Below are 143,148 nucleotides of genomic sequence, written 5' to 3' on the forward strand. Positions count from 1 at the left end.
GTCCTTGGAGAAGGGCATCATGCTTGGAAGGGTGGAGGCACAGTACAGGAGAGGAAGACCCCAGATGAGATGGAATTATATAGCAATGGGGGTAGAGGTGTCAGAATTAGTGAAATTGGCTCAGGACAGGGAAGGATTCAGAGTGGCTGTACATAGAGGGTCGCGATAGGTCACAGGTGACTCAATGGCACATAACAAAAACAACAACATACTATATTGGTTGTTTTTTTACTTAGGCCTCTTACTTAGAATCAACAAGACCTCTGAGAGGGCCTTTGTATTTAAAAGTTAGAAGTTATTATATTTTGGAGGAGCACTCTTCTAAGTGGTACAGCACTCTTCCGTCAATATGCTGTACTAAAGTAACCTGGGGTTGCTGTGATGCTGAATCTTGTGCCATTGGCATGTCAAATGCTGTAACAGTTACCCATGGTGGACAGTGTTTGGTGAAGCTCCCAGTTTAAGGTTTGGAAGCAGGAGTGGCATCCACTTCCTAAACAACATGCCTCTGGAAACTCTATGAACTTTGGTAAATGACAGGCTTCGGGTCTTTTGTTCATAGGGTCGCAATGAGTCGTACTCGATTCGATGGCAGTCAACAACAACATAACAACCCTCTGAACAGCCAACTTGAACCCTGCCCTATCCTGTGCCATCTTTATCTCTGACATACTAAAACCCATTGCTGAAATACATAATTAAGCAAATGGAGCGAAATTTTAACTGCCATAAAATGTTCACTGTCCTTTTAAATTTTCTATATGCTTGACATTTTTAATAATAATTTTTTTAAGATAAAGTAAATAAACAGAAAAACCTCACTATTTGCTTTTTCTTCTAAGAGACCACTGAAACCATCTGGTTAGCTTCTGCATTCCTGTTCCCCTTATTTTACCAAAAGAAGTCACTCTTCTTCTGTCATCAGCCCCAAGAGGAGCCCTAGTGTTACTTTACTCCTATTCACCTCCCCCCGCAATAACCTAAGAAATCTGTAATTTACTTTCTGTCTCCATAAATTTGCTTATTATGAACATTTTATATAACTGTATCACACCCAATGTGTGAACTTTTATGTCTGGCTTTTTAGCACACCATTTTCCAGCTTTAATCTTATTGTAACAGGTAGTGGTGATTCAGAATTGATTCCTTTTCATTGCCAAATGATGGTCCATTTTATAGATACATAAAAGTATATTCACTCATCACTTAATGGACATTTGAACTGTCTCCACCTTCAGGCTGTTATAAATAATTGCTGTGAATGTTCTTGTACAAGTTTACATCTGGATGTTATGTTTTTATTTCTCTTGCTTCCACATCTGAAAGTGGAATTTCTGCATTAGATGGTAGTAATTCTGCTTAACTTGTTGAGAAATCGTCAAACTGTTTTCTGTATAGTTGTCCTATTACTTTGCTAATAACAATGTATGAGAGTTCTAATTTTCCATATCCTCAGTAATATTATTGTCAGTCTGTTTTAGTATATCCATCTTGTGAATATAAAATAATGTTTCATTATGGCTTTGATTTCTACCTGCTTAGTGACTAATTTTTTTTCTGTAGTGTGTTGAACATCTTTTTATGTACTATTGACCATCTGTGGATCTGCCTCAGAGAAATTTCAAATTATTTTTCCATTTTTTAATTGAGTTATTCATCTTTCATGGTCTTACTATAAGACTTCTTTATATGTTCTGCACACTAAATCTTTATATGTTATTTTTAAAGACTTTCTCCCATCCTGTGAAGTTTCTGGTTTTGGGTGTTTGGGGTTGGTTTGAATGGGGTTGTTTTGTTTTGTTTTTACTTCCATGATAGTGTCCTTTGGTATACAAAAGTTTTCACTTTGATGAAGTCCAATTTACCTATTCTTTTTTTAGTTCTTTGTACTTTTGGTGTCATAGCTAAGAAACTGTTGCCTAATCCAAGTTCATGTGCTTAGCCAACTGTCCTTGCACCATTTGTTGAAATTCTTTCTCTGTTAAATTGTTTCAGCACCCTTTTCAAAAATCAAGTAACTATTAATGGGTTTGTTTCAGCATTCTCAAGTCTTTCCCACTGAGATCTCAATCAACTCTTACATGTTTAAACCAGCACGTTTCAGGGCTCCAACCTTGATATTTTCAGAGATTGTGGTGGCTGCTCTAGGTCCCTTCGGTTTCCAGTTTTAGTAATTTATTTAGTGGGTTCCTTAGGGTTTTTAATGTACAAGGTCATAATACCAGGAAATAGATATCATTTTGCTTCTTTCTTTACACTTGGATTCTTTAATCTCATATTCTTACCTTGGTAGAATCTCCAGTACAAGCGCAGAAGAGGACATCCTCATTTTGCTTCTGAGATGACTGGGGATGTGTTCAATTGTTCACCATCAAGCAGGGTGTCAGCTGTGGGGGGTTTGCAGATGCCCTTTGTCAGATTGAGGAAGTTCAATTCTATTCCTAGCTTGAGTATTTTTAACACAAAGGGGTGTTGGATTATGTCAGATACCTTTTCTGTAAGTATTGATATGCTCATATGACTTTTGTATTCCATTGACATAGTATATTGCTTATTGATGTTTAGGGTTAAAACAATCTCACACCCCTAGGGTGGTTGTTGTTGTGTACTGTCTAGTTGGAAACAATGCATAGTTGACCCTCCAGTGGGTTTTCAGAAGCAGTTAATGACACAGGAGGAGATAGCCCATCTTTTCCCTCAGAGCAGCTGGTAGATTTGAACCACATGCCTTTGGGTTGACAGCATAGCCCCTACCACTAGGTCACCAGGCAGATCTTAAGAATGTATAATCCTTTTTCATCCTGCTGGGTTCAGTTTGTTAGTATTTGCTGAGGATTTTATATGCATATTCATATGACATATTGACCTGTGGTTTTCTTGTAATGTCTTCATCTAGTTTTGATATCAGGGTCATACTGACCTCACAGAATGAGCTGAGAAGTATTAAAGTTTCTTTTTTACTCAGCTTCTCTTGTTCTTTATGACACCATGAGAAATAGTCAAGGCTTGGGAAGGCTTATCTGGGATTCTCAACTGAACATGTATCTGAATCAACCAGAAGCTTGTTCAGTGCAGATTTAGAGGGTTTGGATCCAAGAGATGCTGACTTAGAAAGTCTGTTACAGGCTTGAGGAAATCTATGTTGATAATGAATACTTCTAAGAGATTCTGAAACGATCCCTCTAATTTCACTTTAAGAAACACTGATGGGGGGAGCTCTGGTGGCCTAGTGGCAAGGAGCTGCAACTACAATCCCACAGGCACACGGTTCGAATCCACCAGATGCTCTGCCGGGAAAAGGAGGAACAATCTCCTCCTGTACCAGTCAGATCTGATTTGACGGTACACACACACACACACACACACACACACACACACACACACACACAAGAAACACTGATGGGGGGAGAGGGGGGAAACAACAACACGTTGATAGAGACTTGTCCAAGCTGACTTGACCAAGCAACCCCAGAAGATGAACCGTTGTATTTGTTGTTATTATTTGCTGTCGAGTTAACTCTAACTCATAACGACCCTATGTACAACAGCTCTGAACCCTGCTCTATCTTGAGCCAACTTTATTGTCTCTGACACACCTACCCCCATTACTCCAGTCACTGAGTCAATCCATTTTATCCTGGGTCTTCTTCTCTTCCGCTGTCCCTCTACCCTTCCAAGCATGATGTCCCTCTCTAAGAACTGGTCTCTCCTTGCAACAGGCCCAGTGTATATCATATGGAGCTTCAAAATCTTTGCCTTCAAGGAGCAGCCTGGTTTCCCCCTCTCTAGAAAAGACCTGTTTGTTCTCTTAGCAGTGCATGGTATGCTCAATACTCTTCTCCAGCACCACAATTCAAAGGCATCAATTCTTCTTCTGTCATCCTTAGTCATTGTACAGGAGAGTATTATTTCTTCACGTAGGAGTCTTCTAGTCTTTAGTTTGCTTGTATCCATCATGTCTACGAGGGACCTAGAAGATATACTATTTCCAAAATTTATTTATCCGCAAAACCTTTTATTTCAGGGGGATTACCTCACAGGGTTGATCTTCCACAGAGCACACTATGGAAACACTGTGCCAGAATTACTCACATATCCCTCTCGACTTTCACAGATCCTTGTTCTTAAACACTCCTCCCTCTAGCCTGCAGCTGCCTTTCTATGTGCCACTGTCAGCGGCCTACTAGGGCCTTGGTCAGGGTAAGATGATTTAAAGATTTGCCTCAGGGATGAAAGTTTAGGAAGTGACCAAAGACTCAGTAATCAAGTGTCTGGAGACTGGATTGACCAGATGTTAGGTGAGGGAGGAGCAATAGTACAGAAGGATTTAGTAATTGCTATGAGTAGGGTCAAGAGCCAAGTTTGGCCTAGGGAAGGTCCCCAAGGCTAGGAGATCTCAGACAGCAAGGTAGTAAGGCTGGGCTCTTTGTCTGTTATTTTCCTCACCTCTGTATCCTCAACCCAACACAATGCATGACACACAGATTTTTTTCAATTACCCATAGAGGATTATTCAGCCTTCCTTTGGATAATGCCAAGTTTATGTACCTTTCTAGTCCTGCATGACCCTATAACCTAGTGCAGAACACAAGGAAGGTTGCTGGATTAATTTCATCCAGAGAGCCTCCTCCACAGTATCTGGGCCACCCTACGTGGTGTTCCTAGCATTGGACATGCTCCCAAATCTGAATTGTAGGGAGGTGGATGCCAGGCAGTTTCTGGAAAAAGTCTTTCCTTTTCCAAATACCCTTTCTCCCCATATCCAGCAGAGCTTGACCTCAAAGTGTACATTTTAAGACTCAAAAAAGTTGGGTTTGGGCCTGATTGGGTTGGCGCTAGATGTTGGTGATTTGTGCAATCACTGAAGCCCGGTTGGGCTTCAGAGACAGAGGCCTTTGGCCTTGACCTTGGAAAAATATCTGAAAGCCAAGAGAAGTTGCTCTGGGATAGCTTCCTGGGCCCACCCTCTAGGCTGGTTCCAGGATATTTTCCTATCCCAGCCCTTTGCACTCCTGTAACTCATTAAAAGTACTTTAAAAGGTCTTTTGTCTCTTCATTGGAATTTCCACTTCTTTATTCCAAGAACTCTAAACTTCTCAAATTAAAAATTGGTGACAAGAAGAGGGTTCCCTTTAAATAACTTGTGTAGAAAATAAAAATTTAAAACTATAACAATGGCTTCACGATGACCTGTTCAAGAGAGGAAATGTTTTCTCTCTCTTAGGCAACATCTAAACTGTAGATAAGCCCTCAGCTGACTGGAGAAGATTCTCTTCTGTGCAATACAAAACTGATCCCCCACGACCTTGTCTTGTCAACACTCCATAAGTTTCTTCTGAGTTGCTTCATAACTTCAAAAGCACAATGATATACCTTCTGGGAATTAAGCTTTACAAATAACTTGCTCCTGCTAAATAAATAAACTTCAGAGAGCAGAGCAAGCTAATGTCCAGGGAACGGATGTGCAGGCTTGAGGACCGCTGGTTCTCAGGGGCTGTAGAGTCAGCACGGCTCTTGAAGGGATCTGTCATTTCACGGCGGGGAACTGAGACCCCATGATCACACAGTGGCAAAGCTGGGGTTAGGGCTGGGTTTCCAGACACCAGATCCTATTTCTCGTTCCTTCCTACAGCTGGGCTCAGCTCCCTTGGTGTGATGCCTTCCCTGCAAGGCAGGCAGACAAGAATCTGACAGCTGCCTGATGGAACACGAAAAGGAATGGGAGTCTACCACCGTCTTCCCTCAGCCCAGCCTCAGCATATTGAGTCACTTGTCTGTGTTGTGCTATGAAAGTCTTTTGCTAGATCAAATGAATTCTATGTGGATGGGGAATCTGACGTCACCCATGGGGTAAGACAGATTCTCACCCTTGGCTACACTCTAAGATTATTGTTTACAGTCCAGATTTACAGGTCACATTCTACACCAATTATATCAGAATCCCGGGAGGGGGGGGGAGGGGGGGCAGCAGTGGAACCAAGACAATAATATTTTTTAAAGCTCTTTGGTGTTATCAACAGAAGGCCAAGTTTGTTCAGGAACCACAGGAATAGGACCACTTAAATGAAACCAGTGTAGGGGTGGGAAGATTTTGGTCATAATTATGACTGTCCATCATTTATGTCAACAAAACTGAATGACTTTGGGCAAGTAATCTAAGTTTTTGGGAGCCTCTGTTTCTTTGTCTGTAAAATGAAGATATTTTAGAACCCATCTCATAGGGTTATTATAAGAATTCAATGAGAGCCCCTTTTCCCTTCTTGGCGGGTGAAGGAGGCCGCAGTGGTGCTGAGTGTGTTTCCTCCCTTCCTCTCCCTCGGGGCGACCTCCCTCAGGGGCTGGGGCCTCTCACACTGTGCGGTCTCTCCGACGCAAGACAGTCCCAGCCCGGATATGGCTCGTGGGCAGCAGAAGAGTCAGTCTCAGCAGAAAAATGCCAAAAAGCAAGCTGGACAAAAGAAGAAACAAGGCCGTAATCAAAAGGCTGCCACCAAAGCTGCATGAATATAAACCTGCACTGTCTGTAGGACACAAATGCCAGACCCTAAGACCTTCAAGGAGCACTTTGAGAGCAAACATCCTAAGACTCCACTTCCTCCAGAATTGGCTGATACTCAAGCATAAGGTTGTTTACAGGTGAATCCATGACACCTTTGACTCTTCTCCTGACTCAGATCTTAGGTAACAAACCGGCAGCTGCTTTTCTAACAAACTGTTGATCAGCAAAAATAAAGGGGCTATAGAAACAACTCATTTTTTAAATTTTTTTAACCATTTCAGTAATTTTATATGTACAGTAATTCAATAGCACAAATCATATTAATTATATGGTCTTGATAAACAGTAATGTTAGAAATTAGTAGAAGGCTCACCAAGTCTATTGCCCCTTTTTTTCTGGTACAAAACCAGGTGACATTTCACAAATGTCTTTGTGGGAATATACCTTGGGTTCTAACCCGGAGAAGGCGAGCAGCTATCCCAGATGACTTCTTAGGGTGCTGGTACAGAGTCCTCGCCCATCTCCGCCCAGCTTGTCTAGTCAGGTTGATTGACCCTGGTCATCCTCAGCCCCGCGCGTCCCCAGGTTAAGTGGGAGCGGGGCATCCACGGAGGATGGATGTCGCTGCACCTGTTGCCACGTGCATACGCGACGCCCTCGGCTGCCCCCACAGCGCACAGTTCCCCGCGGGCGCCCGAGTGGGACCCCTGCCAGCCCAAGTTACCTATCAGAGGGGTTTTGCATTCCGCTTCACTCTCGCCACCTGTGTTTTCCTAGAAAAACTCATTTTTATGCTGTTTTCTTTTGGGCTTCATTGCAAAGACAATTCTGTGTAAATGTACAATTGACTCTAATTGGGAAATCTGAAAAGCAATCCATCCTTATTATAAAATTTTTTTTACAATTTTATTGATGTTCATATTGTGTAAAATACCTCCTTTCATAAATTAGTACTTTGATTTTACATAAAAAAAATCAATGAGAAATATATGTGAGACTTGTGAAAACACCTACTAACTTTTAGCTATCAGAATTTCTCTATTACTTTAAAGTTTGTAAAGCGAGCTTTGGTGGCCTAGTGTGTACAGAGTTGCACTACTAACCCAAGGGCAGGAAGTTCAAATCCACCAAATTCTCTATGGGAGGAAAATGGGCAGTCTCTTCCTTTGCGGTTTATAGTCTCCAAAAGCCGCTGGGAGGGTCAACTTAGAGTCAATTCCAAGTTGATGACAGTGACATTGTGGTTTATAACAATCTTTTCTTGGTGAAAGAAAGATGTGGCAATCTGCCTCTGTAAAGATTTCAGCCCTGGAAACCCCATGGGACAGTTTTACTCTGTCTTCTAAAGTCACTATGAATCAGAATGAGCTAAATGGATACCTATCATCTTGTTTAACTCCTTTGAGAGGGGAATTATTTAGCCCCTCTCCATTTCACAAATGGGTAATCTGAGGTCCCAAGTTTCTGTGGCTTATTCAAGACCCCTTAGGAAATGGCAGAGTGAGGATTTGAACCCTGGGGTCTAGCTAGCTGAGGAGCCTCCATTCCTAACTACTCTGCTGTGATGTACAGCCTGTGATGGAAACAGAAAGGCTGAATGACCCAAGCAGAGTTACCCAACTCAAATTTTATCCCATGACTTCAAACCACTGTATTTGTCCCCTGCCTTGGCTCTATCTGGAGGTCAATTGCTAGCAGCAACTGGGGGTTGGCAGGTGACTCTCAGTATGTTGACAGAAGCAGGACCTGGCCTGCCTGCCTGATCTCCTCTCTTCTCCACTTCCCAGAGCTGACCCATATCTACTTACTCCCTGACTGACTTCCACAGACAACCACATGGATAGTATTCTTCAGTCCATTGACATGACTTGGCTAGTTGCCACAGATTTACCCTTTCCTGCTATCCTGAGGGACATTTGACCCCTCACTTCCATCAGCCTGCACAGAGGGTCCTGGGCTTTCACCCTCACCCAGCCTTGTCCCCAGGAGATTCCCTCTTGTAGCAGTTCACATGTACTCCACCTGTGCTCACACTCCCCAGGCATTCTGTGGAGGGCTTTGTGTCCATTGCTCATTTTTCATCACACCTCTGTGAGTGAGGTTGCTCAAAGGACCACGCCTCAGCTCTGAGTTTGTTCTCAGACTACACGACCAACTGGATGGCCTATTGCCCATCCCACCTCCTCCCCACTCTCATCTGGCAAAGGAGAGTTGGACTGTGGCATCTCAGGCTGCCAGCCCACGTTGTCCATGAGCAATTGGGCTGAGGACATTTGTCATCCAGGCCCAGCTCAGATTCTTAGGAAACCCAAAATAATAAGACACCAAGCCCAACTCAGAGGAGCAGGAAGGTTTTAATCAGGAATAGCACGGAAAAGAACACTTTAACCCAAACCATCCACACCAGATATTAACTCAGTTCTTTCTTCAAGTTCTTCGGAAGGAGTTCCCCGCATAGTTCACACCACTCAGTTTTCGTGTTTAAACAGTTCTCATGACCTGTGGATTGTATTTCATCCCTGACCCGAATCTTCTTTGCTGAGATCTGACACCAGCACCAGCTTTGCACTCTACTTTTGTTTGTGAAGTAACATATATTTGAAGATAGTAAAAGAAATCACTTTCCAATAGAAAATCAAAGATGTGGTTGCCAGGGAGACAGGAGAATGGGAACGGGGTTGGGGGGCAGGGGGGCGGGGGGGGCAGGATGAACAAGTGGCATCCAGGGCTTTTTTCAGGGCAATGAAACTATTCTGTGTGATACTGTGAGGTGGACACATAAAGTTTGTCAAAATCCCTAGGACTGTAGCACACAGAGTGGATCTTAATGTAAACTGTGAACCTGAATTAAGAATGGATCAATTTGGGCTTATCACTTAGAACACATTAACTACACGAATGCAAGACGTTAATAATAAGAGAATCCATGTGCAGGAGGCAGAAAAGGTACATGGGAACACCTTGATCTTTCTGCATAATTTTTTCAGAAACCTAAAACATAGTTTAAGGAATAAACTCTATTTTTTGAAAAAGCAAAGCTGACCCTAGAACTCCAATGTAAGATGGAAGCCACTCTCTCAGATAGATTTCCTCCCTGTGTCTGCACCCAGAAGGTGCCTAATCTATGCTTTCCTAGTGAGGAAACAGCTAGGCAGGAGGAGTAGGAGCTCCAAGAGAAGGGAGGGTGCATCTGCAGAAGTACGAGCCAGGGTCTTGCTCTCCCAGGTGCCAGAGCAGGACACACTAAATCCAGATCCTCAGAGACTCTGGTGAGGTGATGGCAATAAGACTTATGGGACCCCCTAGACTGCCTCTCAGCACACCCCAGCAAGGTGTCACAAAAGGCAGCACACACATTCACTGCTTGGCCAAAACACCTTGGCTTCAGATTTACCAGAGCCAACTGAGCTCAGGATTGACAGATCCAAGGTCTGGCTCTGCTCTGTCTCTCCCAGTCCTTGGACCTTAAGAGAGGGTACCTAACCTCTCTGATGTTTAGAATCCTCCCTGGTCAACATGGGGTAGATGTGAGGACTGCAAGATTGAGATCCATTGAGACAAAGTGGTTCGTAAATGGCATTAACATAAACTGTTGATCATTTACATTCATCATAGCCTTGGATCTGACCCTGAAGCAGGGGGTCCAAGAAGGAAAGATGGGAGAGGAAGGACAAAGAAAAAGTGCAGGGACCTGGGAATATGACCCAATCCCCGGCCTGGGCACTTTGCAACTGCTGGGGTGCCCCTTCCAGGTCCTGAGGGTCACACAGACAAAATACACAAAAAACCCAGCTGCTGTCAAGTCAATCTTGATACATGGGAACCTTATTTGTGTCAGAGTAGAACTCTGTGGCTTAGGGTTTTCAATGGCTGATTTTTTTGGAAGTGGATTGCCAGCTTGCTTGCAAGTGCCTCTGGATAGACTTCCAGACTTCTGGTTAGCAGCCACATGTTAACTGTACACACACACACACACACACACACACACACACACACACACACACACAGAGAGAGACTCTGATCCTCACTTCAGCTAGAGAAAACAATGAGGATGCATTGGAGTCAGGCCCTGAAGCAAACACTTCATAGCATCATCTCAGGACAGCCTCAGGGGTGAGATTCCACGAAGTTCTGTTCCAGGCCGAGCCAAGCCTTCTCCTCTAACATCTCAGCATTAATCTCTTCTGCAGAATAAGAGAGGAATGGGCACATTTATCCACTAAACTCAAGAGGCACCATGCCCCAGGCTGAGAATACTTTTTGAGACCCATCTGAATGTTTAAATTTTAAGATCAAAAGGAAACATGGTTTCAGTCATTACAAATATAATAATTGCCCCAGCCTGACTTATATCAGCATGCCGGTGGCCCAGTGGCTAAGGAGTCGCAATGCCAACCCAAATGCAGGCAGTTCAAATCCACCAACTGCTCCTTAGGAGAAAGATGGGTAATCTCTTCCCATGAGATTTACAGCATCTGAAAACCTACTGCACAGGGTCAGCTATGAGCCAGTTCTGGCTACGTGGCAATGAGTTGGATGTTTGGGGTTGTTCTTTTTTTCTTACATTAATCTTTATACCAATACAATCATACATCATTTTTAAATATAAATATACATACATTTATTCTTTTTTAATGAAGTAGGGGGTCCACAGAAACAAGAACCCTCATGGTTCTGCGCCACACTAAAGAGGAAAGAAAGCAGCTCTTCTCCCTCTCACTAAATCATCCCATCCTCTTGGCCACTGGGGGGTGACCCAGCAAGACTAGGCCAGAACAGGCCCAGCTAATTAAGCCAAATCTCTCGGCAAGACCCAGGCCACTCTGGTTTAGCCCTGCAGAGCCCACCCTACACGATGATCTGTGTTCTGTCTCAGGAGTCACCTACCATACCATCATGCTCATAGCCCAGGGTTGAGAAAGGGTGTGTTTCAATTCCTGGCAGAACCAAGTCTCTCAGGTTTTTTTTTCCAAGTGGAGGAGGTCAGGCTGAAAAGAGAACATGGGACCAGTTATGAGACAAACTGATGGACAGAGGGAAGAGGGCATGGGAGACAGGCCTCGATGGGTCCCTTGACCCCCTTTTCTTCTACCTAGAGGGGCCTTCTCTTCCTGGCTCACCCTCAGGCCCCCAAGGACCTCCATGAAGCCAGGTGTCTTTCCCCACATCCTGGGAATCAACTTGTTCATCTGCAAAATGAAGAGGGAGGGGTTCCTGCAGAGCCCGCCACCTAAAAAGATTTTGCAACTCAACGTGAGATGGGACTTGGCAGGGACTTGAGTTGGAGCGATGGAGAAATCTGGAAAGCAGATAGTGATGATGGTTGCACAACATGATGAATGGAAATAACATCACTCAATTGACCATGTAAAAAGTGTTGAGAAGGCAAATGTTTTGTGACATATACTTTGGGTACAATTCAAAAATATTAAGATGGAAGTAAGAAAATTTTCCTCAATAATAGTCTATTGGCCATAAGTGCAAGGTAAAGATTGTTACAAGGAACAAGAACAGTAACTGCAGTAATGACTTTGGATTACATTGCAACATCGAGAAAACAAAGGCACTTACCACTAAGGATATAAGTAGCATTATAATAGCTGGAGAAAGAATTGAAACTGTCAATGATTTTGTCTTGCTTGGATCCACAATCAACACCCATGGTACTGGCAATCAGGAGCTCTGGAGACATATTGCAATGGTCAAGTCTGCTATCCAAAAGTACTAAAGAGCAATGAAGTCAGTTTGAAGACTAAGGTGTGCCTGATTCAGGCTATGGTCTTTTCAATTACTTGCTATGCATTAGAAAGCAGGACAATGACTAAGAATGACAGAAGAAGGGAGCTCTGGTGGTCTAGTGACAAGAAGCTGCACTACAATCCCAGAGATACGTGGTTTGAATCCACCAGATGCTCTGCTGGAGAAGGAGGGGCAATCTCCTCCTGTATCGGTCAGATCTGATTTGATGGTACACACAAAAAAATAATAAAATAAATAAAAAATTTTTTTAAAAAAAGAATGACAGAAGAATTGATGATGCCTTTGAGTTGTGCTGTTAGAGAATAACACTGAATATTCCATGGACTGACAAAAGAACAAGCAGATATGTCTTAGAAAAGGTGCAGCCAGAGTGTTCCTTGGATGGTGAAGTTTCACCTCACACACTTTGGATGTGTTTCTGGGAGAGGCTATTCCTTAGAAAAGGTTATCATGTTTGGAACTTATATAAAGAGCCAGTTCCTAGCCCTCATTCCCAAAGCCCCCGTGCCACCATTCATATCACAATATTCACTGAGGACCTACTATGTGTCAGGACCATTCTCTCCTCAGGATGTTTATTAAGGTCTTTGACATCGTTCGTAGTCCAGGAAGAGGAACCAGATTATCTGAGTTAAAATTCAAGCTTTACTAGTTGCAAGCTGTTTGGCTTTGGGCAACTTTCATAACTCACCTTTGCTTCAGTCTCCTCCTCTGTAAAACGGGAATGACCTCATAGGATCATCATGAGGGTTAGGGAGTTAACTGATTAATTAATTTCAAGTGTTATCATCACCATCAACCTCTCACCCTTCTTCCCTCCCGGACTTCCTTCTCCATTCCTTTCTTCCACTCACTTAGCCTCCTGCTTCTTCAGGCTTATTCTCCCAGGCCCTCCTCAGATAGGGAGCTAACATCTAAGCCAGGAAGACACAAGGTCATGGTTAAGGTAGGACCCAGGTAGAGAAGGTAATAAATGAGAGAACAGTGTCTCCTCGTCAAAGGGCTTAAAGAAAACCCTCAGCCTTCTTTCCCACAGAGCTCCCTTTGGATCTGAGAAGCTGAGTCCGTGGGCCATGATGTTCACTCATAGCCCAAGACCTTGATCCAGGAATCAAATGTCCAAGAGCCAGAACAAGAGGTTGTTGAGAGACACAGAAACTGCCTTTTCCACTGGGTTACTTTGAGCATGAGCAAGAAATAAACGAAGAGATAGCTTCCCTTCCAAATGAAAGAGAGCCTCGAAAAACTCCCACAAGTTCAAAGACTAGACTTGTGTTCTACCACAGGCTATCCAATGAAGAGGCTTTAGTGCCTGGTACACGTACAGCTAAGGAAACTACGGGGCAGTTCTTCTCTGTCACATGAGATCTTAATGAGTCAGAATCCACTTGATGGTACTCAACAACAAACAAGGGAGTTCTGGTGGGTAAGATGCCAACCCAAAGGCACAGGGTTTGAACTCACCAACTGCTCCCTGGGAGAAAGATGGGCAATCTCCTCCCATGCAATTAACTACCTCTAACTGGTAGGGAAGGGTCAGCTGTGATTTGGTGCCAACTTGATGATACATAACAACTATAACAATGGCAAAACAATCATAGGGCCCAGAAATATTTGTTAGATGAATAAATGACTGTATGTGGAATAGGAAGCAAGACAGAGCAGAGCAGAGATGGAGACAAGAAGAGTAGCTAGCAGCCATATCTGCCACGCTGCACATGGACCAAGATGACAGTCTCCCAAGGCAAACACCAGGAGCCAACTTCCTGTGTGCCCCAAGCACTGTTCTAAATGTTTTACACATGGTGACTCATTACTTCTCATAACAAGCCTTTGTAATGGCTCTACTGTTTTCATTCCCATTGTACAGACAAGGAAACTGAGGTGTAGAGAAATAAGAAGCTATTCCAAGACCACAGAAACCAAGGCAAATGGCCTCAGCGACCGTGTTGAGACCACGTTGTCAGCCACTATGATGCTATCCAGCCTCTCACTTTCATTCTTCCATTGGCTCACGCGCTTAGACGTCACCCAAGTCCTGGGCTCTTCCTCTGTGCTCTACTTCGGTCTCCACAAGCTATCTTGCTAATTTTGTGGTGGTTGTTTATGTTGTCATCTGTCTTTTCAGCAGCTCTTGGGCAAAACCCAATCAATGTGAGCAGTTAGAAGGCAGTTGGTAGTAATTCGGACAAGGGAAGAAATCACAAAGCTAGAGTTGGTAAATGGTTTGGGATTTTGTTTGGAGGGTAAGAGCAAAAAGACTCTCTGATAGTTTGGATGTAGGGGTGAGACTAGTAATTTTAACTGCCTCAAAACAAATGAAATTCTATCATTTGTGCCAAGTGAGTGATATAATGCATATAAAATGACACAACATACACAAAAACATTTGAATGGCACTGAAAAAGAAAGGAAACAAAGAGGGGAAAGAGAGAGAGACAGCAATGGAGCAGCTTAAGACTGAGCCAGCCCTGGACTCACTCCTTTAACTCGGGAGCTTGGTGTCACCCTGCATTTCAGTCGGATTCCAGCTGAAACACTGAGGCAAGCGTTCCTGCTGTGGGTTGCTCTAACAGTCCTGGTTTACACCTGTTGTCTGGGCATGATTTTCAACAGTGAGGCACCACCCAAATCCCCAGCTGTTGAGAAAGCTGCTGGAAGATACCAGGATTGCTTCAGCGAGTAAAAACAAAACAAAACACCAAAACCAAAACAAAACCCAGCCTTACTCAAGGTCATATCTCCTTCCGGAGTCAGTCAGTATCTAAAAAAGGACCCACATGACAATATAAAGACATCTCTGGGATATTGTAGCTAATGTTTAGATGGATCTTAGCTGAAAGCAGAGAATACCAGAGGAATGTCTGTCTGTCTGTGTTTCACTAACTATGCAAAGGTATTTGACTGTGTGGATCACAACAAACTGGTTGACTCTGAGAAGAATGGGAATCCCAGAAGCCTTGATTGTGCTTATGTGAAACCTATACTTGGACCAGGAGATAGTCATCAGAACAGAGCAAGGAAACCCTGCATGATAGGAAAGCTGTCTGCCAGGGATGCATCTTATCTCCATACATATTCAATCTATATGTGGAACAGATCATCCAGCACTCTGAGCTCTGTGAGGAAGAATGTGGCGTCAGGATTGGAGGAAGACTCATCAACAGCCTCTGTTATGTAGATAACACAACTTTGCTTGCTGAAACTGAGAAGGACCTGAGGCATTTGCTGCAGAAGGTCAAGGACTGCAGCCTTCAATATGGATTGAAACTCAACAGATAGTGAAGAGATTGAGATTGCTAACAGATTTAGTTTGCTTGGCTCCACAATCAACATTTTTTGGTGTCAGGAGCCAGAATATCAAAAGACAAATTGCACTGGAAAAGTCTGCTGTCAAGGATCTCTCCAGAGTACTTAAGAGCAACGATGTCAGTCTAGAGATTAAGGTTTCCTTGATCTAAGCTACAGTCTTCACAATTAATTGCTATCTATCAGAAAGCTAGACAATGACTAATGATGACAAAAGAATAATTGATGCCTTTGAGTTGTGATGCTGGAGAAGAGTATTGAACATACATGGACTGCTAAGAACAAACATGTCTATCCTGGAGAGGATGAAACCAGGTTGCTCCTCAGAGGTAAGGATTTTGAAGCTCTGTCTGACATACTTTGGGCATACTGCAAGGAAGGACCAGTCCTTGGACAGGGACATAATGCTTGGAAGGGTGGAGGGACAGTGCAAGCGAAGAAACCCTGGATGCGATTGATTGACTCTGTGACTGGGGTAATGGGAGTAGATGTGTCAGAGACAATCAGGTTGGCTCATAATAGAGCAGGGTTCAGAGCTGTTGTACGTGGGGTCGCTATGAGTCAGAGTTGACTCAATGACACATAACAACAACAGTAACAATAACTGGAGACAGCACTGAAAGCCCACCTCAGCTCTGAGCTTCCTGTGGGCTTGGTTGAGGCCTTCACTGACACTTCACCATAGTCCAGCTTCTCCGTCAGCCCAATCCTGCTAGGTACTTCCTTTCATGGGTGTTGAGCCCTAAAGCACTTTGAGCAAGATTTTCCCTGTACAAATGCAGTAGATTCCAGTGGCTTTCAGGCCAACATGCCCCGTGTGTAGCCCCCACTCAGTCAGAGGGGACCTAGTGGCTATGATGCTCAGCACACTTCAGAGTTCCTGCAAAACTAAGATGAACTAGGAGTAAAGGCCTTCTGATCTACTTCGAAAAATCTGACAGTGAAAAATCGGATCCCAATGATGTGATCACCAACCAGCCATGGAAATTGTGAATGAAGTTGCCATAATTTGAGGATCAACTCAACAGCAGCTAAAAATTGTTTTGTGTACAGGGAGGAAAAAAGACCCCTTAAATTTTTCTGCCACCACCTCAGGAATGTCCTGCTCCCTGTCCTAACTACTCCTTGAGAACTTCATCCTGTTCACACTCCCACTCCATCCTCCTACTGAAACCCATCAGTCCTGTGGTTCGTGTCCAGGCAAGCTCACTGTGCCTTATTCCAAGACAGCAGTTAAGTAAGCAAAATAATGGTCATAGAGTCAGGTGTTCCTTTCCAGTTGATGATCACGTTTTAAAGATGGTCAGAGAGAACTTGACCCCAATGGGATCTGACTGGAAGATTTGTCCCTACTTCTGCATGGCTGAGGTTTTCAGCCCCAGATAGGCTCCTAGAGGAAGCCTGAAGCCAATCTGTGGAATTGGCATTGCCAAAGGAGGTGTCAGGCCAAGCCACTCCTCACTTCCCAGTCTCATCTCCTGTTAGTCAGAAGGGCCTTGGCTGCCGAGGGAAGCTCACACACAAAGCAGAATTCCAGGAACTCCAGTTGAACAGACTCCTGGTTGTTTCCTCAATTCCTTTTTGCTTCTCCTGAAAGGTTTCTGGTGCCAGAGCTCAACCTGTGACCTCACAGGCAGAACCCTGGCCAAGCACCCCTGCGCTGCCTGCCTTGCTCCCTCCCCCACAATCACACTTCTTCCTCCACCCGGCTTCTGAGAATCCTCGAAGGTCACTACTGGAAAGGACCGTATAGATAGCAAAAGAGGAAGCTGAGAGGCTCCAGCTCAGGAGGCCTCCCTCCAACTGTTCTCACCTGCCAGCCTGACGCTCCCATGAGTCCCCAGCTTCCAGAAGCACAGCCTCTAGACACCACGTGACACAGGTGCTGTAACAAGAAACACTGTACTCTTGTAGCCCCTGACCCTTTCTATAGGTGATGCCATAAAGAGATTTCACTGTTCTAGAAAAAAATCCCGGGTTGTAAAGGAAAAAAGGCAGAATGGCTTCTCCATCCGACCCCCAGGAGCACAAGAGATGCAGAATTTTCTAGAAGGATGAGGGCACATTTAGAGAGACAGCTTAACTGAGTGGGTACCAAGGAATGGAAAGCTCCAGTGCAAGTGACTACAGGCAGAAAAGAAATCCACATTGCTTCAGAGAATTTGGGAGGTGGCTTTTCTTAGCCTGTGACTTTCCCTGTAATTACAATGATGCAACAGGAATTTTTAAAAATCTGAAACAATACCACTCTTCCTATTAAAAAAAATTAATTATCTTTAGAAATTGTTATTTGTTATTGGGTTTATAATGTTTTATTATAATCTTTTTTATTTACTTATTTAGTAGTAGTAACTGTACCATCAAGTTGGACCTGACCCATAGCTGACCTACTAGTGGGTTTTCAGAGGCAGTTTTAATGGTACAAAAAGAAATGGCCCCTCTTCCTCCTGCGAACCAGCTAGTGGATTTGATCCTCATGCCTTCAAGATTGCAGTGCACCTCCTTACCACTAGGCCACCAGAGCTCTATTATTTAGTAGTAGTGTTTTGAATTAATAAATGTTTAACATCTTCAGTATCGATACACATTCCAGCAATATATTAGAATATGCTCACTTTGGCTCGGGAGCTAGGGGTACACATTTATTGCCCCTTCAAGCACAGTGATGTAGGGTTGGTATCTTAAGCTCAACGTGGGTAAGAATATTTACACCATCCATCAACAAATGAGTGGATAGGGAAGCTGTAATATATTCATTCACACAATGCAATACTACACAGCACTGAAAAACAAAGAATTCATATTAAACAAAATGGGTGATTCTGGAGGACATCATGCTGAGTGAAATATCTCAGTCACAAAAGGACAAATACTGCATAATGCACTGTTATAAAACAGGACTGAAATGGGAGCTGGGGGGAAACCAAGAAAAGAGGGAATAAATAATGAACACTGCATTTAAATCTATGAGAGAAAGATTTGTCTAAAAGAAATATATGATTAGTTATTATTTGCATGACAACAGTCCAGAATAAGAGGTACATAGCAAAGTGGACTGGGAGGCAGGTGGGTGGGCAACAGGAAATTGTGCAACAATGAAAGAATCTTGTTAAAGAGAAAAGTGAACTGGGGGATAAGGAGGAAAATGTACAACAGTGAATGAATGGAAATCCTAGTTTTCTGTAAACTTTTATTAAAATATCAATAAATTTTAAAAAATCTATACACCATGGAAATTGGTAAGTGTTATACGTAAGGCTTTTTCCTCCCAGATAGCCAGTGTTAAACATTTACTGTCACACTATTTGCTATAATCCATTCATCCCTGTATCCAGCTGCCTTCACAGTAGGTACGGCTCTCCGAGATCACCTGTGTGTGTCAGAGCAAGGCTGTACTCCCTACAATTAATTTATTTTTAAGTAAGATTTGTACTAACTGATTTTCAGAAGTAGAGTGCCAGGCTTTTCTTCCAAAGTGCCTCTGGTAGACTCGAACCTCCAAACTTTCAATTAAGAACTAAGTACATTACCTGTTTACACCATTCCATTCTACCTGAGCCCTTCTAGTCTTTCACTCAAAGGTTCTCTGTCCCTGGGCCTGGGGATACAACCTACTCTCTGAAAGCATTCCCCAGGTAAGGCTAACAAGCAAGCTAGAGGGTCTGACAACCAGCCACCTTTGGCAGAAAGAGCACATTTGTGAAATGCTTCCTGTTTACATTTCCAACCACCAGGCTAATTGTTTGTCTCTAATTGACAAGCTGTGGCTGATTACCATTGGTAGCTATGAGAATCTAGTCAGAAAGTTCTAGCTTTGAGATCTTTTCAAAGATCTACTTCAGATGACTGTTTAATCATATTCCACTTTGAGAAAATTACTGTGCAAGCCTCAGGCAGAATATGAAAATTTGACTAAGGATGTGGCATAAACATTTCTAGTGGGAACTTCTCCAAGTATTTGTTGGCAATGACAAAAAGGCCCAAGGGTATCCGCAAGGAATTCAAGGTAAGGAGATTTGCCCTCACCACTCCCCACAGAGGATGCAAATTATTAACAATTTCTGTTAAAGGGAAAAAAAGATCCAAAACAACTTTTGGTGAGAAGCTCCATGTACTTAAACATAAAAATTACACACACACACACACACACACATATATATAATGAATGATAAACAAATAAACTTCCAAGAAAAAAATATGGAGGTGAGGCCATTTCAATGCCAAAGATGAGTGAGAATAAAAAAAAATAAATATCAAGTACCATGCAAAGAGCTGAGCCTCTTTTCCTTGCTTTGTTTACCTCAGTGATGTAACTTCAGCCATTTTAACATTGTCATCTGATTTTTTTTACATCTGAATCCCTCCTCTATTACTTAATATAACTTGTCTCAATAAGTCAACTCATCTCTTTTTTAACATATTTTTGGTTAGCAGTGCAATTCTCTACAGACTTAAGTTCTTTTGTAAGGAACATTAATATTTTGACCATAGAATTAAAAAAAATATTATTTCCTATATAAAAAATAAATCCAAACATTATTGTTAAACTCTATGACCTGGCAATGGCCCTGAAGGGAAACCAGCAATCTCTGTTATAACGAGATTAGCAAATGCTGGAGAGGTATTAAAGATATGCTAGCCCCAGTGTGAGACTTCCTTCTCATTTAATTAGGATTGAAAGAAAGTGTGACCCATTTCCAGGGGTTTCTTCTATCTCTATTTCTTAGTATAGAAAGGCAGCCAGGATTTGTTCTGTTGTTTTCACTGCTCTATCTGTCCGGAATGTCCAGAGCTGGCCTAGTGCATCAAAAATCAAAGTGCATCTAAATTCCAAAATCAATCTCCACAATAGTCTACGTGTTTCCTATTGCCAAAGCCGCCCTTAAGAGTAGTGAGAGAAGATCTTCACCCTGAAACCTACAGCGTCCCTTTTCAGCAGGAAGTAGCTAAGAGAATATGCCGTCCCCTTTTCCTTATGAATCAGGGTGAAGTCTCTCTCAGGGAGGAGTGATAGGGAATGGTAAAGGACACACTGACAAAGGAGATTAATCAGAACTGGCTTTGACAAGCACTGTGGCAATTGGACAATTAAAACAGACTTTCAAGGGGGGGGAAGAGGGATGAACTGGGGGGGGAGTGCAACAATGAATGAATGAATGGAAGCCCAAAATCTCTGTAAATGTTCATTAAAATTAATAAAATTTTAAAAAGGAAGGAAGGAAAGAAAATCAAAGTCATTGCCATGGAATTGGAACCAATTCATAGCTGACCCTCTAGCAGATTTTCAGAGGCTGTAAAGTACATAAGAAGAAGTTGTCTATCTTTCTACTTTAGAGCAGCTGGTGGATTCAAACCTCCTGTCTTTGGTTTGGCAGTGCAACTCTACCCATTAGGCCACATGAACTCCCTGGTCTGGTGCATGTCGCTGTTGATGTATACTGTCTAGTTGCAACTGACCCATAGCTGACCCCCTGGTGAGTTTTCAGTGCAATACATCACACAGGAGGAGATTGCCCACCCTCCCATGGAGCAGCTGGAGGATTCAAACCACATACCTTTGCACTGGCAGGGCAATTCCTTACCACTAAGCTACCAGAGCTCGCCTGGTCTAGTGTATAATTCTTAATAAACAGTTGCTGAATACATGAATTATTTATACAGAAAGTAAAGTATTTACAAGGGTGTTTATTGCAACAATTCCAGTAATAGGAAATGGTTTGTAATAAGGTAAAAATCCATCAATAAGAGATAGGGTAAATTGGACTATACAAAATAATACGCTCTCTCATTGGCTTCGAGTCAAACCAACTCATAGTTGGCCCTCTGTTGAGTTTCTAAAGCTTTAAATCACATGGGAGGAGACTGACCATCTTTCTCCCACAGAGCTGTTCATAGATTCAAACTGCCTAAGAGCGGAAAGCATCATACCTTCCTGTGCACTACATCACCAGAGCTCCCTGTAACAACATACACTTTTGATAATGTCTCTATAAAGCAGCTCTAGATGTGCTACAAGGTACTCTGGATATACTGCCTATCAGTTATATGAAATAAGCATAGAACAGAGCATATATGAATGGTATTAACTGAGTGTGCAAGTGCATAAAAGATCTCTAGAAAAACACGAGAGACTAGTTAAGAGTGCTTGCTTCAAAGAAATGATCCGGGGGGCAGAGATGGGAGAGGAATAGCTTTTTGAAATTTGGGCAATGTGCGCACATCCTCTCTTCAAGCAATAGTCAAATTTAAAAGATAATTAAAATGAGATTAACTCTCTTGGCATGCAATCCAGTGTTACTTACAACTCTGGGCCATCTACGTGCGTTCTAGGGTATGACTAGAGAAAAACGCTCTGTCCCCCACGGACTGGCATCTGCTCATAATCTCTGAGTTTCAGCATCCGGGCTTTCCCTCCGCCTAATCTGTAGAAGCATCCTATTATCAGAATGAGCATCTTACGTCGGGTAAAACATGCCTTGGTCCTGCCATGCTGGAGGAGTTGATGCTTCCCTGAATGACATGATATTTCTGGCACCCACTCCATTTAATCAAGTCGCTCTGCTCCTTCCACAGCTTCTCCTTGGTGAGATTTACTTTCTCAGAAAACAACTGACCCAGGTTGCCAGTTTGTCTTGCTGTGTGTTTACATGTTACTTAATCCCTGTAAGTATACGTAATTCCTAATAAATATAAGGCTTATTTGATAGTAAGGTTCTTGTCACAATGTGACTTCATCCTGAGACTAGTTTTTGCTGGTGGGATTTCTCAGGTTGGCTAAAGTTCACCAATCTCACTCCAGCAGTCAGTATTGCGTGTTACAGAGTATGGCTTAGAATTACCTCATCATGCAGTCAGAAGTGGGAAGACCCTGGAAGACTGGCGTGCCCGTTCACGTGACAGGCCAACAAGAGACTCCAAAGCCATCTAGCGTTCTCATCTGCCATCATCAGCATGATTTTTTTTCTCTTCATTCTTCTGCTCAAACATTACATCTTCTGATGGATACCTCTCCTTGCACTGAGGGCAAAAGGGAAAAACAAAGGATCTGTACCAGCTAGATCTGCTGTCTTGGGCAAACTTTCAATAAGCCCCCACCCCCAGAGACACCTATGTATATCTCACTGGCCAGATTTGTATCACATGGTTATTAAGCTTCAAAGGAACCTGGAAGACCATTTTTAATGGAACATATCACCACTCTGAACAAAACCAAAGTTCTGATCTTAAAGAATGAACTGAATGCAGAAGAGATTATTTTAAATTAATATTACACCGCCTACTAGTAGACATAGCTTATCTACCCTGGTAGATGACAGGGCAGGGAAGTCGTGTTTCACTATTTTTTTCCCTTTCATACCTTTGGGATAGGAGTTGAAATAGAACAAACATGGAGTGTCAATGGCAATCAAGGGATAAAGAACCAGTTTAAGTAAAGATTAAATGATTGCAATATCATTTAAACAGTAGGGACAAACAGGCTTCAGGGTAGAATCCAATCATTTTCATGACTGTTAACTCAGTTCTCTTTGTAATATACCATTGTGTCATCTTTATTTGATTCCTTATTTGATTCTCGATGGTGGTCATATCAGTCACATAGGGAAGTATTTTTTGGGTCATGTTTGATATATGTTACTGTTCTTTTACCCTCAAGAGTGGGTGTCCTTGAGTGTTTGGCCAAGGGTGGAGGTCTGCTCAAGGGTGTGGCGTTAAAATCCCCTTAGTTGAGGGGATTATTAATTTTCAAATGGATATTCTATAAATGACACAACAACTTGGTGTTGCTGTGATTCTGCACACTTTTCCATAGTCTTGTCAAATACCATAACAGTTAGCCATTATGTACAATGTTTTGATGAGCTTCCAGATTGATTTATCCTGAGAAGCAGGAATGGCATCCACTTCCTAAACTAGATGCCTCTGGAAATTCTAAAAACTCTCTAAACTCTATAAATGTACAGAAATTATGTTAGTTATAGAACAGAGTTAAGGTCTTTTGTGCAAAGCTTACTCTCAGTTGTATTCAACTTAAGATACTTAACCACTGCTAAATGAGACTAGTGCTGTTGTATCTGGAGGAACACTCTTCCACTTTGCACATCACTCTTTGTCAATGTGCTGTATGAAGTAATCTGGGTTTTCTTGGATGCTGAACCTTATGCTATTCGGGTATCAAATGCTGGAATGGTTTCTCAATGTAGACAGTGTTTTGTGGAGCTCCGAGTTGTAAAACAGGTTTGGAAGCAGGAGTGGCATCCACTTCCTAAACCATATGTCCTGGGAACTCTATGAACGAGGAGAAATGATGATAGTTATGGAAAGGCATTAGGTCTTTTGTTGTTCATAGAGTTGTTATGAGTTGTGCACGACTTGACAGCAAACAACAACAACACAACAATTAGTAGGCATAGCTTATCTACCCTGGTAGATGACAGGGCAGGGAAGGTATGTTCCACTTTTTTTTTCCCCTTTCATACCTTTGGCATAGGAGTTAGAATGGACATGTTCTGGGAGAGAGTAAGGAGATAAAGTTAGATGCCTGAGGAACAATTATGCTTCTGAAGCGAAGGACAGCAGGGAGCCACAGCTCTTGATCTGAGGAATTCCATTCAGTATACCTTTACTGAATACCAGTGCATGACATGATGATGAAAAACTGCAACCAAAGTACTTACTGTTTGTTGTAAGAGATCAGACAGACAGACAAACAACAGGGAAAGGTGATATTCAAAAGCAGGGATTTGGGAAATGGCTGTGGTTTGACAGGCAGAAGTGGAGAGTTGCATCTAAGTAGACAGTGTAGCCTGAGGTCTGGGTGCAGACACACGGGGTAATTTGGACAGTGCCAAATGTTACAGTATGGTGCCTGCAGGAACTGTGTGAAAGACTATTGAAAGCGGGAGTTAGGGCTACACTGTGAAAGCACTGAAAGTCAGTTCATGAACTTGTATTTTATCTGTAGACAATGAGGAGTTATTGGAAGTCCTTGAACAAGTTCCTCAGTTACTGAAAGACAGAATTGGGTCTGAGAAAGATAGAAATGGTAAAAGACAGGAAGCAAGAAGAAGTGAGACGTGATGAGGGTGCTGACATAAAAGAGAAGTATGGGGGAGCTTTGGTGGCCTAGTGGCAAGAAGCCACACTGCAATCTCAAAGGTGCAGGAGTTCGAATCCACCAGACCCTCTGTAGGAGAAGGAGGGAAATCTCTTCATGTGCCAGTTGAATCCAATTTGATGGTACACAACAAGAAAAAGAAACTAATTCATTTATAAAAATAAAATAAAAAAAGAGAAGTATGGAAACCCACAAACATTAGGATATTATATACCATATATACGAGATATACTCCATAATGCATGGAGAAGAGATTAAGGTTTTTAACAGTTACAGCTTGTTCAGCTCCACAATCAACACACTTGGCACTAGCAGTCAGGAAATCAAAAGACAAATTGCTTTAGGTAAATCTGCTGTCAGAGACCTTTCGAGTACTAAGAAGCAACGATGCCAGTTTAAAGACTAAGGCACCTGATCCAGGCCATGCTCTTCACAATTACTTGTTATGTATCTGAGTTGGACAAAAACTAAGGATGACAGAAGGATTGATGCCTTTGATTTGTGGTGCTGGAAAAGAGTCTTGAGCATACCATGGACCTCCAAGAAAACAAATGGGTCTGTCTTGGAGAGGGTGAAACCAAGTTTCTCCTTGAAGGCTAGGATTTTGAAGCTCCATCTCACATACTTTGGGTATGTGACCAGGAACGACCAGTCCTTGGAGAAGGATATCATGCTTGGAAGGGTAGAGGGACAGTGCAGGAGAGGAAGACCCCGGACAAGATGGATTGATACAGTAACTAGGGCAAGGGGGTAGGTGTGTCAGAGTTAGTAAGCCTGGCTCAGGACAGGACAGCCTTCAGAGCTGTTGTACATAGGGTCACTATGAGTCTCAGATGACCTGACAGCACATAACAACAACATATTACTATTTTGGATATATACACACTCATTATGATAGGGATATTTCAGAGACAGAATCAGCATGGCTCAGGGTGAGATGAGAGGGGGCAGTGGAGACTTCTGGAGTTGAAGGCAACATTATTAACAGTGGTGAGTGGAGATAGAGTTTGGTGGGCAATGGAGAGCTGGAGGTGCCAGGTGGCTAGAAGGTAGAAATTTTCCAGAGGCTCCTGGAAATTCCAATTGTAGCTCAGGATTGCGGTCAGAGATGAAGATGTTAATTTGGGAGTCTACACTGAGATGGCCAGAGGCACCTCAGACACAGTATATGCAAAGCAGGCACTCCTGTTCCCAGAATCTTGGCTCCTCCTGAGGTTCCCAACAACAGTATGGTTCCCAAACTCAGCAGGAGCAGCCGGACTCACCCTCCTTACCCGCCTCCATTCTCTCCCATCCTGCTTATTTTTTCAGTATCAAATCTCTTGAGGTTAGCTAATCTGTCCCAGCTTCCCATTCCCCGTGCCACTGCCCTAGCCCAGACCTCGTCAACTTTGCCTTTGTTCACCACAAAGTTCCCTATCTGTAGTCTGCACGCCACCATCTCACACGACAGGTAGAGCAAGCTTTCTAAAGGCCTGTTGCAGCAACAGTACTTCCTGGGCATTAAGTTGGCCCTACAAGACCCACCATCATCTAGGCTGTAACCTACAGGACCGCCTGCACCCACAGTCAGTTTCTGTCCTTTGTCTCCATGCCTTTACACAGGTTATTCCTCCTTCCAGAACACTCTTCTGCAGCTCACTCGCCTGGCTTACTGCTAGTGTACCTGGCAGCAGTCACCCAGCACCGCTGCCTCCAGGAAACCTCCTTTGATCTCATCTATGTGTCCTTACCTCACCTAGGACTTCCTTCCCCCACCCCTCAATGCCTTAGGTCACTAGTCCATCTAGGCAGACCTCCTAACCCATTCTTTCTTAGTCACCTGGAACATTGTTGTTATTGTTGATGTGTCAATTCCAACTCACAGTGACCCCAGGAGACAAAGTAAAACTAACCTATAGGATTTTCCAGGCTGGATGGTGAAGCTTCGTCTTGCATACTTTGGGCATGTTGCTAGAAAAGGCTATTCCTTGGAGGAGGACGTCACCCTTGGAAAGGTGAGGCGATGGCAAAGGAGGAAAAAAACCCTCAACCAGATGGACTGACACAGTGACTCCAGCAATACGCTCTAGTGTGTCAGAGATTGGGAGGCTGGCACAGGATAGGACAGAGTTCACATCTGTTGTTCATATGATTTCTCTGAGTCATACTTGACTCAGTAGCACCTAAACAACAACAATCTTTATGAGAACGGATAACCAACTCGTTCTCCTATGGCGACACTGAGCTGAGTGGGTTTGAACTATCAACCTTTTGTTTAGCAGTTATGTTACTAGAGCTCCTTGGTATATAGCAGGTGTTCAATTCAGGTCCACTGACTGATTAAAGGAAGCCAGGAGTGAATAAAAACTCAAGAAAGTGTGGAGAAGTACAAAGTTTAGGGCTGAACCTCAGGGAGCTCCTTAAATTTTAAGAGGAGAAAGAAATGAAGACTTCTGCACAGAACAGTAGAACGACAGTATTGACCCCAAATGGCAGCAGTTTCTGGGAATGTTTTCCCTTCTGCAAGTTCCCTTCACCTTGCAGATCTTAGGAAAAATTTCTCTGACTCGCCAACCGAGTGAGTCTGCTCTTACTCTTTTCCACCCACTACCTGTGCTGGCCTGAGCTGTTAGCCCTCCCATCTGGTCCTCATCTTCTCTGCCCCGCCCTTCACATCAGGCTCCTGGGCATTGAGATATTCTAATGAGAGACAAGAGAGAAACCACAGCCTTTCTCCCCTCCTTGTGCAGCCTGAGTGGCATCTGCAGAAATGACTGTTTCGCCTCCAGTTCTATCTCCTCCGTAGTCTCTTCTTACCAAGGAAAATAGTGAATTCCTAGCTTCCTCACCATTTCCTGCTGACTTTCCCAGTTCTTCCATCACCTGTACAACCAGTCCATTCTAACAGCTCAGAACCGGTCCCACTCTCCTCTTTCATTACCATTGCCAAGACCAGCGCCTTTTCTCCCCTTCATCTGCACAGATCCATGCTCTCCTCTTGGCCAGTAGCTCCTTGGTTTATGGTATCCCCTTTCCATTTCCCCAGGTGGGGCTGGATATAGGGCAGGCACGCATAGCACGACCTGCACCCTAGCAGTGATGATCACAACCAGCTGAGACGGGTGAGTGCTCATTGCTGATTTCCATGGTATCAATATTCCCACCATGTCAGATTTCAAGCATCCAATGTGAGATTACTCACCTCACTCCCTCTCCGGGCTCCCTTACCCCTCCAGAGCCCTCTGGCCTTGTGGCAGCAACAGGACAAATCCAAGTGAGGGAGGGTGACAGCAGCACTACAATTATAGGCTCGGGAAGGTCCCTGATGAGAAGGCAGGTACCAGGGGTAAGGCAAGCAAAACTGCCTTTCCTCCGGGAGCACTGTTCCCCCACCCCACCCCAGCTACCTCTTATCTCAGCTTCACATCTGAGTTCTCAAATATAATTTCAGGATATCCCAGGAATTTGGAGCCTAAGATCCACATAGATGATTCACTAGGCACTTTCTCACTGGCTGGACATTTTAAACTGTGCTGACTAAGGCCATAAAAACCAAAATAAAATTTTCTTTCTTCCAAGGTGAACAAAAAAGGAAAGTATTCCCTCACAGCTGCACAAGATTTACTCACTTTTCCACAGAACTGAAGGGCAATTGGCTCCAGGAAGCCCACTCCCTAAGCAGAGGCTCATATCTGGTTCAAATCCCAAGTCTTCTGTCACAGCATAGACCTCGGGTAGGTTACTTCTGAGCCTCAAGCCTTCTTTTTCCATCTGTGAAATGGAATGACAGTAACAGTAACTCTGTATGTGGTTAGACTACAGGAATTCTCATCCGGGGGAAGGGTAGATTGGGTTGAATTTGGCCCCACAGGAATGTAGCAACATCTGGAGACATTGCGTATGGTCACAGTCTTTCTGGTGTCCACCTAGTGGGTACAAAGCAGGAATGCTATTGTTGTTGTTGTTGTTTAATGCCGTCAAGTCGTAGACGACTCATAGCGACCCTATGAATGAACAGCCTGAGCACTGTTCGTACATAGTTTCCGGAGGCAAGCCATTTTGGAACTGGATGCCGCTCCTGCTTCCAGGGAATGCTATTAGGCATCCTAAAATGCAGAGGCTAGCCACCCTACAATAAAATAATTACTCAACCCAAAATGTTGATGAGTGCCAGGCTGAGAAACCTTGGATTTGAGTAAAGGTTTGTGCTAAAGTCTCTCATCAGGAGCATGTATTTAGCAGTACTCAGTCTGGCAGCCAATAAACACTTAAAAATCAAAGCTGAGGGAGCTCTGGTGGCCTAGTGGCAAGAAGCTGTGCTGCAAACCCGAAGCCGCACAGTTCGAATCCACCAGATGCTCCACTGCAGAAGGAGAGGCAAACTCCTCCTGTGCTAGTTGAATCAGACTCGAAGAGACCCAATTTAAAAAAAAGAAAGAAAGAAAAAAGATTGAGACTGTTATTCAGAGAGTTTTCTTTGAGGATTAACATGCTCTAACCTTCCTTTCTCCCAAATTAAGCTATTGGGTGGGATGTGAAAACCCTGGTTCACTGCTCCAGGTGTGAATCAGCCTGTAAATTAAGATTTCTTTACAGCAGAACTGAGAGGCTGCACCAGTGGTGAGTCACCATTCAGAGTTGGAGCCATCCGAGGCTGTGATGACTTAACTGAAGGAAGCAATTTTACCCTGAAGCTCTCCTTCCACTAGTGCAAGGTAAAGTACTGCAAGACTCAGAGACTCCACGGGGTTCACTCAGTGGGGCTGAGAAAGGCCTGGGAAAGCAGCTGGAAGCCTGCTCTTCCCAAATCTTTTCTTCACTGGCCTGTACAGTTTCATCCTTTCCTGAAGCCTACCTCAAATTACTCCTCCAGAAGGGAAGCTTTAGGTCAAACAGTTCACTCCCTCTCACCAATCACATCAGTATTATTGGACAGACTTCATCTTAGTGGGGTGGGTGAGAGTGTGCAGGGGACCCAGGATGGGAGAAGTGTCAAAGAGATGAGGGCAGTGTGTTCTACAGAGGAAAGGTCAAAAAGAGACAAGGCAAAGCCCAGCCAGGGAGCGTCTGCAGAATCTGGGCCCTGCCCACCTCTTTCCTGAGAAATGGCATGCCCACAGGCAAACAGGTGGCAGGAGAGGCAAGATACGAATCCAAGCCTGCGAATCCAAGCCTCTGACAGGTATCTGTCTGTAACCCACCATCTGGCCAAGCTCCACCTCTGCTTGAGTCATGGAAACACAGAATCAGAGGGTTGGAAGGAACGTGAGGAGCCCAGAGTTGTTCTTACCTACCATCTCCCAGAGCCAGGATTTGCACCAGAGTCTGTCTGGCTCCAAAGCAACTGGCTCAATCAGCCATAACCTCAAATTCTTAAGAGGTAGACAGAAGACATAGAGTAAGTAGTAGAACACAAGACAACAAGGGTGGAGGCTGTAAAGGAATTGCACACTCTGCTCAAAGGCATTGAATTAAAACAACAATAGTAACACCAGGCCAGCCAAACAAACCATCTCACAGGGCTGAGTAAGTAGGTGAGACCCTCAGGTTGTGAGTTTGTGATCTCTGCCTAAATGAATCATCTTCCCTACCCACCGCTCCTCTACAGCCAAGTTCTGGAATTCTGGCAGGCTAGTGGTAAGGAGTTGCATTGGCAACACGAAAGTACCTGGTTCGAATACACCATCTGCTCCTCGGGAGATGGGCAATGTGTCCGTGTGATTTACTGCCTCTGAAAACCCGACTCAATGGCACACAACATTAACAACACATACACACACCCCCAACTGAGATGCTTATTGGACATAGGTCTTCAGGAAAGAGTATGGGGCTGTCTGAAAAGTGATCCGCAGAGAAGGGAGCTGTCCTTTGTTCAAACACTTTCACAAGCAGACTGTTCCTTACTGCCCAAAGCAGCCGCTTTCTTTGATGGAGCTTGGCCACCCCACTACTTGAACTTCTAATAGGGGCAGGGTTCCTATAATACAAGCAAACCTGCTTTCCAAAATTTTTAAAATAAAATTTATAAAAAACATAAGCAGCTGCAGGATCACTGTGGAAACAATGGAGGAGTGGAAGATGAGGAAAAGTTGTTGTTATGTGCCATCGAGTCGCTTGTGACTCATAGCGACCCTATGTACAACAGCCCTAAACCGAGTTCTATCCTGTGCCAATCGCACTGCCTCTGACACACCCATCCCGATTACCCCAGTCACTGAATCAATCCACCTCATAGAGGGTCTTCCCCTTTTGCGCTGTCCCTCCACCCTCCCAAGCATGATGTCCCTCTCCAAGGACCTCTCCCTCCTTACATGTCCAAAGTATGTCAGACGAAGCCTCAGAATCCTTGCCTCCAAAAAGCAGCCTGGTTTAACCTTCTCCAGGATGAATCTGTTTGTTTTCTTGGCAGTCCAGGATACATTCAATACTCTTCTCCAGCACCACAGCTCAAAGGCCTCAATTCTCCTTCTATCCTCCTTAGTCATTGTCTAACTCTCTGATGCATAACAAGTGATTGCAAAGACCACAGCCTGTATCAGACGCACCTTAGTCTCTAGAGTGACACCACTACTCTTCAGTACTCTGAAGAGGTCCCTAATAGCAGACTTTCCCATCGCAATAAGTTTTTTTATTTCCTGGCTACTGGTGCCAAGAGTGTTGACCGTCGAGCCAAGCAGACTAAAGTTGTTAACAATCTCAATCTCTTCACCATCCATCCTGATGCTGCCCATTGGTCCAGTGGTGAGAAACTTTTTCTTCTTGACATTGAGCTTCAATCCATACTGAAGGCTGCAATCTTTGACCCTCTGCAGCAAGCATTTCAGGTACTCCTCAGTTTCAGCAAGCAGGGTTGTGTCATCTGCATAATCGCAGATTGTTAATAGATCTTCCACCAATCCCTATGCCACACTTCTCCTCATAGAGCCCAGCCTCCCGGATAATCTGTTCTGCATATATAGGTTGAAAAGATATGGAGACAGGACACATCCCTGGCGTACGCCCTTCCCAATTTTGAACCATGCAGTGTTTCCTTGCTCTGTTCTGACTCCAAGTATAGGTTTCGCATTAGAACGATCAAGTGTTCTGGGAGGAAAAGTTAGAAGGTTAAAAATATCCACTAATATCTTGGTGGTTTTCAAACTCAGGTCTTTTCTTTGCACTTGTAATATTTAGTCTTCCTGGCTCTGCAAGTTACAGAATCGTTATCAATCGGCACAGCCTCGAGGGCCATGGATTTGGTTTCGAGTCTGGTAACTTGTAGACCCAGCGAGATGCCTCGAGCTGGGTTGGCAGCACGTAGTTTCTCGGGTGGGGAAGGCGTTGCATCACGCCAGCCGCACGCTCTCACTGGGCTTCGGCTTCTACACACAGATCGGCCGGCCCGTGCAGGCCTTAGTTCTCTAAGCTTCTCGATGGCAGGCACTTTGTCCTACTCGCCTCGTCCTCACCGACTATACAGAGCACAGGAAGTGCCCAAAAGAGTGTTTCTACCCCATCACCGGCCGCCTCAACCCCTTCGGCCCGGCACAACAGGGTTAAGAGGAACCATACTCAGGAAAGAGGAGCGCCTCGCAGTAGCCAAGGTAACAAAAAATTTACATTCCCAGAGGTTGGCAGTGCCCACGCATGCGCACGCTTGCCCTTCCTTCCCGTAACCTAGAGAAAAAAATGCAACTGGTAAAGTCTGCCAGAAGCCGAGAGCGCATGTGTGGTTACACCAATCACTTCGGCCGCCTCCGCTTTCTGTCAATCTGTCCGCCCAGCAATCTCTTCTCTATAAACACTGTCCGGAAATGTGCCCTTTTCTGGAAACGGGGCCTAGTTAACCAATCGTTGCTAGAGGGGCGGGCCGGCGGGGGCGGGTCTAGGCTAGCACTGGGGCTATCTCATTGGTTATCGTGAGGACAGGGCGGGGTCAAGGCCGAGACTCGGCCCGAGAAAGCAGGCGCGAAGAAAGGCAAAGTTAGAGCCGCCGGGGGAGGCGTGGCCCCGGGGGGGGGGCCGGGACGGCAGAGAGGGGGCGGGGCTGTGGCCCGGGCCGGGCGGCGGGGAGGCCGGGGGGCGGGGCGACCGTGGGTCGAGTGCCCCGCGGTCGGTGACCGGCGGCGGGAGATCATCGCGGGAGAAGAGGGAGCGACACTCGCTGGCTGGGGAGATCGGCTTTCGGCCGGTAGGTGACTGGGCGGGACCCCGGGGCCCGGCGTGGGGCGCTGAGAAAGCGGCGAGGACCGGTCATCCCTCAGGCCCGTGGCTTCGCCATGGCCCGGCCTTCGGCCGCTCAGAAAGGTGGGGAGCTGCCGACTGGCCCTGCACGACAGGCGCTCCCAGCCAGAGCCACCCGCGCGCGGGCTTTGGGTACTCGTGGTCCTCCGCCGGCGCCTTCTGACACGCGCTTCCCGGGCCACACTCGCACGCCGCGCTCGCGCACGCCTCCAGGCCACGCACCCCCGCGGGCCACACGGGGCCCCCTGCTTCCCCTTCCACCTTGCTCAGGTGCCCCCCACCGCCAGGCTGCCCGGCTTCCCCGGTGTCCTCCACTTCCCCGGTGCCCTCCACTTTCCCGGTGCTCGCCTCGATGCCGGGCGCAAGGTGTCCTATGCAGACATGCCCTCCCCGTGCGCCTTCCCACTTGGCCTGGCCAGTGAAACTCCTGGCTGGTCCTGAGAATTTTGCGGGTCACACGCCCAGGCGCGGAGAAGTAGCTGGGCCTGCCCTCCGCACCCAGAGGACAGTGCTGGCCACCAGGGCTTCCTCCCTCCTCCTCTGGCCTCAGTCCTGCTCAGTAATCCTTCTGCCCCCTCCACTCGTGACTTTCTCATCTACGGCTCAGAGCTAATATTCCCCATCTTGGAAGCTTGTCGTGGTAGCTCTGGCAACTTGCAGTCACGGGGCACCAGGGAGAAAAGAGGACACTTGTACAGTGCAGTGAGTCCCACCTGCCCAGGAGTCTCCCTGTGCTAGGTAACCAAAAGTGTTCCTTTCCTACTTGAGTTTAACTTGCTCTCCAAGAAGGGTCGAATGGAGAAAAGTCCCAACCACATTCAAGTCGTGAAAATTACTTTTGTTAATTGGAAACAAAGAACAGTTGTGACTTGATTAAGGACTCTAGAAGTAAATAAAATTGACTTTTGATGGCACTTTTGCTGAGTTGGGGCCATTGAGCAGCCTGAAAGTTATTCCAGGAAAACGGTTGAAAGCCCCTTGACTAGAACCTTTCTGAAAGATTAGAGGGAGATTAATATCTTAACATTTCTGATGTCTGTATTTCACTTTACTAAGTATCTTCATACCTGTAACTTCATTTTTTTTGTTCTTCCTCTCTGTGGAAAAGAAGATATTACTGTCCTGTGTTGGGTGAGGCACCTGAGGAAGGAGGTGTGTATCTTGCCTCATAGATATGGCTGAGAGGTGGGGGGACTGTACCTTGGATCTTTCAAGTTCCCTCCATGCTTTGCTCCCTGGACCAGAATCCCATTGTAGGACCCAGATGTCAAGGGAAGGAGTACTATTTTTGCTTTTATGGTGAGAAAACATTGAAAAGGGAAATTCTTGTGGCTCATTGGATAAGGAATTGTGTTGCAAACCAAAGGCATTGGATAAGGAATTGTGTTGCAAACCAAAGGCACGGCAGTCTGAATTCATCAGCTGCTCTGTGGGATAATGGGCAGTCTCCTCCCATGAGATTTACAGGCTCTGGATATCCACCGAAGGATCACCCAGGATTTGATTCCAACTACCCAGCAATGAGTTCAGTTTTGTCCTGCTTAGAATATGTTTGGCTTTTCACTTGGTGTTGTTCAAGCCAAGTCAAAGTCACTTTCCTTGGTTCAGTGACACCAGACTTCTAAGTGTTTCAAACACCTTTAGGACATCCTCATTTACCTTGAAGGGTGTGGTGAACTTCTCAGAAGATCTCAAAATAAAAGTCAGAGACGCTGGCTTTAATTTTTAAAAATAAGAACCCATTTGTGAAATCAGAACAGCAGTAAGCTGCCAAGCTTTGGGTCATCTTCTGTTTTCGGATAATAAGGAGGCGTTGTGAAGGGTGGTTTTGCCCCTGGTATAGTCTGCTATACTTTGTAGGAATGGTACCACAGGCAGAGACCCTGCCAGCTGAGCCTTCATCTATTAAACAAAAATGTCTAGCTAGGCCGTTTCATCTCAACAGATGGAAATTTGGTTCCTCATTTTTATACTCTTCGAACACTGACTCTTTTGTATCAGCTTGAAGTGTTTGTTATCATTTAATGCTGAGAAATGGGCTTTCCCTGATTGGTTGTCCATCTCCAAGCAACTGTTGTGGGGTAAGAGAAAGTGGTGTATGTGTGTGAATGATATAACAGTTCATCCCTGGGTCTGGTGAGAGATATGTGAAAAGATCTGTAGAAATGTGGAAAGAGGTGAAACTTTGTCCAGGACTGTTTTCTTCCTTGTTGACACCCTTTTAAGAGTATTCTGTCATCACTTGGGCCTGTGAAGTCACTTCAGTTTCCTATTTTTTTTCCTGTTCCAATGGACACCACGTGGGCCTTCCTAACTGGCCCACCCGCCTCGATGAAGAGCTGACAGATTCACATTGGTTGCCTGGACAAATATTCTTTCTGGAGTGAATATTTAAAAATCTTATCCATGCCCCAATAGAAAGTATAAGCCTCATACTTGGTCAGGCAGCATATTTCTACCAAGGCTCCCAACATCTCAGGGTTGGGGTGTGTGTGTGTGTGTGTGTGTGTGTGTGTGTGTGTGTGTGTGTGTGTGTGTGTTTTCCTGGCAAAAGGTTAAAATGCAACTAAAATTCTGCTTTCATGATTAATAAGTCACTACCGCAGTTGTGTCTGATGCTTCCTGTTTGCCCCATTTTAGTGTTTCAGTTAAACTGGAAACATAGGGGCATGGTGGCACTCTTGAAGGCATCAGTGTAAAATTGACAGGCAGGGAGGAAATCTGTTGGCAGAACTTAAGGGAAATCAGCCCCTGTGGTACCTGAACACTGACTGAAGCCCCTCATAAGGGGAGAGAGGGGGGCCTAGCACCTTCAAGGGGGAGAGTGAACATTTGAAAGGCTGCATGAGTGAAGGCTTTGCAGTTTCTTAGTGATGCTGACTGAAATGTCGAAAGCAATAGATGAGAAATGGAAGGCCAGGCATAGGGCAAGTTGTGTAGGAGAATAACTGAGCTGAGCTGGCAGGATGTTGAAATCTGTGCTATGGGGTCTTCAGTTCAAAACTTGTCTTAGCACCTGAGAAACAATGCTGAGAAAAGCACATTTTCTTTACTAACTTGTACTTTCTTCTTTATAATTCAACTTTAAAGGATCCTCTTCCTTCTTGCTGTTTTACATCCTTTAATTGATTAGCTCCTATTAGAAGTCCCTTGATGTTTTCTGGCATCAAGAGTAACAAACAGTACTTTGGTGCTGTTTTCGCATAGAGCACACTTGAAGAAAGGCAAAGATGGGGAAAGTGAAGCTTGAAAAAGAAGATTAAAGTGTACGAGATTACTCAGAAAAATCAGTGTCACGCCCGGAATCTTAACCCACTTTTCATAATATTTGTTGGTTTTAATTACCATAAAGTCAGCTCCAACTTATGGTGACTTTATGAGTATAGGAGTGCCTGATCTGCGCCATTTACAAGATGAATAGTATGTTTGAATTAATTGTTGTGACTATTCTATTGTTGTGCCAGGCTGTTTCATTGAGAATTTCTCTTATTTTCACTAACTTTTCTGCTCTATAAAACTTGATGTCCTTTTCTAGTCTTGATATCCAGTACACTCCCTTTTTCTACTAACAAACCATGAAAGGATAGGATTTTCTTTGTTTTATTTGTATCCCAAAGCATGTAAATTTTAAATCCAAGATAGCTGTTTTTAGTAATGAACAGAGGTGAAAGATGAGTATCTTATACTTTTAACATAAGCAAACTGGGCAGTTCTGCTTGTGCCCATCTTAGAGATGTGGAAAGTGAGACAGGCCAAGTACTTTTAGCCCAAAGCAAAAAAGCAAGTCCATGGTGTCTTCATAGCAAATTTATTGGTTTAGACTGTCAGGTAAGATAAACCTGGGTCAAGCCCAGAGTCCTCCATTATCTGACTTTACAACCTCAGGCAAATAATTTTACACTCTACGCACTGGATGCCTCATCTGTACACGGAGTCATAGATACTTTATGGTATCATTTTGAGATGAAAATATATGTAATGTGCTGAGCTCAGAGCTTGGCATAAAATCAGCCTCAAAACATAGTGGCTATTGATGTTATTATTATTAGTAGAAATAGCAACAGTAGTAGTTGCCCATTATCACATTGACTTTGTTGTTTTTGTGGACCATCAAGTTGGAACTGACCCATAACTCACCCTCCAGACTGTTTTCAGAGGCAGTTAATCACACAAAAGATTGTTCATCTTTCTCCTACAGGGCGGTTGGTGGATTTGAACCACAAACATTTGAGTTGTCAGCACAACTCCTTACCACTAGGCCACCAGAGCTCCCTGACCACATTGACTAGACCTGTTGTTATCTGTGAGGTGATGTCAAGAAGAATCAGACTGATAGGTCAAAGCCTGGTTTTCTAAGGACACTTGTCCCATCCTCTCCATATCATAGCAACACCTCGATACTACCCCCATCTACACTCCAATTGAGTCTACAAAGGTTCGTTAGCTGGTTAGAGTTGTCATTCTAAACTGTGGGTTCCCCCATGGCCTCTCAGAGGTCATAGTGGATCTTTCTGGAGGCTGCCTTGTGCCTGAATGTGTTGAAGTGGGTCCCACTCTGTGGATGAAGGGAAATATACCGAGTAGAATATAAGTCTGCAAGGGCTTGATCTTCTTCAGGCATTTGGGGGTAAGTCTTTTTGTGGGAGAAGTTTCCCCACTACTCAAGGTATCCCCTGCTCATGCCCTTTCTCTTTTATGAATACATCTTTGCCGACTTCTCTTTGGTGCTGTTTGGAGCCCCTGCTTCTGCTACAGTCAGGGCCTTGCAAGTTTTCCTTTGAAGTACACAAGTTAAAAAAAATAAAGTCTCAGATTTTAAATTCTTTCTTCTCCTTAACACAAAACAAAAAATATAAGGCCCCACCAGACTGACATTCCCTTTAAATAACATTTTCTTTTCTCTTGGGGAAGCTATCTTCATGGCTGAAGAGTCATTTCTAAAGTGAACTTAGTTTTTAGAAAAAATAGATCACCGGATGTTAAGCCTCCCCAGGAGCTTCAGATGAAAATGAAACCTGGCGGCCCAAGTGGCTTCTCGCCCTTGACTTCAGGCCGGGAGGTGACAGGCAGAGTGTATCTGGGCCCAGCTCAGTAACTGGTCGGTCCTCAGACTTCACTTGATAGGTGCCTTAGTCATTTTCCAGCCAGCTTGGTTTAGGACAGCAGAGCATTTTCTCTGGAAGGTGAGTCACCGTGCAGGGGTGTAGGTTACAGGCAGGCTTGGTCCACAGCACAGTTGCAAAGGAAGCCCTGAACAGACCATGTTGTTAGTGAAAGCCCTCTGTCAGGGACCACTCTCACTCCAGCCCATGGACATAAGTAATGGGGATAAGGAAGCAAATAGCAGCCCCCAGGACTTGCAGACTAACCAAGAAGACGTGGACCACCTTGTGGGGGTAGTGCCTGCAGGGCCGGGGCCCAGATCAGCAGTCACTGCACTCCTGAGCCCAGCTACTTAGAAGTGGAAAATGGCCTGCTTCCAGTGACAGTCAGCAAAGAAGCAGGAGGGGAGCTTTGGCCTCGGGGAGCTGGGAAATCCCTTGGCAGAGAGCAGAGAGATAGAAACTGTACTTTGGTATGAAAGACTTAGTGGGGAGCCCTTTTCGACTTGACCTCTCTTTGCCCACCTGAGCTGGAGCCTCTGAAGACTAGGTGAAATTCTGCATTTTAGGAAGCTCTAGAACTGCAAGCCTGCCACCACCTCAGCTGTGCACACTTGGAGGGCCTGAGGTGAACTCAGAGCAAGCAGCAGGGGAGACTCCTGGACCCTTTCTTCTTCCAGTTGTCTATTTGCATGGACCTTCTGAAGCTGACTCTGACTCCTGAAGCTGCATCAAGAATCCTTTAGGCAGGGATTTTGTTCCGAGACTGCACTAGACCAGGACAGTTAAGGCTGGCACTAAGGAGTTGCGTTGCCAAATCGAAGGCATGTGGTTTTAATCCACCAGGTGCTCCATGGGAAAAGGATCACTGGTCCCTTCCATGTGATTTATTGTCTCTGAAAACCTGCTGGAGGGTCAGCCATGAGTCAATTCCTATTTTACGGCACAGAACAGCAATAACAGTACACTTCTTCCCTGCCCTGTGTAACTCTTGTTTACTTCTTGTCACCGACTTGAGGGCTGGTGGGCGGGAACATCTATAAGCAATGTCCAGGATCACCGACAAGGGGAGATTGGCTTTCTTGAAGCTGTGAGAAAGTAGCATTAAGACCTTGCAGGTGATTGTGTTTCCTGCGTCAGCCACAGACTCCACTACCATTGCTCCGTCAGTGACTTCAGTCTGACATGGCTCAGTAACCTTGGGCCTTAACTGCTCTGTCAAAAAAGAACTGTTCAAAATAGAGATTGGTATGATCATTGGTGTTTGGTGGTTATTGTTGTTGTATACCATTGAGTCAGAACTGACTCATAGCTTTCGGGCTCTCAGAGGCAGTAAATTGCACGGGAGGGGATTGCCCAGCTTTCTCCCGTGGGACAGCTGGTGGATTCGAACCACATCCCTTTGCATTGGCAGCACAACTTCTTACCACTAAGCCACCATGTGCAGCAATCCCAAAAGCACACACAGTTCAGCTCTATGGGAGTAGGATAGGTGGTCTCCACCCATGAGATTTACTGCCTCTGAGAACTCACTGGAAGATCAGCTATGGGTTGGTTCCAACTTGATGGCAAACAACAAGAAGCCATCAGAGCTCCCTGCATTTATAGACTCTTATTTTAGAAAATAGAAAATGGTAGCCTAAGAGAGCTGAGTGAGTTGCCCACAGCAGAGCCAGGATGAAAACCCTAGCCCTTTTCACTATATGCGCTGTTGCCACTGAACAAAGGAAGTACTCCCAGAGTAGGAATTTTTATTTCTTAACTAGTTCCTTTATCCCCTCACCCTGACAGCTTTCTCCAAGCTCTGCCAGGCCTAAAAAGGGTGGAGCCCGAAAAGCAGCTGCTGTGGATCTAAGAAAAAAGTAAACGCGAAGTTGTTTGCTGTTGTCTTATACCATGCAGTTCCTATAACCAAAAGGAGGTCAAGGTTGAGAAGAAAATACAATTTTGGGCAGGGCCATCTGGAAGGTTCAGAGGTTGCCTGCACCTTTAGGGCATTTTCCTACCTCACCAAGGAATTTCTTTTACTTGTACTTTGAGTAAAATTATACAGAGCAATTAATTTTCTATTCAGTCATCCATACACATTTTGTTTTATGGCATCAGTTAGAGCCCCAACATGTAACAGCAGTCTTCTAACTTCGTCCCTGTGATTGTCATTTCCTCACATCTTTCTAGCCTAACCTTTCCTGCCTTCTGAGCTTCCTGCCTGAGCCAATACTATCCTTATGATCTTGTATGATTGGTTGATTGTTCTACAGAATGAATAACATTTCAGTGTTAATTTTTCACCTTATAAACAAATTTTTTGTTTGGCTCTAAGTTGAGCCAACTTCCAGACTGAAAGAGTTATTTAGAGCCACACTCTCAGGGGCTCCACCAGTCTTTATTAGACCATAAATCTTGGTCATATTTTTGGTGGCTTTAGGTCTTATTATCTCCCTCTCATAATATTGTTGTAATTAGGTGCCATTGAGTCGGAACCGACTCATGGCTGACCCTCCAGTGGGTTTTTCTAGATAGTCAATTGTGTGGGAATTGATTACCTGTCTTTCTCCTACCAAGCATCTGGTGGATTTAAATTGTGTACCTGCCGTGCAGCTCCTTGCCACTAAGCCACCAGAGCGCCCTCGTGTGTGTGAGTGTGTGTGTGTTTGTGTGTGTGTGTGTGTGTGTGTGTGTGTGTGTACTTAATTTTTTTTATTCCTGCTCTGTCCAGGGCCCTCTACGGTGATGCCTTTCAGAGTGGTCAGTATGGTGACTAGGTACCATCCAGTTCTTCTGATCTTAGGAAAGTGGAAGTTGATGTTTGAATGGTCCAGCAGTCTTTGGACTAATTTTTCTATGTCTTTTATTTTCTTCTCTTTTCTTTGTTCTGGAAAGAGAGAGACTAGTCATTGCACCTTAGATGGCTACAGTCACTATTCAACAAAGCAGGCTGTAGAATGTTGCTTCGTGAACTCTGTTACACCATTTGACCACACCAAGGGATATCTTGCCTGAAGTGTATGCTCAGTAAATACTAATGAATGACTGTGAAGGTACAAACCTCTGGACACAAGAAGCATCTGCAGTTTTCTTATGTAATGGAGGAGAATGTCATGTTGCCCATAGCGTGCAGGTAGCCAGAAGAATGAGGCATCTTCCCAGTTGGATTGGTCCTGTACCAGATGTCATGTCTGGTTACCAGCTTATTGTAAGTGTGAAGAAATAGTTTATATAAAATCCACCATTTACATTCTTGCTGACATTGAAATGTCCTTTTATTGAAGGCCAGAATTAGGCGTCTGATTGATGGTAGGGATGGCTGGAAGACTTAGGAAGAAATAAGGACCGAGGCAGCCTGCATTGTGGATGCTAATATTCATTAAGACTAAAAATGGCCCAGCAAGTTAATTGAATGGATGAGGCCCCACTTTAACACTGTATTTCAGAGGGAGAAATAGCTTTATCAAGACAAATGTAAGAATAGAGTCATCTACCACCTCCTATCTAGCACACACTTGTAAATTTGAGCCCAGAGGAATATGGTCCAGTTTCCAAGGCTTATCGTCCTAAAGAAATTGAAAGTTATTGGGTTTCTAGGTCAACATTTGGACATGTTGTAAGGAGGAAGAGGTCTTTGGAGAGGGACATCATGCTTGGGAGGGTGGAGGGACAGCGCATGAGGGAAAGACCCTCTATGAGGTGGATTGATTCAGTGACTGGGGTAATCGGGATGGGTGTGTCAGAGACAATGCGATTGGCACAGGACAGAGCAGGGTTTAGGGCTGTTGTACATAGGGTCTCTATGAGTCGCAAGCCACTCGACGGCACATAACAGCAGGTCAGCATTACTAGTACAGTAACCACAACAATCAACTTAGACGTACCAGTGATCGTGAAGATGGCACAAGGCAGGACAGGGCAGGGCTACATTCTGTTAAACATTAGGTCACCTTGAGTCAGAGCAAACTTGATGACAGCTAACAGCAGGTCAACCTTTAAGCAAGGGGACCACAGGGATGGCTCGGCATCAGCTCACGCAGGCTCTTCTTGCTTGAGTGCAGTCGGATTACCAGCCCCCATATTGTCTATCAGTCTGTCTCTCTTTCTCTCTCTCACACACACACTCACACCTTCACCAGGTGCTTGGTCAGACTGGGTATTTGCATATTAGGCCAGTCAGGCTCTCAAGACCTGGGATGCTCATTTATTCCCGGAAGTGTATCAGTCTTTTTATATTTCCCACCCAGTGAACACTTGCCAAGCATGCCAGGCTCAGCCAGCTGCTAGAATATAAACCATGTGATTGAGTCCTGCCCTAGAGGAATGCTTAGTGGTGGGGCAAAGATGGGCATAGGGACCATCAACCCTGGTGCTGAATCAGTAAGAAAGACACATGGTAACCCTCCTTTCCAGCGTGGCACAGGTTCCGTGGGAGAAGAGCCTACCTCCTCGGCCTTCAGATATGTGAACAGGAGTACTGTTAGCATTCTTCTCATGGACCTTGGGATCTTGCCTTTGAAACAGGTGCCTTGTAGACCCTTCAGCACTTAAGAGGAGCTCTGTGAGGGCAAGGATCTTGTGTGACTTGCTCATCATTATATTCCTTCTGGCCAGCGCAGTGCCAGGAGCTTGGTAGCTACTGGGTAAATCTTTAATGTTGAATGAAAGTGCAAGACTGAAATCTAAACTCCTTTTTTATGTGTTCTCTTGTCTTAATGATGTTGTTGTTGTTGGCGGTGGTGGTGGTGGTGTGTGCTGTCTAGTTGGAACTGACTCATAGCTGACTCTTCAGTGGCTTTTCAGAGTCGGTATATCACACAGGAGGAGATTGCCTATCCTTCTCCCACAGAGCAGCTGGTGGATTTGAACTGTGTGCCTTTGAGATTGCCCCAGAGCTTCTTGCCAGAGGATGAGTGAGTCACAGACTGTTTCATGGATTGGCCATCATTCACCCAGGAATTGGCCTGAGATCCTCAGAGAACCTATTCACTTCTATGTCACGTGTCCCAGGCTCTGGGCTCCCTTCCCAGAGGAGGTCAGGAATGTGAACCCTTCATTGTAAAGGGGCATGTCTGATGCACCCCGACTGTTCATGTCCTCAAGCCAATCACTAGGGCCAGTTTGTCGAAGGTGAATGACAGTATCTCAAACAAGGCCGTGGTCTGGGTCCCACCATGGAAGGGTGGAGCCAAACCAAGCCACGTGCTTCCTTCTGTTTCCCCCAAGGCGTTGGAAGTCTTCTGTGGAAAGCCGAGTTGTTTGGGTTTCTTGTTTATTCTGAAGTTCCTCAAACCAAGTTCCTCAATTTCGGAACCAGTCACCAGTGACTGCAGTTAACATGAAGTCGCCTTCCTGCCCTCCTTTGTCTTCTCTTAACACAGGTGGACCCTGCTTGGAGCCAGTTCTACCTGTGAAAACTTGATTTATAAATGAAGAAAGGAGAGCCATTGTCTTGGGGGCTGGGGGGCAGGTTATTGAGTGTAACCTAGGGAACTGCCCTTTGCACAGAATCCAATCAGAAAGGTTAACTGAAGAGAATTGTTTTTCACAACCAAAATGCTGCTGGTAATGATGACCTCAAAGTTTGACAAGATCCAGAAGTGCATTTTGACTCATCAGAGAAAGCAAGTCATGTTCAGCATGAGTGTAACATGGAGTGCAGTTTAAGTCCCTGGAAGCTTTGGAAATTGCTTTGCTGTTTCATGGTTTCCACTGTAGCGACCACATAAGGAGAGTATTTAGTTAAGTCAAGCACTCCAACCTGCGGCTTCCAGAGTGTGACTCTATAAACATTTTTAATGGAGTATACTTTCTAAAATCCCTTGCCACTGAGCCCGCCCTGGTCCTTAGCATGTTGTGCTGCCAACCAAGAATCCCTAGTTGCTGACTGTGGAAGATGGAGCCCACATGCAGTTGTTTTTCCCCCCTCATGAGACTCCTGTTTCCCCATGTTCTCCTCCAGACCAATTCCACAGTGGTCTCCGGGTCAGTGATGCTACCTTGACATCTTTTCTATCTGCTGTTGGCTCACTTCATGCAAGAACTTGAAAATGTGTCATAATGCTTTTCTCTTAAAGGTTATAAAATGCCCCATTACCAGGGGATTGGGGACAGAGTACTGGCTATATTTATGAGAATAGCAACTGATGCTCAAGGCTTTATTATAAACAAGCTGCAAAATAGTTTGAAGAAGCTGGGAGCCAGGCTTTGGGAAAGGAATATAAATTGGAACTTTGTCATATAATTGGTACCTGACCTGCACCCAGCCATCCTGGGCATGGTGGACTGAAAAACACAGGTGTACCACAAGCTTGGCTCCCATTGCTGTTTTAAAGTTATTTTTTCCAGAGCATGGTCTGGTTGGGTTCATGCTTTCTAGTTGAGGTGTTTCCTCCTAGGTCAGTTCCCAGATTTCTCACTAACAAATCTCTGGCTTCTGTCAACTTCTGCATTTCGAAGTCCAATATTTAACACTTAGATCATTTCAAAGAACAGATAGCATAGTGGTTAAGACTACGGACTTTGTTGTAAAATAATTTCATGTTTAAATTCTATTGTTCCACTCACCTGCACTGTGACTTTGGGCAAGTTACTAGACAACCGAACTTCAGTTTCTTCTTCTGTACAAAGTGGAATAGGAGTGCCCTGCTCACAGGATCACACTAAAGAATTCAGAAATAGCACACATACCACCTAATACAGTGAAGTGAGAGCTGCCTCACTATCACTGACCTCTAGCATGTAATTATGTGTATTCACATAGCACATCTTTGAAAACACTCAAAGGTATCCACAGGATGATCACTTTAGCTCTAGCTGCCAAAGAATTCCGGATTCCCAGTCCATGCGGCAGCAGTTGAAGCCAGCCTCGGACCGTTTATCACTGAGCTGCTGCCTCTGAAGAGATGCTGCTGAGCCGTGCAGAACAGTCTGTGGAGAATGTTTGCACTCTCAGGCTGGCCTTCTCTTTCTGACCATCCCTGACCTGCATTTGTTTTATCCCCTTCTTCCGTCAATGGTATCTGCCCAAACCTTCGTTTGACACCACAACTGCTGGCTAGAAGCTGTGGGGAGTGGGGCTTCAGCTCTGTACAGGAGGGCACTTTAAGACAACATGTGCTTTCAATCACAGAAGGGGCAGTTCATCTTGTAACAGCATCCTTATCGCTGGTGGTGCTGCTGGCATTTATAGAGCACCCACTGTATGCCAGATCCCATATTGAGTATTTAAACAATTCATCATCTTTAAAGTATTATTAAGTAGAAGGGGTTCCCCCCCATTGATTTCTTTTATTTGAGTGATTATTTACAAATTATTGGTTTTTAAGTCGCTTTCCAGAGAAATGAGAGACTAAGATTCAAACTCTGTATGTTAATACCATCCTGTCGTATCACTTAATGGTTGTTCCTCGCCACTATGTTGGAATAAATGACCTTTAAGGGCCCTTCTGTGTAGAATACCACTTGCTGTGTATCTGAGAACTGGACAATGAATAAGCGTGACAGAAGAATTGATGCCTTTGAGCTGTGGTGTTGGATAAGAGTACTGAATATCCCATGGATGGCCAAAAGAACAAAGAGCTATGTCTTGGAGAGGGTGCAGCTGGAGTGTTCTTTGGAGGCAAGAATGATGAGGCTTTGCCTCACATACTTTGGGCATGTTACTAGGAAGGGCTATTCCTTGGAGAGGGACATGGTGCTGGCAAGAGTGGAGGGTTGGTAAAGGAGAGGAAGACCATCAACCAGGTAGATTGACACGGTGACTGCCACAATGGACTTTTGTGTATTAGGAAGTGTGAGAATGGCTCAGGATAGAACAGAGTTCAGATCTTTTGTTCATGGGGTCGCCATGAGTCCCACTCAACTTGATGGCACCTAACAATAAAAAGGGTCCTTCCGATCCTAAGATCATTTTGTGTTTCCTTTATCATTTATTTATCCATCCATCCACTCTCCTCAGCTACATTATAAGTACTGTGGTTAATGTTTGGGCACCACTTGCCTTTTAACAATAGATTGGATGTTATCTAATTCCTTGATATGAAAAAAAAAATATCCTACCCGAAAAAGAGTCACCCAAAACTCCAGTGCAGCAGTTGCTCCCTGGGATTACTTGTACAAGTGCACAAGTGAAGATGTGAACAAGGGTATTTTCTGCATCACTGTAAGAGTGAACAAACTGAAAGTCTTGTTCTTGGAGGAATAGGTGGGGATGATGTCATGGCCCCTTGGAATCAATCATAGGGCCATTAGAGACAGGTGCTGAAAGGGCACAGCATCCATAATAGACTGAAGTAAGTGAAAGAACAACATATATGTGTTAAACCCAAACTTCCTTATAAAGCAGTCCCAGACTGTATGTTTCTATATGTGGAATAAAGGATACATGCAAGCTAGATTGACACAGCAACTGTAACACTGGGCTCCAGCTTGTTGAATATCCTAAGAATCATGCGTGATAGATACAAGTTCCAGTCTATTGTTTGTAGGGTCGTTGTGAGTCTGAGTTGACTTATGGCACCTAAGTACTTTTGTATTCTTTAGATTTTTACTACTGACAGATACTCTGTTTGTATTGGAGCTCTGTGGCCTAGTGGTAAGAGCTGGTGCTGAAATCCCAAAGGCTGAATTCAGGAGAAGGCTAAACAGTCTTTCCTCCTCTGCAATTAACTGTCGCTGAAAACCCACTGGAGGGTCAGCTGTGAGTTGGTTCCAACTTGATGACAAACAGCAACTGATTGTATTGGGAGTTCTGGCGGCTTTAATGGTGAAGAGTTGCACTGCCAGCCTCAAGGCATGCTGTTAGAATCTACCAGGTGCTCGGAGGGAGAGAGAGGATAATCTTCTCCCATACCATTTACTGCCTCTGAAAACCCACTGAAGAATCAGTTATAAGTCAGTTCCAACTCAATAGTACAGACCACCACTGCTCTACCATGTTTATATTTGGGGAGAAAAAAAATTATTTTAAAAAATTAGAGTTTTTTTTCAAGGTTAGAGATTATATAAAGATAGTAGGAGAGGCCAACCCGGAACTCTTGCCTCCCTCAGTTTTCCTGGATGAAAGACCAGCCATCAGGTCCCACTCTTCACATAAACAGTGAGAGAGAGCCCAGCAGTTTCCTCTCGAGTCCAGCTCTGCGGTTTCCCACTATTCACTGGGTCACTCCGGCCCGCAAGCATCTGACATTCAGCACTAACACAAGCCTGTAACCCCACACGTTTGTCATCAGATGCTTATAAATAAATACAAGTGGGGAAGCAGTGACCACAGACAGTGAGGGCAACTCAGAACCATCTCTGAGGACCTTCTCACTTCTTGAGTCATGGCTGATAAAGCCTGGGGGCCCCAGGGGAGCACAGGAAAGCAAGAAATGGAAACCAAAACCTGGAGGAGTGAGCCCAGCAGTGCTATTGGATGGCCTTCTGTTCTGGTGACCCTGCTGCCAGCATAACTGACCAGCCACAGAGGTTCTGGAGAGAAGCTCTTCCGTGGTGGTGGGGGGAGGCAAGGGGTGCAGTTTGGGGAGGCAGCTCCTCAGGGCTTTCTCAAGCCTTGCTCACAAATATGTAGTGAATGCCTCCTCACTTCTCACCCATGTGATCACCTCAGAGGAGCTTGGGAAGGAGTTACACTTTCCGTTGTACTGTATTTCTCATCAGGGAGCGCTGGTGGCCTAGTGGGTAAGGTAGCAGCTAGTGGGTAAAATGTTGTGCTGCCAATCCAAAGGCAGGGGGTTTGAATCCACCAGCTCTTCCTCAGAAGAAAGATGGACAGTCTCCTGTGCAGCATCCAGCCTCTGAAAACTCAGTGCAAGGTCGGCAATGAGTCAGTTCAGACTCAATAGCATATAACAACAACATATACCTTATCTGTTTCTTTTACCAGTTGAAAATACTATCTATTTTTAAAAATACTTGTAAAAAATCACTTGTAAACCTTTTCAATGGATAAAATGTGATTTATTTCAAAAGTATTCTTATTTTTTTATTTTATCTTATTAATTTTAATGAACATTTACAGAGATTTTGGAATATCCTTCTCTTCTAATGAGGCCTTTTTGTTCCAGTTTTTTTACTGGTAGGAAAACACTCTCAACATCTGACTCTACATCGCTTTTTAGTCTTACCATCATAAGAATGCCATTTCATGAGTTGTATACCCCAACAAATAGTTCTCCTTATGTGATGTTTTACCATTTTCAGATCCCTCACCTCACTATTGCATCTGAGGAGTGAAAGAAGCGTGAGTGTGTGATTAAGTGCCAGGAAAGTGGTGAGGGGAGTTAATGCTGAAGGTTGTCAGGAGAGGAAGCCCTGGGGCAGTAGAGCATTGAGAGGGGCTTTCTGGAGCTGGAAGCCTGAACTTTGCCAGTGAAGGAGCAGCCAGCTGTTCTGGTGGCCACAAAGGACACAGCACACTCAGAGACCTGTAGGGTTGAGTAAGAGTTTGTGGGGAGATCAGACTGGCCAAAGCCAAAACCCTGTGTTTAAGGGAACAGTGGTGAGACAGATTATGGACCACACTTTTGGGACTGGGCCCATAATCAGTGAAGAGCCTTCAGTTGTCTTTGAACTTGATATTGTCTTGAAAACATGGCGTTTGACGATGAGCTCAGCATCACTGTGGGATCGGAGGGGACCAGGGAAAAGCTGAAAGTCGGGGAGATGGTGCCCAGGGCTCTTGAAGATAGTGCTTCTGCACGCCTGAGGCTAGACAGCTTTGACTGGGGTGTGGTGGGGATTGGAGACAGTCATAAATTTTCCTCTATAAATTTTATTTGTCCCGCAATTTGACCTATGGAATTGGTGGTGAGACTGAGTTTTCTTGGGCATGTCAGGTTTCTCTTTCATAATTGATCTGTAAGATTTTAATGATTAATGTGCATTCACATTTCATTGCCTTCCTAATGGGGAATGCTTAGACTAAAATTGCTCTCCTGGGAAGAAGGCTTCAAGTTGGCGAGCGAGGAAGGTTTTGAGATTCCTCTGGCTGTTTCTCTCAGAGCCTGAGTGTGGACCTCTGCAGTGCCCTGCCTCTTTCCTCACATGGCAGTTTTTCAGTCTTGATGATCATATGTCCACTCTCAGAGAATTCAGCAAGCCTTCCAGAGGCTTAAGGAGCCTTGGTGGCATAGTGCGTAGCTGAGCTGCTAACTGAAAAGTGAATGGTTCAACCGCACCAGCAGCTCTTTAAGAAAGAGGTGATCATTCTCCTCCCATTAAGATTCACAGCCCTGGAGACCTGATGGGGGGTGGCCATGAGTCACAATTCACTCAACAGCAGTGGGGGATTTTTGGTTCCCAGACACATGGTTGTCAGCCTAAAGTTACTATACCTCTGGCAAATTTTACACGCAACTCCCAGCATCCACTGTCTCACCCTGTCCTGTCTATGTTGCCATCTGTAACTCTGACCCAAAAAGTTTAAGAGAATGTAGAATGAGACCCTTTCACTCTTGTAAGAATTTAAATCCTAGAGTGTATCTAGTACATAACTTCATCTTCTCATCTCCTTTGGCTTTTCCGCTTAAACTTTACCTGCCCACAATGTCAGGCAGCTCATAAGCCCACAGACTTGCTCAGCCTTAGCTGTTGCTGGACCCTCCACCTGGGATTCTCTCTCCTTTATTTTGGGCAGTTCTTGCTTAGCTTCTGAGACTCAGCCTAGGCATCACCTCTTTTAGGACACCTTCCCTGACACTCCTGATCTGGAAGAAGGGGCTTCCTGTGTCACATCCCACATAGACTAGGTGCTTCTCTGTGACACTGGACTGGATGTCTCCCTGTGGCATCCCTCTTAGGCTACACTAGGTGTGTGTCTGTGTGCACACTAAGTGCAGCCTAGTAGAGATGCATCTGCTGGATCTTCCCTTTGGTAGACTGTTAGCTCCTTGAAGGTCTTTGGCCTCTTCCTTAGTGTTTTCTCAGCACAGAGCCCAACACCCAGCGGACCGGAAATGTACTTACATCTTGAAGAACATTCTGAAGCCAAAGACTACACTTATCTCAAAACCCCTACTTGCCACCAGTCATTGGAGGCTCAGTTATTCAGGACATATCAGTGTAAGAACTCTGACTCATTGCTTTCAAGTTGGAACCCACTCATAACTGAGCCGTCCATGGGTGTCAGAGGCTTTCATTCACATGGGAGGAGATTGTCTTTCACCCTCAGAGCCACTGATGAATTTAAACCACTAGAGAGAGAGGCACAGTCAGCTAAGTGAATGCTTTATCTTTTGGTCCTAAATATGTTGTCCCACAACTATTTTGTTTTATTGGGGTTTAGTTTTGCTTTACTAGTATTTTCCTGGCAGTATCTTTTCAGCCTTTTATTTTCAGCCTTTCTATATACTCTTTTCGTCTCTATAAAGTCAGCATCTAGCTAATATTTTTAATTGTTGATTTAATCTATTCATCTGTATATCTAATGATATATTAATATTTTGACTAATTTCTCCCACTCTAGCTTGTGTTTTCAGTTTATATTTATTCTTTTTCTTTACTTCCCCTTCCCTTGCCTTCCCTTCTGTTAGTGATGAAGTTTATTTTTTCTTCCTTGGCCTTCTAGTTTGCAAACTATGAATTCTATTTCTGTACAGTTACCTGTAATTTTTAAAATACTTGACTGTACTTTTTTAAAGGAAGTTTAAATATCTTCATATGTAAATTCCCCAAGAAGACAATGATGCTATCACTCTTTTCTCATTAAACCGCCCACCCTTCCTTTTTCCTTTTTATTGTTGCCTAGAATTTAGTATTTTGGTTTCTGTTCTTTTTGCATTCCAGTGTTAGTTCATTCCACCAACATATATCAATTCCTATGCCTGCCATTACTCCTTGTATGCTGTCTGTTCCTCTGATTCACTTTTCCTCTTGCCAATGCACAGCCTCAATAGTTCTTTCTGTGAAGGCAGCTCTATCCTACCTGTACCTCCGGTTCTTGTATATGCATATTATATGTGGTTTTCTTTGATTGTTTTAAGAAAATGGTCCCTTAGAATGGCCTCTTAAGAATCCTAATAACCCAGGAGCAAGTACTAGTCTGACTCAACTACAAATCTAACAAATTTATTGCTGATTCAGCCCTCACTAATGAAACCCTCATTTAGCTCTTGGGCCTTTAGACTATATCAACAAGAAATTGTTACAAATAGTGGGCAGCCCCCAAGGATAAAAGGGGTGTAGTAATATCCACCAGAATGATACTTCTCTGTTCTTCGATTTACAGCAACCTCTATAAACAAGTCTTTATTCTAGAAAAGAGCTTAGGATTCTTGAGATCAAGTGAAAGGACCAGCAGTGTCTTGCCACCAGCCCTAAATCCGTGGTAGATGTCTTAGCTTGAGCCTCATTTATTTCTGCAGGTAACTTGACCTCTCTGAGCCTTGATTTCTTCATCTGTAAAATGGGAATAAAATTATCAACCTTAATCCACCAGATGCTCTGCTGGAAAAGGAGGGACAATCCCCACCTGTACCAGTCAGATCCGATTTGACGGTACATGCACAAAAATAAAATTTAAAAAAAATTTATCGACCTTGTAGGATTACTGTGAAGTCTGGTAATTTAGATAAAGCAGCCAGCCCAGCACACAGAAGGTACTAATGCAGTGATTTTTAGAGGCCCAAGCACTGGCAAGACAATCACTGAATACTTGCTAAATGAAGAAGCATATCCTAAAAGACCTCATCAGAAGATAGGTTTTAAAAGATAAGTGAACTCCAGGCAGATATTAAGAAAGGAAGAATGCACGCAAGCATTCCTTGTGGGAAGTACAGAGTTCAGAGTGAACAAAAGGAGATGTTCAGGTCTGCCTGTTGCAGCCCTGCTTGGTCAAGTGGAGGGAGCAGTCTTGCTTGAACAGTCAGGGGATTGGGTCCAGGAAGGGCAGACAGGGAGCCAGGCCAGGCTGAGTGTGGTTGGTAATCTCTGTGTCCCCCTGGCCAAACCAGACTATTATTGTTTCCAGGCTCCCACCTCTGCTACTGCCTACCCCTGGTTCTCCTTCCTGGCCACTGCCTCCCTCGTTCTTGATTGGCAGAGTCTGGTCCTTCCCAGCATGGACTGGTAGCCAGGCAAACTGAAGGCTCAAAAGAGGAAGCATCAGAACAAGATTGGTCTTCAACCAATAACCTATTAAGGAAGTTGAGCCATTACACTTCTGCAATTCATCCCCCTGAGCATTCAGAGAAGGACAAGTTTCTACTTCCAAATGAAATAATCATGAGAGGGATTTGCCCTGACCCCTTCAGTGGATACTCTTCAGAGGAGAAACAGCACTGTAAGACAGAGATTTTTCTTTTCCTTGTTACATTTAGGAGAACCAGACTCAAAGTGAAAATGCCTTAGGTAAAGCTCAAGGCACCTTGACTATGTGCCACTGAATTCCCACCACCCCATTGATGTTGTTTACTAGCCTGGTAAGGACAAGAGAGGGACATTCATTTAGCATCTTTTATTGACCAGGTAAGCCAAGTGGCATTTGCTCTCCTCTCCCTCTCTCAGTCCTCACAAAAGCCCTAAAGACCACAAAAAAGAACTTCAGAGACGTTACCTGCCCTGAGTCAATCCCATCCCCACACTTGTAACTGTGGAACTTTTTTGGCCGCTTACTTCACTTCTCTAAGCCTCAGCTTTCACAGCTAAAAATGAGATTAAAACAGCAATGAAAACCAAACCCAGCCCACTGCTGAGGTGTCGTACCGACTCAGCAACACTGTGGGACAGACCTTAGGCTTTCCAAGGCTGTGAATCGTGACTGCTGACCTTCCTGTTAACAGCCCAACGTTCACGCCACAGCACCACCAAAGCTTCTTTCAAAATAACAGTTAGTGCTTAATAAGTAACCGTAATTATTATCTCAAGTTGGATAAAATGATCCTTACAAATCTTTACTTTCTTGGAATTAGAGAGGACCCGAGAAGTTCTGCTAGGCCGTGATTTTCTTTGGAGACCAAGTCTCCACTGAGATCCTTGGTGGGCAGAGGACAGCAGGACACCGGGCCCCTTCCCGCCCTCTTCCCTGGAGCAGCTGCTCTTCTTGTGTGAGTTACACAGCAGTGGCATGCTCCTGGGTCTTGGTGGAGGTAAGATTTCATTTGGCAAGAATAGTCCCACTGCTCAAAACAAACGGACAAATAAAAACAACTCTTAGTCTGGTAATTGCATTGTACTGTACAGAGCTCTGGGTGGCGAGGAACTGTACCGCCAACCCAAAGGCACACAATTCAAATCTACTAGCTGCTCCGCAAGAGAAAGATAGGCAGTCTCCTCTGGTGTGATTGACTGCCTCTGAAAACATACTGCAGGGTCAGCTATGAGTCAGTTCAAACTCGATGGCACATAACATGCCGGCCTCTAGTGGCCTACTGGCTGTGGCCCTTCCTCTGACACAGATGGCATCAAGGTGGGATACATTTGAAATGTGAGTGCAGTGGAAAGTGTCCAGGCTGAGTAAAATATCAAGACTTTTTACTTTAAAGACATAAATGTAGCTAGTTCCCCTTAGTCCTTGCCTCTCCCATAAGCTTTAAGAGAGTTAAGGGGCAGAGATGTGGAGCTGTGAGCTGGGGCAACAAGCAAGGGGCCGAAGCCAGGACTAGAAAGCCACCTGACAAGAAGCCCACGCTTGCTGCAGAGATTTTTTCCCTTCTGTCAGGCCAGGGTGTCTCTAGAATAGTCTTTTGGACTTGGAGGCTGTCCGCAAAGGTCTGAGTCATGCTCATGTGGCACAGGAAGGCAGCCCAGGAGGTTTACAGCTCCCAAGCCATGCTTTCGTGCCCCTAGGAGCTGAGGGTCAGTCTGTTTACCCAGGCCCTTCACAGGTTCAGCTGCCATCTGCTGGGTCAGCTTCTCACTGCTCTTTGTTACTCTCCTGCCTGCCAGGCTGTGCGGTGAGTCATCCCATCCACCACTGTCGAGTGGATCCTGACCCACAGCCAACCCTATAGGACAGGGCAGGACTGCCCCGTGGGTTCCCAGTGCTGTAAATCTTTGTGGAAGCAAATTACCACATCTCTCTTCCCTACAGTGACTGATGTGTTCTGACTACCTGCCTTTTGGTTTGCAGTCAAGTGCTTAATCCCCACACCACCAGGAAACTTCAGAAGCAGCTGTGAACTGAGCTGCCTCAGCCTTGGCTTCAGCGTCTTCACTGGGGAGGGGAGCCTGATGGGCTCATAGAGGGAGGACCCCTGGCTGGCTGTCCACCTCACCACCAGGATGAAAGGACAGCTCCCAGGACAGAGGGGCTGTGGCTCCAGATGGGCAATCCGGTCCGCTCACCGGCTCACACCGGGCAGAGATGTCAGGCGGCTAGGTCTCTGGAGTGTAAGGAGCAAGATGGGGAAAGGTGAGAGAGGCAGACGCAGTGGGAAGGCTTCCGCTAAGGATCTCTCAGCTTCCCCTGGTCTCATAGCCGAGAACCAGAGATACTAGAAGTTTGGCCTCAAAAGGTCTACCTTTCTGCCGCATGAGCAAAAAGGAATGATCTAGGTTTAAGAGCAGGGAAGGCTATAGCTGTTAAAAACAGCCATTTTAATAATCTCATCAGAAGGCTATTATTAAAAACCTGACTGCATTTGGTTCCATCCTAGGCTTTGTTTAAAGTAAGTCACACTCCAGAAGGCCCCCCTTTGAGAGGCCATAGTTCTGATCCTTGAACAGGTTTCTAAGTGATAACAACCTCAGCTGGCCCTGTTCTTGTTCATGGCAGTCTGGTCACCATTCATGCACATTATCATTTTTCTCAGTAACAAGGAAGGCTGGCTCAGACCGAACCCACAAACAGTGAATTCTTGTGCTCTGCCTTCGTAGTTTCTGAGACACAGGTTGGCATTGAGGTTCTACTATAAAATCCACTACTAATTCTGCCTAAAAAAAAGGATTTGTAGAAGTTTTCCGCATGTAAGTTTGGATATAATGGAAGGAACCCATCCTTCCGGACGGCCACAAACAGGTGCATCTTAGGAAAGAAGCAAAGTACTGGACTCTACTAGTTTCAGATTTTAAACTTTGTAAGACACACTCACTCTCTTTCTCTCTCTCTCTCTCTCTCTCTCTCTCTGTACATATATATGTGTGTTTGTTATTATGTGGCATCTTACAGCTGGCCCTCCCACTGATTTTCAGAGGCCATATAAATCACACAAGAGGAGATTGCCCGTCTTTTTCCTGAGCAGCAGCTGATGAATTCAGATTGTCTTTGGGTTGGCAGCACAATTCCTTACCACTAGGCTACCAGAGCTGTGAGAGAGATATCAATCAGTGGGATTTACTGTCTCTGAAAACCTGCTGGTGGGCCATTGTGAGTTGTTCTAACTCAAGAGTTCTCAACAGCACGCATATTCATATATGCATACGTACACACCTCCTACTGATTTTCTTCTTTTTTCCTCTTGGAGAAAAGTCACTTTAGTCAGTGTCAGCAAGTCCTGTGAGAAGGTAATACCTTTGTAGGGTCAGTAGGGTGATGAATGGCTTTGGAGAATAGGATCCACCACCCTGTCCGAGAGGAGCATTCATTAGTCATAGAACAGACAACAGGAGATTCAGCTGGTCCAGTAAGGCCTGAAAGAGCCAGCCCAGATGTTTGTTGTCACTGCCCTTGAGGGAGTGGCCTGGAATCCTCCTTGTCGGACAGAGTGGAGGAGTTGGTTTCCGCTGGCCAGCTGGACGGGCCAGAGCACACATGACATGTCATTTCAGCTGAGAGGTTGACTCCTTTACGATTTGGAGTGTTGGAAAATAAATCCATGTGGCATAAAGAGAGGCCAGGGCCCTTCCCTTCTTATTTTTCTCCAAGCCAAGCCTGCCCTGAATCCCTCTGGGTCTGGGATTATGGTGACTTACTCTGTGTGGTCTCTCGCAGGGTGATTGTGAGCCTGGGAGATGGCAGTGATGGAGATGGCCTGTCCGGGGGCCCCTGGCTCAGCGGTCGGTCAGCAGAAGGAGCTTCCCAAAGCCAAGGAGAAGGTGCAGGCCGTGGGGAAGAGTCAAAGCTCAGTGTGGAAGCTCGAGGCCTCAGAGAAGAGCCCCGTGTACTGCGGGAAGTGGGACATCCTGAACGACGTGATCACCAAAGGCACAGCCAAGGAAGGCTCTGAGGGAGGGCTGGCCGCCATCTCCATCATCGCCCAGGCCGAATGTAAGGATCACTGGATTGGGGTTATTGGCAGAGGGCAGTGGGTGGACCTGTTGCTTGACATTATCCTGAGGCTGGACCTAGGGTTCCCCCTCAGTGGGAGAAGGTCAGTGTAACTGCTATATACAGTTATCATAAGACACTAGTGGGGGTTAAGCCAAGAATCAGTATGAAGTGGAAGCTAGAAAAGCCCCCGAGAGTGGACTGTACGAGCCAGTGGAGACCAGAGCAGAAGAGGAAGGCTGGGAGGCAGGAGTACCCTGGCTGCCTGGCGGGCTGCCCAGTCCTGGGTGCTCTGCAGGTTCAACGTGTGGGGCAACCCTCTGTGACTGTGAGTAGCTGGTGACTGCAGAGCCCCCTGACAGGAACGGCCAGACCTCTTGGAAAGCCCCTCTGAATCTGGTAGGCCTTCACACCTTCTACCTAGAGGTGGCCCCACCCCAAGGAGTGAACACCTGCCCTGGGCTGTTAGGCCAGTCTGGAGCAACAGGCCACTGCAGGACCTGGTTGGCCTTTTCTGCATTCACTCACGATACCTCAGAATGTGGTAGCTAATGGTAGTAGCTGCCTCCAGGTGCCAGCCTTTCAGGAGGCCTGGCGAGGCCTGGGTGTCCTCCTCTCTCCACCACCCTACCCTCCAACCGTGGTGGAGTCTGGAGAAACCAAGAATGGGTGAAGACATTTCCCTGCACATACCCATCCTCCACATCTTTCACTTCCCTTTGGCTTCTTGTGACGAGAGATGAGAGAATTAAAAAAAAAATCATTAAAAGAATGAATGAGATCATAATGGTGAAAATATAGGCTGTTGTTGTAAGTCCCCATTCAGTCCATTCCAGCTGATGGTGACTCCACCGTTCAGAGTGGAACTACTCTGTGGGACTTTGACAGCCGTGACGTTGCAAGAGCAGATCACTAGGCCTGCTCTGCGGGTCCTCCGAGAGTCACGGGCTTGTGTACTAGTGCAGCAGTAACCACTCAGACCATCCAGACTCCAGGACATGCACAAGGATCCTGATGGCACAGCAGATAGTGTGTTGGGCTGCTTATAAAAGAGTCAGCAGTTCAAATCCATTTCATAAAGATGTATAGCCTTGGAAACTTTTTTATATATAATTTTTATTTATTTATTTATTCTTTTTATGTGTGTACCGTCAAATGGGATCTGACTGGTACAGGAGGCAATTGTTCCTCCTTCTTCAGCAGAGCATCTGGTGTGTTTGAACCGCGCACCTTTGGGATTGCAATGCAGTTTCCTGCCACTAGGCCACCAGAGCTCGCCTTGGAAACTCTTAAGATGCAGTTCTGCATAGAGTTATTAGTCTCTAAGTAATCGACTCGGTGGCATTGGGTGTGATGAATATACAGCAGGTTGGAATCCCTGAGCACCATTAAATGTTGGGGGACATTCAGTGTTCCCCAGCACCATTAACTGTTTGAGGCATACGATCTTACTTAAGCATCACCATTAACTACAGTAGATGGGCATCCTCATGGTCTTCCTATTATATGAACATACTCTCCTCTCGGCAGCTAAGATGAGGAGTGAGGCTAGGATGGTTGGTGAATGAAGAAAACGGTAATAGGGAGGGGATGACTCTCCTGGTTGGAGGCAACCTGGGCCTGGGAGGCACGGCCCAAAACAGCAGCTGAAGTTCTTTCCTTTCTTCTCTCTGCTTATCCAACCAACCCTTTTCTCCTTATTTACAAGGTGAGAATAGCCAAGAGTTCAGTCCCACCTTTTCAGAACGAATTTTCATCGCTGGATCCAAACAGTACAGGTAAGCAAGCCAGCCTGAGGGGGAAGGCAGGGGATTGAGGGCAGCGTCCTCCCACCCCCAGTCATTTGCTCAGGCTGCTCCCAAGTGACCCCTGGCTGCCTTCTCAGCACCTGTGGTTCAGCTCTTGGAACCAGTCCAGCTTTTCCTGGCTGAGCTGGTCTCTTAGCCAAATAAGCTTTTCAAAAGCTTTATCACAGCTTGTGGGTGCTAGTAGGCTGCCTCTGGGTCACATCAGCTTGACATTTTCTTCTTATTCTCCTCAGAGTCCTTGCTGCGCCCCTGGCTTCCCATCAGTAGGGAGGGTGCTGGGAACAGGCGTTCATTTCCCACTGGCGTGTGGTTGTGAGCAAGGGCCCCCCTCAGCAGGAACCTATGGAAATGTAAAAGTCCTGGAAAAAGGAGGACAGAACTGGGGTGTGTCTGTTCCCACATTCCCCATCTCCCTAAATTTCCTACCAATTCCATCTTTTACCACCGGGTGGGCTTTTTTAATCATTGAAATTGGGAAACTGCTGTTGAGGAAAAGGCTGTGATGAGGGCTGAATCAAGAAAGGTAGTGAGTGGTAGAATTCTGCAGGAGCTGCTCCACTTGCCCTCTGGCCTAGGATGGGGTTTCTGATGCACCCACTTCTTTCAGTGTCCTGTAAGCCTCTAGCTGTCCCCAGGCCTGGTCTTGGTCAGCTTGCCTTCCAGCATCCTACAGGGGGCGGGGAAGGGGGGAGGCGTGAAAGATGAGGCCATGGCCCCCTTGTGAGCTGTGAGAGAATGGCCCATCTTCCACTACCATCCCCCTCACAATGGTAGTAACTACTGCTTGGTGGGGCCAGGTGTTTGGCCTTTTATTTTGTGTGTGTGTGTGTGTGTGTGTGTGTGTGTGTGTGTGCCCGCGCGCGCGCACCGTCAAATCAGGTCTGACTGGTACAGGAGGAGATTGTCCCTCCTTCTTCAGCAGAGCATCTGGTGGATTCAGACTGCACAACTCTGGGATTGCAGTGCAGTTTCTTGCCACTAGGCCATCAGAGCTCGCCATGTTTGCCTTTTAAATGAGTTATTTACATTTGATTGATTGATTGATTGATTGATTGATTGATGTGTGTGTGTGTGTGTGTGTGTGTGTGTGTGTGTGTGTGTGTGTGTGTACCGTCAAATCAGATCTGACTGGTACGGGAGGAGATTGCCCCTCCTTCTCCAGCAGAGCATCTGATGGATTCAAACCATGTTCCTCTGGGATTGCAGAGCAGTTTCTTGCCACTAGGCCACCAGAGCTCCCTTATTTACACTTGATTTTTACCTTGTGTGACAGGAAATGCTCTGCTTATTTTATACATAAGAAAACGGTGGTCCATTTGTGGGTGTCGCAACTTTTCGGTGGTCACACCGAGCAATAGCAAAGCTGGGACTTGACCGCAGGTCTCTGACTTCAGTGCCGCTCTCTGAGCCATTATACCGCCCTCCCTCCTCATACTCAAAGTCAGTGTCTCTCTCGTTTTTTTGACAGCCAATCTGAGAGTCTTGATCAAATCCCCAACAATGTGGCCCATGCAACTGAGGGCAAAATGGCCCCCGTCTGTTGGAAGGGAAAGAGGCGCAGCAAATCCCGGAAGAAACGGAAGAAGAAGAGCACCAAGACCCTGGCTCAGGCTGGAGTGGCCTTGGCCAAGCCGCTCCCCAGGACCCCTGAGCAGGAGAGCTGCACAGTCCCCGTGCAGGTGAGACCCCCTCTCCACTACCCAGACCCCCAGTGCGAGGGCCTACAGAGCGCTCTTCGGAGGAACAGCCTATGGCCCTATTCCTCATGCTGTGTTTTCTCCCTCAGGAAGATGAGTCCCCACTGGGTTCTTCATATGTTACAAACACCCCCCAGTTCATCAAGCCTCTGAAGGAGCCAGACCTTGGCCAACTGTGTTTTAAAAAACTTGGGGAGGGCCTGCGGCCAACTCTTCCTCGATCAGAATTCCACAAGCTCATCAGCCCCCTGCAGTGTCTGAACCACGTGTGGAAAGTCCATCACCCCCAGGATGTGGGCCCTCTGCTCCAGCGTGCTCACCCCTTCTACAACAAACTGCCCCATCCCTTCCCATTCCACCCTCTCCAGCCCTGGAAACCTCAGCCTCTGGAGTCCTTCCTAAGCAAACTGGCATGTGCGGACAGACCACGGCCCCTGCCTGGCCCACACCTGGGCAAACTGGCCTGTGTAGACATTCAGAAACCCCTGCCTCACCCACCCCTGCAGCCCAGCTGCCCATCCCACGGCGTCACCCGTGAGAAGTTCTCTGTGGAGGAATACCTAGTACATGCTCTACAGGGCAGCGTAAGCTCAGGCCAGGCCCACAGCCTCGCCAGCCTGGCCAAGACCTGGACAGCAGGGGGCCCCAGGCTGAGGGGACCCAGCCCCGAAACAGAGGACAGCGAAGGGGTCCTGCTTAATGAGGTAACTAGCCCCCAGCCTCTTATGCTTTTATCCTTTCTCTCTCTCTCTCTCTCTAACACACACACACACACACACACACACACACACACACACACACCCCACCCACCAATTCTAGGGTCAAGGGCATCAACTCTGAATCAGAGTGGGACTTGATACGGGAAAAGAGGCATCACTCTAAACCTGTCAGAGTCATTGCCAAGTTCCCACTCTTTGGAGATTCCTTTTTTTGCCAGAGTCACTCATACTCCTGGTAATAAGTCAGTTAGTAGAAAAGCCTTAGTCGCTGATGCAGACCTGTCGCTGCCCACTCCACCTCCAGGCTCCCTTGTCAGAGGCAGTCTTTTTAGCTGTTTGTGCTTCTAGTTATTCTGGTTGGTTACTTCATTTTTCAGAGAGAGTGTGTGTAATCAAGATAGAAAGATGAATAGTACCAACATTGACAAACATGTCTCCACCTTCCTCAGCTCTCATCTAATGTCTTTGATCTAGAAGAGGAGCTGCCTGGAGTGGCCAACTCCACCACTGCTCTTTCTTCCCTTTCCCTCTTATTCTCTCACTAGGTAAATTTGGAACTTTGAGCGATTTTACCAACCTGTAGTTTATGGCTTTTATTCCACTCATTTTAGCATTATGAGCCCCTAACCCCTGCCCTTCTTTCTTACTCTTGAGTTCTGTTTTACACTGTCAAGACTTCCAATTCCATTTCTGGCCCACAGCCCTGTGTCTTAGGAAAAAGTGTGTCTACCTCACAGGAATCAGCCCCCTCAGGTGGCCCCTGAAGCTGTCCACTGCCTCCACTCTGTTCCTGTGAGCCCATCTCTGGTTGTGCCCCTCAGAGTCCTGCCTCAGACCTGGTGATATCATTGGCTTTAAGAGCCTCCCTAACTGTAGCTCTTCATCCTTCTGCTGCCCTGGTCACTGAGATTGTCCTCTCTCCTCCTGCCAACCCCAGAAACTCAAACCGGTGGATTATGAGTACCGAGAGGATGTCCACTGGGCCACACACCAGCCCCGCCTGGGCAGAGGCTCCTTTGGAGAGGTACACAGGATGGAGGACAAGCAGACTGGCTTCCAGTGTGCTGTCAAAAAGGTATGTATGTAAAAGAGAATACAGACAACAACAAAAATGTAAATTGAGGGAGGTAAAAGGGAGTGTTATTTCCCATCAGCACCCCCCACAACAACAAAAAAGTATGCCAGGGACCGAAGACGGAACCCTGCAGTGGCCAATATGTTTCTTCTGCCTTTCCCAGCATAACAACAGGGCAGCTTGGGCCTGTCAGCCTGACTGTCACTAGCAGCTCCCAGTTAGCTGGCAGTGAAAGGGACAGTCTGGGTCACATGTCCTGGCCTGGGAGCTGCACTTGGTATGTGTGTCCATGAGAGGGCATCTGAGCGGGGACAGACAGCCATCTGTAGCCTTTGGTGTCTGAGTACAGTTTGGGCTGCTCTGAATGCCAGGCCCTTAAAGACAAAGCAAAACCTGGAAAGGGGTTGGGTCGTCACAAAATTCATGTCATGCTATAACTTGAAAGCCACACAGTGGGCACCCCCAGGACCAGCAGGTGACAAGAGCCATAACTTCTGCCCGTCAGGTACTCTTGGGGAATCAGAGTGTGAGTTGGGCTGTAGGGCAGCAGGCAGGCTTGTGTCTGTCTCCTCATCTGTAAAGCTGAACTAGAATCCCGAACAGTAGGACTCCTGAGAGGACTAGAAGAGAGGCTGGGAGTGCCAGCTGCTCAGCTGGGTCTGGAACCCAGTAAGCACTGCCCCGTCTCAGCTATAAATCACTGGACACTGCCAAAATGACACCTCAATCATCCCCTTTGCTCCTCAGAATAGCCCTGCAAGATGGACAGTAAGAGGGAATTGCTGGACAGGGTTGATCTGACACTAGAGTTCGTGCTTCAAACTCCTCTTCAGGAAGCATAGGAGAGAGGCAGGCTCATTTTAGAATTTTAACCAGTGACGGGAGGAGTGAACCATCTCTTCTACCCCCCACATCTTACTGGTTGGAACTGTGGATTGGAGAGGATGACAAGACTTGTCCAAGGTCACATGCGAGGCCTGGAAATGAGGGACTCCTGCCTCTTGTCAAATCAGACCAACCAGCCTGGTAGAATGATTCCAGCCTTTTACCCCCTTCAGCTATTTTTGTTTCACCCCTGATACCCACCCTACCTTAAGTAGAATACACCTTGTCCCTGCTGTTGTGTTATTATATACTGTTGAGTTGCCTGTGACCCATAGCGACCCTATGTACAACAGCTCTGAAGTCTGTCCTGAGCCAGTCTCACTGATTCCAACACACCTATCCCCACTGCCCCAGTTACTGTATCAATCCATCTCATCTGGGGTCTTCCTGTCCTTTGCTACCTTTCCACCCTTCCAACTATGATGACCTTCTCCAAGGATGGGTTCCTCCTGGTGGTGTGTCCAAAGTATGTGAGACAGAGCTTCAAAATCCTCACCTCCAAGGAGAAAGTTGGTTTCACTCTCTCCCAGGCAAACCTGTTTGTTTTTTTGGCAGTCCATGGTGTCTTCAAGATTGTTCTCCAGCACCACAATGCAAAGGCATCGGTTTTTCTTCTGTCATCCTTAGTCATTGTCCAGCTGTCTCAAGCATAGCAAGTAATTGCAAAAGTAATTGCCTGGATCAGGTGCACCTTAATCTCTAGACTGACATCGTTGTGTTTACGTTTTCTGGAAAGGTCCCTGACAGCAGATTTTCACAATGCAATTCATCTTTTGATTTTCTGACTGCTGGTATTAAGAGTGTTGATTGTGGAGTTGAGCAAGCTGTAACTGTTGACAGCCTCAGTCTCTCCTCCGTCCATCATGGTGCTGCCAGTTGGCCAGTGGTGAGAATCTTTGTCTTCTTGATGTTGAGCTTCAATCTATACTGAAGACTACAGTCCTTGACCTTCTGCAGCAAGCGCTTCAGGTCCTCCTCAGTTTCAGCAAGCAAGGTTGTGTCAACCAGGGCTCCTCTTGGGCAGTGAAATAAACGAACATATAAACCTAGTTTCAAGTAACTGTTCCTTCAGTAGCCAGACCCAGCAGGCCAGGGCTGTTCAGACTCCACACAGCATGGGTTCTTGTGGCTCTTGAGGCACTGGCCAGGATGCTCAAATTGGTGCTAAGATAAGAAAGGAGACTATCCACAAATATCACCCCCAATTTCAGATACATTGTGGCAGATAAGTACACCTCACCCCTCACCATCCACCACTGACAGAAACATGTGCTGAGTTCTTGCCCTTATGGGTCATCATCTTCCATTCAGATGCCAAGGTCACGTGCCTGACCTCCTCAGCTACAAGTCCCCTCCCCAGGTTACTGGAGAAGGCTCAGCTGTCCCCTCCTGAGGGTGAGAGAGTGTGAAGTGTCCTGGAGATGAACACTCAGTGCCAGGGAGCTTAGTCACCAGGCCTCCCAGCTGTTCCTCTGCTCAGCGTCCCAGCCTCTCAGAGTCCCAGGCAACAAGGTAAACAACCCTAATATAGTAGAAGAGGACAAATACTGCATTTCTCACCTCTCCGGTGCAGTCAGAAAAGCTCCAACTACAACACACAGTCTTCCCAGCCCCAGAGCTACTGTTCTCACCCACAGGGCTGACCCCCCTAGAACTTTCCCTCTGCCCCAGCCAAGAGCACTCAGTGCAGATGACATGTCAGCAGCCCACGCAGCCCCTCTTTCTCCTCAAGAGGAGTAGTTGGGCTGGCCAGACCTTAGGATTGTCAGCGAGAAGACCAGATGAGAACCAGGCCCTGATGAGGGGGTGAGGCCTTGGAGGTGGGCCAGAGAGTCAGGCTGCCCAGTCAGAGCAAGCTGGAATCTTTCAAGAGCTTGAGAATTGCTGTCATTCCCCCTTTATACCATGGAAATAAAATGACTAGGAGTGCAAGAGCAGAGAGTTTGAAGAAGGCAGTTCAGTGGATGGAGGCTGTGGACTAGGCGATGAGGCTGACCTCACTCCCACTTGGATGTGCACACTGCTGAGGGGTCCAAATGGAAAACTGCACCCAGAAAGACCTTCAGTGGCCCTGGAGTCAGCCTTCCCTGGCCAGAACCCCAACTCTGATACTTCACCCACTGATCCTACACAGGTTACTGGTCCAGGTTTCAGTTTGTTACCTTGAAAAAGAAGACCCTCAGTGAGATGGATTGACACAATGACTCTAACAGTGGGCTCAAGTATATGAGAGATGACGAGGATGGCACAGGATAGGGCAAGGTTTAGATCCATTCTGCATAGCGTCACCGTGAGTCGTAGTCCACTTGACAGCACCTAACAATGACAGTCAACGCAATGATTTCTATTCCCTGTAAGAAGCTGCACTGCTAACCCAAAGGCTGCATCTCTGACAGTTTGAATCCACCAGGCGCTCCAAGGCAGAAAGATGGGCAGTCTCTATGCAAACACTTTACAGCCTCAGAAACCCAGTGGAGGATGAGCTGCGAGTTGGTTCTGTCCTAACAGTAGTGAGTAAGTGAGGCTAAAATGCTTAAAACCGTTAGAGTGGGCACTGATTTACTTGTTCTCATTAACATCCTAAACACAGCCCAGCCCACACCTTACTGGGGAGGGTCCTGGAGTCCAGAGAAGGGACAGGGACCACACCTGAATTAGAGGTTAGATGCTTTCTCCCCACCTGACTGCCCCTCAGCCTGCCTTGCATGGGACTGGCCCAGACTTCAGAAGCAGCCCCTAGGCAAGCTCTGGTGGCCTAATGGCGAGAAGCTGCACTGCAATCCCAGAGGTGCACGGTTCGAATCGACCAGATGCTCTGCTGGAGAAGGAGGGACAATCTCCTCCTGAGTCCTCCATCCACCCCAGTTGGCTCTGGATGGTTGGAAATATGTTTAACATGCTTGTACACTATGGGAGAATTAGATATTTCATTAGAAGTTAAAACAAGGATTCCCAAATCTATCTTGTTTCCAGCCCTTAACGTCTCTGCAATTTCCCCCTAATGCTTCAGGCCAAAAGAAATAGCTAATAGCTCATTTATCAGAAAGAGCAAATATTGTAGTAAAGATTTGTCCTAACAACCGGTTGTTGTTCGGTGGCATCAGTACTGAACTCTGAACTCTGTCCTGTTCTGTGCCATCTTCATCATCTCTGACATACTAGAGCTCAGTGTGTCAGGCCATCTGGTTGAGAGTCTTCCTTTCTTTCACTGACCCTCCACCTTTCAAAGCTTGATGTCCTTTCTAAACTATAGCCTCTCCTAGCAACATGGCCGAAGTATGTGAGATGAAGCTTCAACATCCTTGCCTTTAAGGAGCACTCTGGCTGAACTTTCTCGAGGACCTGTTAGCAAGTTTGGGGTGGGGGGGAACAACACACAAAGCAACAAACAAACACCAAAATACATAAATTGAAAGAAAAAATATTTTATTCCATATTTTATTGAAAGAAAAGTATTTTATTCCATATAAAAATATTTGATTCCACTTATAAACAAACATAATTACTTACTCACAGGATGTAAGCCTTGTTGGGCAGCATCCAAATTCTCAAGCCTTGAAATTATTGGACACCACCACCTCTGTTTCCTCTTGTATGTTTTTCTTCTGAAGTATTCGCTCTTTTTATCACCACTTCTAGAAATCCATTTTCACAAATGAGATCATCTGAAGGAACTTTTTGTGATCCAGTGTCGAAAGTGTGAGATTTCTGGAGCTAGTAGTTGTCATGATGCAGTGCCTCACCGGCCCCTTGAGTAAAAACAGCCATGTAGCTCCTCTTCCTCTGAGGTGCTTTGAGAATGAGGGCTCACAGTTTGGGAGCCATAAGGTTAGAATACTTACATATTCTGTTTCCTACTGCCAAAGGGGCCCTTTAGAGTAGTGAGAGAAGATCTTCACCCTGAAACCCACAGCGTCCCTTTTCAGCAGGAAGTAGCTAAGAGAATACGCCATCCCCTTTTCCTTATGACTCAGGGTGAAGTCTCTCTCAGGGAGGAGTGATAGGGAATGGCAAAGGACACACTGACAAAGAAGATTAATCAGAACTGGCTTTGACAAGCACTGTGGCATTTGGACAAGAACAAACTGGGAGGAGGGTAGAGAGAATAGTGCAACAATGAATGAGTGGAAGCCCAAAATCTCTAAATGTTTATGAAAATTAATAAAATATAATTAAAAATTAAAAAAAAAAGAATACTTACATATTCACCGATACCAGTGCTGTTGGTGAATTGGTTCTAGCTCAGATGCAGAGGCCTTGAAAACAGCACTGATAAATGCATATGAGTTGAGTAACTAAAATTAAAGCCAGCAAAGAGATGCTATCTACTGATCATGGAAAAGTACGGAAGGACCACATAGCTCCTGTTTTCCAAATTAGCAAGTCTCCAGACAGAATTCCTGTGTCCCAGACACCTGTCTCCCAGACTGCTTTTGGTGCATCCAGCATCCCCTGATGATTCTGCTCAGAGTTTACACAGGAGTGAACCACAACTGCCTGGAAGAAACAACAGTCCCTAATATGAAGTCTAAGAACTTACTGAATTGCCCTTATTTGAGATGAAAGAAGGACGTGAGGAGTGAGCATTTACTGTCTACCAGGCATGGTGTCTGCTATCGTCCAAGTCCTCACCGTGCCCAGGAGTAAATACCACTGTGTCTCCATTCATATATGAAAGCACACAGCTGAGGAGAAGTGATCTGTCTTTGACTATAGTCAGGCTAGGTAGGATCTCAGCCTATGATTATTCCTGTCCACAGCCTGGTTCTTCCTGCTATGCCAAGCTGTTGCTCCCTCCAGAAACAAATGACCATTCACAATGAAGAATCCAAGGGCATGAGAGTTAATGAATCAAGCCCATATTCTGCAGCCGGCATGTCCTTCCTGCTTCCTTTGTGTCTGGATACTGGGGAAACAGCTATGGACAACAAAAATCAACACCAGCCCCCATCAATGTGGATCTTTGAGTCCTCTGAGAAAGAGGCAATTACAGATGAGTTCAAAACAGTGCTGAAACGTGTGCTGAAAGGTTCAACACAAAGGTACCTGAGATGGAATCTTAGCAGAATCAGCTCTAGCATCAGATGGTTCAGAAACCAGATTCTAAAAAGGAGACGTGGATATTGATAATCAAAGGGCCTTACATTCCAGACATCCTTAGCCTTGGGCTAAGGGTCATAAATATCCTCACCTTGACAGATTTGAGCGTAGACAGACTACCAGGAGTCTGGACAGTGGCTCTGGTTTTTGTGTGTTTTTGCACGTGGTCAGTACTCTGGAACTTTAATAAAGCACAGGAAGTTTTCCCTGACACCAGGGGCACACATAGTTGAGTCTCTGAAGGTACCACAGGCTCACCTCTGACCCATCATGGGTATATCAGTAGCCTGAGGTGAGCCAAGAGATGAACCAGTAGCAGTTACCAGATTCTGTCCTGAGGATCCAGCCCTGGTCTCCCTCACCTCTGACCCAGACACCTGTGGGTCCTTTCAGGTACGGATAGAAGTGTTTCGGGCCGAGGAGTTGGTGGCATGTGCAGGATTGACCTCACCCAGGATTGTCCCTTTGTACGGAGCCGTGAAGGAAGGCCCTTGGGTCAGCATTTTCATGGAGCTGTTGGAAGGTAAGGTGCCAAGTCCCAATCCTTTCTCCCTCAAAACTTACCCCCAAATCTTCCCCAGTATGGCCTTGACCCTTAACTAATCCATTTTAACCTCTTGACCCTGTGATATCTGCAGGAAAGACCTGTTTTCCCACTCCCTGACTTTCACACTGGCTCTTGGCTTGCCTGGAAGCCTGGGGAAACCTCGTGTAAAGACTGATCATTGATCTCCTAGGTGGCTCACTAGGCCAGCTCATAAAGCAGAAGGGGTGTCTGCCGGAGGATCGGGCCCTGTTCTACCTGGGCCAGGCCTTGGAGGGGCTGGAATACCTGCACACTCGAAGGATTCTGCATGGAGATGTCAAAGGTGAGGCCCAGACCCCATGTCCCTGGTCCCCAGTGGACTCCCTCAGCTCATGCTCTCTGGCCACTTCCTCACTGTTCTGGACCTGCTAGTCATCTCCTGTGGCAGAGCCTACGCAAGGCTGACAGGTTGGGAGAGAGAAGATATTCTCCAGGTCCTCCATTAAGCACTGTAGTTCCAAGAGGGTGGTGCCCACAGAAAGCTGAAAACCAACATCCTACATGCTGGTTGGTCACCACGGGGAGAGCGTGGGGACAGCAAAGCTGAGTGGCAGCACCCCAGGAATAAAGCCTGTCCCCTTTCTGTCTGAGTTCCAGCCTGCTGCCTGCCTCTAGTCTGAGCTGATACCCTCCTCCCATCTCCCATGACTAATGAGTCTAAGCAGAAGCAGCAGCTGCCCCATAGGGTCAGCCAGAAAATGACCTCACTCGAGGTCCAGGACAGCCCCAGCCAGGGTGGGCTGGGACACGACATGACTCACCTGTTCCTCTTCCTCCCTGGGGTGGCCTGGCAGCTGACAACGTGCTCCTGTCCAGCGATGGGAGCCGTGCGGCCCTCTGTGACTTTGGCCATGCTGTGTGCCTTCAACCCAATAGCCTGGGAAGGTCCTTGCTCACAGGTAAGGCCTCCAGACTATTTGTCCCACCACACTAGTAGAAGTAGCGCTTACTGAACATGGACCTCTTCTGGGGTTTTTTGTAATAGTAGTAAAAGATGTGAGTGCTTTCCATTCACCATTACAGATCTGACTCCCACAGTAACCCTGGGCCATAAGGTTTTTATTATAGTTAAATAATACACGCATGTGTTCATTTCTGATGTTCCTGTTATATCAAGAAGGGAATTGGAAAGACTGGGGGCCCATACCCAAGGTCTCAAGTCCCGTTGGCCAGAGCACCATGACTCCACCACTCTTGGCTGGCCTCTGTGGTTGAGCTGTGCTCCGGGCTGTGAGCCCAACTCTCCACACCTCTGAGTACACAGTTGGCTGGAAGTACAGTGGGCTGACCAAGAGGCCTGTGCTGTGCAGCTGGGAAAACATCTATTTTTAACTTCTATTTTTCTGATTATTAAAATAGTCCATGCTGAGTGCAAACAGTTAGTTTCTAATAGACCATGAAAACCTTAACGTCCATGGCTCTGAGACCAAAAGGTCTAGATGGTGCCCGACTGTCACTGCTAACCACTCAGAAAGAGATACTGGAGAGTCCTGGACAGAATGGTCGACACATGTAGAACAAAACCCAAAATCACAATAATGACTTACTGTCTGAGGGAGACTGGTGTCACCCCTGAGACACTGACCATTAGCTGCCCTTTGAACCTGGAATGGAGCTACCCATCACTGTGGCAGCCAAACAATAGACAGATCTATGAGGTGAACAGGAATCCCATGAAGAAGCAATCAACCACACACGGTCACGAGGGCAGCGCTTGCCCTGAGTAAAGCTCAGAAGGTAGGAAGGATGGACGGAAACAAGAACCCCAGAGAGATCATGGGAAGGATGAGGGTACAACGTGGAGATTGTAATCAGTGTCAAAAACAGTATATATAAGGGTTGACTAGAATGCTAATCCACTCTGTAAAATTGCCCAAATCCTAATCAAAAAGTGTATTAAAAAGAACAAAACAGAATACCTTGATGTCCGAAATTTGGCAAGCACAGGGTTAAATGGTATAAAAGAGGAGTGTGAGAAAGAATTCTCAGCGTTTCTCTTGCTCAGAAATAATCATTCTTCTCAAGTTTGGGGAGGGTTTTTCCTTTTCTGTATAGTTAAGGCCATTATAACACAATTCTTGGGCCTTGTATTTTATTTAGAACCTTAAGCAGAAAATTATTTCATTTTGGCCAGAAAGAAAACTGTCTATTGGGTGTTTATGATTCTTTAAAGGATTGTGTAGTAATATGACCATGGACTGCTCACCTACATAATCCCATAACTTCAGTGAGGGTCTTTTTATTATTATTTTTATTATTATTATTATATCTTTTCTTTGCAGATAGTTTTGTTGTTTTTGTCATCATGTCTGAACTGACTCCTAGCAGACCCTCCCATGGGTTTTCAGAGACTGTAAATAACACAGGAGGAGATTGCCAGTCTTCCTCCCTCCGAGCAGCGAGTAGATTTGAACCGTGATGCCTTTATGTGGGCAGCATAACTCTTTACTGCTAAGCCACCAGAGCTCCGTTCAACTCATAACTAACCCTCCAGCGAGTTTTTAAAGACTGTAAATTGCCTGGGAGATTTCCCATCTTTCTCCCTGAGAGAAACTAGTGACTTTGAACGGCCTGCCTTTGGGTTGGCAGCACAACTCCACACCACTAGGCCATGAGAGCCCCAACACTGCAGAAAGTAGACCTAAATGAAAATTAAAAATCCAAAGTGCCAGGGCCGCCGGGGGGCAGGGGGGAGGTGGATATCTGCAGTCAGTTTGTCCAGGAAACTCTGGTGGCCTAATGGTTAAGGAGTTGTGCTGGCAATCCAAAGGCAGATGGTTCAAAGCCACCAGCTGCTTGTTGGAGAAAGATGGTCAGTTTACAGCCTCTGAAAACCTGCAGCAGGGTTCAGCTTAATTGGTTCCAACTCCGCAGCAATTGAGGTTTATTAGTTTGATCACTCTTTCCAGTCTTCTGTACATATACTTTTTTTTAACAATTGTTTTTTTCTTTAACTTCTAATATTTCAGAAACGTCATGCCATTAATTTATCTTCTACTTGATTTCAATAACCACCCCTCCCTCAGTTTTAAAAGGCCACAGTGTGCTATGTCCTAGTCCACACAGGGTCCCTGACTCCACTTACCCCAGCAAGTTTGCTGGGAGTCCTATAGTAAAGAAGCGGGATGTGCAGGGAATTGACTGGCATGTTGTTGCCCAGGCTCCTGCTTTTCAGAGTTTTTGGTTGTTTACTTTTCCATCTCGCCCTCACCTCCACAGGGGACTACATCCCTGGCACGGAGACCCACATGGCTCCAGAGGTGGTGCTGGGCAAGCCCTGTGACATGAAGGTGGATGTCTGGAGCAGTTGCTGCATGATGCTACACATGCTCAATGGCCGCCACCCTTGGACCCAGTACTTCCTCGGGCCGCTCTTCCTTCAGGTCAGTAACCGCACCGTGTAAGGCCTTTGCGTCAGGGCTGCAGACCCATGGGGATCCCTGTTTGGGCTGCTTTTCAGTAGCAGTGGGAGCAGGGAACAAGGGGAGGCCTCATCGTGTGCAGATCCTGACAAAAACCCTTGCCACCCTGAACGGAGGCCTCATGAGTGCATGGCGGGTTCACATCCAGGACCACACCATCACCTGCCCCCTGACAGACCGGGCTCGGTGGACATGGATCTCTTGTTCCCTGGCCTTGGCCTGTTCTTGTTGTTATTAGGTGTTGTCAAGTCAACTGCACAACTCATAGACCATATGAACAATGGATAGGAATGTTGCCCTATCCTGCACCATCCTCATGACCTCTGGGCTGGAGCTCATTGTTATGGTCCCTGTGTCCTACCTGACACTTTTGTTTTTCTAGAAAAGCCCAGCCTTTGTTCTGCCCCAGGCCAGTCCACTTCTGGTGACAACACAGCATGGGGCAGGAGCTGCAAGGCTGAGTGCTGGGAAATGGGGGTTACAGGCCTCACCTTGTTGTCTTTTGACCTGCAGATTGCCAGTGAACCCCCACCTGTGAGGGAGATCCCACCTTCCTGTGCCCCTCTCACCGCACAGGCCATCCAGGAGGGGCTGAGGAAAGAGCCCAGCCACAGGCCCTCGGCGGTGGAGTTGGGGGGCACAGTCAGCCTGGCCCTGCAACAAGGTAAGAGCCTGCACTGCTGCTTCTCCCCCTACACGGCTGAGGGCCACAAGCCCCCGAGGTGGCAGGGGTGGGCTGGGCAGGACACTCAAGTCTGGGAGCCTTGTCACCTGTTAGAAGATGGGTATGACCCTAACCTTAGGGATGCAGAGGAGGTGCAGGTGATGTGAGGAAACAGGCTAAGTGCCAAGCCTCGTTGTAACAGAGAAGACTCAGGAGACGGGCAGGAGGAGGTTCACACATAAAGAGTGGCCTAGCACTGCCAGCCCAAGTGTGAGAGGTTCAAATCCACCAGCTGCTCCTCAGGAGAAAGATGGGCAGTCTCCTCCCATGCAATTTTAGTCCCAGAAAAATTACTGGAGGGTCAGCTATGAGTCAATTCTGACCTGATTTCTTTGAGAAGTGACCAAAGAATGAAAAATTAAGCCAGGTGTCACTCTATAACCCTTTGCTTAGGAAAGAGGTAGAGCCAAGGTGGGGAGACTGAGACCCTGGGCAGTACTCAGGCATGTGGGCTAGGCTGCTGTCTCCATGTTTCTGGTTCGCTTCCCACAAGGCCCACCAGGGGGCGCACCTTAGGGCCTCTGCTGCCCTGGTCTGTGGGAAGAGTCAGTGCAAACCCAGTGCCAGCCTGGGAGAGCAGAGGTAGGGATGCCCCAGCGAGCGCTAGACAGCAGTTAAAGCAAGAGATCCACTGTCCACAGAGCATGGATGGGTCTGACAAACATAGTGCTGTGTGGAAAAAACCAACAGAAAGAGACACAACAAACTGATAAATAAAAACAAGACACGTTTTGTAAATAAAAGGTAATAATCAGAATGTTACCTGGGCAAGGGACAGAGGAAAGTGTGGCCATGGAAATTTAATGGAAATAACTGATAAAGAAGGAGGCTTCGCACAGTCTCCCACACCATAATAGACACAGGTATGATTATGAGGGTGACTCTAGTGCTAACCTCACTCCAGAGAAATTGTATCCTTGGGAAGTGACATCCAGAGATAAGAGAGGAACGGAGAGCTAGAGAGGTCATTTCACCAGGAAACTTCTTGGTGATCTTGCCTAGGTTTTAAAAAGCTTTAATTTGCTTTGCTTCAGGGCCTTCTCTGAAGCCAGTTCTGTAGTTTTTCAATTTGCTACTGTAACCAGAAGGAAAATGGAATAAAAGACAAATACAGTCCTGTTTCAATTTTTTGAGACCATCTTACCTAAGATGCCCCCTCTGGAGACAGACCACTGTTGCCCTCCTAAATGATCTCAGAGATGGCTCAGCACATGGCTCTGGCAAGCTCTCCTCTGCTCCAGAGAGGTATCCCTGACATGACCCCAAGTGTCATCTGTGTGCTGGCACCCTCCCACCTCTGTGCTGTGCTCTGTTTTGTAGTGGGAGGTCTGAAGAGCCCTTGGAAGGGAGAATACAAAGAACCAAGACATCTGCTGCCAAACCAAGCAAACTATCACCAGACCCTACGCGCCCAGCCAAGGGAGTTCTTGACAGCGGCCCCAGGGCCCCAGCCAGCTGAGACCGTGGGCAGCGGTCCGAAGCTCCAGCCTCCTCTACCGCCAGAGCCCCCAGAGCGGAACAAGTCCCCGACCCTGAACTTGAGCAAGGAGGAGTCTGGGACATGGGAACCTTTGCCTCTGTGCTCCCTGGACCCAGCCCCTGCCAAAAGCCCCAGCTCACCAGAACGCAGGGCCACCTTCCCCGAGCAGGAGCTGCAGCAGCTGGAGCTAGGTATGGGCAGAATGGCTGCGTCTTCTTCCCAGCATGCTTTTCTTCCAGAAAGAACCCGCTCTACAAAGCCAGACCCTTCCCAGTCACCATAGCTCTGCTTTTCCCCACAGAATTATTTCTGAACAGCTTGTCCCAGCCATTCTCTCTGGAGGAACAAGAGCAGATCCTGTCATGCCTCAGCATCGACAGCCTCTCCCTGTCAGATGACAGTGAAAAGGTGAGCCAACCATGAGCCAGGAACCATCACTGTAGGGGCATAGTCCTCCCGACTCTGACACAGTGTCAGAGTGTCTGGCGGCTTTGTGCACAGCCAGTGAATGGACAGTGTATGAGGAGTGAGTGAAGGGCAGGAAGGTGCCAGGAGCTTCCCTCTGGGAGGGGTCTTGCTGATGACATGTCATGGTGTCTCAGGGTGAGGTAGTCCATCCTCCACACACCAGGGCGGTGGAGAATGGGTTTAGCTACCAGAGCCAACATGGAGATGGACTTTGTTCCCTGTGGAAATACTCCTTCTCTGCCTCCAGTCCACGCCTCCTCCCCATGAGCTCAGCCCCTGCTTACCCCCAAGAGGACCCAGTGGAGCTACACCCCAGCCTGGGACAAGAACAGCTTTTCTCTCCAAGATTAACTCCTTTTCCTTGAATGAGACTAAGGCCAAAGATGGTCCCTGAGGCCCACGAGCCTGAGTGTGTGTCTCCCCCCATGTTGTTTCAGAATCCATCAAAGGCCTCTCAGAGCTCACGGGGCACCCTGAGTTCTGGTATACACTCGTGGAGCAGCCAGGCAGAGGCCCGCAGCTCCAGCTGGAACATGGTGCTGGCCCGGGGCCGACCCACAGACATCCCGAGACATTTCAATGGTACGTCAGCAACCTCATGACAGCCAAACCCCTAGGACTAGGGAATCTTACAGGGGCCACATCCCTCTTCCTCTGGCACCATGGGGACATGCAGGGAAGGCATCTGGTGCCTAGATCCTGAGGTTCCCAGCTAATTAGTCAGGTAAAGAGCAAAGGCTCTGATTCCCCAAGAGCCTCTGCTGCTGGGACAGTGGCAGCCAGTGTCCTCGCTGGCTTCTGCGGGAGTCCCAGCAGCTACCCCTGACATGAGCCTCTCCCATGCTGGAGTCAGGAGATCTGAAGGGACAAGGTAGAGCGGCAGCCCTGGATATTATAATCAGAAACACAGCTCGTGGCTTGCTAATACTTCACTTAGACGTCCCAGCATCCTCTTCTGGGATTTGAGGCCACAGTAGGATAAAAACAACATATAATTTCTTGGTCTCGAGCCCAGCCACACCAATCATATTGTGATTTTCAGAGAACAAGGCCTCAGCTAGCATGACCCGCCCCAGGGCCAGTGTGACTCAGCGGTGTGCAGCCCCCATGGCCTGGCCAGAGCCCCGCCCGCTCAGAGAACGTTATGGTCTACATTGCCACAGTCTAATTTCAGAATCTTTGTTTTCAGTTCCTTTTTGCTTTGTGTCCAATTTGGACTATTACTTCCCTATCAAAGCCAGCCCCAGCTCTTTGCCATGTGGGCCGAATGCTCAGGTTGGCAGCAGAGTGCCAGGAAGCACTAGCAGGTGTGTGACACTAGAGCCACTCCAGCCTAGCTGTGGTCTCTGCTGCCTCATCTCAGCCAGAACCTCCTCCCTTTCCATAGATAGGGTGAATTTTTTTTACTAAAAGTTTCTACCCTGCCAGGACCCTGCTCCTCAGAGAGCCGGCCTCCTGACTGTCACCTGCTTTCTAGGTGTCAAAGTACAAATACAGTCTCTGAACGGGGAGCACCTGCATATCCGGGAGTTCCACCGGGTCAAGGTGGGAGACATCGCCACTGGCATCAGCAACCAGGTAAGAAGACAGGTTGCTGCTCACAGCCAGTGTGTTGAGCCCAGCTGTCTGCAGAGGAAGGCTTCTGAATAAAGAGAAGAAATGACACCCTGTGGGATAGTTTGATGGGGTCTCAGGTGGTCCCCCAGGACTAGGGGTTCAGGGCACTGGGGCTGAGGGTCCTCAGGACCCTCACGGGGGCTCAGTGGGTTCTCCTCGTGCTCCAGAATGGACACCTTTGGGGCTGCTGATTGGCAGGAGGAAGATGTGGCCCGCAGTATGGCAGGGGACTTTCAGCTTCACATCTAGGAGAAATTTCTCAGCCCCAAGTCAGCTCTCCCAGGCCTGCTGGTTTACTCTCTCCCCAGATCCCAGCCACAGCCTTCAGCTTGGTGACCAAGGATGGGCAGCCTGTGCACTATGACATGGAGGTGCCAGACTCCGGTATCGACCTACAGTGCACCCTGGCCCCTGATGGCAGCTTTGCTTGGAGCTGGAGAGTCAAGCATGGCCAGCTAGAGAACAGGCCCTAGCCTCGTCTCCCACCATCAGCTCTGCTCTGCCAGAACAGCCTTCCTTCTCAGCATCTGATGGGCCCTGAGACACAGGCTCGCCCTCTTCCCGGAGACCTGCCATCCCCTGGCTCAGCGGTATGACCAGGGACCAGCAGCAGCAAAGCGGGACGAGCCAGCACCACCCAGGATTTCCCGCTGGAGTCCTGCCTGACCCAGCCAAGAGAATGCTGCACACGTGACGAGAAAGGATGCATGAGGACTCTTCCCTCCCGGAACGAAAGAGGGTCTTGGCTGCCCTGGGCCCTAACAAGTTGACCTGTCCTGTTTGGGTCAGCACACTTGCTGACCATCAAGGGTGAACAGCCTCTGATCTGGGCTTGGGTCAAGGAAAATCTGCCCCTTGGCTCCTTGGCCTTCTCACAGTGCCTCAGGACTCACACTCAGATCCGGTACGGAAGCAGGTTGACAGGCGTACCTGCCCTTGGGCTTATGGGGACCTCTGGCCCCCTCATCTGGCCTTTCTAGGTCATCTACACCCCTCTAGATCTTTAACTGTTCAGATGAAGTCAAGGAGGAAAGAATCCCTAGCACTGGGTGTCACTCTGGAAACTTCAACCCGTGCTTCTCAGGTGGTTGGAATTCAGATCTTCAGTTGAACTTGCCTTCAACCAAGAGCCAAAGAAGCTGTTTCTGTATGGTTCTCAGTCCCAAGCACACATCTTTTGTTACTGGCTACTAGTCCCTTCTCTGGAGCAACAGGCCATCTTGGCATTGAAGCCCCAGGCCAGCGCTCCCTTGACTAGCTGCCCTCAGCTTCCTCATCTGTAAAAGTGAAGAGTGGACACAGAACCGTCTTGACCAGAATGGTCTGAGGACAGAGCATGATAAATGCAAAAAGAGAGCAGCCCCCAGTGACCCCATGGTTGCCAGGCCCCAGCTTTGACACCCAGCACCTCATCACACCCACGTGCCCCTGCCCTCCTGCCTGCAGGGGCACTGTCGCTGCACTTTGCACTCAGATGACCTCAAAGCACTTTCATAGCCGCCCTCCAGGAGGACAGGACAGTGACTCCACGGGGAGCAAAAGTAACAGTGTGGACCCCCTCTGGGCCAGGAGACTCTGAAGGAACTCAAGTCTGACCCGTACTGACATGCCTCCTCAAACTTCTTCCAGATCTCTCTAAGATGACACACACACATACAAATATTGCCCCACTGTGGAGGCTGATCAGGACACATGTAGCATTAACTGAGAATCATTGGGGCGAGGGGTCTACTAGCTCCAGCCTCCTAGGGTTGTGGGGTGTCCTTTGAAACAACACTTCCTTGGGGAAGCTTGTCCAGCACATCCTGCCAAGGTGATGTCTGTCCAGCCATTTGCGTGGAGCCACTGACACGTGAAGAACTGCAGCCTGGGTGCTGCAGAGTCCAGGTTGTAGAGAACCGTAAGCAATAAAGTTTGGGGTGATGACAAGTGTTCTCTTTTTTAAAAAAAAATTATTTAAATTCTTTAGGGACTTTTCCAGAGCACTGAGAAGCAACAGTGTCAGTCTAGAGACTAAGGTGCACCTAATCGAGTCCATGGTCTTCACAATTATTTGCTATGCATCAGAGACTTGGACAATGACTAAGGATGATAGAGGAAGAATTGATGCCTTTGGGTTGTGGTGCTGGAGAAGAGTCTTGAACATACCACAGACTGCCAAGAAAACAGATAGGTCTGTCTTTGAGAGGGTGAAACCAAGTTTCTCCTTGGAGGCTAGAATTTTGAAGCTCTGTCTCAAATACTTTGGACATGTGGTTAGGAGGTACAAATGCTTAGAGAAGGACATCATGCTTGGAAGAGTGGAGGGACAGAGCAGGAGAGGAAGACCCAGGATGAGATGGATTGATATAGTAACTAGGGCAATGGGGGTAGGTGTACTAGAGTCAGTGAGACTGGCTCAGTATTGTACCCAGGGTTGCTGTGAGTTTTAGGTGACTTGATGGCACGTAACAACAGCTTCAAGAAAAGCGGAGGACCCCTCAATGAGATGAATTCACACAAGTGGTACAACAGTGGGCTCAATAATTGCAGCGATCGTTAGCTGGCACAGGACTGGGCAACACTTTGTTCTGTTTTATCTAATATCATCAGCAGTAAGAGTTAATTTCAGAACTAATGACAACAGCACAACTTTTGGACTTGTTAACTCTTCCTCTCCCTTCTTTATAAGAGCCCTATGAGACTGGTAGTATTGTCATCTCCATTTAAGAAAAGAAGCACTGTGACATGAAGAGTTAATTTGCCCAAGCTCCCTGAATGAGTGAATGTGTTGCCAGGTAGAATTGGAAGTCAGCAAGTGTGGCTGTGGTTCAGCATCTTTTATTTTATGGTCAAATGTGTTAATATTCAGAGCCTTGCCAGACATGCATCACTACCCAGAAATATGATTGATTCCTGTCAATCCAGAAAGACTACAAGGTTGCTCGACAAGTGTTCTCGAGACCTTGAGCGCCATTCTTGCCTCTGCTCTCTGAGCTGGCTCTAAGCACTGCCTTCTTGGAGGGGTTTTTTGAGCCAGCCTTTAAGACTATTCTTTCTAGTGTGGCTGCTTCCCTATCGCCCATCTCCACTCTGGGCTCTCCATTCAGACCAGTAGGGTAAGGTGCCCCACCCAGTGGCAGCAGGGAAGTCCCTGGTCAAATTGCTGACCAGCCACGGGGCGGGGTGGGGGTGGGGGGCGATGGCAGGGTCTGTATTCAGGTGACACCCGGAGAGGCGGAAGGGGTGGGGTACGGACTCCACACACTTCTGGGCGGCTGTGTACGACCAAGGATGACTTTATAAAGAATTGGAGCCTGCCCAAAGAATGCATGGAAATGTACCCGGATGTGTGTGCTTGGGAACTCGCCCACATGGGGGTTTCGGTGCCCTGGCCAGGTCGTGGTCACCCCAGGCTAACTTCTGGGGGGCGGGGTGGGGGAGAGGAAGGGGTTCTGTTGCCAGGTAGGGTGGGGCGGGGCAGCCTTCTCCAGAACACGCCTGTCCTGCCCGCCTGGGCCTCTCAGAATCCAGCCTTCTCCTTCCCCACCCCCCACCGGCACTCACACCCCCTAGAATCCTGTTGCGTGCCCACGGGTGGTCTCCCTGGACGTCACAGAGGCAGCGACATCATAGGCGCAGACTAGCATGTCCACCGCCCTCCCCGCATCTCCAGCCCGAGCGCGCGCTGGAGGCGGAGGGGCAGCATCCACCAGCCAGCTCCCCGCCTCCCCAACAGCCTCCATCGATCAGCATGGGGGTGACAGGTGGGAGCAGCCGGGGCACCTAAGGACAGAGGGCGGGAGATGAGCTAAGGACGGGGGAGGAGAGCAGGAGGTGGCGAACAATCTGCTAGAGACAACTATAAGCTCTGAGAAAGGAAGTGGCGCAGCCAAACCCCTGCCGTCCCTGGTTTAGGAGACAGCTGCTGTCGGGACCTCCTCACCAAGACGGCGCCGCTGCAACGTGCACAAATGTGCACGGGCGCACAAGTAACTCCCAGGGTAACCATCCGCCGATGCTTGGTGGGGCCCTAGGTCCAGGAATGGGGCAGGATTATGCCCACAAAACAGCTCAAGAAGTAGCCAAAACTGCAGGTCATCCAAATGCATCCCTCTGCCCTTTGCCCCTGGTTGATGCTCGTGCTTTTTGCCACTGGGTGGAGTCGTATCCTTGAGCGCCCCCTGTAGGCCTCCTCCTGTTGCTTGTGTGCTGGGATCACCATGAATGAAGATGTTTGCCTCTGGGTCTCCCTTTCGCAAATGGGGCTCAGATCCCCATTGCAAGGGGGCTTTTCTTCTTGGGACTTTCACGCCCAGGAGGACGTGAGCCAATGTTGAAAATGTGCCAAATGTCAACAACCAGAGAGCAGTTTCTCCCTGACCCAATCCCAGGAGTAACAGATCTACTCCTGGAACATTATTGCAATCCTTGTAAGTTTACGCTTGTGATGGGTCTTGAGGCCCTGAGTCTGATGAGTTGATTTGGTAGTAAATGTAAGTTGGAGAGTTTAGTCTCAGAAATGGCGCTGAAAATTGGAGTTGAACGTTCAGATATGAGAAGGATTTTGTCAGAAATACTTTCCAGGTCTAGGCAATGGCATGTGCAAAGGCACTGAAGCATGCATGGAAAAGCATGCCATGTACTAGGGCAGCTTGGATTTGGATTAGGAAACTGGTTATCAAACGATGAGGAAAAACAAGTCATACCATGTAAAAGGCAGTTGAGACTGAAAAGGAAGACAGGGCCAAGACAGGCTTCTGCCATGTTGGCCATGCCACAGTCTACACAAGCAGTGTGTGAACTTGAGATAGGGAATGGAGGAGGAACAGCAGGAGGGTTTGGCAGTGTGAAAAAGAACAAATTCAATTACCTGCACATGCATTTGCTGCACATTCACCTCAGGCCAGACTATGCTGGGAATCAGCTCACAAAAACCCTCCTCTTCTAACTGAGGGGTCACAAGGGGCCATGTGCCCAGACAGAGGTCTCTTGGGTCAAGAAGGGGCTACTGGAAGAGAAGCTTGTAATCCAAGGCCATGGAGGAAACTCTGGGGGGTCTTCAGGAAAAGGTGAGTCCCCAGTAGCATCACTGATAAAAGACAGAAAGAACTCCAGAGAGAGGAGATGGCTTCTCCGCCAGCAGAGGGTATGGGACAGGGGACCAGGGGACTTGGAATTCCCTCCATATGCGATAGTGATGAGTGTTTGGGTTTGGAGCTCTGAAGACAACAGAAGTAAGAAATAGAGTCTCTTGTGGTCAGACTCAATAGCTATGAAAAAGATAATAAGGATTATTAAGAACAACTTCAGCCAATAAATTTGATGATGTAGATTAAGTCAATTCCCTAAAAGATACAAACTCCAGAAGCTTATTCAAGGAAAAAAAATAGTCCTGTATCCAGTTTTAAAAATCTAATTTATAATTCTACTGACTTCTCACAAAGAAACTCCTGGCCCATATAATAATAAGATTAATCACCATCAACATCATATGCACATCTCAATAAGTGCAGAAAAAGTGTTAGGGAAAAACAACATCCATTCCTAATTGCAAACCTGTTTGAACTAAGAATAGAAGGGAATTTCCTCAACCTGATAAAGTGCGTCTAAGGTATAAGGTACAGCTGACAACATGCTTAATGGTGAAAGATTGACTGTTTCCCCCAAACACAGAAATAAAATAAGAATCTCTACTCTCACCACTTCTGTTCAACATTGTACTAAAGACTGTTGCCAGTACAATAAAAGAAGACTTTTTTTCCAAGAGTGAAAAAAAGACAACTATCTTGAATCATACAATTGTCTATTTAAAAAAATCTATGGAATATACATATAAAGAAAAGCTACTAAAGTCAATGTTAGGGTGATTGTAGGATACAAGATCAATCTATTTCTATATAATGAAGGGTCAGCAAAGGAAAGGAAGCCCCTCAATGAGATGGTGTGACACAGTGACTATAACACTACAGATGACACCAGATAGGGCAGGGTTGAGATCTATTGTTCATAGACGGCTAAGTCATGGTCCACCTGATGGCACCTAACAACAACAGCAAACAATTGGAAATTGCAGTTACTTCAAATACTTCTGATCATCACTGGAATCCCTAGTAGAATTTTTCCAAGTCAAGTGCATAGATCCCAAGCTGAGTCACTCCCAGATACTTACTTCCAGTTCATACCATGTTAGTCTCTCCTCCTGCCTACATCCAGTTGCTGTTTAGGGAAGGGTTGAGGGTGAGTATTGATTAAATTGCACACGGAAACTTTGTAAAGCAGGTAAAAGAAGGCTGTGAAGTCAGAGCCTGAGGAGTGGCAGCATTTAGGGCAGGCAGAAAAGGAGATAAAGACGTAAGTAAGGGAATTTGGTAGTGAGGAAATAGGTATAAAGAGATCCCACTGGGGATCCATGTATAGTAATGCAATTCATGTCTAGATCTCTAATTGGGATCTCATAGCTACACCAATAGATCCAAGATCCTCTAGGCTCAAATCTGGTAGATTAATTATGTTGTTGTTGTTGATGATGATGATGATGATGATGTTCTTTTACATAGACTCTAACTCAGAGCCACTCTGTGTACAACAAAGTGAAACACTGACCAGTCCTGTACCATCCTTGTAATCACTGATGTATTTCATCCCATTTGCACCCACTGTGTCAATCCATGTGGTTGAAGGCCGCCTTCTTTTCCTCTGACCCTCTAACAAGCGTTGCTACTCACATTCAACCCAGGTGCTCTTTAGAGAATGGTGAAACTTCGTCTCCTATCAACTCAACAGCACATAAGAGCAACAATATGATGTCCCTCTCCACGACCAATTTTGGACCAAATGTCCAAAGAATGTGTGTGAACCAAGTCTCACCATCCCTATTTCTACAGAGCACACTAGCTAAACCTCCTCTCTGACAGCTCTCTCCATTCTTCCGGCAGGCCTTGACACACTCAACACTCGTTTCCAACACCATTAGTGACATGCATTCATTCTTTTATCCTCCTTATTCACGGTCCATCCTTTGCACACATATATGGTGACTGAAAAGGCCATGACTTTGGTCAGACACTTTAATCCTCAAGATGACATCTTTTTTTTTACACCATTTTAAAGAACTTTTGCAGCAGATTTTCCCCATGCGCTGTTTTGAATTTTTGGCTACTGCTTCCACAGGTGTCGATTGTAGATCTAAACAAAACTATATTCTTGATAACTTCAGTCCTGGCTCCATTTAGTCATGATGTTGCTGACTGGACCAATTGTGAGGGTGTTTGTTTTCTTGGTGTCAAGGTGTATTACACAGTGACGGCTACGTACGTAGTCTTTGATCTGTAACGATGAAGTAGGTGCTTCAAGTCTTTTTCCCTTTCAGCAAGTAAGGTTGTGTCACTTTCACACTGCAGGTTGTTAATGAGTCTTCCGCCAATCATGCTGCTCCATGCATCTTCACATAGTTCACATTCTCAGACTCTTTGGTCAGCATATAGTTCAGTTTAATATGAAAGGATCAATTAAACATGTTCTGGTGAAAGGATACAACCCTAATACACACCTTTTCTGGTTTTAGAATATATAATGTTCCCCTGTTGTGATTTTGTTTGGGCTTTCATTTCTCCCCTGTTCCGTTTGAACAACTACCTCTTGGTCAATGTAACAGGCTCCACAGGGACACACATGTTCTTAGATTCCCATTATTTGCAATGCGGCCCATAATTTGTTGTGATATACATAGTCAAATGCTTTGCATAGTCAATAAAATACAGGTAAATATCTTCAGGAAGACCATCAGTGAGACTGACAGTGACTATAATATCTTTCTTGCAGTCTCTCCTTTCAGCCAAGATTCACCTGACATTGACAATTACATCCCCTCTTCAGTGGGACTTAATGCTGTTAGCCTTAGTCTTTATGGAGGACAGTGATGGAGGGAAGGAGAGTTGGAGGAGACAAAGGGTGGAGGAGAGTAGAGTGAAAGATAGAGCTAGTGTCTCTGGCAATGGAGAGGGAAGAGGGAGAGAACACGAGAGAAGATGATAAAAGGGCTGAAATAAGGGACAGGGAAGGAGGGGAGGGGCAGCTTGAGGTAGAGTGCCCAAGCCTGGCTCCGGAGTCCCACAGACTGTCCCCCTGCCTTCAGCTCCCTCGACCTCACCTTCTTCTCCCTGCCAGGTGCCAGTGGATTTCCTTGTTGCAGCAAGCAGTCCGTGAACATTGTGGATACACAGTGAGAACCAACCCATATTATTCTAGGACCCCCTCACCCCTCACCCTCCAGAACTTTTGACTTTGCCCCTGCAACTACTGCCAAATTCCTCAGGCACCCTCTTCCGGAGCACTGGTTTTCCAAGTGAGCTAAGAGAACCCCTCACCTCAGCTCACCTGGAGTACCTGATGAAGGACACAGCACAGAACATGCTCCCCCTCCAACCACCTAAAGACACCCCCTTGAGGGAGGAGAGAGTTAATAAGCTCTCCAGGAGCTCCCTACATTCACTCAGGTTTGAGAATACCACTCTAGAATTCTTGGTGGGAGCAGGGCAGCCAGGGGAGGAGATGAGGCGGGAGATATCTTGGCAGCCTCTGCACACAAAGGCCTAGAGAATCCCCTTTCCCACTAAATCTACCCTGCCCCATCCCCAAAGCCCTTTTACCCACTCTGTCTCCCTCTATTGCAGGAGTTTCTTACCTCCACACCAATTTGAGTCCCCGCTGGACCAAGGGGAAGATGAGATGGAGGTAACAGCGGGCAGGGCCCCCTCATACGGGTAGGCAGAAACAGGATTCTTTGAGACTCATCTGCCCTCAATCCTGTTCCGTCCTTTCTCTTGACAAGTCTGGGTTAGGGTTAGGGTTAGGGTTAGGGTTACGGTTAGGGTTACGGTTAGGGTTACCAGGGGCATCAGGCTAACGTGGGCACATTCACACACGCCCACTTTCATCACCTGCCCATACTACCTCCCACCCAAATCTCTGCTGAAGGTGCAAGTGTTGGGGAGGAAGTGAGAGTATTCTGGGGGTGGGGGGGCTCTCGGGAGCAAGGGCCTCTGGTTCTTGCTTCTTCAGCTTTCAGATCTACTCTTTTAGGGGGAAGATGTACAAGATGTCCTGCTAGACCATGTGGTAATGTCCAAGATGGAAGCAGATCCGGACCTGGACCTGAACCTGAACCCAAACCTGGACTCAGAGGAAGAGGCAGACCTCGACATCAAACCATATGAGCCTGAGCCAGTGTCAGACGAAGAGCCAGAGCTGAATGTGAGAGCCGAGCCCGATTCCTCCTGGGAGGAGGAGAACCTCAGCCTGTGCACCCTCAAGTTCAGCCCGAACTACCTGGAGTTAGAGGAGGAGCCAGGGTCCATGAACCACCGCTCCATCTGCGTGCAGACCTCCAACCACCTCTTCTGGGCAGAGAAGGACCTCCAGGCCTCAGAACACAGCATAGAACAGGCACTGAGTAAGGTGAACTACAAGGACATCACAGACCAGCCAACTTCCAGCCATGTGGGCCACGAGACCATCTCCAAGGGCACTCAGTGCTCTAAGGAGGAGCCCCAGCCCCGCCATGTGGGCCACGAGGCTATCTTCAGGGACACTCTCTGCTCTCAGGACGAGCTGCAGAACCGCAAAGCCCAGGAATTTCCTTCAAACACAAGCTCCCAGGAGGCACCATCAAGCCCCCCTTCGGCCTCCTCCACTCTCCCAAAGGCTATTGGCCTGCCTGAGTTAATCAACTTTGCATCGTCCCTGGTCACGGCCTCCAGCAGCAAGGAACTGCCCACCTTGGAGCACTTAATCAGAGCATCTTCGCGCCAGGCTGTGGAGCCTTGTACAGAGCCTCCCAAGGAACTTCTTCCTGCCCAGCCCACCAGGAAGGAGCCAGAGCTACAAAAGCCTGAGGAGTTACCACCAGAGAAACCACTTGAAGCTGGTGAGCCACAAAGTGTTTGGAATGAGGAATGCAAAGATTTCTCCCACACTAGCCTGGACTTCAACAAGCCAGGCACCAGGAAGGCCATGATTCAAGGGGAGGTCAAGTTTCTGCAACCACCAGTCTGGCCCACACCGCCTCGGAGAGACAGGAGAGAGTAAGTGAGGGCCTGCCTGGCAGCACCCTGAAGTGGGGCTGTGCTAGTTCTTGTGGGCACACCCCATTCCTCACCCAGGGTGGAGGTGGGGAACAAGCAGAATAGGAGCCAACAGGGCAGGGGGAGGGCTATGATGTTTCCAACTCAGTGACCTCACCAAAGACTGTGGACTGAGGTGACACGCAAGGCCAGTGCCACTGGAGGTCCAGGGACCATGGAGGGTGAGTCCCTTTAAGGTCAGGACAGGAAGCAGGGGTCAAAATGGGAAAAGCTGTTCTAGCAGTAGGCCTCCCATCCCTCCCACCCAGGGACTAGATGGTCTTACCCACATCAGAAGTGCTAGAGCCAGCCCTCGGGAGACCCTAGGATCCAAGACAATCCCATGGAGGACAGAGTGAGGATATGAGTTCTCCAGCACCCTTGCTGCCTGGTGATGCATGGGAAGCTGGCTAGCTGTCAGCTATAGCAATAGGAAGAGACCCTCCAGTCCCCAATCCTCTCAAAAGGCCTTTTTCCTCTTCTCTTTGCCCCCACCCCTACCCTCCCACCAGGGCCCAAGTGACACTCTTGTCTTTTGTATTGCAGCTCGGTGCCGGGAACCAGGAAACGGAATCCGTTATTGCTGAAAATCCACTTTAAGTTGTCATCTCCCTCTTCCCTACAGAAATGACTAGAAAAATTCAGTAAAGCCTCCAGTGCTAGGCTCGTCTCACTCGGACTCTTAATAAAAACACTACTGGACTGCGCATGCATGCCGGGCTGCTGCACCCTGGGCTGGGCTTTTTTAGGGATGCCACCTTCCCTCTCAGGCACCCCAGTGCCCCAGCAGTCCCAAGAGCTTTCTGGTCTTTCCTTGACGCATATTTCCTACCTGCTCTGCTCGCCTGTGCGCTTTATGCCCTCCTGTGAGGCATGAAGACTTATGACTAGCCAATGGGGAGGGGCTGGGGGGGAAGTCTGCTGTTTTCTCTGGTGCCTCAGTTCTTTTTTTTTTAATTTCTTTATTTTTCATTTCAGTGAACATCTACAGAGATTTTGGAATTCCATTCATTCATTGTTGCACCCCTCTCCCTGCCCCCCCATTTGCTCCTCTCCTTCAAACGCAAAAGAAAAACTCCCTCATTGGTATGCAATCCCCCCACACACACCCCATAACCTCAAATATAATCCACTCTGCAACCCTCATTCCGTACTCTTACGATAAACATAATGCCCTAAAATAGAAAATATTCTCTCCCCCAAAGACTTCAATGCCATAAACATATTTAATCCAGTTTTTCTCAGTCTTACCCCCATCCCGATGTCAGCCTCATTATACAACAGTGGCACCATATAGCATTTGTCCCTTTGTGACTAAGATACCTCACTCAGCATAATGTCCTCCAGGGTCACCCATTTTGAATAATATTGCATGAGTTCCTTGTTTTTCAATGCAGCATAATATTCCATTGTGCGAATATACCACAGCTTCTCTACCCATTCGTTTGTTGATGGGCATTTGGGTTGTTTCCAACTCTTTGCTATTGTAAACAAAGCCGCAATAAACATGGGTATGAATATATCTACTTGGGTGCCATTTATGGTCTCTTTAGGGTATACTCCCAGTAGTGGAATTGCTGGGTCAAATGGTATCTCTATTTGCAACTTTTTGAGAAAGCGCCACATCGCTTTCCAGAGTGGTTGCATCATTTTACACTCCCACCAACAGTGAATAAGTGTTCCAGTCTCTCCACAACCTCACCAGCATTTGTTGCTTGCTGTTCTGTTAAATGTTGCTAGTCTTACTGGGGTGAGATGATATCTCATAGTTGTCTTGATTTGCATCTCTCTCAGAGCTGGGGATTTTGAACATTTCTTCATGTGCTTGTTGGCCATCTGAATGTCTTCCTTGGTGAAGTGTCTGTTCATATCCTGTGCCCATTTTTCAATTGGATTATTCACCTTTATCTTGTGGTGCTCAAGTATTTTATAAATTCTAAATTTATAAATTCCTTATCTGACATGTCATTACCAAACACTTTTCCCAGTCTGTGGCTTCCCTTTTTACCCTATTAGAGAAGTTTCTGGATGTGCATAGGGATTTGATTCTTAGAAGGTCCCATTCATCTATTTTATCTTCTCCTGGTTGTAAATTTTTCAGAATACTTGGAAGACTCTTTATGTTGTAGATTAGGACTACTAAAGTTCTTCCAAGCTTTTCTTGAATGAAGTTTATAGTCCTTGATTTTAGTCCTAGGTCCATGATCCACCTTGAGTTAGTTGGTTTTTTAATATGGAGTGAGGTGGGGATCTTGTTTAATTATTCTGCAGATAGATTTCCAATTTTGTCAACACCATTTGTTAAAAAGGCTGTCATTTCCCCACTTGCCTGATTTCATCTCCTTGTCAAAAATCAGTTGACCATAAATTGATGGGCTGATTTCCGGGTTCTCAATTCAATTCCATTGATCTATGTGTCTGTCATTGTACCAGGACCATGCTGTCTTGACTACCACGGCAGTGTAGTAGGATTTTAAATCAGGAAGTGAGATGCCTCCTACCTTGTTTCTATTTTTAAGAAGTGCTTTGCTTATTCGTGGTTTCGTTCCATTCCAAATGAAGCTGGAGATTGCCTTTTCCATCTCATTGAAGAATGAAATTGGTATTTGTATTGGGATGGTGCCTCAGTTCTTCAGACAACAAAATGGGGACTTTAAATGCGTCAGAATCGGGGTGTGGCTCTAAGAAAGGGGCCATCTAGGGTGACCAAACAGGCCAAGTATGAAGGAAATTAGTTCTGTCTGCTTTTCTCCACAGGGAAGGCATGGTCACAGGGTGGGATGATGTCCAGGGGCTTGAAGGAAAGAGGAAGTGAGGGTGACACCTTAGTCTGGAGGCACCCCAAAATGGAGATCACTGTGTGTCACAGTGCACAGCCAAGTGCAGTCCAGAGACATGCACACACACGTGCACATACCATCACCTGGCCAGCATAGCACACATGCAGGCGCCCACTGAAACACACACATATAGGAACTCCACATCACACATACTCTGTGGCCCAGACACATCCAAAACAAGTACCCAAATGCACTCATTTCAGGCTGAAACGCCAAAAAAAAATGACAACGTGGGAGACTTCGAGCAGAGACAGCAGCCTGGGGTCAGACACAAGAGAATTCTGGGAAAGAGGAGGGAGGCTTGTTGAATCACCATCCACTCCGGGTTTCAGTTTCTCTGCCAAGTAAAAACTCAGCCTTGCAGAACTTCAAGGGCCTGCTCAGACTAGGTGCAGGGCCTGGGAGAATGAGGCCTACAAATGGGCTAGAGCCAGGCGGGGAAGGGGCAGGAGGCTGGAGGAGGGGACCAGACCACAAGAGGGCCACGGAGGAAGCCAGAGGCCTATGTCTGGAGAGGACCTGAGCAAGAAGCACTTAGGCTGTTGGAATGCATCCTCCTGGGCTTGTTTTAAAATCTGGTTTGTGGGTTAGCATTGCCTCGTGGAGGGGGGGTGTCTTTCCCTCGGAGCTGGGGCAGGGCCCATATAACCTGCCCTCTGGACCTCTGCCATTTTGACTGGGCATCATCCAGGGTACCTTAAGAGGGACGCAGCAGGTGTTCCTGGCAAGGATGGACAGGCCTGGAGTGAATGAGAGTGTGTGCCCCCCACAACTGACCAAAATATCCTAAACCACGCAACACAGTCCTCCTGAGGCTTCAGCCCTGGGCCAAGGAGTAGCCTCAGAGCCTGTGACCCTGCCTTCCACAGAGACAGTGCAGGTGACAGGGCAGGGAGTGTTCTGGGCCCCCACCCTGGGACGTACTGCCCCATGTGCACCATCAGTGTCCATGAAAGTGGGCTCAGCCTGGGTTAGGGATCCTGCATGCCCCTAGAGTGAGAATAGGGAAAGTGAGCTAGGTCCCTCCAGCTTATCTTCTCCCTATTCCCAAAGCTGCCACAAGAGCCTAAAAGATTACTCTCAAGAGATTGGGGGGAGGAGCAGGTGGACAGAGTGAAGAAGAGGAAGCTGCAGATGTCCCAGGCTGCCAGTTGAGCCCCTTAAAGCTGGAAAAACGGCCATGGTCAAGGGGGCCAAGCAGCCTACAAGATGGGTGAGGAAGGACCTTAGAGATACCGGTCAAGTGTAACCACATCCAAGCATGAAGGCCCAGAGGTGAGGGCAGGGACTGGAGTCCAGCCTGGAGCTCTGGGTCTGGGTGAGCTCTGCCTGGCTCCGGCGTGTCTCTGTAGCAGGTGCAAGGCCTTTGCCAACCTTTTCCCCACTGGCAGTTTGACAGATGAGAACTTGACGCCTGGACAGCTGGCAGGTGAAGGCTCTAGGGCTAGAAAAAGAAGAGGTGCTCAGGACAGCTTTATAAGGAGTTGCCTGGCTAGGGTCACTACAGGAAGCAGTGATTATTCTACTGGATTTGAACCTTCTTTTCATGCCAGTCATCAACTGCTTGAGCCCAGTGCTGTGTGCATGGTCCAGAAAGGGGTGTGTGTGTGTGTGTGTGTGTGTGTGTGTGTGTGTGTGTGTGTGTGTTAGTGCTGGATGGATTAGTGAATGGGTGGAAGAATTAATGAACAAAATTAGGTACGAAGAGGGAGAGAGGAAGAAATAATGGAAGAAAACTGAGTGCTCTGTAAGAATCTGCTTCTGCAGAAGTAGGGAACATCCCCAAAGAGCATGTTCTAACATTGCAGGGGGCCCTCAAGTCAAAGTCATTTTTGCTCATCAACTTTCAGTGTCAGCGACATGCAGAGTACTGTAACTCAGAGCTGGACTGTAGGGTCAGCATTGCCCCTAACGAAACACAGTGACCACAGTTCATATTAAAAGCACAACACTTGGAGGGTTGGAGTGACCCAAGGCCTAGGTCCTAAGTGAACTAGAGCAAGAGAGTAAGGGGTCTCAGGACTTCCATGTAAATTTATCTCACTGTCCGCCACCCATAGCTTCCCAGGATGTCTTCAACTGCCCGGTAGGCGCTGTGGACTTGCACAGCATGAAAACTGTCCTAAGCAATGTGGGTATCCAGCCGAGCCCACTGGAGATGTGTGAAGCTCTGTGACAGGCAGACTTGGATGGTGGGTGTCCTCACATGGTCTCCTATCCCAGGCCTGAAAAATACTTCCTTTGCTCACAAAACCTGTCCTAGTTTTAAAGTTCCTTCTTTCAGGAAGCCCACCCAGATTGATACACCTACCCTAACCTAAACACTCCTGCAATGTGTTCATTCTCATTTAGACTTGGAAGTCTCTCAGGGCGAGGGAGAGTTCTCTCCTTTCAAACGGAGAGTCTCTAACCCCAGAGTCTGGCATCTTGCCAGCAAGGCCCTAAATTCCATGCCACAGAAGCCTTCTGCAGGACACATCACAGCACTGTCTCCCCCAGGTGATGACACTATGAACTTGAAGGACTTTCTCACTGACAACTACCATTTCTCACAGTGCCTGGGTGAAGGACAGGTCTGCTGGGCAGTGGGAGCCCTGAGCCAGTGAAGGTCTTTCCTCACCACCTCTGAGCCAGTGAAGGTCCTTCCTCACCACCTCCCCATGCTCTCTGTCCCCAAGCTGGGTGGGGAATAGCCTGATCTCTGACCCCCAGGACTTGCAGACCCTCTTCTTTGATATCCTGTTCAAGCCGTTGGGCCAGGGCTTTGTACCCTCCAAGCTGATGCAGGAAGTGATGAGATGGACTGACGATTACCACTTCCCCACTTCAAGATAGAGTACTTGGAGCAGACCTTGTCCCACAAGTGGAAATACTGGACCCCCAACTCCCCCAAGGCCAGTGGCAAATGCCTTCAAGTCTTATTTTGGTTTCCTCAACGAACAAGTTTGTCCTGGAGAGGGTGAAGCCAGGCTCCTCCTTGGAGGCAAGGATTCTGAGGCTTCGTCTGACATATTTTGGACATGTTGCAAGAAGGGACCAGTCCTTGGAGAGGGACGTCATGCTTGGGAGGGTGGAGGGACAGCGCAGGGGAGGAAGACCCTCTATGAGATGGATTGATTCAGTAACTGGGGTAATAGGGGTAGGTGTGTCAGAGATGGTGAGATCGACACAGGATAGAGCAGTGTTTAAAGCTGTTGTACACAGGGTGGCTATGAGTCGCAGATGACTCGACAGCACATACCACCACCACCACCCTTGTGAACTGGCGCCCTAGTGGACAGATGGTTGAGCTGCTAACCTAGAGGCGGTGCCTGTCTGGCAGCTGGAATCCACCAGTGGCTCAGCGAGAGAAAGATGGGCAACCTCCTTTCGCGCAAAAACTCACCAGAGGGTCAACTATGAGTTTCCAATAAGGAGGAGTGTGAGATGGAGAAGGCCGGGGTGGGGCAGTGTCTAAGGCTGCGGCCCCTCCTTCCACATCGAGCCTTAAAGCAAGCATCCAAGAAGCATCAGGCTCTGCACTTAAACCTCGCTGGAGGGACCAGTTCGGCCGCCACAGTCGGTCGTGCCTCGCTCTTCCTTGCTGGCCTCTCTTTCTTCTGCCAGGCCCAGCACCTTTATCAGCGGCCTCTCCAGCGGCCAGCTGGTGTGCTCGCTGCACAAACTACACAAAGCAGGTGCGCTCGGGCAGGGCACCAGAAGGGCAGGAAGCATGGGGTGGGATCTGGGGGAGCAGACTCTCCCAACCACTCCCCATCCTTCACCCTGGCTTTAGCCTCAGGCATCTGCTGGTGCCTCAGTCCAGGTGCGTGCAGGCCCTTCTCAAAGATACCAAATCTGGCCCTGTGGATGCAACCAGAACGCAGTACTGTCCCGTCATCCCATTTCCCAAGGCCTACCAACCCAGCCACTGGAGCAGCCAGCATCAGCTTCGCCCAGGTGAGAGAGAACCTGTGGAGTGGGCGGAGCAGGCAGGTAATGGGAGGAGCTAGTGAAGAGCCCTGGGCAACAGGGGCAGGACAGGAGGCATAGGCAATAGGCGTGGACAGAAAGGGTCACGCTAGGACAAGGGAAGCCTGGCCACCAGGTGTAAAGGCAGGGCGGGCAAGGGACAGGCGAGGAGTAAAAGCAGAAGGGGACAAGGACAGGTGTAAAAGCTGAAGGTGAGCATGTAAGTGAAGAGTAGGGGACATGGCATAGGGAAGGGGCGAAGGGTCTGTGGAGAGCGGCGGGTTGCATAAAGGCAGACGGACTCGACTCGCATCGTGCTAATCAGTCTCCACACACACACACAGCTCCAAGCTGCCTGCTTGATCCTCACCCCCCTTCCACCCCACAGCAGGGTTCAAGGAACAGAGATTAGAGTGTACTTACCCCCTTGAAGCTTCTGCCCTCTCCGTCCACTCTGATGCAGAAGCAGCCTTGATCCCCTCCGCCCGCCTGTTTATAGAGACCTGACCCCAAGACTTTGCACAAGAGTCTGCAGAGGAAAACCAGGCTGCAACCCAGGGGCAAGCACGGGACGGACGCACATCTTTTGCAAACATCTTTATTTATCTTGTATAAAAATAAGGTCCATGGAGAGTCCCCAGGGCTCAGGGGGCGGGGCGAGTACGCACTTTTATAAGTTACAGGCCAGGCTCCCACTAGGGCTAAGTATGGCTTTGGGGGAGAGGGGTTGCTGCAAGCAGCACTGCGGGGAGAGGCCCACGATGCTGCCCCCTGTGGCAAGAGAGGGAAGTGCTGGCTCAGGGTGGGGCCAGCAGAGGAGGGCGCTGCCCGGCCCAGCCGAGCTGAGGACCACCTTCCCTGAGAACCAGGCCTACCCAGGACCCCATCCCCAGCAGAGTCCATCTGAGGGAATAGCGGCTACAGCGAAAGGTCGGAGGTGACCTGCAGGGGGGGACCCGGAGGACGCCGGCGGGCACTGCGACGGCCGGTGTCAGTGCGGATGTAGGGCTGGTTCCGCAAATCTGGTGACCAAGAGATGAAACACAACCTTTAGGAACTGCCCAGAGCAGAGTTCCCACTCTAAAGCACAGCCCTCACCCTTCTAGGGACCCAGACTGCATGTACATGAAGGGGAACTGTTTGTTTACCAACCCCCCTCAAACACACCCCAGCCATGCAGTGCCCCACTCCCTAGGGGCTGAGGGCACTGGTGTCAGAGGCTAGGTCCTCCAGATACCTGGGGGACTAGAGGGGGATCTCCTCTCCCAGGCTGGCCTCACAGAGGAGCCGGGATGTCCGCTTGCCGGTGCGGGCCGTGAAGGGCACCGTCTTGAGCACTGAAGGTCGGAGAGGTAGGAGGAAGAAGGGAAGCGGAGAGAGAAAAAAAAAATACAGAAAAAGTAGCAAGAGGTAGTGAGGCAGCCAGACACCCCTTCCGAAGGGGACTGAGATGAGGACAGCACTGAAAGACAGACTGAGAACAACACAGACGCCCCGCAGAGCCCTAACCTGTGATGATGTCTTCAATGGCCCCATCGCGGTCACTCTCATAGATGAGTGGCTCCTTCTGCTGCTTCCGCTTCAGCTCTGAGATGAGGTCCATCTGCTGCCGCCGGGCCTTGGGGGGGGACTGGGGGTGCACAGCTCCAGCTCAGGATCCTCTCAGCCCCCCACCCCCAAGCCTCAGGGCTTCTGTCTGGTGTCCCACACACAGAGCAAAGGCAGCTGGCTTGAGCAGACCCTTGGGGCACCACTTTGGTCCACAGCAGGGCCCATCCATGTAGTGACAGCTCAAAGGGGACTAGAGGATTGGATGCGGGGCATCCCTGCATAGGCTCAGGGGCCACTGCCTACCTTGGGGGCTGAGGGCTCCCCTTTGCCGGGGGCATCCATGCCTGCCTCCTGGGCAACTGCTTCTTTCTTCCACTGTTCCACTTCCTGCTCGGCTTTCTGGGGGTCGAGGGCAGTTCTCCATGAGGTGAGCCCTTCCTATTTTCCCAACCCACCTCCAAGAAAGATGTGGTCCCAACCTTCCCGTACCCATATGAAGAGCCCTTTATGTCCCACGGGGGTTCCCAGTCCACCCACCAACACACAGACCTTGTACGCCTTGATGAAACGGCTGAAGAGGCAAAAGAACATGGAGGGGGAGGTGGTCTTGGGATTTTCCCCGAAATACTCCACCACGGACTCGTAGGCCTCCTGCGGACACAGCTCATCAGCCTGGACCCCACACAGCCTAACCACTGCTCAGCCCCCCACCCCCACAAGATACCCATCAGCCATCTCTTCCCTGGTCCCTCAGACGAGCAGCTTCATCCCTCCCTTGGTATCCCAGCTGAGGCACAATCCCCCACACACCCCACTCAGACCTCGGTCCCTCTCTCTGTATGCCCCTCATCCCAGTCTCCCCAGCCCCAGCACCTGAGCCGTCTTGCTGTCTGCCAGGAGTTTGTCCATAGTGGGTGTGTTGGCCCTCAGGAACTCCTTGAGCACCAGGCAGTCATCCTGTCGCATAAACTCCTTCTGAGTCAACTCCAGACCTCGCTGCAGGGAGCGCACGTCCCCCAGGACACTGTCCAGGGACACTGGGGCAGAGACAGCAAACAGTACAGGAGTCAGAGACTCCCAGCAGAACTCCCAGCTCAATCACAGGCATCCTGTGGTCCCCCCCCCACCGCCATTCCCCAATCCGCCCTTCCCCTCACCCAGCGGTCAGAGGCCCCTCTCCTGCAGAGGCTGCTCACCTGCGCTTGCCTTGTCCAGGAAGTGCAGGTCACTGTGGAAGCCCATGAGCTGGGGGTACTTCTCTGCGATGACCTTCACCAGGTAATGCAGTAGTGTCTGTTTGCGGTCAGTTGACTTCATCTCCAGTAGCTGCACAAGGGCCTGTCATAAGCTATCGGCCACCAGCCAGCCCCACCCCCCACACTAGAGGTCCCTCCTTGGCCCCCTCACCGCGTCCAGACTCTGCAGTCGGAAGCCATAGGCTGCTCCACGTTTGCTGCTGTTCATGTAGTTGCCAAAGGCCAGGACGATCTGGAGGGGCAGAGAGAGCTCAGGGTATGCTGGGGAGGATGTGCCCCCATTAGTGTTGAAAGAACAAGAACAAAGATGGTGGAAGCCAAGCCCCCCCACTCAGTGCTCACTGCACCCCGGCAAGGATCCATGTTTGACATGTGTGCACGGTTGGCAGTGTGGTCCTCCACCACTTCTCCCTGACACTCATGCCAACACCCCATCCTAGGCTGTGGGGTCACCTTTCTGACACCGATTTCCTTGACTCTGTGAGGCAGTGAGACTTGACTCCCACATCACAGAGTGACTGAGTTCTCAGGAGGATCCCATCATAGACAGGGCATCTAAGCCAACGACTTCCTCACCCCAGCTCTGTCCTTCTGAAGTGACACTGAAGATGTGTATGTGACAGGTGAGGACTCCATCTATGTTGCACCCTAGATTTGCAGCTAAGGGCCTGGCCTCCCCCTAAGCCTACCGAGAGCAGGCAAGCTCTGGCCTCTCACCTCCAGGATCTGGCGGAGTTTGTCTGAGCACTTGATGGACATTGAGGCTGCAATGATGGCGTTCAGTTGCTGGGTGTGGGAAGGGAAGGCAAGGTGAGTTGTGGGGAACAACCCCCATCCTCACAAACCTCCACAAGCTCACAAACTCCCAGACCCCTCCTCGGAGCCCTGACTGGGCTGCCTCCTCTCTCTTGTCTCTCACTCTCTCTGTCACTCTGTGTGTGTATGTGTCTCTGTCTCTCGCTATCTCTCTCTGTCACTCTGTGTGTGTGTCTGTCTCTCACTCTGTGTCTCTATCTCTGTCACTCTGTGTGTGTCTCTGTCTCTCGCTATCTCTCTCTGTCTCTATCTCCCTGTCTCTATCTCTCTGTCACTCTGTGTGTGTCTCCGTCTCTCGCTGTCACTCTGTGTGTGTCTCTGTCTCTCGCTATTTCTGTCTCTCTCCCTGTCACTCTGTGTGTGTGTGTCTGTCTCTCGCTATCTCTATCTCTCTGTCATTCTGTGTGTGTGTGTGTGTGTCTCACTATTTCTCTGTCTCTCTGTCACTCTGTGTGTGCGCGTCTCTGTCTCTCGCTATCTCTCTCTGTCTCGCTCTCTCCTCCCAAGCCACACCACACTGCCCCCTGGCGGCACCGCACCGGCATGAGCATTTGGGCCGTGTCCGGGAAGTTGCCCAGGAAGGTGAGTGTCGACATGCGCTCAGGCAAACGTGGAATCCGGCTGAAGCGCAGCATGAAGCGGTCTTCCTCCGACAGCTCCTCCATTGGCCTCTGCTCCCGCTCGAAGCGTGCAATGAGGCTGCGTTCATACTCCGTGGGCAGGAAGCGGGTCAACAGCTCCAGGAAATCCAGGCCAAGGGTCTGCAGGTCGTACCTGTATGTGTAGCAGGGGTGTCACTCCACACCCTCCTACCCCTGAGCAGGGCTTCCTCCCTTCTGGACTGAATAAATGAACTTCAACTTTGGCCTTTTGCTGACAGCCCCAGGGAACAAGAGAAACTGGGAGCTGCAGAACCTGCATCCCCATACGACAGTGACAGGTACCTGGCTGCAAACACCTGGGGCCGTGTGCCCAGAGCTGGGCAAGGAGACAGACAGGGCGCAGCACTTCCCAGCCTGTGTAGCTTTCGTTTTTTGAAATGGGGACACAGTTCCCTGACCAAGGCTGGGGTGAGGCTTGATGGGCTCTGTCCGGTGGCTGGGGCTCTTTCACTCGAGCCCACTTGATGACCTCGACTGGCAGAGGGTACTCACGTCTCAATGGCCTGGCAGATGCGGTCAGCGCCCAAGTTCCCCTTGCGCAAGGTGATGGCCAGGTTCTTGGCCCTGTTGGCCTCAATGAGTGTTGCCTTGGTGGGGGCCTTCTGAGATGCTTTGCCCTTGAGGGCACTAAGGTCCAAGCTGGGGCCTTGGGACTTGGTCTTGAAATGCTCCTCAAAGTCACTCATGTCCAGTTCCTGAGGGATCAGGGAGAGGAGGCGGGGCTGGGTGAAGCCAAAGCCGGAAGACTGTGCCCCATGCTAGAACCAACTACCTGGCACTGACCAGGACACTGGGCAAGAAATGAGCACCAGTTAGAACCAACTACCTGGCACTGACCAGGACACTGGGCAAGAAATGAGCACCAGTAACTCAGATTAACTTCAGGCTATAATGGGCATAAGGGGGCACATGGGAGGCAGGGAAGGCACATCAAGAAGAGGCCCTGACCTCAGGCCATTAGAGCTAAAGGAAGAGCCGGAATTTGCCAGGGTGAAAACAGGAGAGTAGGGGGTGGAGGAGATGACCACCCAGCTGCCAACCATGATTGGAGCCTGGGACCCACACTGGGACAAGGCAGAACCACACACACCTGCAACACCTTCTCGTCATTGAGCTCCGTGAAGACAGTGCCCGTGATCTGGTTGGGTTTCAGGGCCACCCAGTTTAAGAGCGGCATTCGGAACTTGGTCTGGATGGGCTTCTTGGCTTTAACTCCTGGGACAGGGGAGGAGTGAAGAGTACCAGGAGGGGGAAGAGTGGTCTGGAAGCACCAGGGCCCAGCAGAGCCTGGCAGGGCAGGCTCCAAGACTAAATGTCCTGGAAGACAAGGGAAGTCAATCCCCTCCCTCTGCTGTCCGAGCCCAGGATCCCAGGGTCCTCTCACCTGGGCCCATCTCGAGGCCAGGCCCTCCAGGGGCATCAGGGGGTCCTCCCGGAGGTGGTGGGGGTGGCGGTGGCACAGGTCCATCGGTGCCCAAGGGTGGCGGCGGTGGTGGCGGAGGTGGGGGTGGCTGTACTCCAGGGAGGGGAGGCGCAGGTGGGACGTCTGAACAGGCAGGGAGTGGTGGGGCATCCGGGGGCACTGAGGGTGGGGCTTCCTGTGGGAGGTTGATGCCTGGAAGTGGGGGCGGGGGCGGGGGTGGAGGCGTGGACACTGTTCCTGGAGCTGTTTCTGCCGCTGGTGGGAGATCTGAACGGAGAAAGGGTAGGAGAGCGCGCGTCAGTATCTTACCGCGGTGGTCTCCTCACCACCCGCCCCACACATGCGCACTGGGCCCATTCTACTGCGCCCTCCCCAAGATCCAAGCCTCCCTCCCCAATGCTGTCTGTAGGAGATGCTTCCAGCCTCTGCGCACCTGGGCTGGGGGCGCCGCTGGCCACCACCCCGGGAGCTGGGACGTCATCGCTGCTTGGAGTTGCCACAGCAACAGGGAGAATCTCAATGGAGACAGCATCTCCTGGCCCCCGCAGGACACGGATCAATCCCTTCTCTTCCAGCTCCTCCACCTTCAGCTCAATGGCCGAGGGCCGCCGAGCCGAGGTGAAGGGTGGCACCTTCTCAGGCTCCGGGGAACACTTCGGGGCATTTGCGGCTGTAGACTCGCTTTGGCGCTCCTGTGAGCCCCAGAGTAAGGGTCAGTGCCCACCTACAGGTCCCCTGGCCCATACCCTCCTCCTCCGGCTGGGATGGAACAGATAGCATAACAGTCCCAATTGGGCAGCCCGCCCGACCCAGGCTGCAGCCCCAGCCTCACCCGGAGGGTCTCCAGCTCCTTGCGGGCCTGGCTTAGCTGCTTTTCCAGCTCGGCAATCTTGGCCATGGATTCGTTCTCCGCGTCACGAAGCTTCTCTGTCAGCTGTGGCACCAGCACATTTGGTGAGTTCCCCACCCACTGCTGGGCACTGGCGACACCAGCGAGGGGGCGGCACCAGGCATGGCTGCCTGGAGGGCTGGGGGAGGCTCCCGGATGCGCTTAACCCACGGCACTGTGGGTGTCAGGCCTGGCTGGCTCTTGCACCCAACTAGGTAAGGCCCTGAGATTACTAAAATGCTCTCTGGAGGCAGAACCTGGCATCTCTGATCACTGGGTGGTGAGAAGCTCTTGACCTGTAAAGGGACCTAAGCAGCCAGTTACATCCAAGCCTGAAAGTCTGCACCTTCATTCAGAAGGTACCTTCCTCATAGTTTCAGCCCATGTAGAAGCTCAGGGAACTCTCGCTTTGCATGACCCCCAAAGGCTTTAGGATTTGGACCTGATCAAACTCAAGGGCCAGGCTGCAGCCCCCCCCCCCCTTATTCACACTGAGAGCCTGAGCCTGGGCCAGCGAAGGCCAGGGGCCTGGGTGCTGCGGGGATCACTCACCGTGGTCACCTGCTCCTGCAGCTCCTCCATGTGCTCCAGCACCGCGTTCTTGGTCTCCGTGTCCTCCAACAGTGAGCCCACATCAAAAACATTGTCCAGGTACGCCTGGATCTGCACCTGCAGCTTGTCGCTCTCGGTCAGCCGCAGAGTCTGTCCCCAGACGGAACAAGGATGGTGAGGACTATTTAGGGGGCGGGCATCAGCCAGGGCCCCCACTTCTGCCCAGAAGAAGGGACCAGAGCCCTAGGTGGCTTTCCCCCAACCCCTTTTTTTAAAAAAAAAATTTGTGTGAGTGTACCATCAAATCAGATCTGACTGGTACAGGAGGAGATTGTCCCTCCTTTCCCGGCAGAGCATCTGGTGGATTCGAACCGTGAGCCTCTGGGATTGCAGTGCAGCTTCTTGACACTAGGCCACCAGAGCTCCCCTTCCCCCAACCCCTTTTTTAAAAATTGGGATATACTTCAAATACCTCATCAGTCGCCATTTTAAAGCTACAATATAGTAGTGGGTTTCGGCAGATTAAAAAAGTTGTACAGCCATGACCACTATCAAACATCAGATTGCTTCATCACCCCAAAAAGAAATCCCACCCCCAAGCATTCATTCCCCATTTCCCTCTTTACCTAGCCTAGCCCTTACCTGGCAACCACTAATCCCCTGTCTATCTCAGTTGTTGTTGTTGTTATGTGTCGTCGAGTCACTTGCGACTCATAGCGACCCTATGTACAACAGCCCTAAACCCTGCTCTGTCCTGTGCCAATCGCACTGTCTCTGACACTCCCATCCCGATTGTCTATCTCTAGGATTTACTTATTCTGAGTATTTCATGTACATGGACTCATCCCCTATGTCCTTTTCTGGGCCAGTCTTCTTTCATTCAGCATCTTTTCAAGGTTCATCCATAGCCATGTTGTAACATCTATTAATACTTCATTCCTTTTTTTTTTGTCCCTCTTGACTTTTGATTGTGCTCTGAGCTAAAGTTTCCATAGCATATTGGTATTCCATTCAACCATGCATATGTGTATTTGTTTTATGACACTGATTTTAATCCCCATCTTATCAGCACTTTCCCCACTCACTCCTTGTGATTCTCATTTCCACTCTTCCTGCTTTCCTCTCACTTCCTGCTGTCTGAACTTTATCCATGAGCTGTCCTTGTGATCTCGGATGGTGACGGTGCTAAAGACTGAGTGTCTCCCTGGTATTACTGCTCACCCTATAGGTTTGTCTATATATCACTCCTTTCTCTGGCTGAATAATATCCAAATATGGATATACCGCCCTCGGATGCTTTTCACCTTTTCTCATCCCAGCTTTCAGAATTCCAACCTCAGGGCCCTCACTTGGCCAGAAAGCCTCCCAAAGAAATCAAGAAAGAAGTTGCAGATTCTTTGGGCAAGAAAGTGCCAAATGTTCAGACCCTCCCTAGGTGATTCGGCTCCCACTCTGGCCAGATTCTCCACACTCTCCCTTATTCATTAGACCCAGAGAACCTGTCTGAGACGGATACTCCCAGAGTCAGTCCCAGGACCCCCAAGAGCTAGATCCTGTGACTGCAAAATAGCTCCATGGATCTGGTACCTATACGTGCCTGGTACTGCTCTGCGCATCTAGTCACTACTATCTCTGTGATGTTCCTATTTTACAGATGGAAACACAGAGCTGTAGAGCAAGGAAGAGGCCTATATAAGGTCACATGGCTAAGAAGTGGCAGAGACAGGATGTGAACCAAGGTCTACCTGACCCCAGTGTCCATACCGCCAACCATACAACTGTGGTTAAGGCCGGGGGTGTCAGGGTGTGAGGCTCACCTCCAAGTATAGGTCCAGGCCCAGGTGAGTGAACTCATATTGCAGGAAGACACGGAAGTTCATATTCTCCACTGAGTGTACCACAATGTTGATGAATTGCATGCAGGCCACCTGGAGGCAGGGGACACGTACAGATGCATGATCTGGGGGCGTATGCTAAGGGCCTCCTATCGCCCATTTAACTCCAAGTCTCCCTCCCTCTTTACATCTCTTATTCTACCACTAACCCAGCCTCCCTGCCCTCCTTGCCCCACACCCCCCACTCTCATGATCACTCAGTCCTCATACTTTGCGGGGATACTCAGACACCTGGCTGCTCCCTGTTCCCTGCTCACAACAGTGGCCTGGCCCAGGCTAAGTCCGCTGGGCTACTGAGTTTACCATGAAGTCAATGTTGGTGTCTTCATTCCGGAAATATTCCATCAGCTTCTCAAAGCGGTGCTGCTCCCCACACACCTGGGGAGGGATGGTGGCAATATGGTTGTCATGGACGCCCCGGGCAGCCTAGCCCCAAAGGCAGACCTGGCCTCCGTACCCCACCTTACATGTCCACAGGAGAGGAGTTAGGAAAGAGCTCCTGATTCACTGACAGCCAGAGGCAGACCCGGCCTCCCTTCCCCACCTTACATGCGCACAGGACAGGAGCTAGGAAAGAGCTCCTGATTCACCAACAGCTAGAAGCTACCTCGTGTCCACTTGCCCCCAAGACCATCCCTCTACTAGAGACAAAGCTGATCTCCAGGACCACCCAGGAGGAGGTCCAGACCTGAAGCTTTCTTTAAAGAGATTAGTTCACTGTGAAAATCTATACCAATTAAACCTCTACTAATAGCTGTAGGCAGGCAGCCATCATGTCCACCCCACAGAAGCCCTTTCCAGCACTGTCCAGTGTTGGTCAGCTGCCAGGCTAGGCTCTGCTCAACCAAATATTGATGCCAAACCCAAGGTGCAAAGCAAGTGGGCCCCACAGAACCCAACCTCAGAGCCCAGGCTCCATTTCCACCCATCCTCCCTCCCTCCCTCACTTCACTCAGGCCACCCTGGTGTCCTGGCCACACCCCCCGCCAGGCCTCTGCCTACCATGCGCAAGGCCCTCGCTGCCTTCAAGAGCTTAGCTCAAACCTGTGCTCATGAGGTCTTCCTGACCGCTGCCAACAGTCCTCCTCCACTGTGTCCCCTTATCTTATCCATAGCCCTGCTCATTTTCCAGCACATTGTATCATGAACTTATTTGCAACATTGTGTATTTTCCATCTCCCCTTTGCTTTTTTCCCTGTTCTTTTGGCTCACTTGTGCATCCCAAAAGCCCACTCTTATGGCTAGCACACAGTAGGCACTTCATAAATATTTATTAAATAAAGGAATGTATCCTGTCCTGTGCATGATAGGTCACACATTTACCTTCTTATGAGCCCATAGTCAGCAACTCTGGATGCCCGAGGCAGCGAAACTACCTGATCCTGCATCTTCCCTTCTAAACCTCTCCATCCTTGACTGTCTCACCCTGTGCTCCCAGATGCCTGCCCTCTGTTCCCAGCTGCCCCCAGCAGCTGTTGACAGTGGAATGTCAGGCCCACTATGTTCGGGCATGGTAGTTTCCAGTACCTCCTTGAAGTTGTCAAAGGCCGCAAGGATGATGTCATGTCCACCCCGCACCAGGCACACAGCTGCCAGCAGCTCCAGCACCAGAGCCTTGGTTCTAGGGAGAGAAAGGTGAGCTGTCCTCTGAGAACAGGCAGACTGCACAAGGGCAGACACAAGGCTCGTGAGGACAAGGGACCTGATTGTGGGCTTCACAGTGAGTGGTCAGGGTGCCAGACTCGGGGGAACAGAGGAGCTAATGGTGGGGTAGAATGAGCCTGAGCAGGCCTCCTGAGAACTGTGGGCAGAGTGGGAAAGGGGGTCAAATGAAAGGAGGGTCTAGATTTACGGAAGGAGGGACATGGACCTCACCTGGGGTTCTTGTTGTTGAGACTCAAAGCAATCTCATTGACACAGGCTGGGTGGTTCATGACGAGACTGAAGCCAGACTAAAGAGAGAGGATGGGCAGGTCAGTTCCTCCATGCAGACCCCAGGATTGCCAGCATCTTCTACTCATACTTTCTACACAGCCAGTAACACACCATTCTGGTCTTTAACACCCCTCAAGCTTAGGAAGCTCTTTGTATCCAATCTTACCCTCTTTTGCTCCAGCCAAAGCCTGGCTCTATCTCTCTTTTTAAGTCCCTTGTTTTTTCCAAAGGAGTTCTTGTGATACAGTGATTAAAGCTAATCAAAATGTTGACAATTCAAACTCACTAGCTGCTCTGTGGAAGAAAAGTGAGGCTCTCTTCTTTCCCAGCCGTGGAAACCTTATGGGGCAGTTATTCTCTGTCCTACAGTTACTACAGACTGCACAGACTTGATGAAAATGAGATTTTGGTCTTTTCTAAAGTATGGTGGTGCTGGTGGTGTGTACCATCAAGTCAGAACCTCCACAGCTGACCCTCCGGTGGGTTTTCAGAGGCAGTAAATCGCAGGGGAAGAGACAGCCCATCTCTCTCCCGCAGAGAAGCTGGTTGATTCACACCACATGCTTTCTGGTTGGGAGTGCAGCTCCTTACCACTAAGCCACGTGACTCCCTAAGGCATCCTGGACACAGTGAATCCTCAAAGACTGGCTAAGTGAGGGAGGTCCCACCTCACCAACTGCTCCCCCAGACAAACACGCACAGGCTGCTCTCTGCTGCGGCCTCACTGTCCAGCCCTCCTTTGGGGGTGCGGGCCAGTCTCCATGTGTGGTACCACCACACAACTGACCACAACCAAGGGGCACTCAAGGGGACCTGACAAAGAGGCAGCAGAAATCTGAGTCTCGCCTTAAGACTCATCAGCCTCAGGCTACTAAGCCCACAGCCTAGACCCAGGGCTCCGCAGTGGATGAGAGGGTGGGGGGACAGCTGGTCCGAGGCCCTCAGCAGTTTGGGCAGCCCATGGAAAGCACAGGCCTGACCCTGGGCCCACCTGGTAGTTCATGATGGCACGTAAGCACATGATGCAGACGTGAACATCATCCTTCTGGCTGACGATCCGGGAATTCCTCAGAGCTTTCCTGCTGTGAGCTGGAGTCAGCCTGGGTGGGGTCGAGGGAGACAGCAGGGGTCAGAGTCTATGCTCCCAATTCCCATTCCCCCGACCACTCAGATGGCCTCTGGATCCCTCGGCCACTAGGCCACGAACTCCCATCCACCCAGCAGGAGGCCAGCTGAGGGCAAATAAGGTTGCTCAGTCCCTAGACCTGGGGGGTGGGGTGGGGAAGGAGAGGGGTCAAGCAAAGGCTCCTAACAGAGATAAGAGTATTAAAAGGCGGTTGCTGTGTTGCAAAACTGAAGATTCTGTGGAGGGCAGCCAGCCATAGCTTAGAAATTGCTATAGAAGGGCTCTCCACAAGGTGGCGCTGATGCCCACGTGGACTTCTCTTCCATCATGCAGGTGGATTCTGAATTCAAGAGTACATTGGTTCAAATCTTAGCTTCACCATTCACTAAGCAAGTTTCAGTCTGGGCCTCAGTCTCCTCATTTTTAAAATAAAAACAATAATATTCATACCCTCTTGATAAGATTTTTAGTACTATAAAATGAATAAATGTATACCTCTAACAGTGCCTGGAACATAACCAAGTATTACAAACACATGTATAACTGTTGTTGTTACTGTTGTTATGTGCTGTCAAGTCGCTCATGACTCATAGCGACCCTGTGTGCAACAGCCCTGAACCCTGATCTATCCTGTGCCAACCTTATTGTCTCTGACACACCTACCCTCATTACCCTAGTCACTGAATCAATCCATCTCATCTTGCCCCAAAAATGTGTGTTTTCTCTGTAGTAGAACAGCCAGTTTGTGACTTCCACATGCTGGGTCCTTCTGCCAATTCTGTCATATTTCCAATGATACTAGGAAGCCCAGTTGAGTTTCTCTTCTTGTCGCAGTCCAAGTGTCTGTGTTGCATACTCCCCTTCACTGATAAAATGTCTCTTATTTGTCTGCAAGACACAGCTCTCAAGTCACCTCCTCGGGGAAGCCCTCCTGATGCTCCAGGCAGTGGCCACCTCCCTTCTCAGTGTCCTCAATCATACCTCAGTGACAGCCTGTGAAATTGAATTGTTCCCCACTAGACTTTGGACCCTTACCCACAAGTCTTTCTGAGTACCTTTCCCAGGGCCCAATACACAGTGGTTGTTAGGTGCCGTCAAGTCAAGCATTAATGATGGTGACCCTGGGATCAGCCGATCTGACCCCTGTCCTATCCTGTGTCATCCACATCATCTCTGATAATATTGATCCCATGGCTGCATGTCGAGCCATCTTATCAAGGGTCTTCCTCTCTTTCGCTGACTCTCCACCTTTTCAAACATGATAGTCTTTTCCAAGGAATAGCCTTTCCTAACAACATAGTAAGTATAAAGAAAAGTTTGCCAAAGGAATGAATGAGCAGACATTCATGAGATGAATGGGAGAGCTGAGAGCTTAATATGAAAGTGGTCCTCTAGACCCCAGGTTGGGAAGGAAAGACACTAGAGTTGCTGAGGCCATCTCTTGTACAATGCTGAGTACACCTCCATCCACAGATGTCAGTCATCTCATCCAACCCCCCACCATCCCGAGAGGGCCAGCCAGGCATGCACTTCCCTCAGGCAGCTACGTACCGAGGAGAAGGGGGACATCTGGACGCCACATGGGAGAAAACAGGGAGTTAGATGGGTACAAGTGGGCCCCACTCACTGACCCAGAAACTACCTCCTAACCCCAGATCCAGTCAGTTCCCAGCCATTGGTATTCATACCAACAACTTCTTAACATACATGTAACCTGAGTCCTGTGCGTATCCCTAACTCTGCTCCTCATGCCTGGCCACCCCTCCCACCACTGGGCCTGCTGGACGCAGGGGTGTGGGGGTGACATCTCCATTCTGCACCTACTCCAGCATGGGCACACGTACTTAATGGTCAGGTGGCGACTCTTGGGCTGTGGTGGGCAGGATGAGGGGGATCCCTTGCTGAGATCCTCCATCGACTGCTCCAGGGGCTTGCTCTTCTCGGAGTTGGGGGCCCCATTGTCTGTGCCTGTGCTCTCCATGTCATACCTGCAGGGGGCGATGCAGTGGCTTGGAGGCCACCACTGCAGGGGTGCTTCCAAGAGGGAGGGGACACTGAGGGAGGAGGACAAGCCGGAGCGGGGCTGGGTGGAGAGAAGGCTGTTGATGGGAGAGGCTTGGGGTCGGGAGACAGTGGGACATCCTCCGGGTCCTGAGTGGCACCCCAGGCTATGACCTTCCCTGTCCAGGGCAGGTGTTCAGGAAGGGGTTCATGGTCAACCAGAGGATTCTACCCAGAATCCACCCCCTAAGCACAGACCCAGCTCAGACAGGACTTAGATCTGGGGCTACAGGAAATTCCTGCCGAGGAAGCGAGCAAGATGGAGGAACAGACAAGACCCAAGGAAGCATGAGCTCTGAGGAGTGGCATGGGGCGAGGATACAGGGTCACTCACGTGAGGGAGCACTGGGCAAAGGCCAGGTACTCGAGCAGCACATCCAGGCCACGGTTCTCCTCGCTGAGGAATTCCCGCACCCACCTGCAGGGACAGGGCTCCCTGAGTGCCAGCCAGACTGAGTGTCCCCCACTCCAGGGAGACACCAAAATCCAGGCTCAAAAGGCCCAGGATGCTATGAGCTCAGCATGGCTGATGTAAGAGCCAGCATAGAGCAGGAAAAGAAGTGGAGAATGCCAGGGGGGTCACCAAGAGCTGCTCATCCGGGGCCCCCACTGCTCTTCTGGGGCCCCCAAGAGTGGCCTTGAATCCCTTGCTCACCCAATGTGGTTTGTCCTCAGGGAGATCTCCAGTTCACGCAGCACCTGTGTAGACTCCTGAACTCGCCTCTTAAACTGGGGGCCAAGAAAAGGCAGGCTGGTGGGAGAGCCCAGGTCTCCTTCCAAAGCCCTCCAAACACCAACCCGCAAACCATGCTTAGCCTTTCACGCTGGCCTCCCCTGCCACCTCCACACACCTGCCCAGTGGAACAGGCGCGCTCACAGGCTACACATGCTCCCCCATACACAGATATACAGGTGCACACCACATATTCAAACTCAGATGCACAAGATACACACACACCCCTCCATATCAGGACACTCAGAACACACACACACACACACCCTTCAGAACACATGCCGCCCCCTTCAGGACAACAGATTATACATACATACAAACCCCTTCATATTCTTTAAAACAAACAAACCACAAATGAATTGCTTTTATTTCAGTATGCACCGGCATTTCAGCATTTAGTGGTCCTGAACACAAAGATAAAAAAAAATGCAGCAATTTGCCAGGAGGTCAAACCCGCCAGGTTCAGGATCTGCAGCAGACACCGAGTTCTTTCTGAAGGCTGCTAAGGACAGTGAGACGCAGCAGCCCCAAACCAAAGTGTGCAGCAGATTCTAGGTTCTTGTTCTGCTCTAGCTGTCAGAACCGCTCCGTATTCTGATACACTCACATCTGTATTCAGACATACAGGATACACACAGCCATACATCCGTACCTGGCCCCCCCGACACACACACACACATAAACAAATCCATCTCGGGCGCATTGGGCATGCAGACACATCCACATCCACACATCTACAATCAGACACATCAGTGCACAAAGCCATACATACATGTCCATATAAACACACATGACACAAAAAAACCATATGTACACACAAGACATACAAATGGACAAGATCCATGATCCACACAGAGAGAGCACACATACCACACAGATACCTATAGATGCACGTACACAGAGGGGTACCCATGTGCGCACACACACAATGCTCAGAGGAAACTGGGGACGCTCACCTGCAGGGCACTCGCCACCTCCTATCTTTATCATCACTCTCAGACATGTGCTCACACAAGCCCACAGGAAAGTACATACATGTCCACAGTCACCTCAGCTGCCCAGAACTTATGAGGAGGAGGGGGAACGGGACAGAGGTAAAAGGAAGATATATACCCCCAAGTTGGGCATCCAATCAGTTGCCACCTTCCGGCTGGCCCCACCCGTATCCAGGTAGCTCTTCAGCTTCTGGATATATGCTCCAGGGGGGTTCTTGACTTGAAACCGCTCCTGGAAAAGGAATGAAGTGCACAGAAATGGGGACCTGCCTCTGCCCTTGTCCCAGGACACCATTCCCAGCTCTGACGGGGGTCCAGGCTTTCTTAGATGCCGCTGAACCACTGAACCCATAAACTAGTCAGCAGTCCCTGGCCTAGATTTCCCTCCCTACTTCGGCCTCACTAGCCTAGCATAGCTCTAGGGTGGGACATGGAGGGGTCAGTCCTGCCATGGACACTCCTGGGAGAAGAGGGACAGAAGGCATTCAGACTGGCCCCTAGGTGGCACCAAGCTAGGCTCTGTCCTCCCTGGACCACACCTTGGGATCAAGCCTGGATCTTGGGGGACAGAAAAGAAAGATGCCCTGGCTAGCCGTGTGAAAGGGTCACTAGAGGCAAGGCCCTGCTACCCTAGCTCAGCTCCTTGGTAAGCAGAGGCCTCTTCCATCCCATTTTGGCCTGTTCGCCTGGATTCCATGTCAATAGGTCCCTGTGCAATAGAGCAACTCCTTGTCTGGTCCACCCACCTCCAGCTCAGGCAGCCTCTCAGAGAATCAGTGGCCACAGCAGAGACTGCCAACCGGAGGGGCCCCTGTCCTTCCCCATCCAGACCCCTCAGCCATCCTCCTAACTGTCCACTTCTCCAGGGCCTTGGAGCCCTCAAGCTCTGGGGTGCTGGGCCTCTCCTCCTCTCGTCCGCCTCCCACACCCAGCCCTTACCCCCAGACTCCTGCCCAGCCAACTCAGACCATCAGCCCAGCTCATCCTTCCATTACTGAAGGCAAGGCTCAGCCAGGCTCCCAGGGGAGGCTCCCTGCTCCCCAACTCCCCACCCCCAGCCTCCACATCCCCAGGCTTAAAAGCTGCTCTGTTCCCTCCTCCCTCCCTCCCTCCCTCTGGAGCCATTGTGGCAGCCAGGCAGGCCCCACCCAGCCAGCAGTGGGAGAGGGGTCCTCCGTGCCACAGACAACACCCCTAGAGCTGAAGGGGCAGAAGCCATGAAGGTGGCAGGCTCCAGAGCCCAAACTGAGCACTGAGAGTTGGGGGTTCTGATCACTCCCCTACTGAGGAATTCTAGTTAACCCTAGGGAGGCCACAGCTCCTCTGGGCCCCAGGTAAAAAGAGAAGAGGGTTCTTGTCCCTCCCCCACCTTCCCATTGGGCCAGATGAAGATGTCCGACCCTGGTGAAGGTCAAGGTAGACTGCTCCACGAAACTCGGCCAGGAAGACTGTGCCATGGCTCCAGCTGCCCTGGCCAGCACCCTGGAACAGCCCTGTTGACACAGCAGAGGCAGCCCCAGCCCCGCTTCTGACTCAGAGTCTCTGGGGAGTCTCTATGGCCAAGGGAAGGAGGGGTGGGGTTCCAGAGTCTTTCAGACACCCCAACCCTCTCCAACTGTGATGATGTTAGCCTCTGGGCGGGGCCTTGGTCCTAAGGGCAGTGTGGTGGTGTCCCTTCTCTAGTCAACCGCAGCCTGGCTGGGGTAGGATGCCCAGATGGTGGGAGGGAGGCACACCTACCTGGTCACAGATGAGCTCCCACTTCTTCTCATTGTCATACTGGCTCAGCAGCTGCACCTTGTCCGGGGGCAAGTTCATGCAGTTCTGGGGAGAGGAGGACACAGTCAAGACCCCAGAGCTGGGCCCCACTGTAAGGGGAGGAGAGACAGGGCACTGTGGGGACCCCAAAGGACCCACCTCCTTAGCAGATGTTTCACAGACCCCTGGAGTTCTCTCAGGTAGCACTGTCCAGGCCTGGCCTGCCACCCAGCACTGCCTCCTCGCACGTGGAATATAGAGGCAGGAATAGTTCTCTGCCTACCTCACCACGATCTCAGCCATCTCTGGATCCCAGCTTCCCCCTTGTGTTATCCCCCTGTGGGTATCGTCTCTTGCCTGACTCGGGCGAGAAAAATAACAGACAAGCCATCCCTGGTCAGGCCAAGCAGAGACAGGAGTGGATACAAGCCCATTCTTATTTGTCACCAGGAACCTCATGTGTGCACACCACGCCCAGGCCACACAAACACTAGAAGACCTCTCAAGAGCCAGAAGACCTCTCAGCAGAGAGCTGAGGCCCCTCCTACTCAAGTCACTTTGGGAATTCAAGAGGAGAGGGGAAGAACTTGGGCCTGAAGGGGTAGAGGCAGCCTGGGGGTTCCAGGAAGCAGCATCCCATCATGGGTGCAGAGGGAGGGGGATTTCAGAGGGGAAGGTCGTCCAGCCACAGGAGTCCCCCTGGCCAGCACGCTGGGTCTGGGGTGCTGTGGCCCAGTCCTGGGACTTCCCTCAGCAGCTGAGAAAGGTCAACAGTAGCATCCCTGAATCTTCCTCACAGATGACAAGGGTATGGTATCCCCCTCAAATGTCCTCCCTTCAGGGCAGGCAGCAGGCCCAGGACTGTGGGATCACCAGCACCAGGTGCTCCCAGGACACCCCAAAACTTAAGTATCTTTGAGAAACCAAAAAAGGCTCAACCCATTCCCGTAACCACTGGTTTACTGAGGGCCTGTAAGGTGTCAGACCCCAAAAAGTTCCTGCCCACAAGAAACTCCAAGGTAAACCAAGAGCTCCACAGGGCAAGGGGGAGCCCCCAGGGAGCCTCACTCAGAGCTGTGGAGGCCCTTGTTGTCACTGGTGGCTTGGAAGGCACACCTTCCCTGGGTCACGTGGCCCTGAGATGAGGCCAGCAGCTGGAACAGAGGGGCCACACCCACCCGAAGCGCCTCAGCCAGCTTCCTCTCTGGGTTGCTAGGTCTGGTACTAGGGCTCTGACCAGGCTTCACCCCAAAAATCACTGCCTTGGGTCAGCCCAGACAACAGGAAGCTGGGTGTTCTTGGTCCCCATTGCTTAACCTTTCCGGCTAAAGGCCCTATTTAAGAGGTGGAACTGCCCATCCATGGGGCCCCCAGGCCGAGGCCAGCTGGGGCTGAGGATACGTCATCTCCCTCCTCCATTGCGAAACGGAGCCCGAATTGAGGAAACGGCCACTGTCTCATCAGGCACCCTCCCCTAACCCACCAACCGCCAGGCCAGCTCTTACTACACAACACAGGAGGGGCTGCCCCCATGGAGGGGCTGAAGCTCTGGCAGGGGAGTACACTCCGTTCTCTGTCTCTCTCCCTGGTCCTTCCTGAAACCTCACCAGCCTACAGCGACACAACCTGGGGTGGAGGCAGAGCCCAGACAGGGAGCAAGGCTGAAGGGAAAAGAGGAAGGAGGAGAGGCGGCAGGGGAACCTGGAGCCAGGCTTCAAGGAGGAAGGAGATGGCAGGAGGGAAGGTGGGCAGAGGAGGTGGCTGAGCCCCAGCATCTGAGCCTGGGGAGACAGCAGCTCCCCAACACGGATGTTTCTGAGCTCTCACTCACTCTCACCTACCCCAACAACCTGGCTCCTGGAACGGCGGCCCAGAAAGCACTTCCACCTTGATAGTGGCAACCACATACAGGGGTGGACTTTGCCTCAGCACCCACTATAGCTCTAAGCCTTTGTACCAATGACCTCAATGTCCCCCACCACACACACACCATTTCTGTGTTCAGGTATTACCCCCAATCACCTGCAATCTACAGGGTTAGGAAAAAGACCAGGCATTGCAAGTGTTTTGTGATCAGCTGCTAACCTAAAAGTTGGTGGTTTGAACTCATGCAGGGAGCCCAGGGAAGAAGGGCTTATGTTGTTGTTGTTGTGTACTGTCAAGTCGGAACCAACCCACAGCTGACCCTCCAGCAGGTTTTCAGAGGCAGTTAATCATATGGGAGGAGATTGCCCATCCTTCTCCCGCAGAGCAGCTGGTGGCCTCGAACAGCATGCCTTCAGGATCGCAGTGCAGCTTCTTGCCTCTAGGCCACCCGGGCCCCCTAAGAAGGGCTTGTGAACTGATTGCATAAGGGTGATGTTGTTGAGCCACTTCTCACCCACAGCAACCCCATGTGCCTGAGTAAAACTACCCTATAGTTTTCTAGTCCCTAACTTTCTATGCATCTTTTCAAAGTTGGACAGTGAACAAGGATGACGGCAGAATAATCTTAGAGTGGTGGTGTTGGAGAAGAGTATTAAATATCCCATGGATGCCAAAAGAATGGATCTGTCTTGGAGGGTGCTCCTTAGAGGTAAGAATGGTGAAACCACCCTTTGGGTATGTTGTTGTTAGGGGTGGGGGGAGTCAGTTCTTGGGGAAAAGACATCATGCTTGGAAAAGTGGGAGCTCAGTGAAGTAGAAGAAGAACTTCAACAAGAGGGACTGACAGTGACAATGAACTAGAGTGTCTTGGAGATTCTGAGGATGCCACAGGCTGAGGCAGGGTTCAAATCCATTGTTCACTGGGTCACTGTGCACTGCAGTCGACTCAGCAGCATCTAACAAAGATCTTTTTTTTTTTATTTTATTAATTTTTGTGCATGCATCATCAAGTCAGATCTGACCGATACAGGAGGAGATTATCCCTCCTCCAGCAGAGCATCTGGTAGATTTGAACCACACACCTCTGGGACTGCAGTGCAGCTTCTTGCCACCAGGCCACCAGAGCTCTTAGTAACAGTCTTTATAGAAACCGAGAGCCAAGTCTTTCTCTTGTAGTATGGCTGGGTAGATTGGAACCACCAGCCTTTTAGTGAGCAGCCAAGAACCAGCAGGGCTCCTTCCATAATGATTACTGCTGAAAAAACCTCTATGAAACCCCACCACACTGTAACACCTGAGGTCACTGTGATTTGGAATCAACGGCAACAGGTCTGATTTGAGCACAGATTGGATGGTGACCTGCCCAAGGTCACACAGCCAGGAAGAGGAGAACCAGACTTTGAGCAGACTCCCCCCAAGAGAGGCTATTACACAGTTATTACAGGGATGGGGGCCTGGTTCCCTCTGTCCCAGGGCTGGCCCGCCTGCCCAGGCTTCGGACAGCCCCGAGATGGGAGAAGGCAAGGCCGTGCCCCCTTCCCACCTGAGCCACTCGGGCCTCTGAGCCCACATGCCAGCCTGCCAGACGGGCTAAATTTAGGATCAGAAATCAGAAATAGCTCTGACAGGCTGAGCACTAATTAGCAGCTGCTCCTCGGTTGTGCCCACCGAGGAGACAGGCACCCAAGGGAGCTAGGGAGAGGCCAGCCACTGCCACTCACTCAGGGTGGCGTGAGGCTACCCTGGAAAGCAGGAACGGCCCCCACCCCACAACCAGCAAGGCCCTTCCCATGATGACAGCATCCTGGGTTGGGGGCTGGGGTAGAAGCAGGAGTTCAGTTGACAGCACTCAGATGAGACTGGGAGGGGCAGGGAGTATAGGTATGGTAGAGACACCTGTCTGCATCCCAACCCAGTGCATCTCCAGAAAACAACTACTTGAAAAGATTCCATAGTACAGATATTTCTTGATCAGTTATAAACTATCTCTGAGTTACAGAAGGGCTGTGGGGTGACTCAGATGTAGGTTAGGGTACTGGGATTCCCCCAAAATCCAGTAATGCCAACCTTCAGGTTTGGGAAGGGACAGGGGCCAGCAGGGCAGGAGACGGGACAACAGGTGCTGCCCATATAGTACAGGCTGGTGGGGGGAGGAAGTGGAGGAGGATGAGAGCAACGCCCTCACAGCACTTGCCTTTGCTATGTAGCATTCTATGTCTTGTATCTATTACCTCATTTAAGCCTCAACAACAAGCCCACTATTATAATCCCCATTTTACAGATGGGAAACTGAGGCACAGAGCTGTGAAGTTGCTTGCCCAAGGTGATCAAACAGATATGCTGGTGGGAAGACTGGATTTCCTTTGAAGGAGAGAAGCACCAGCAGTGAGGGAATCATTAGAAATGTGGGTCATGGCCCCCAAGGGGTCCTCTGCAGACAACCTGGCCCAGCACCCCTCCCTACGAAGGAACCAGCAACAGACAGCCCCACTTCCTGCCACCCAGCACCCTACACTTCCTGTTGTTGCCCACACTGTGCTCTTACTCACTGGGGAACCCCCCCCACAACACGCCCTTTCTCAGGGGGAAGTGGAGGCCTCTCCACCCCCTCCCCATGCATGCACTGCTACCGTTAGCAGCCCACTGCTCCACCCTCCAGGAGAGGCGGGCCCGCCCTTCGTGGTTTCTGGCCTCTGCAAAGTCTTCTACCCAGGCCTCAAAGCTTGAGACCTGAGTGATGGCAGCCTGGCCTGAAATGGGCTCTCCTCAGGGGCACACAACAATCTGGGGTGGTCTTAGAGAGGTGGAGGGGAACAACTTCATTCACCTCACTGAGGCCCAGGATGGAGAGGTCTTCATCAGCTCCAACATCATCATCATCATCCGTTTCCTCACAGGGAGGAGTATTTATTAAGCACCTACTAGGTGCTGGGCAACTGTGCTAAGAACTCTGAATCTGTAATTTCATTTAATCTCTGCAATGATCCTGGAAAGCCAGTCAACACCATTGCCATTCTCTTCTTACATGTAAGTAAAACTGAAGCTCAGAAAGGTTGAGTAACTTACCCAGGGTCAGAGAGGCAGTAAGTGCAAAGGCAAAGCTCAAAGGCCACACTTCATGATTCCGAAGTCCAGGAAGCTACCTCGGGTGGTCTTCCTTCTCCCTAAGTAGCCCCTGCCCAGCTCCAAGGTGAGAGGCCCAAGCCACCTTCCAGGGCTCCCTGTTTCCAGAAAAACTGCAGGCTCAGCCCCATGAGCAGTCCCACCTGTTCCTACCCATCTCTGCCAACCCCAGATGTCCCTGTGAGTCATGCCCACCACATCCAGGGTCACCATGTGCTGGCCCTGCCTGCTGGGAATGCCACCTCCAGCCTCCACCCAGCCTAGCATCCAACCACATGCCAGAGCCCCTTGGGGATCCTCCATGTGTGGGACACAGGCCTGAGCAGCCCCAGGACTGTGGCTACACGATCCCAAACCTCTGCTCCAGAGGAAATTCAAATTCTCATGGGACCCAGACTATACAGATCCATGAAGGCAGGATGAACCCTTGAAACCAGTGCTCTGAGATAACCTTTCAACCTTAAATAAAAAATAATCCCTTCAAGTCTTCTGAAAATGAAACAGTAAGTTAAATTAAAAAGAATGGCTGCCTTTAGGGGAGCTCTGGTGGCCTAGTGGCAAGAAGCTGCAACTACAATCCCAGAGGTGCACGGTTCAAATCCACCAGATGCTCTGCGGGGAAAGAGGGGCAATCTCCTCCTGTACCAGTCAGATCTGAGTTGACGGTACACTCACACAAAAATAATAAAATAAAATTTAAAAAAAAGAATGGCTGCCTTGAGCATTATGCTGTTTTAAGATATACCTATAAGAAGTGGTTATTTTCAAGGGAGCTCTGGTGGCCTAGTGGCAAGAAGCTGCACTATAATCCCAGAGGTACGCAGTTCATATCTGGTGATCCTCTGCTGGAGAAGGAGGGGCAATCTCTTCCTGGACTAGTCAGATCTGATTTGACAGTACACACACACAAAATAATAAAATTGAAAAAAAATTTTAAAAAGGGGTTATTTTCAACAATTTTTTAGCCAAAGAGAAGACAACCCTTAACGAGCTGGATTGACAGAGTGACTGCAGCAATGGGCTCTAGTATGTCAGAGATAAGGATGGCACAGGCTAGGACAGAGCTCAGGTCTGCTGTTCACAGGGCTACTATGAATGGTACTTGATTGGACCTAACAACAACATAAGAAATTGCGTTCTGGGGGCTGCTAACCCAAAGACCATGCCTCTCTGGCAGCTAGACTCCAACAGGAGCTTTGTGGAGGGAAAGATGGGCAATTTACAGCCTCTGAAACCCACTAGAGGGTCAGCTCTGAGTTGGTTCCTACTCAATGGCAATGAGTTGAGTTGAGCAACAGATGACACCTTCATGGAAATCTTTATGGATCCAGACAGACTCACTGCCCTTCCAAGGAGTGGTGAGCGAGCTTGGGATAGCAAGCCATTCTACTCGTACTCTATTCTTACTCCTACAAGGTCCCTAAGAGCTGGAATCGCCTTGGCTTTGTTTTTTTGTTGTTGTTGGTTTTGCTTTTGGTTGTTTTGTTTTTTTTCAACGTGGAGTCCAAGTGCATATCAGAATATAAAGTGAGAATCTCAGAGGGTAATGGGTTTATGTTTACATGAATAGTGGAAGAACAGCTTGGAAAAACTCTAATCAGAGGATGAGAACACAACTCAAAGAAATTAATATGTTACTGAATCATTCATGTAGAAATGGTGTGTGTTTGGCTATGTATATTCTCAATGACAACAAATAAGATCAAATATTTAAATAAATTAAATAAAAATCTGCTCACCTCTACCACAGAAAAGGGAGCTCAGTCTCCCATGTCCAGAACTGAGGAGTTGACTCACGCTGTCCAGCCCATGGTGGGATGGACCAGCCAGACCAGGGACCCCAGGACCTTGGGGCTGTCCTGATCTCCCCACACAGCCTGGCCAAGTGCCATATCTCTGAACACAAGCTGATGGAGAAAGCTAAGAGTACTGGTCCCATCAGGCAGATTCCTCTCCAAATGGTTCACCCCCACTAGGATTCCAGACTCACTATTGGTGTGCAGACCATTCCCAGAACCTCTTCCTATTGCCAGACAGGGGGCTTCCTCAGCCTCCCGTGCCTCCCTGTCCAGATAAACTAGGGATGTCATCTACCTGACTATCTGGGAAACCTAGAAATGGTACTTTGCCATCTCAATCCCTGGCCCTGCCTGCCCCAAAGGGGAGGGGATGAGGGCTGGAAGCCACCCAGCCTTGGGCAGGGGCGTAGGAGAGGCGAGAGCTGAGTGGGACTGGCTGGTTTTCCTACCATCCCAGCAGGCCCGTGTGGCTGGGCAGCCGTTGCTCCTCCGCGTTGCTAAGGCAGCAGCCGAAACCCTGGCTCAACGTACTCTTCCTCCCCACCCCCATTTTAAGGCCACTCCTCTCGCTCACAGCTTCACCCCATCTTCCCAAAGGAGAAAGGCTGGCAGGGAGAGGGGAGAGAAGGAGCAGGCTCTCTGCTCCTCCATAAGAGGGAGGCTACAGTCAGGAAAAGAGTGTTAGTTTGGGATATCTAGATCTCATGACCCCACTCCAGTGAAAAAGCTAAGCTTGAGATACTGAAAGGGTTTCCCTCCCCCAAAAAACCCCCTGTGCTCCCATCAAGACTGGGGACACTGAAGGTGATTGCTTTCGGTAAGTTCAACTTCTTCTCTGAGATGTTCCCTAAGGACATCTGGACTCTGGTCACTGGGACTGGGGGTCAGATGGAGATCTCCTTTGCAATGTCTATTGCCAGGCCTATGTATTTTGCCAAATCTTTGGCCCTGGGAACTTCAGGCCAGACAGAGTCAACGCTGTCACCACTGGATCAAAGCTGTCATCCCTGGGTCAACATAAATACGGCCCTGCTAATGGGAAGTGAGAAGAGTCAGGTTCTTAGCCAAATGACCTTAATTATGTCCTGCCCACAGCAGAACAAGAGACAGGCTGAACCCTCCCCAGGAAGTACGTGAAGTGGAAACGCTGGAGTTCCTAGAGACTGTAGGGAGAGTGGGTGCTGCTGGCCCGGGTTTCTACCCAGCCACCACCCTTCATTCACAAGGGCATCCTCTAAGACCCATCTCTGGCCCTTGCCCTCCTCTCCTGGTACTCTGGGACTCCCAAAGGCATTGAGTGTCAGACCCAGCCAATCAGTTATGGCAGCTAATCCAAGCCGGGCAATCAAGATCTATACCAGCAGCCAACAAACCCTCACCACTTGACTTTTAGGTTTTCCATGGGTCTTAATTATTCACACAGCTCCTCCGCATCAGTGTCCTAACAGAGAGCCCGCTTGAGCCTTACCCTGAAAGCTCTTGCCCCCCAACCACAGCCACATAATTCAGAAGGAAGGCACACCTGCGTCCTTCATCAGGCTGTGAGGTCCAAGGACACACCACCATCTAGGCTCCCCAAATGGCCCCCTCACCCTTCTACTGGCACCTGTACACCCATATGTTCAGCTTGGCCAAGCTCTGGATTTGGGGAGGTGGGAGGGAATAGATGGGGACATCTGGGGTGATCCTGGAGTGAGGCACCTCCGAGAGCCCCCCCTCCACTAATCAAACGGTTGCTCAGCCTCATGCCTCTACATCCTCCATGCTTGCTAGTCCAGGTTTCCAGAAACTGTTAAGATACGCCCTGTGGGGCCACGCACAGGGTCTGCTGTGTAGCTTAACAGAAGCTGGAGGGGGGTGAACAACATGGAGGAGGTGGAGGGGCTGATGAGCTGAACACTATGAAGGGCAGGCCTCCCTGGGCCCCCACCCTGAGCCCTGCAGTGCCAACCTGCCCAAATGGCCGTGGGCCTCTGGGAAAAGCCATGGCCTTATTCGCCTGTCACTCAGTGTCCAGCGAGGGAAGGCTGACAACAGACAGGCCACTTAGTTAAAGGAGCCAGTGACAGGCTGAGGGAGGGAGGGAGGGGGAAGTGAGAATGAGTAGTCCTTCCCCCTTATCACTCCTGACTCCCAGTCCCCACAGATGGACCCCTTGACCCTGCTTTGGGGCCCCCACCCCACCAAATCCAACCCACTGCTCCCTAGCCCCTTCTGAGCTGATAGAATCCTTCCCAATGGCCGCGTCCTCAGGAGCCCCCTAGTACTATAGGTAAGCCAAGGGGCTTCCGGACTGTCCCAAATCAAATGACCAGCCCGCCCTGACCCCGCCCTTCCTGACCTCAATCCCCTCTGAGGATGGGCGACAGCGCCCTAGACAAGGACCTGCAGGTAGTGCTCCATGTTAGTGAGGGGTGAGAACATAGACACCGCTCCCCACGACCCAACAAGCCCACACGGGCAGCCCAAGCATAGAACACATCAGCTCAGAAACATTTCGCTTCCATCCACTGCCCCAGGAGGTTATGATGTGACTCCTTCCGTCTCTGCCCCGTGAGGACACACGGGGTCGCATGGTCCACACCGGCACCCAGTGCCTGGGCCTGCGTGTGCTCGGGGAAGGGGGCGCCCCGGGACCCCCGGCCCCATGGCTCCACTTTTCACTTCCTCACTGGACCTGTTTGTTTAAGACCTTTAGACCTCGGACCGCTAGGAAGAGAGGGTGGCGTCTTGGGGAAGAAGACCAGGCGGTTTCAGAAGAAAGTTTTTTGGGGAGAGTGCTAAGTCACTCTGAAGGAAGCCACTGTCACTCCCACCCCCTGGAGGAGGCACCTGGGCTGGGGATCTCCAAGCGGCATAGGAGCCCCCTCGGAGCAGGGATGCGTGCTGGGTCCCTGCCACCTCCCGCCCGTGCCCTGCGCGCAGTCGGGGTCACACTCACCAGGACCCGATTGAACCGCTCCTCCAGCTCTCCCACCGCGGGCATCGGCTGCTTGGGAGCTGCGGGCTGTTTGGGGGGCGATGCGGTGGGGCCCGCGGGCTGCTCGGCGCTACCGGCCGCGTTGCCCATGGTGGTCCCCACCCAGTCGGCCAGGCGCCTCCAGCCTCGGAAATCCAGCTTTCCAGGGGGCAGGAGACACGGCTCCAGGTCCGGGGTGATGAAGGCAGGGGTTCGCGGCGCTGGGGGCTCGGCTCAGCGGCACGCAGGGACAGGGGCGCGGCGTCCCATCCCGGCGGCCCCGTCCGAGGGCGCCCGGCAGCGAGCTGCAGGGCGCGGGGAGGAAGTCAGGCTGCAGGCCGCCGGGGCCCGAGGGCTGGGCCGGGGGCAGGAAGCTGCGGCGCTGGCTCCCCCCTCGGCGATTTTCGAACTTCTGCTGCCGCTCCCCGTGCGCACAGACCGCATTTCGCCGCCGCCGCCGCCGCTGCGCACCCAGCCCCAGGGGGGCGGGCTGGAGGGAGGGGGCGGGCGCCGGCCAGCCGGGGGGTCCCCGACAGCCATGGCGCGGCGGGAGGGGGTCCCACCGGGTCACCTGCCGCCGCAGAGGGGGCGGCCCGCGCCGCTTCACCTGCCGGAGCCGGAGGCGGCGAAGGCGAGGCCAGAGGCGGCGGCCCGCTCGGCGGCGCCTCCGGGTCCTAGAACCGCATCTCCTGCGGGCTCGAGTCGAAGCTCTGGCGGGGTCTGGGGAAAGGGGTCATGGTCTAGGGGTCGAAGGGGGCAAACCTCCGAGTTAAGCATTTTCAGCAACTGTGAGCGTCGCAAAAAGATTCTTGTGGTTTCATGAGAAGGGGCACAGGGGCTGCGCCCTCCTCTCCGGCCCCCCGTAGAGAAGGTGGGAGCCCCCTTCTAGGTCCCCCAGCCCTTGTTTCTCCCTTCATTTGTTTAGCCTAGAGATGAGGTAAGGACCAGAGCAAACCATCTGCAAATGAAAACCTCGAAGCAGGCTAAGGAGCGCGGGCTCAGGCCATCGGAGACCCCCACCACCTGTCCCACCCTCAACCAACTCTGCGCCTGCGCAGGCAACCTCGGTGGTTCTAGTATGCCGGCACCCACTAAAAAAGGATGGCTGAGAGAAGCTAAGGACCACCAAGGCGGTTCCAAGGAAAACCGCAGGGGATGGGTAAGGAAGGATTCAAGCCAACCGCAGAACTGGGAAAGGTGTAGGCACACCAGAGGAAGGAACCAAAAAAAATATCTCCTTGAGACTGTCACCTCCAGGGACCTAAAGAGTCTTTCTCTAGTGGAGAATCACAATCTCTGGTCTCTGCCAATTATGGAAGTACTTCCAGGGCCCGTCTCTCATTCACCCTGAAAATGACCAGGGGAGGGAGGGAGGTATTGATCGCCTTGATTTACAAGTGGGGGACCTGAGGCTCAGAGAGGTTAAGTGATTTGTGCAAAAGCACACAATTAACACCCACGGTAGCAGCAGTCTGCAAATCAAAAGACTTGTCACTTTGGGAAAATTGACTGACTGTTAAGGACTTCTCCAAAGTGCTAGAGAGCACCTGTCAGTTTAAAGAGTAACACTCTTCTGAAACAGAGCCATGGTCTTTTAGTTACTTCCTGTGCATCTCAAAGTTGAACAATGATTAAGGATGTCAGAATTGATGCCTTTGAATTGAGATGTTGAAGAAGAGTACTGAATATCTCACAGATTGCCAAAAGAACAAATAACTATGTCTTGGAGAAAGTGCAGGCAGGGTGGTCTGTAGAGGCAAACAAACTGTCATCTCACGTACTTTGGGCATGTTGTCAGAAGGGACCATCTTTAGAAAAAGATGTCCTGCCAGGAAAGGTGAAGAGTCAGAGGAAGGGAAGATGACCCTACCAAGATGGATTGACACTGTGACAATGGACTTGAGTATGGCAGAGATGGATCATTGTGAGGACCGGGGAGGATAGGGCAAGGCTCACATCTGTTGTTCATAAGGTTGCTATGAGTCATCCTGGACTCAGTGGCTCCTGACAATAACAATAATAAATAAAGGGCAAAAACGGGCCTCCTGTCTGTCTTGCTCCAAAATCCAGGGCTGTTCTGCACCCTTGCCCATACAAGGTGGACCAGAAGAAGGGTGAGAGACTAAAAGGAGGGATTAGAACCCAGTCCTGCAGGACAATATTCAGTCTGTATTGGAAGTTTTTCTCTTTCTCCTCTCTTGTCCATTCAATTTGTGGGATCCCCAGTTGGCCCTTGCCAGTGCATGGAGGACCATGTATTGCATTGGGGAAATTTGCTACCAAGGACCTCTCCAAGGTGCTAAGGAGCAATGATGTCAGTTTAAGGACTAAGGTACACCTGATTCAAGCCGTGGTCTTTTCCGTTTCTTGTGATGCATCTGAAAATTGAACAATGAATAAAGATGACAGAAGAAGAATGCATGCCCTTTGAATTGTGGTGTTGGAGAAGAGTATTGAATATCCCCTGGACTGCCAAAAGAACAAGCAAATATGTCTTAGAGCAAGTGAAACCAGGTTGCTCCTTAGAGGCAAAGATACGGTGAGACTTTGTCTCACATAATCTACACATGATGTTAAGAGGAGCTGGTCCTTGGAAAAAGAAATCATGCTTGGAAAGGTGGAGGGTCAGGGAAAGAAAGGAAAATCCTCAATAAATGGGTTGACACAGCAGCTGTAACAATGGGCTCGAGTATATCAGAGATGATGAGGATGGTATAGAATAAGACGAGGTTCAGATTTTCTACTCCTCAGGATGCCATGATTCATAGTTGACTTGATGGCACCTAACAGCAACAACAGCCCAGGAGTCCTAAGTGTCCCCTTCCCCTAGAGCTTCATCATCCTCCTACTCTCACTCTCGAATTGTTCAGAATCACTGACAAGAGTTTAAGCCGACCTTTCTACAAAGATGGCGCTAAAAAGGAAGCAGGAAGCCCCGCCCCTCCCAAAACTGAAGCCAAAGCAAAGACAATAAAGGTCAAGAAGGCAGTCACACACACACACACACACACACACACACACACACACACACACACACGAAGATCCCCATGTCACTCATCTTCAAGTGGCCTACGACGCTGAGACTCTGAAGGCAGCTCAAATACTCCCAGAAGAGCGCTCTTGGGAGAAATGAGCTTGACCACTGTGCCGCCATCAAGTTTCCCCTGACCACCAAGTCAGCATGAAGAAGATAGAGGGTAACAACACACTAGTTATGGATGTCAAGGCCAACAAGCACCAAGTCAAATAAGCTGTAAAGCTCTATGATATTGATGTGGCCTAGGTCAACACCTTGATTAGGCCTGATGGAGAGAAGAAGGCCTCTGTTCAACTTCTCCTGACTACGATGCTTTGGCCTCTTCTAAACCCAACCTGCGCATCTGGCAGTTCTCTGTTGATGTACTGTTCCAGTTTTCAGCAGGATCTTTCTTGCATGGGATATTAATGATATTGTTCAATAATTTCCACACTCTACCAGGTCATCTTTTTTTTGGAATGGGAATAAATATGGATCTCTTCCAGTCAGTTGGCCAGGAAGTCATCCTCCAGATTTCTTGGCACAATCTGGGAGTATGTCCAGGGCAGCATCTGTTTGTTGAAATATGTCCATTTGTATGTCATCAGTTCCTGGGACCTTGTTTCTTGCCAATTTCTTCATCACCATAGGCTCTTAGATCAAATGTTGTTTGATTAAATTCTTCTGTGTCAGGCAATTCTTTTTGCTATAGTGACTCTGTATATTCCTTCCATCTTCCTATGATGCTTCCTGGGTTATTCAACATTCTGCCCACAGAATCCTTAAGTACTGCAACTCAAGGCTTGAATTCATTTGGCAATTCCTTCTGCTTAAGAAATTCCAAGCAAGTTTAGCCTTTTTGATTTTCTGACTCCAGCTCTTTGCACATTTCCTTGTAATACTTTGCTTGTCTTCTCACACTGTCCTTTGAAATCTTCTGTTCAGCTCCTTAACATCTTCATTTCTTCCCTTTGTTTTGGCTTTTCAGTTCTCTAGTGCAATATTCAGAGTCTCTTCTGACATCCATCTCTGTATTTTCTTTCTCCTCTGTCTTTGTAATGACCTTTTGCATTCTTCGTGGATGATATTCTTGATATCCTCCCACAGCTCATCTGGTCTTTGCTCATTAGTTAGTATTCAAGGCCTCAAATCTGTTCCAGAGATGGTTTGGTCTTTAACTTCAGGAGGCATAGACTCAAGGTCAAATTGGATCTTGTGGATTTGATCTTCCTTTAACTTCAGTTTGAACTTGCATACAAGAATTTGATGATCTTTTCCACAATCAGCACGTGGCCTAATTTTCACAGCTAATATTGAGCTTCTCCAGTGATTTTCCCCTAGATGTACTCAATCTGACTCCTGTGTAGGCCATTAAGTGAGGTCCATGTGTATAGATGCCATTTGTAGTTCTTATAAAAGGTACTTTTTTAAAAAATTTTTTTAAAATTCTTTTGTGTGTGTACCATCAAATCAGATCTGACTGGTACAGGAGGAGCTTGTCCCTCCTTCTCCAGAAGAGCATCTGGTGGATTTGAACTGCACACCTCTGGGATTGCAGTGCAGCTTCCTGACACTAGGCCACCAGAGCTCCCTTATAAAAAGTACTTTCAATGAAAAAGTCATTGAATTTTATGATTCTCTCTCCAGTCTCATTTCTGTCATCAAGTCCATGTTTCCTGATTATCAATCCTTCTTCCTTGTACCCTACTTTTGCATTCCAGCCACCTATTACTGCTAATGTATCTTGGCTGCATGTTCAATTGATTTCCAGTTGCAACAGTTGGTAGAAGTTACCTCTTTTCTCCTCTTTGGCTCTGGTTGTTGGTACATAAATCAGAATTATAGTGCTATTAAGAGGTCCTCCTTGTATGCATATGGATATTATCCTGTCACTCACAACAATGTATTCGAAGATGGATCTAGAAATGGTCTTTTTAATTATGACTGTGACCCCATTTTTTATCACCTTTTCATTTCCAGCATAGTTGTTGTTGTTGTTGTTGTTGTTGTTTGGTGCCGTCAAGTTGTAGATGACTCATAGCGACCCTATGAATGAATGGCCTGAACACTGTTCGTACATAGAGTTTCTGGAGGCAAGCCATTTCGGAAGTGGATGCCGCTCCTGCTTCCAGGCTTGATTTAGTCGGGAAGCTTCAGCCAACACTGTCCACCATGGGTACCCATTACCACGACTGGCACATCACTGTCACAGGCTTCAGCATCACAGCAACCATGAGTTACCGCTGTACAGCAACGCACAGACCTTTGCTATACCACCTAGAAGAATGTTTGACATGAAAACAATTTGAACGTGGCTGAGGGCCGCAGGCCCAAGGGCCCTTTGGGCTTAAGGCCGCCTCCTGGCTCAAACCCTAGGCCAAGCCTAGCTTGCCTTGCTCCCGGGGACAGAGCAAACCTGCACTCCAAACACATGCCCGGAAAAGCACTCGACTCCAAAAGCTTGCCACGATTCCTGTGCTCACACCACCACACTCCTTCCGGCAAGCCTGGGAGGAGCCAATAGGAAAGAACAGGGAAGGCCACCTCCTGTCCCAACTGCCTTTGGGCTTAAGGCCGCCTCCTGGCTCAAACCCTAGTTTAATATAGTAGGTCATAAGATTGTCTGATTCAAAATGTCCCGTGCCAATCCATTTCTTTTTGCAAATATCTAGTATGTCAATATTTATGTGTTCCATCTCTTCCTTAACAATCTCCAATTTTCCTACATTCCAATCTCTAGGGTCTGTTTGCAACGGTTCCTCCTCCTTTGTGATTCCTAATATGAAGGCTCAGTGTCCAGAGCCATGTCTGCTAGTTTAATCTAGTGTGCTCTGTTGTCCATGGGGTTTTTGAAGGCCTGTTATTTCGGAAGTGGAGGCTCAATCCTTCTCTCTAGTCTACCTTAAGTTGGGTGTTCAGCTTTTAGAGCAAAATTTGATAGACAGGCATTTTATCCAAAAGGCATGATGTGTTGGGCCCAGGGGCCCATCCCTTTAGCACATGTGTTGTTTCCCACCCTGTTTCAGCAAGCCAGGTTGTGTCATTTGCATAACTCATATTGTTAATGAGTCTTCTTCCAATCCTGATGCCACATTCCTCCTCATAGAGCCCAGCTTCCCAGATGACCTGTTCCACATATAGATTGAAAAGGCATGGAGATATGATGCATCCCTGGCATATATATATATACCTTTCCTGATTTTGAACCACGCAGTGTTTCCTTGCTCTGTTCTGATGGCTGCCTCCTGGTCCAAGTACAGGTTTTGCATAAGCACAATCAAGTGTTGCGGGATTCCCATTCTTCTCAAAGTCAGCCACAGTTTGTTGTGATCCATACAAATGTTGTTGCATAATCAATGAAACACAGATAGACATTCCTCCTCTGCTACTCTCTGCTCTCAACTAAGATCCATCTAACATTGGCTACAATGTCCCTAGGCCATGCCCTCTTCTAAACCTAGCTAGACATTGACTAAGGATGATAAAAGAAGAATTGATGCCTTTGAGTTGTGGTGCTAGAGAAAAGTATTGAATATACCATGGACTCTAAGAGAACAAACAGGCCTGTCCTAGAGAGGGTGAAACCAGGCTGCTCCTTGGAAGCAAGGATTTTGAAGCTCCATCATGCTTTGGCCATGTTGCAAACAAGGACCAGTCCTTGGAGAGGGACATCATGTTTAGAAGGGGGGAGGAACAGCATAAGAAAGGAAGACCGTGGGTGAGATAAATTGATTCAGTGACTGGGGTAATTGGGTAGGTGTGTCAGAGACAATGAGGTTGGCCCAAGATAGAGCAGAGTTCAGAACTGTTGTACATGATGGCACATAACAACAACAACAACATGTTGCTTTGGATGTTACTAATATAATTAGGAACATCTAAACTGAGTCATACATACACAATCACTTGTTATGCATCAGAGAGTTGGACAATGACCAAGGAGGATAGAAGGAGAATTGATGCCTTTGAGCTGTGGTGCTGGAGAAGAGTATTGAGAGTACCATGGACTGCTAGGAAAACAAACAGATTTGTCCTGGAAAGGGTTAAACCGGGTGGCTCCTTGGAGGCAAGGATTCTGAGGCTCTATCTAACATACTTTGGACATGTTGTGAGGAGAGACCGGTCCTTGGAGAAGGACATCATGCTTGGGAGGGTGGAGGAACAGTGCAGGAGGGGAAGGCCTCTATGAGGTGGATTGATTCAGTGACTGGGATAATCGGGATGGGAGTGTCAGAGACAGTGCGACTGGCACAGGACAGAGTACAGTTTAGGGATGTTGTACATAGGGTCGCTATGAGTCGCAAGTGACTCGACGGCACATAACAACAACAACAACAAAACTGAGTCAAGCTGAAATTATGAAAAAATTCTCAATACAAATTTTTCTCACAAAAAAAAGGCATTTAAAGAGCCCTGGGATGAACCCCACCCTACCTCCACCTCACCCTGGCTGACCTGATTTAAGCATTTCGTCAGGTAAAGTCATCAACATGCCAGGTGAATGAGGGGTTTGGTCACTTGTTTCTTGTTCTGACCCAATGACCTCCAAAAGTGAATTGAAACAGTCTCCCAGGGCATGCTGGGAAGCTGATCCATTCCCTGCCCACTGCCTTCACCTCCAAGACAGGACAGACAGAGGAGGGTCCTTGCCCTTGGGGTTAGGGGGAGACCTTCTTGTTGTTTGCATTAGCCTCTGGTAACTGTCAATTCAGCAATGACCCTTCCCTTAGCATCAGCTGTTTGACAACCACTGTGCTCGGTCCTGGGGACTCTCAGGCAGACTGAAGAGTCCCTGTCCTTTGGTGTGTCCATAGCCAAGCAGGCAACAGTCAACATATCTAGTAGAGTGATTGCTACAAGTCAGCCAGGTGTTTATGCTTCATTTTTGCCCAGAAAAAGGGAGTTCTGGTTGTGCTGCCCGTAAGGTGTGATGCTAACATGAAAGTGGCAGCTCAGGCTCAAGGTTCAAATCTACTAGCAAGTTCAGTCCTAGGAAGAAAGACAGGCAGTCTCTTCCTGTGCAATGAACAGCCTCCAAAAACCCACTGGAAGGTCAGCTATGAGTCTGTTTTGACTCAATGCAATGAGAGAGTGAGACTTTTGCCTAGAACCACTTTGGTTTGGGGGCTTTTTAAATAAGCTACTTTATTTTGTGATTTTAATGAATGTTTACAGAAAAGTTATATTTTCATTCATTCATTGTATATTTTCTCCTCTCTCCCTCCCTTCTCCATCCCCCAGTTCCCCTTTTAAAAGAAAAACAAACTATTCATTCGTTGTTGCACAATTACCTTTCTCACTCCCCAAGTCCTCTTTGCAATGATATATATATCTATATAGATCTATAGATCTATATCTATCTATCTATCTATATCTATATCTATATCTATCTATCTATCTATCTATCTATCTATCTATCTATCTATCTATATCTTATTCTGGGCTTTTGTCATACATATAATGTCTAATCATATATTCCTTTTCACAGTTCTTTCTTTCATCTGTCCCTGTGCCGTGCTTATTATCTATCCACTCTTACCCTATTCTCCTCCACCCCCCATGTCAGTCCTGCTTTATAACAGTGGTGCTATACAGTATTTGTCCTCCTGTGACTGAGCTATTTCTCTCAGCATAATGTCCTCCAGGTTCACCCATGTCATATAATGTTTTATGAGTTCATTGCTTTTTAGTGCTGCATAGTATTCCACTGCATGAATACACCATAATTTTTCCTATCCATTTGTTGATGGGCACCTGGATTGCTTCCATCTCTTTGCTATTATAAATAATGGAGTAATAACCATGGTTGTGCATACATATGTTTGGATGGTAGTTCTGGTTTCTTTAGGGTATATTCCCAGTAGTGGCATTGCTGAGTAAAATGGTATTTCTATTTCCAATGTTTTGAGAACATGCCAAATGGCCTTCCATAGTGTTCGCACTGTGTTGGTGGTAGTGGTTAGCATAGCTGCGTTCCATAGTGGTTGCACCATTTTAAACTCCCACCAGCAATGAATAAGGGTTCCAGTCTCTCCATAACTTCATCAGTATTTATTGTTTGCTGCTCTGTTGAATTTTGCTATTGTTCCTGGGGTGAGATGATATAATTATTTTTATTGACATCTCTCTGATAGCTAGGGATTTCAAACATTTCTTCATGTGTCTTTGCCATAAGAATGTCTTCTTTGGTAAATAGAACCACTTTGTTGAGAGGGTTGGAGAAGGCTGGGGACTGAGACAGAATCTTCCCAAGGGGTATCTGTGCCCTGAAACTGAAGATCTGGGCGGAAGCTGCTAATGTAATCACTTCCAACAGGAACCCTCAATCCCGGGGCGTCTTCAAGCCACTGTCAACCACCCCAACACAAAAGCTAGTGGAAATTACTTTGGGCAAGCCAGGTCCTCTTACGTGGAATCTTACCAGGTCTACAAGCCTGTCTATCTTAGCATTCTCTAGAATGTCAATCAGAACTGTGAGTGACCCCTCAAAATGGGGGCATAGGTGTGATTTTTTTTAGTTAATCTTTTTTTAAATTTTATTTTATTATTTGTGTGTACCGTCGCCTTTGAGCTGTGGTGCTGGAGAAGAGTACTGAATGTACCATGAACTGCCAAGAAAACAAATAGATTCATCCTAGAGAGGGTTAAACCAGGCTGCTCCTTGGAGGCAAAGATTCTGGGGCTTCGCCTGACATACTTTGGACATGTTGTAAGGAGAGACAGGTCCTTGGAGAGGGACATCATGCTGGGCAGAGTGGAGGGACAGCGCAGGAGGGGAAGACCCTCTATGAGGTGGATTGATTCAGTGACTGGGGTAATCGGGATGGGTGTGTCAGAGGCAATGAGATTGGCACTGGACAGAGTCGAGTTTAGGGCTGTTGTACATGAGTTCGCTATGAGTTGCAAACGACTCAATGGCACATAACAACAACAACCGTCAAATCAGATCTGACTGGTACAGGAGGAGAATGTCCCTCCTTCCCAGGCAGAGAATCTGGTAGATTCGAACTGTGAGCCTCTGGGATTACAGTGCAGCTTCTTTCCACTAGGCCACCAGAGCTCTCCTGTAGTTAATAATTTATTGCCGTGCTCGCTTCGGCAGCACATATACTAAAATTGGAACGATACAGAGAAGATTAGCATGGCCCCTGCGCAAGGATGACACGCAAATAATTTATTGCCTAATATATTCAATCTGCCTGGCAGGAAGATCTTTCCAATGAGTCTACAGAGGAGGAAATCCTTGGAAGGATCCTGTGTTTTTGTGGGTCTGTGCTTCCCCCTGCTGGGCATAGGAAATATGACAGCTCAGCTAGGGAATGGTGATAGAGATGTCCTCACAGCACCGGTCGGTCACATTTCTCTATGTGTTTGTTGCCTTGTCCCCTCTGACAGAGGGATTATGCAGTTACTCAGAGCTCAGGTGACTAAGATGGTTTTCCTAGGAAACCCCTTCTTTCCCCTACCTACTTGTGATTTACTCAACTGACGTCCCTTACCAAAAAAAAAAAGGCTCAGAAGCATGTTCCATGAAAACGAGGTACGCTTCAGCCTACACTGTCAACCCTCCCCACAGGCGACCGCTCGTAAGAGTTTTAATGTGAATTTCCAGACATATTTTTGGACACATTTCAGCCACTTAGCAGTTGGTGCGTGTGTATGTGTGTGGTTGGCTTCTTTCCCATAAATGTAACATGTTCCGCCCCTTTCAACGTCCTGCAGCTTTCATGGAATATGATTGCTTCTGTGTGCGTCATAATTAATTTTACTTTTTCCGCTCTAGAGGATATTTAGATTTTTCAACCTTTTGTTACCACAATTAGTGCTGCCTGCTCAGACTATCTTGGTACATGTATTTGCACCCTGGTGGAGCAAAAGGTCAGCAGTTCAAACCCATCAGCGCCTCGAGAGGAGGCTTTCTATTTCCATGCAGATTTATAGCTTCAGGAACCCTGTGGGGCAATTCTTGTCTTTTCAACAGAGCTGCAATGAGTCAGAATCCTTGATGGCAATGGAGATCTGTACAGCTGCAGGATAAATTTATAAATGTGACATTGCTGAGCCAAAGATTTTGTTGAGTTTAAAAAAAAATTATAGATTTCATCAAATTGTCATCCAAAAAAGTTAGTGCCAATTTTTACACCACCGCTGCCAACAGGGAGCTCTTATTAATATGTTGTGCTGTTACCCAAAAGGTCAAGGGTTTGAATAATCTACCAGCTGCCTCACAGGAGAAAGATGAAGTAATCTCCTCTCAGAAGGATTTAAAGCCGTGAAACTCAATGGTGGGCTGCTATGATTCAGAATAGACTCAGAGGAGCAGGTTACAGCCTCAAATATCTATCATCTTCCACCCCATGACCTCCAACACCCCACCCCGCCACACCCCACCGTGACAATGGATAAGGTTGTCTATTTTTCCACATCCTCATTCAAGTAGGGTATTATCAAGCCTTATGATTTTTGGTGAGGTCCCTTTGCAAATCCTTTTAAAAGAGAATCAGTCAAAGAAATGGGAAAGGTCTGGTGTGGAAAACAATGTATATGAACTTTGTAAACAACCAGTATAAATTTTTTAAAAAATAAAATAAAGGAGAACCAGTCAGTGATTTTGAAGATGATACAGGAGAAGACATATTTCATTCTGTTGTACGTAGGGCCCAAGACAACAGCACCTACCAACAGCAGTACCTTCAGCAAGGATCATCACCAGTAGCAATTTTCTTGAGTGATTTTCATAAAATAAATTCTTTAAATGCTTGAAAAATCATGAAACTAAGAACAGGAAATTCCCTGCCACCAATACCATCTCAGGTTGTTGTTGTTGTTATGTGCCGTCTAATCGTTTGCGACTCATGGGCAGTTAATGGTTAAAAACATGGGTTCTAGAATTATCCCATAGCTATGTAACTTTAGCCAGGTTACTACTCTGTATTAGAGTGTTCACATACTTAAACAAGATGTAATAATAATAATATATTTATGAGCATAACTGTGAATATTGAATGATCTATATAAAAATGTAGTCTTTCCACATAATTCTCAGTAGCCTCTAGCTATAGAAGCAAAAAAAGAGAACCACTGATAATATATATTCCTTATTTTTTAGATTTTTAGTTTCTCAGAAGCAAGAATTGTGTATTTTCTGACCCTGTATCCCCAGGAGCTTTGGTGGCATGGTGCTTACGTGTTGCCCTGCAAACTGAAAGGTCACAGGTTTGAATCTACCAGCTGCTCCACAAGAAAAAGATGGGCAATCTCCTGCTATAAAGATCTACCCAATGGAGGATCGCTGTGGGGTCAGCTCACGGCAGTGATGATCCCCAGTGAACAGGATTTGGCAGCATGTTATTGCTTTAAAAGCATTTACTAAATATTGAATGCAAGGAAATGTGAATACCAGACACCCTTCAACACTGGAAATGAGCCCCTCCCCCCAACACCTTGCAGCCAAACAACAGACAGTCCTGGAAGAGGAAAAGTAACACTCTGGAACATTCTCCTCAGAATAATTAGTGCTGTGAGACCGAAAGGGCAACATATGCCCCAAAATAAAACTCAGAAGGCAGGGCCAAGCAGCAAAGAAGGATGAAAACAGGGGAAGCTACAGTGCTGTTTCATTGAGAGAATTACAACTAATATTATACAAAACAAAATGTATGTAAATTGTTGAATAAAAGAGTACTTTGCTCTATAAACTTTCAACCAAGCCTCAAAAAGAGGAGACACCTATAACAAAATATGACTGCATCTTCACAAGCACAGACAGAGGGAATGGAAGGATGAGGTAGAAGGCATGGCCCCGCCCGCAGACCATTGTCCTTTTGAGGCCTTGGTCAAGCTTCTGCCGCATATGCAAAAGTCTTCTTCCTGCAGAATTCTCACGGCCTGTAATCTCTGGGGTTGATGGCCCAGAATTCTCCAGGCAGCCAAGGATGAGCTTTGTTCCTAAAGACTGAAATCCCTGAAGACTAGCAAGAAATCAAGTCTCCAGACAGAGAAGATTGGTATAAACAGCAATGTCCTCTAGAACGTTTCATGACTATGGAAATGTTCACCATCTGCATTGTTCAATCTGATAGCCAGTAAGTGTATGTCTGTAGAGTGTTCAAAAGATCGCAAATTGGACTGAGGAAGTGAGTTTTCAATTGTACTTCATTTCTATTTAACCAGTCACATGTGACTGGGGGCTTTTGTATTGAACAGTGCAGGGTTAAATAAACTAGGGTAAATCCCCACCCTGCAAAACTATACAGAAAAACAAGTCAGGATGCCAGGTACTAATACGAAAACATCTTCAAGCATAATTTTTCAGCAAAAACATATACAGAACAGTAAATATAATATGTTCTCTTTCAGAAGGAAGAGGGGTAGATATACGAAAGAAATGTTTTTATTTACTTGAACTTGCAAGAGTGAGACATTTATTGGGCTACAAGAACAAGGTGGACAAGGATAGGGGTGAAAGGAAGACTTCACAGTGAATTTCTGCAACATGTTGAATTTGAACCATACGTATTTATACCTATTTGAAAGTTAAATTAAAATATAAATGCTATCTATGTTGACAGCTTCAGGTAGCTGATGAACACAGCGTCACTACATTGTCCTCTCTATGTGCCTCACCACAGACATCTCCAGGGAGCTGGGACAGAAGACCCCCTCAGGACCCATAGCCCACATGCAGCTGGTGCTCAAACTTGGGTGGAAGCCAAAATCAGAACCTTAGGGAAAGGGGCCAGGAGCTCTTTTTTTTAAGGTCTACCAGGTAACCCTCTAAGCAGACAGGGACTTGCCCTTGTCAGCTAATATTTCCCAGTGAGGAGAGGACATACCTTAGCACTTGATTCCTGTCCCTTCCCTGCAGAAGCAGGGATCCCTGACATCTGGGCGCTGAAAATGGACTGACCTTCCCAATATCCTCCTGAGTGACTAACACACACACTCAAGGCCACAGCTGGCAAAAGGTCAGAATTAAGATCTGAATCCCTTCATTAATCCCCTGAAAACAGGAATTAATAACATTTTCCTTCCCCCATTCGTTACTTTCTTTTGAAGATTAAGTTTCATATTGTTGTTGTTGTTACATGCCGTCAGTTTGCTTGCAACTCATAAAGACCCTATGTACAACAGATCTGAAAGCTGCTCTTCCTGTGCCAACCTTATTGTCTCGACACATCTTCCCCCATTACCTCAGTCACTGAATCAATCTATCTCATCAAGCATGATGTCCCTCTCCAAGGACTGGTCACTCCTTGCAACATGCCCAAAATCCTTGCCTCTAAGGAGCAGCCTGATTTCACCCTCTCCAGAACAAACCTTTTTGTTCTCCCAGCAGTCCATGGTATATTCAATACTCTTCTCCAGCACAAAGGTGTCACTTCTCCTTCTATTATCCCTAGTCATTGTCCAGCTTTCTGATGCATAGTAAGTAATTGCAAATACTGTGGCCTGGATCAGGGGCACCTTAGTCTCCAGATTGACATTGTTGCTCTTCAAATTTCATATAAAGGCCTTATTGTTTAAACTCTTCTTTACTTCTTTTTTTTTTCACCAAGCAAGTTTCCGTCACCTGCATATGGAAGGCTGTAAATGAGTCTTCCTCCAATCCCAATGCTCCATTGCTTCTTCAGGAGTGCCATCCTCTTTCGGATCTGGCTTGGATTTCTATCAGTTCCCTGTGGATATACTACTGTGACAATTTGGGATTTATCTTCAGCAAAATTTTACTCACATATGATATTACTACTGCCTGAAATTGGTTAAACCAATCATTTTTGGTATAATGAGTCTGTGTATTCCTTCCATTTGTTTTGATCCTTCTTGCTTTGCTCAATATTTGGTCCATAAAACCCTTCAATATTAGACCTTGAAGCTTGGATATTATTTTCCTTCAGTTCTTTCAGCTTGATGAATGCCAAGCATTTTCTTTCCTTTTGGTTTTTAACTCTAAGTCTTTGCAAATTTCATAATAATACTTTTATCTTCTTGTACTACCCTTTTTTGTTGTTGTTGTTGTTCAGTTCTTTTACATCATCATTTCCTCCATCTGCTTTAGCTCCACTTTCCAGTTAAGAAGTTTCAGAGTTCCTTTTGAAATCTATTTTGGTCTCTTCTTTATTTCCTTTCTTTTAAATGACCTTTTGTTTTTTCAAAGTATTAAAGATAAGGTCCCATCCAACCAGAGGCCAAATGGAATGAGAGGAACAGGTGTCCGGTGCTGAAAGGAGAGGGCTAGGTGTATCTTTGGGGCCAGAGTTCACCTATAGTTGGATCCAAAGTCTTATGGCCATTAAAAGAATAAGTATTCTTCTGACTGAAGACACATTTACATCAGACCTGCTGAACAGATCTCATTTCATTTGATCCTCATAGTAATATACTTCAGTAGTAGATAACTTCAGCCCTTTTTTTCCATTTTATTATTTGGGGGGGGTGTATACTGTCAAATCAGATCTGACTGGTATAGGAGGAGATTGCCCCTCCTTCTCCAGCAGAGCATCTGGTGGATTCAAACAGCATACCTCTGGGATTGCAGTGCAGCTTCTTGCCACTAGACCACCAGAGCTCCCAAGACCATATTTTTTAACATCTAAGTAGACTAGGGCCCAGAGAAATGAAGTCATTTTGTCCAAGGGCAAAGCAATGGCAGAGGAGAAACATGAACCCATGACTCCAGGCTCAGGTCCCCTTTTCATTTCTCCTTCATGAGAAGCAGCCAGATTTCAAAGGTCTTTCTTTCTCTCAGACAGCCAACTGACCCAGAGGCCTCTGGTGATGAAATCTAAGATTAAGGCAAGGCCTGTGACCTTGGGAAAGCAGTGGAACCTCTTTATTCATTGCTCAATAAATATTTATAGTGGGCTAACCATCGGCCAGGCACTGGATGAACGCCGGGGAAACAGAAGAATTAGACCCAGGCCTGCCTTGCCAGAGTGTTCAGCCTGGACGGCGAAGAGGGACTTGAGGCGGAGGTTCTGTGTCCCACAGGGGGCACTGAGAAAAACTGCTGAGCCCAGACCTGCCCTGGGCACTAAGGTAATTGAAGCCCACTTACAATTCACCAAAACATAAAAAACATATATATATCAAATCATCACAGATAAATAAATTAAGTTTCTAGCTTCCTACCCTGAAAAAAATGGGTCTTTATAAGGATCTGAAAAGTCAAGTTTAAATGAGGCTCTAGGAAGCAGCTCTGCAATAGAATAGCAGAATGAAGGAGAGCCTCCTCTTTTCTATTCACCTCAACTCTGTCCTACCTTAAGAAGGATCTTACCCACAAATGCCCAGTCCCCACCTATGTATCTACAAAAGCATCCTTGGCCACCCATTGGCCTAGGACTGCACACAGCAGCTGCATGATCCATCCTTAGGAGGGTAGCCTGGCATGAAGACTGCTAAGACCATGGAAGCGGACATGGGGTCCTCAGAGCAAGGAATCCTGGAGTCTCAGCTATTCCAGGTATGGCCTAGCCTTGCACTATACTAGCAATATACTAGCTATAAGCCACACGTAACCATTTAGATTTTAACTTAAACTAATTAAAATTAAAAAAAAAATTCAGTTCCTCAGTCACACTCTCTGTAATTCAAGTGACCAGCAGCCATCTGTGATTAGTGGCTGCCCTATTAAATTATGCACATAGAGACAATTTCCATGATGGCAGAAAGTTTTCATTGGATGGCACCAATCTAAAAGGGGAGGCAGGGCTCCCAATGGATGCCTCACACCATGAGCAGAGATGCATCCAGGCAAGACAGTGGAGATTCAAGCTGTCCCACTAGGTTGTTGAAGAAGAGAGAGGAGGCTGAGCTCTCCCAGGGACCAACCTGAATATGGGAACCAGGAGAAAATCTCCACTTTGGGCATGGGGGCACACAGGAAAGACAAAGGTCTGTGACATTTCCCCAGGTAAGCCACACCCAAAGGGCAAACGCCAGGCTTGTTGACCTCTCTATCCCCCAATGTAGCCATCTCAGTAAGACAGCAGACAATAAATGCTGACAATGGTATGGAGAGACTGGAACTCTCATGAGCTGCTAGTGCAAATGTAAAACAGTAGAATCATTTTGGAAAGCAGACTGTTGTTTCCTTAGAAAGTTGGAAGTAACAATATTATTTGACCCAGTGATCCTACTACTAAATCTATATCCCAAAGAAGTAAAGGCTGCCATACAAACAGATTTATGCACATCCGGGTTCATCACTGCACTGCGTATAGTAGCAAAGAGATGGAAACAATTCAAGTGTCTTTCAAGTGAAAAATGGGTAAAGAAAGTATGGTACATTCACACAATGGAGGACTATGCAACACTAAAAAATAATAAAGAATTCTCAAAACACTGTATAACATGGGTGCATTGGTCACAAAACAGCTATTTTGTTATTGTGGTCAGTTGAGTCAGAACTGACCTATAGCTGACTCTCCAGCGGCTTTTTAGAGGCAGTTAATGGAAGGAGACTGCCCAGCCTTCTCTGGTGGAGGAGCTGGTGGATTCAAACTGTGTGCCTTCAGGGTTGCAGAGCAGCTTCTTGCCACTAGGCCCCTTGTTGTTGTTGTTGTTATGTGCTGTCGAGTCGTTTGCGACTCATAGCGACCCTATGTACAACAGCCCTAAACCCTGCTCTGTCCTGTGCCAATCGCACTGCCTCTGACACACCCATCCCAATTACCCCAGTCACTGAATCAATCCATCTCATAGAGGGTCTTCCCCTCTTGCGCTGTCCCTCCACCCTCCCAAGCATGATGTCCCTCTCCAAGGACCTGTCCCTCCTTGCAACATGCCCAAAGTATGTCAGACGAAGGCCCAGAATCCTTGCCTCCAAGAAGCAGCCTGGTTTAACCCTCTTCAGGATGAATCTGTTTGTTTTCTTGGCAGTCCATGGTACATTCAATACTCTTCTCCAGCACCACAGCTCAAAGCTCCCTATTATGGCATCAGACCACTAACATAAATAGCTAAGGAATGGTTAGGGGCTCTAGTGCCCAGTGGTAAGGAGTTGCACTACCAATACCAACGCAGTTCAAATCCACCAGCTTCACCATGAAGACGGGAAATCCTCCTGTGTGATTTACAGTCTCCGTAAATCCACTGGAAAGTCAGCTATGTCTGGACTAGATGACACAAAACAACATACAGAATCATCTTAAATAGTTGCCAGGAATAGGAAGGGAGGGAAAAGAAAGTAAAAATTAAGAAGTAGATAAATTGTGTCAAGACAAAGGCAATAAGGGGTCGATCAGACATTGTAATTAATTAGTTACAATAATCAATTATAATTCATGTTTTAAAAGAAAATGTGTATGAATGATTGAATGAAAACCAGAATGGTGGGGAGCTCTGGTGGCCTAGTGGTAAGGAGCTGCAACTACAATCCCAGAAATGCACGGTTCGAATCCACCAGATGCTCTGCCGAGGAAGGAGGAGGGACAATCTCCTCCTGTACCAGTCAGATCTGATTTGACGGGACACTCACACAAAAAACAATAAAATTAAAAAAAAAGAAAACCAGAATGGTTTATAAACTTTCACGTCAATAAAATAAATAGAGTCTTTTCACAATTTGATGGATGGAAGGAGAGGTGAGAAAAAGAAATGGGAAAGATCCAGTGTAAAAAACAATGTATATGAACTTTGTAATTAAACCAGGATAAAATAAAAATTTTATTTTTTAAAAAGAGTGTTTTCAACAGGAGTAGCTGAATTCCAGGGGTGAATTTCAATTTGGTGGTGAGAAGGGAATAAGGGACCAAATCAGAGGGTCACAGCCTCAGCTGGACTTCAGAAGAGAAAAAATACATGGGCAGTTAGTGGCACAGTCCTTAACTTGATTTTAAAACATGATTGGGATTTGCAGACAACTCTAGGGTTAATCTTTAGAGGCTCAAGGGTGTCAATGGAATCGCCGAGGGTGAATATCCCACAATAAGCACCTAAATTTTGCTTAGGTTGTAGTCCCATCGGATGTGTAAGCTGAATCTAGAAATAGCATAAGGAAACACTGGGCAAGCCCAAAATGAGGAACATTCAATTAAAAGGAGGAGGAGGAGGGAAGCGTTACTCTAAAATGTGTTTGAATCACAGTGTTGGTGAAGAATATTGAATGGATGCCAGAAGAATGAGCAAATCAGTCTTTGAAGAAACACAACGAAAACCTTCCTGAAAAGCACACTTCCTTTAGTCATCAAGAAAGACCAGTGGTAGATAAGGACATCACATCGTAGCTGCTGCAGCAGGGGTTCAGGGAGCAGGGAGGCTCTTGGTGAGACAGACTGACACAGTGGCTGAAACAACTGACATCGCAAAAAGATCAGGGAGACAGAACAGGCCTGGGGAACAGCAGCTCTGTGGTACTAAGGTCAGCATGAGTCATAGCCGGCAACAGACAACAACTACTGTTCTGAAAAAAAAAGAAGTCCTGAAACATGAGGAAAGATAAGGAATTCCTCCAGATGAAAGAAGCTGAAATTCCTGATAACTGAGAAGTCTAAAGACATGAGAAATGCAGTGGGTGATCCCCCTGGTCTGGATCTTATACTCACCAACCAAACAGGCTACCCTGACTGCATTCCAAGTGACAGTGACGCAAGAGGCCACGGAAGACCTGCCCCACAAGGTCCCCATGGCTGTAATTTTTTTTTTAGTACAGGTTTACAAATCATATCTGTGTTTCCCACCATCTTTCATAGCCTTTTGTTTCAGAACCTTAATTTCCACTGATTAACACAGCTAATTACAGTGCATAACTCCAGTCTTTATGGAAGCAGAGTGACCCATCTTCCATCAAGCAGCTGGTAGGGTGGGTTAGCCGAGGTCTTGACCACTGTGCACAGGGCTCCTTTACTTTCAAATTGTACGGGGTGGGGGGAAGGAGAGGAAGAGATCTCTCAAGAGAAAATTGCAAATGTTATCTGATAAATACAGGCTAAGGGTAGATTCATATTCTTCTTGCAACTTTTTTATAAGCTTGACATTAATTCCAAATAAAAACTTTAAAAACAAAAAACTCCACCACACCTGTTCTTTTCCTCAGTGTTGGCTATGGCCAGCGCAGGCCCTCAGTCCATATCCGTGATGAACTGGACAGATTTAGGGGCACCAGTAGAAGCCGGAAGGGCAGAGGACATTCCTCGGCCCCCGACATTTTCAGGCTGACAGCTGGAGAGGCCAGGCAAACTAAGAGGGGGTGACTCACCCCCAGGATTCCCAGGACAGAGAGCCCCGCCCCACCTCGCAAGGAGAGCCCCGGCCAGCAGGTGCCGCTGTTGAGCCAGCGCTGGAGAACCAGGCCCCTGATAAACCAAGACCTGGAGATGGTCAGCTCAGAACCTATCCCACCCGGATCCATCCCTCATTCCTCCTTGCAGCCGTCTGGCTTCCTAGCTCAGGCCTTCGGCTTCCCCGCACCCCTCCCTTCACCATAGCTGCTTCAAGTCCACCTCTTAGAACGTCCTGGTGGAGGAGGGGAGGGTGGCAGGAAGAAGCGTCAGTCCTAGGCCCCAGAGTCTGAGCAGCAAACGCAATCCCCCCCCTTTTCCTCCGCCCATTTCCTTCTCCCTCCGCCTCCTCCCCAGTCGCCTGACCCTGGCCGGCTGGTTTCAAAACAAACACACACCCCGTCAACCTTCCCCCACGAGGCCTAGGCCTCAATCTCTAAGAGGCCTGTGCTTAAACTCCAGTTCTCCTGGTGGGTCCATGGACCAGGTTGAACCCTCCCGTGACGCACAAGAGATCCAGGCCCGGAGAGGTCGATTTGACCATCAACCTTGTCTTCCAGTAAAATAGAAAGTTACCCGGGTTCGTTGTTGTTGTTGTTGTTGTGTGGTGTACTGTTGAGTCAGAACCGGCAGGTTTTCAGAGGCAGTTAATCGCACAGGAGGATTGCCCATCTTTCTCCCACAGAACAGTTGGTGGCATTGAACGAGAGCCTTCAGTTTCTTGGCACAAGGCCTCCAAAGCTCCCTATCCGAGAGTTACACAAAACAAAAACCCTAGAAGACCATGCAAACTCATGTGTTACAGGGCAGAACTGCTCCATAGGGCTTTCTTGGATGTGATCTTTACTAGGAGTTCACCAGGCTTTTCTTCTGCAGCACCACTGCATGTGTTTGAACTGCCACATTTTAAGTCATTAGTCAATTGCACCATCTAGCCTAAGAACCTCCTGACCAAACCAAAAAGCCACGCCTGGTGGCATGAAGTCTGAAAGACCCTACAGGACACAGTAGAATTGCCCATAGAGGATTTTTACAATCACGTCATAGGCCTGGTAGCTTCGAACCTCTCACCTTTCCATTAGTAGCAGAGCCCTTAAGCAATGTACTGCACCAGCAGGGCTTCTTCCTGATTCTATAACTCTCACCAATTTCTTCAATGAACTTTGAGTGCCAAATCCAGCAGGTACCAGGAATTTTCTTTAACAGTGGTTGTTAGTAGCCAATGAGTGGATTCCAACTCAAGGTGACCCTATTAGAGCCTTTTAACTAATTAATTCCTCACATGGAACCTCAGAGACAGGGGCCATTAAGATGACTTACCCAAAGATCTCATTCACCCAGATGCTTTTCTGAGAATCTTGCTGATTTACCTGATAGGGTTGCTTGAATTTTGCCTTGGGGCCTCACACATAACATCCCAGTGATTGTATTTGTCTCAACAGCCTCCAGTGATTTGTCATCCCAAGATTCCAGACTTGGGTTCCAGACATCAGCAACTAAGGGCAGTGAAGCCTGGAGACCCAGTACTAGACCTTACTAGAAAATATTTTCCTAATTCTTTAAGTTCCAGAGATTCTTATCTGTAAAATGGGGTTAATCTCAGTTATTAATGTGATGATTGAATGAGGAAAAAAGAGAAAATCCGTCCCTACTAAAATGCTTAAAATGAAAATGACAACATCAAGTGTTGATCAATGAGGTGGAGCAAAAGAACCCTGACACTCAGGTATTATGTGCCATCCTGTTACCTGCAACTCATAGCAACCCTATGTACAGTAGCTTTGAAGCCTCCCCTATCCTAAGTCACCTACCTCCATTACCCCAGTTACTGTGTCACCTGAAGTCTTCCTCTCCTGTGCTGTCCTGTAAAACCATTTGGCAGTTTTTCTTTTTTTTTTTTTCAGCTGTTGCAAAAAGCTTTACTGTTCTGTTGGCTGTTTCTCTTAAAGCTGGATATATACCTACAATATATACTTCTAACACAGCAATAGAAAATATTTCTTGTTCCTTGCAATAACATAAGTTGATCTCACAGATATAATCCTAAGGAAACCAATCACAAAAGAGTGCATATAACATGTTTACATTCATAGTTCCAAACAGCCAACTAACTTGTCAGCAGAATAGGATAGCAATTATCTTTGGGGTGGTTGTTGTTGGATGGTGTTTAGTCAGTTCCAACTCATAGTAACCCTACGTACAACCGAATGACACCCTGCTGGATCCTACGACCTCATGATCTCTGCAGCGCATAAGCTCTATTGCTGCACCCAGAGAGTCAGCTCAGCTCTCTGAAAAAGCTTTCTCTTTTTTCACTGACCTTCCACTTTTCCAAGCTTGATTTCTTTGTCTAGGGATTGACATCCTGTGATCATATGTCCAAAGTATGTGAGGTGAAGTCTCATATCCTCACCTTTTTAAAAATTTTTATTATTATTCATTTCAATGAAAATTTACAGAGACTTTGGATTTCCATTCATTCATTGTTGCACTTTTCTCCCATCCCAACCCTCTCTTCCTTCATATCCTCACTTCTAAGGAAAAATCCAGCTTTATTTTTTTTCCCAAAACAGATTTGTTTGGTTTTTTTGGTAGTTCATGATCTATTCAGTATTCTTCATAAACATCAGACTTCAAAGGTATCAATTCTTCTGTCTTCTTTATTCATTGTCAATCTTTCACATACATATGCAATGATTTAAAATACCATGTTAGTGTGCCTTAGTCCTCTTCGCTGTTCACTTTAAAAAGGTCCTTGGGAAAAAATAAATTAAAAAAATAAATAAAAAGGTCCTTGATAGCAGATTTTCCCATTGCAATACGTCATTTTATTTAATGATTAATATTCCCAAGAATGTTGGTTGTAGATCCAATAAAATTAAATCCTTGACAATATTATTTATTATTCTA

The 143,148-nt window shown here is 47.9% G+C and overlaps 3 protein-coding genes and 1 pseudogene across 3 annotated transcripts; 3 read left to right on the forward strand and 1 right to left on the reverse strand.

The window, feature by feature from the left end:
* The first annotated feature begins 6,393 nt into the window (after positions 1-6,393).
* On the forward strand, positions 6,394-6,624 carry LOC102864814 (annotated as a pseudogene).
* Positions 6,625-55,779: 49,155 nt separating this feature from the next.
* On the forward strand, positions 55,780-76,180 carry MAP3K14 (mitogen-activated protein kinase kinase kinase 14). The gene is made up of 15 exons (XM_006897823.1): positions 55,780-56,126; positions 57,835-57,904; positions 59,403-59,613; positions 59,721-60,335; positions 61,288-61,425; positions 67,804-67,933; positions 68,148-68,279; positions 68,791-68,895; positions 71,216-71,379; positions 71,932-72,082; positions 73,463-73,813; positions 73,924-74,030; positions 74,528-74,672; positions 75,568-75,668; positions 76,016-76,180. Exons 1-15 carry the CDS (start codon positions 55,871-55,873, stop codon positions 76,178-76,180), a joined length of 2,841 nt encoding a protein of 946 aa, XP_006897885.1. The 5' UTR covers positions 55,780-55,870.
* Positions 76,181-79,440: 3,260 nt separating this feature from the next.
* Positions 79,441-86,441, forward strand: SPATA32 (spermatogenesis associated 32). Its single transcript, XM_006897875.1, has 5 exons — positions 79,441-79,453; positions 83,856-83,910; positions 84,362-84,422; positions 84,771-85,771; positions 86,357-86,441. The coding sequence occupies exons 1-5, from the start codon at positions 79,441-79,443 to the stop codon at positions 86,439-86,441; spliced, it is 1,215 nt and encodes a 404-aa protein (XP_006897937.1).
* A 7,405-nt stretch (positions 86,442-93,846) lies between these two features.
* On the reverse strand, positions 93,847-120,111 carry FMNL1 (formin-like 1). The gene is made up of 26 exons (XM_006897824.1): positions 119,983-120,111; positions 110,236-110,319; positions 108,614-108,727; positions 107,423-107,496; positions 107,102-107,185; positions 106,551-106,694; positions 104,572-104,680; positions 103,521-103,597; positions 103,173-103,266; positions 101,949-102,023; positions 101,568-101,678; positions 99,751-99,900; positions 99,142-99,243; positions 98,743-99,001; positions 98,271-98,576; positions 97,977-98,101; positions 97,379-97,581; positions 96,764-96,998; positions 96,126-96,194; positions 95,560-95,640; positions 95,349-95,478; positions 95,026-95,189; positions 94,702-94,803; positions 94,456-94,551; positions 94,111-94,231; positions 93,847-93,938 (listed from the first exon to the last, which is right to left on the reverse strand). The coding sequence occupies exons 1-26, from the start codon at positions 120,109-120,111 to the stop codon at positions 93,847-93,849; spliced, it is 3,330 nt and encodes a 1,109-aa protein (XP_006897886.1).
* Positions 120,112-143,148: the final 23,037 nt, after the last annotated feature.

This window comes from Elephantulus edwardii, unplaced genomic scaffold (assembly GCF_000299155.1).
Source record: "Elephantulus edwardii isolate Elephantulus edwardi_28Jun2011 unplaced genomic scaffold, EleEdw1.0 scaffold00216, whole genome shotgun sequence".
Lineage (NCBI taxonomy): Eukaryota > Metazoa > Chordata > Mammalia > Macroscelidea > Macroscelididae > Elephantulus > Elephantulus edwardii.

Coding starts and splice junctions, on each gene's coding strand:
- MAP3K14 (XM_006897823.1), top strand. CDS start 55,871: ATGGCAGTGATGGAGATGGCCTGTCCGGGGGCCCCTGGCTCAGCGGTC. Junction 56,127..57,834: donor CATCATCGCCCAGGCCGAAT/GTAAGGATCACT, acceptor CTTATTTACAAG/GTGAGAATAGCCAAGAGTTC. Junction 61,426..67,803: donor TCCAGTGTGCTGTCAAAAAG/GTATGTATGTAA, acceptor GGGTCCTTTCAG/GTACGGATAGAAGTGTTTCG.
- SPATA32 (XM_006897875.1), top strand. Junction 83,911..84,361: donor GTGAACATTGTGGATACACA/GTGAGAACCAAC, acceptor CCTCTATTGCAG/GAGTTTCTTACCTCCACACC. Junction 84,423..84,770: donor AAGGGGAAGATGAGATGGAG/GTAACAGCGGGC, acceptor CTACTCTTTTAG/GGGGAAGATGTACAAGATGT.
- FMNL1 (XM_006897824.1), bottom strand. CDS start 120,111: ATGGGCAACGCGGCCGGTAGCGCCGAGCAGCCCGCGGGCCCCACCGCA. Junction 103,267..103,520: donor CTCAACAACAAGAACCCCAG/GTGAGGTCCATG, acceptor TTCTCTCCCTAG/AACCAAGGCTCTGGTGCTGG. Junction 98,102..98,270: donor TGGCCTCGAGATGGGCCCAG/GTGAGAGGACCC, acceptor CCCCTGTCCCAG/GAGTTAAAGCCAAGAAGCCC.